We start from the raw sequence: 144,179 nt of genomic DNA on the forward strand, positions 1-144,179 counted from the left end.
TCCCTTAAAAAACTCTTGCTTTCGCAGTATGCTTCGGGTCATTGTCCATCTGCACTGTGAAGCACCGTCCAATGAGTTTTGAAGCATTTTGCTGAATATGAGCAGATAATATTGCCCGATTATTGCTTCAGCCCCCATCTACAATCAGCATGACACAGGAGGAGCGGCGCATGAGAAAGGGCTGTCAGCAACACCTTCTCAACCCCTAAAGGAACCAACCACAGAATATACCACAATCTATCTGAAGGTGGAAATCTACCCTGGATATTGGAACAACTATGGGCGAGTAATCGCAGTGATTGCATCTATATGCGTATTGCCCCTGTAGGGGGAGTGGATCTGGTGAGTGGGGAGCACAAAGTCACCAGAAGATATTGAGAGCACCCAAGTCACCATTTAGTTTTTACGTCACATCATCTGAAGAAGATTATATGCATAATATATGGACTATTATTTATACGTTTATATATGGACTTTATTTGCACATGTCACATAAGCAGAGTCACAGTATTATAGTGTGTCCGCAATACTGCGGTCTTATTTTTTTCTCACGGTATTTTTTAACTTTTTGCAATTTCTATTGATATTTGGATATACATAAGGTGATACCTTTATGAATGCAGCTCAGTTTCATGAGGTTCTCTCTTCCCAATAAGGTCACATAAGGAATAGGAAATCACCAGAGAACGTGTAGCATATTATTGCTCAGGGGGCTATATATGCACTCTTTGAGTTTATATGCTTTTATTGTTTTTGAGTTCACATATTTTTATGTTTGTGCACTAAGAGTTTGTACGCCACTGTAAGGTCACACATATATACCCTCAAATACATATTAGCCTTAGGGCAACCATCACTTGACATCCAGAGCTCCCACAAGGGTATATAAGCATAAAAATGCCAGATAGTGAAAAAAGTTTTCCAATCACTATTTATTCAATAAGAAATTCACTCTCATGGGTAAATTTGTATAGTGCATATCTCCAAAAGCATCTGGATAACACACAATTGCATCCGACAACACTTACAGTAAGATGCAATGCCGTGAACACGTCGTCCTACGCGTTTCATCACAACAGGACTTTTTTCGGATCTACTCATCTCTAGGAAGGTGTAGATCTGTTTTAAAACCAGGTGAATTACAAATCTTTTGATTCCTTGCTTGGGATACGCTCATAGAATCGTACAGTTATTAAATTGAGATTGGCTGTATCCCTCAGTTACCGTTGGCTGGCCATACACAAATATCAGCCAGTTCAGCAGAAACCGGCCAAGATTCTAACTGTTAATGAGCTGGCTGAATGTACCAAGTTGATCGATCGATCAGCTTGGGTACAACCAGCCTACTGAATTCAGCCGCTAGCGATAATCACTCTTTTCTCCCTGCAGGGACGACTTCCCCAACCTCCCTCACCCCCCTTACCGTGAGAAGACAATTACTGATTCCCCTGTCAGCACTGTCTGTGTTGATGGGGGAATTGTGCAAATTCCTTTTCTGCCACGCGTGGTTGCAGGAAAGAAATTTGCACCGTGTATAGCCAGGCCTTAGTTTTTGCACGTCAAGCAGAACAACATGCAAATATTCTGAGAAATAAAAAATGAAAGTGACTGAAGATCTTGAACCCAAAAAAGTTTGAGTGAAGATGTTTTCTCCAGCAAGGGAACTCAGGGAGGTAAGTATAGCTCTGCTTTAATTGACTGATACTGCAAATTAAAATCTGTTTGTGGTTTATACATATAAATAATAGTACTCAAAATGATATTTAAAAAAAAAAAATCTCTTATTTGTAAGTTTGTCCACATTTACATGCAGACCAGGCTGTTTAGCAAAAGTAAGTGCAGCACTGCCCCGCGGGGGTTGCTGAGTTTAGACTTCTCTGGGCCTCCCACTAATTATCCTGCAGCCAGTTACACAGTATTTTTACACAATCAAGTGCACACACTCTTCCGCTTGTTGTCTCCAATGACCAGTCTAGGGGATTTGTTTTTATGTTTTATTTGGAGAACTTGGATAAGATAAGGGATTTAGTAGGATACTCCAATTTAACTATGCACAAGCGAGGAAAAAATCTCTCTTTAGAATTGTGGAGCAGATTCTCTCCTGAACCATACAGGGTTTGTGTGAAAGAACAAGTTCCAGTAGCAGAAGGAACTCAGTTGACTTTAAATCTTCAAGACATTAGCCAGTATATCCTTTAGCTCACACATCCAGTATGCTGACTTCTAGGACCAGAGAGGGATTTCAGCAACACACACTCAGTCTCAGAGATCCCTTCAGGGTCTGTACTCACAAAAGGTCCAGGGACAGCTGATAGCCTCCTTCCAACTGTCACTCTATACCAGTGACATAAGACCAGATACGTCGACTTCCTCCCTCAGTCAGCTTGCACATATGTGTTTTTCCACGATATACTATTTTGGGTGGTTAAACACCCCTTCCCCTTTTTAACACATGAGAGCTAAAAAAATGAGCTATGGTGCATTACAATTGTGTGTGTGAAAATACTAGTTATAATTTCCTGTTGCCTAAAATATCACATATCCTTTTGTGTTTTACAAGTAAGAGTAACTTTCAAGGTGAAGAATGGGCTAATCTAATGTCTGGCTATGAAACTGACTTTGAACAGGAGGATCAAGTGGAAACACAGATTTCCTCCCTTGTTCAAATCTAGGCAGACATGTAGTCCTACAGCACAACTATAGGATGCCCACAGTTTCCTTCAACATCCTCGATTGAATCTATATCCCAGATTGAGGTGGTGATTGGAACAAAACATTACTCCAACGCGAACAAAGATGGATATTTGGACTCCAGGCTACCATTTTTCTGTGCCTAAACAAGTCCATCTCCTATGCACCCTTTCTTAAAGGTTTTACATCAGGAAAAAACTAGCTAGGTTTGTTGGGGAAGATGAATGTAGAATTTAAAATAAACTTAATTACTAATGTCCAGCCCAGGAAAGTTGTCCTTGGACTGCACAGATATACAGTCAGGTCCATAAATATTGGGACATCAACACAATTCTAATCTTTTTGGCTCCATACACCACCACAATGGATTTGAAATAAAACAAACAAGATGTGCTTTAACTGCAGACTTTCAGCTTTAATTTGAGGGTATTTACATCCAAATCAGGTGAACGGTGTAGGAATTACAACAGTTTGTATATGTGCCTCCCACTTTTTAAGGGACCAAAAGTAATTGGACAGATTAACAATCATCCATCAAACTTTCACTTTTTAATACTTGGTTGCAAATCCTTTACAGTCAATTACAGCCTGAAGTCTGCAATGCATAGACATCACCAGACGCTGGGTTTCATTCCTGGCGCTGCTCTGCCAGGCCTCTACTGCAACTGTCTTCAGTTCCTGCTTGTTCTTGGGGCATTTTCCCTTCAGTTTTGTCTTCAGCAAGTGAAATGCATGCTCAATCGGATTCAGGTCAGGTGATTGACTTGGCCATTGCATAACATTCCACTTCTTTCCCTTAAAAAACTCTTGCTTTCGCAGTATGCTTCGGGTCATTGTCCATCTGCACTGTGAAGCACCGTCCAATGAGTTCTAAAGCATTTTGCTGAATATGAGCAGATAATATTGCCCCAAACACTTCAGAATTCATCCTGCTGCTTTTGTCAGCAGTCACATCATCAATAAATACAAGAGAACCAGTTCCATTGGCAGCCATACAAGCCCACGCCATGACACAACCACCACCATGCTTCACTTATGAAGTGGTATGCTTTGGATCATGAGCAGTTCCTTTCCTTCTCCATACTCTTCTCTTCCCATCACTTTGGTACAAGTTGATCTTGGTCTCATCTGTCCATAGAATGTTGTTCCAGAGTGTTCTTGATCTGGCCAACTGTTGTGAAGGGTGTTTTCTTCACCAAGGAAAGAATTCTTTGGTCATCCACCACAGTTGTTTTCCGTGGTCTTCCGGGTCTTTTGGTGTTGCTGAGCTCACTGGTGCATTCTTTCTTTTTAAGGATGTTCCAAACAGTTGATTTGGCCACACCTAATGTTTTTGCTATCTCTCTGATGGGTTTGTTTTGTTTTTTTCAGCCTAATGATGGCTTGCTTCGCTGATAGTGACAGCTCTTTGGATCTCATATCGAGAGTTGACAGCAACAGATTCCAAATGCAAATAGCACACTTGAAATAAACTCTTGACCTTTTATCTGCTCCTTGTAAATGGGATAATGAGGAAATAACACACACCTGGTCATGGAACAGCTGAGCAGCCAATTGTCCCATTACTTTTGGTCCCTTAAAAAGTAGGAGGCACATATACAAACTGTTGTAATTCCTATACCGTTTACCTGATTTGGATGTAAATACCCTCAAATTAAAGCTGAAAGTCTGCAGTTAAAGCACATCTTGTTTGTTTCATTTCAAGTCCATTGTGGTGGTGTATAGAGCCAAAAAGATTAGAATTGTGTCGATGTCCCAATATTTATGGACCTGACTATATATATATATACAAAATACACTTCCCCCAGAAACCTTTCTCCTTCCTCCCTCTTCCCCCTCCTTTTTCCCCTCACTACTTTGCGGCAAAAAGAGGGAGGGGGGTTTTTTGGGACTTTAGATGAGGCAATGAATGGATACATTCATCTGCCTCCATCCCTACTGTATACAAAAAAAATATAAAAAGAAAAATTGAGACTTTAAATGAAGCACAGCTAAGGGCATAAAGAAAAATAAAATCACATGATCATGGATTACAAAAGCATGAACATTGAATCACAAGAATAGCATGATGAAATTGAGAGAAATCTTAACAATTTATTATGCATGATGATGACATAATTCATAACCAAACTATGGATAATATATATATTGGTATATGGTGATGCGATTATGCTAATTCATAAGCAACTTGATTGAGTTGATTATGACATAATTCAAAACCAGTCTATGGGTAATAGAAACATTGGTACATGATAGTGCGATTATGCTGATTCATGAACAACTACAAACCTTGGATATATACACCCTTTATATTGCTCATTAAAAAATCCTATACAATATATGAAGAATAAAAGTGAACAAATTAATGAAATTAGATTGTAATATTATGTAAATGTTTTGTACAATTGTTGTATATTTTGCTTGTTTTTCAAGAGATCCTTTTGACAGGCCGTTTTGTTTCCTCCTTTCGGTCTCGCCAAAAGGGCTGAGCCCCTGCCTCAGCTCGGCTTCCCGACATGGTGGAGAGGCATGAATATCATGATTCTCCCTTAATTTGTCCCCACAGTTAAGCCTTTGGCCACCGTGCCGTCGGCGTCCCGTTATCACCGTCAGACGTGTTTGCGACGTCACGCGTGCTCATACTTTGAGAGGAAGGCAGACTGGTAAGTGCTATTTTTGATGCACTGGCTGAATGGACATTATACTAACTACTACTCACACCTCGCAGTAATCTTTTCATATAGATTGGCTTCCTAACATTCCATCTTGAACCCTGTATATGAGCGCCTATACCTGTGCCAGGTTTGGCATCTTACACTACACCCTTAAGATTAAAGGTAAAATTATATTTATTACACTTGCATATTTTTGTTCAATCACTGCAGCATCATCAATGGCACATATTCCTTTTTCGCATTATTCATAATTAGTTTCAATTCTGGTTTGTTTATGCTATACCAGTTTCTGCACACACACACTGCACTTCACTTTTTAGCACCTCACTTTTCAGCAAATGCACATACAATTCACTTATCATTTTTATTCAGTTTACACACCTAATTCTTACACATGATCACCTTAATCATGATAGTATATTATATCATCTGATTTCAGGAGCTTATTATTCAACCCAGGGGTAAACTTAAATAGTTTCCTCTTTCCAAAATAAATACATAATGAGCACTTAATTAAACACATTAAAATAGAAAGTCACTCTAATTGGTTGATTCAGTACACTCAGTGGGACCTATTGCCAGGAGCCACTATTAGTACCTCTATGAAAATGATCTCTGCTTATCCTACTCTGACCCCCTAAATTACAAATTGCAGGTGCCCCCACTCTTACTCTCCCCCCCCCCCAAGGTCATTACACGTGAAGACTCACCTGGGGGGACACTGAGGAGGCATGCGGAGGTCCTGGATCACTTGAATACAACTGTCTTTAAGTCTCTGGTTATGCGAGGTCCATTATTTGAGGGGTAAATATACCATCATAGATATAAAGCAATGTATGTTTTATACATGATAATATAAATTAAGTAGTCTTCTACTCTTGCTGTAAATGTAAAAATGGAAAAAACCTTTATTTGATGTATCTTCTAGAATGCTAAAACCCCCCGAAGAAGACCAAGAATGTAGGGGTCAAACTGCATCAGGGTATTCTCATGCATCCTATGGTGTAACGTAACTTGTAACACGTTGTCTCTATGATGTATAATGTCACCATCAATTTTGGCTACCCCGCCTTATTGACCAGAGCTCATATTTTAAACTCTTTGTACAATTTAATTTTTTCTACTAAATAAAATAATCAATTTTTTACAATAGATATTTGTCTATTCTTGCTGCTAAAAAGCCCCGTGGGGAATTTTTCCATGCTTTTAGGAACCCTGGGTTGTTGCTCTAATGCTTCAGGCCCTCAGGTCAGGCACCAGAGGCCGCATGGCAGCCTATGCTGGGGAGTGGCAGCCACCTCCTCCCCACCTGAACCTCTCTCCTCAGAGGTGGGCTGCAACTGGAATCCCTGAGCCCATGTCTCCACAGACTTAAATACAGGCACCCAGCATTCCTTGGGGCACATCCCCTTCTAATTGGCCAGGGCTGTATCTACATGCTCTCACCTGCTAGGTTTCCTTCCACTGTCCAATATGCCTTCTTGCTATTGGATCAGTGTTAAACATCAAGACAGCATGAGTCGCCCCAGAGCACACTGAGCAGACCTCACTAATCAATCACCTAAATTTGCCTGTCTACTCTGTTAAGCAAAAAAGCCAAAAACAATATACACTCTCTAGCACCTACCTAGGAGGGTGCTACACGACCATTTTAGAAGTTGGGACAAACTAAAACATTGTCAGGGGTGTTTGAAAAGCAACAGCAACAGTTTTTTTTTTTTTTTTTTTTTCATATTTTAACCATATTTAAATGTTTTTTTTTTTTTAAATAGACCGTTGTAAACTTCCCAATAGGAATACAGACAGCAACAAAAGTTGATGGATATTCTAATGCCCCGTACACGCGATCGGATTTTCGGACAACAAAACCGTGGAATTTTGTTTGAAGGTTGTTGACTCCAACTTGTCTTGCATACACACGGTCACACAAATGTTGGCCAACAATTACGAACATAGTGACGTACGGCGAGCTGCTAAAAAGGAAATTCAATAGTCATGTGAAATCTCCATTATGAACGCTAGTTTTACAAGACTGAGCGCTTCCGGCTTGTACTTGATTCTGAGCTTGCGTGGACTTTTGTGCAGCTGACTTGTCTACACACAATCGGAAAGTCTGACAACAAAAATTTGAGAACCTGCTAGCCAACATTTGTTGGTGGAAAGTCTGACAACAAATGTTCGATGGAGCATACACACGGTTGGACTTTCCACCAACAAGCTCACATCCAACATTTGTTGCCGGAAAATCCAATTGTGTGTATGGGGCACAACCCTTCCTTGCTCTTATCAAAAAATGAAAAAAGAGTACATGTTGGGCTTTAAAGTGGCTCTACTTATATACCATATAGTGACTCTGCCAGTTTAAAAAAAATACAGTTTAGAGTTCTCTTCAAGAGTATTTATTCACCTCTCCAGTGACCCATATTTCTTACCTCCTCTCCACTCAGTGTTTTTGCATTTGGTTTTTCTGGGAGTGTCAGAATCCTATGTCCATCCTTTAACCCCCAACATCACTGTTTGGCTGTAGGGTGGAATCTCAGCACTCAGCAGAGGAAACAAAGAATTCAAACACCACTGGAAGTGTCAAATGCTAAAACATGGCGGTTGCAGTGCTGGAACAGTGAGTATACCTCTAATATCTACTTTATATCTGTCACGTTTCGATTCACATAACAGGACTATAAAAATTTTTAGAAACTCTAGCTAGGAAAAATCCCACTTTATTCTCATTCTCAGGGGGCTGAGGAGCTGTGTTTGTCGTAATGAACCCGATCTGTACTGTGCAGGCAGATCTCATCAAATGTAAATTAGATTTGAACACTGTCCCTCCTAACAAAGGGGTAAACAGTTAAAAGCTAGTCTCCTGCATTGTGCATTGTATGTTGATGAGAATTGTCCCCAAGTCCTATGATTTTGCCTGGTATCATTCTTAAGGCTGGTACACATGGGCTGAATATCGGCCAGTATCATCTGGTTCAACAGAAACTGACCAACATTCAGCCAGTGTGTACAGCAGCCTAATGTCCAGATTCTGTTGAATGGGCATGCTGAAAAACAATCAGCCGATCAGCCCTTGCAGCCAATGGCTGCGAGCACTGATTGGTGTGTTCTTGGAGAGAGGCAGTCCTCCTTACGAGCTCCTTAGTTTTTTTTTTTTAGTTTCAGCCTGCTGGGTTGAAGAAAATAAAACTGCCTGTGCGTACCAGGTTTTAGACTTAAAGCGGAGTTCCAGGCATTTTATCAACTCCCCCGTGTTCGTGATCACTTTTTATTATCTCATTGGCTTTTTTTTTCCCAGAAGTGCAAATACCTTTTTAGTAGTTTTAATCCACCGCTTCCACAGTACCGCCTGCCCATTGGTTCCTGGGATATGAGTGTCAATAATCCCAGGAGACAATGCGCCTCCACCGCTTTGTAGTTTGTGCACGTGCGCAAGACCAAGAGGTGCATGCTGGGTATCCAGAAGCACCATATCCCGGGACAGAATACCAGTGGGCTGGGAGAGCAGTGCACTCAGGGGGGACTGCTAAGTAGGTTTTTTAACATAAATAACATTTAAAAAACCTACATTAACTAAGAATGCCAATTGTTATAGGATTATGTGAGAGCAACAGTTCAAAATGTTTAAGTAAAAAACCCTGGAACTCTACTTTAAGCATGCTTTAAGATCCTATTTTTGATTGATACCTTCTAATGCTCTTGTGAATCTTTTCAAGTGGTAAGTGTGGATATGATTGTAATGAAGATCATGTGTTGGATATGCCCTTGCAATAAATAATATGTTCCATATTAATGTATTTGTGCTTAGTCTCCAACAGAAATTTGTCTGACCCTTTTCCCATTGGGAAATTCATTTTTAACACTTTGGGAATATTGCATGTACACACCAAATGTGAGTTTGTGTACAGATGATACAATATGAGACGTCTTTAGGGCATAAATTCTGGCATATATTTAAAGGGTAACTCCAATTTCGTGGGGAAAAAAGATAGCATATAAAAAAAAAGAATATAGCGCATATAATTGTGACACTAATCATATTGTAATTGAATGTTATTAAAAATTACCTTTTCTTTTCTGCAGCCACTGTAATTTTTTGAGAATGCTTTGCAATATGGCTACCTGGGGTTGTTCTGTACACAGAGTGTGTACCATCCCGGAAACATAATTTCCTGCTTGTGTGATTGGCTCACCAATTTTCCCAGAAGTCTGCCTAAGATACAAATCAGATTTCAGGCATCCCCTGCAAAAAAAATGTCATTTTTGGAGAGATATTTTCAATAGGAACATGTTTAAAGAGATGCAGGCCCAGCAGATTTCCTCATTAGAGCCCTGCAGCTGCACACCTGACATTTAAGTATGAAACCACCCCCATTAGATCACCTCAGAACAGAGGCACAGAGAAACACAGAGGGATTTCTTCAGAATAACAAAAGGTAGGAATCTGCTTCAAAGTTTTATTATAATCTTTGCAATGTACATATATTACCCAGAGGGGAAGTTTTTTTTATTGACAAAAGTGGAGTTGCGCTTTAAAGTGTAAGTAAACCCCCCTATCGTTTTCAGCCAAGGAAGCTGCCATCTTTGCCTCTGTTTAATCTACAACTGCCATGATGCTGCACATGTGATCAGTTATGACACCAACCATTGAATGTTTTGACAGTTTGGCTGAGAGCACAACCAATGGGAGTGTTACATTTCCGGCACGTGTTGGAAATGAAACTGTTTTATGGATGGGTTTACTTCCGCTTTAAGACATGTTTATGTATTTCAGAGCCTATAACCTCCATACCTCCTGAAGGAGTGGGCTTTGTCTATGAAAAACAAAGAGCTTGGAATGTCCTATCACTGAGGATAAAATTATCCATGTATCAATAAATAGAACACCTGATTACCACATTGTTATTATATACTATATATACAAAATATTGTGCTCTTTCTGAAAAAAATCCTAAATAAATACGATGCAAATTGTTATTACTACTTTTTTGAATCATCATATTTTAGTTAAGAAACTATTTCAAAAACACTGGAGAATTTTAAAAAATGACAGAGTTTTGGGACCAATTTTACCAGATTGCCCCCATATCTTATTCTGTAAAACCCAAACCCTTAGGGATCTCATTGCACCTAATGTAATAGAGTCTCCACCTAAGGTCTCTTTGGTTGGAGGTCCTACGGGATTCTTTCCTTGTCGCAAATGTAAAATGTCCCAGACCATCAGTAGGAACAATTGTAAAGTCAAATCTTTTATTTCACATAGTACTTTCAAGTTATATAACATTGAACATGTTATTTAATGTACCACTAAGGGTGTGGTTTACCTTCCTAAGTGCCCATGTAAGATTCATCAAGTGGGTAGGACCATTCGGGCACTTAGAGTAAGGATTAATGAACACATAAATAATATACATAATAGGGTTTTACAGAACACAGCTTGTCCAAACATTACCGCCTTTATCGTTTATCTATTCTTCCCATTGGAGAGGTAGTAGTTTTGTGAAAGGTTTATCCAAATTTGAAACCCATTGGATTTATCAGCTCAAAACTTGTAGAGCTTATGGTCTCAACATAGAGCGGGGCTATTTTTAGTCATTTTATTGTTTATTCTCTTACCTTTTTGATTATTTATTCTCTTGATTATTATTGTAAAGGCTCTTCCAATGTACGTGTTGGTGCATAATTATTGTAATTAAAAATAAATAAAGTTTTTAAGCATGCAAATAGGATTTTGACAGTCTGTTTTTAAACACAAGATGGCGCTACATATTTTTATCCATCTAGTTTGGTTATGCAATTATTTAACCATAGTGGCTGCTGATGTAATGTGTTTGGATGTCCTCCAGATCTCTATTGTTTGGTCTTTCAGTGATCACCATGAATGGACAAGGAGCCAATAACAGTGCATTGATTCACTATAAGATTTATGTCCCGATGTATTTATTGTTAGTCTATGATGAATGCTATTTTTTTCTGGATTTTTCCTATTTTGATTATTCTATGCCCTGGGGGGAATCTATTTATTCTTTGTATGGCGTCCAACGTTTACGCTCCTGTTTCCCCTGGCGATGCACTGTGACAGGAAACGCGTTGGGTGGGGCCAGAACCTGCAACGTCATTACGCTTGCCAATGGCAGTTGTCAGTTTTATTTTATCGCATGTATTCGATTTTAATAATGTGAGTACCTTTCCACTTTTTAAATAAACATTCATCTAGCAGTGTTATTCACGCTATGTAGATCCTTTGTCTCTCTTCCTCTATGGTGGTTGTATGAGATAAATATGATCTGGAAATAAGTTTGTGTAGTGGCGGGCACAAGTCTGTGTTGGAACATCCAGTACTTTTCACACCGTTGGGGGATATGGAGTGCACTATCACACGACAGTAGAAATTGACTATTTTTTCACCGTTTTTTTTTTTTTAAACATATTTGTAACAAATCAATTTTTCATATATGTACCATTCATTTTTTAATTATTTATTTACTTATATATTTGCATTAATTTAAATTTTGCACGCATTTTCTATATTTATTCATAACAATTTGCAATTTGGTTTAGGATTTTTAGTCAACTAAAATTATTTTAGTCGACTAAAATGTACTGCAGATTTAATTTGACTAAATACGACACAGCAGCAGAAGAGTACAGCTGTGGGGTATGAGGGGGGTGACAGAGGACTTTGGATCACAAGGGACACTTTTGATAAAATGTAAACCATTTTTTTCCCCTAAACTTGGGTTTTAACGGTCCTCCCCTTGACACATACAAAAGTTGTCTTGGTCTGCTTATTTAGTTACACAATGAATTTTATTTCAAGCAACAACAGATACTGAAAAAGAGAAAAATTACTTTATTTTCACGGTAGGTAAATAGTGAAACAGTTTTGCAATTACCATACAGTATTTATGATACACATGTACCCATTTCCCCCCTACAGAAACACCTGTTCAATGATGGCATTAGAATAGGTTTTCATGCATATTTTCGCCATCTCTTCATCTTAATGAGATTATATTATAAACATTTCAAGAAATTACAATTAAATCTGATGGGGTTGAGCAATCATATACACAAAATTCAATCAACATAAACATAAACATTTTTGTATTTCAATGCTTTTTTTTTTTGGTATGCGCAAATAATTTTATCCAAACAGCTTGGCAGATGGTACTTGATGTTTGAGTACTTTGACTGTACTATCTAAGGTCTGTTTCTATAAGTTGTATTGACACATGCATAGCTTCCTTCAGATCATTGGCAAGGCTCAGTATGTAAGACTGCGGCAAGTAGCGTTTTATTGATGAGTCTTGATAGCTGCATATATGATGGGATCTTCAGTGTGTCTAGTCCGTGAACATTGGGCGGCGTTCTTTTTGCTAATTTCAGCATAATGGAGGCCAAACTCAGTTTCTGCCTCCTCCTTGTGATCCTGTCATAGTTGAAAAAGAGAAAGAAAGATGTTCCACATGTCACTAGTTTGTTAGGTGTGCTTAGTGATCGTATATAGCACCCTCCTAGTATGGGATGCTAGATAAATTTAGTTTTTGGCTCCTCAGTAGTCATTGGAGCAGCTATGGATTTTTTTGGGCTGTTCTAGGTTTCACAGACTGTAGCTTTGATTGTTTCTTCCTGCATTCTGGAGGCTTCCAAAACATAGAGGGCTGGGAAAGTCAAATAGGAAAATGTAATATTTATCGTGCTTTAGCCAATCCCTGGGGAGGTGTGCATAGTAACGCTGGAGGAGAACACAAATGGTCCAGGGTCTAGTCCCAGTGGAGAAATTTCCAAGTTTCCTGCCTCAGGGGCTGCTGCCCCTTTGAGGCAGTCCTGCTCAAGTCTGCTGATGGTCATTGAGGTCTCAGCAATAGTAATGCTGGGGGGGGGGCAATTTTTAATTAGTTCTAAGTCTGGAAAACTGGCTGAAGAGTGCCTGGTGGGAGCTGGGAGGTGTGAAGCTGCCAACGGAAATTGTGAGTACTGATCCAAGCTCAAGAATCTAGTGACTGTGTGCTGTTCTAATTTGTGGGCCAGTTTGTGGGCCAGTGGTAGCTCTTTATCTGAGACTTCTCCTATAGGGTCTCAGTTCTGGCCTTTTCCTCGGTTAATGGTTTCAAAGAGGTTTAGCCTAGTGAAATGTATCCTCCTGTTACAAGTCAGCATTTTCTGAAGTATCCCATAGCACCACAACCCTTCTCCTTTTACAAGCTCTACAAGCAACACATCATTAAAAAAAAAACTTTCGCTAGACTGGTGCAAGAGTTAATGGACTGTTGTGTGAGTGAATGGTGGCCTCTGCACTGTTTTGGAAAAAAGAAGTTAATTCAGCTGCCCCCATGAGGGTAGTGCTATACATACTTCGATTTGTATAATTGTGCAAATCCATGAAAAGGAAAAGTACTGGTATCTAATTTTGAAAATGAAGTTCAGTTTTGGACACCAATTCATATAGAGGATGTTGCAAAACTGGAGAGAGCACAGAGAAGGGCAACTAAATTATTAAGGAAGGACCTCAACTATTAGGAAAGATTAAAGTGGATAAAAACCCCAATTATTTTTTTTTGTCATAATGTAGAGTATAGATTTCCTATCATTTGAGCCCAGTCTTGCCACAAAGATTTAATCCAGCTCTGATCAATCCTCTTTTATTGTTCAGTGAGATGAAACTTGACAAACAGAGAAAAGCTTTGTCAAATCCTCACCCTTGCTGTGAGTGACAGGTGATTTACATATCTTGTGCACTAGCCTAAGACATGCATTATTTTTTAATTTCCACCCCCACTCCTTTCTTCAGCAGCTCTGCAAAGATTGGCTGTTCCACACCTCAGCATGATTTGGCATGCTGAAGTCATGTGGTTATTTTCCTCTCTTTTCACTGGATGTTAGAGATCATAGCAGTAGTTCAGTGTAAGAAATACACAGGAGAAAATGCATATTGACAAGGGGAGTGTAGAGGTGGGCGGGGAGTCTACTGACATCACGACTCCACCCACCGAGCTCCAGACAACAAACCCACCCACAGAATCTGCAGTTTTTCAGCTCTCATAACAGACAGAGGGGAGACCTTTTGACAGGTAAAGATACATGCAGGAGGCATGTATATCCTTATAGATAACCCCTATGGCAGTAGTTTAGAAAGGATGACATTGGGTTTACATCCACTTTAACTGAATTAAATATATTCTCTCTTTAGAAGAGGTGTTTAGGGGGGATATGATCACCATGTATGAATACATAAATTAAATACAATTGATTTCAATGCCCTAAGGTGGCAATAAAACACCTTGGACTTTGTAGGCACGTATAAAAAATACTGGGCACACTAGTTTTTCCACGGGAGGAGGTGAAGACCACAGGCCCTGTTACTCAGCAGCCAAAAGGTCAGCTCATCTGTTGGGATGTGGGGGTGCACAGAGTAAATATCTGGTGGTCTATTGCCTTAACTGCTGACATCACCTTAGGTTGAGTTCTTGCCTATCTTAGTTGTTCACTGATCCTGGATAGAGGGATTCAGTCAGTTTGGTATGTGCACATAAAGCAGTGTGCATACAAGGCTCTAAATACACTTTTCCTGGAAGTGTAGTTATTCCAGGTTCCAGATGTGAGGCTGCCTGTCTTCCGTTACGCGAGGTATACTGGGCACCCCGGTCCCTCAGAACACCTGGGCTGCTGCTCAGTACAGGGCCCGTGTTCTTCACCTCCTCCTGTAGAGGGGGCCTCTCTGCGGTTGCAATTAATTTCAGGTCGCGAAACATGTAGAGCGAGCAATTCTTTTAATCTTAAAGTCAGCAGCTGCAAACACTGTAGTTGCTGACTTTTAATAAGGAAACTTACCTGTCCAGGGAGCCCGCGATGTCGGCCCCCCGAGGCCGATCCGTCCATTGGATCGGGTGCAGGTGCCGCTATTCCAACTAAGGTTTCCGACTGCGCATGCGCGAGTCCCGCGGCACTTTGTGAATGGCCAGCTTGTCTTCTGGGACACACACCTGTCCCAGAAGACAATAGGGGGCTCGCCGCAGAAGAGAATGTGGAGGTGGGGAAAAAGACTGCGCTAAATTAGAACACAAGCTGCTAACACTCAAACATACAAAGTTCAAAGTGAATAATATAATAATAGTGTAGCGCTACTAAAAAGTGAAAATAAATCACAAAAAATGGAAAATAAATAACACATCTAAAAAGAAACCAAAAAACAATATAAATTGGCTATGCTGAATATAACCCAGTGAGGGTGTGGGAAAGAATGTCCACAGAAAATCTTAAATGGTATATTCCTCTGGTGAGAGTAATCCCAATCACGGTCTAGGATCTGAGGATACCACCTTGAACGGGTTCTTCCATCTGTGTCCAGTATCTGAGCGACATCTGATGAATACAACAACATCTGATATACATAATATAAGATCCCAAACCTGTCTGATCCCTCTGTCGTATGGCATTTGGGGTCCATCACAGCTGGTAAGAGTACCCATTTATATCTTGAGTTCCGCTGTTGTTGACTACAGACAAGCCTTACACTGATTATATCACGATTGGGATTACTCTCACCAGAGGAATATACCATTTAAGATTTTCTGTGGACTTTCTTTCCCACACCCTCACTGGGCTATATTCAGCATGTGTTGTTTATTTTCCATTTTTTGTGATTTATTTTCACTTTTTAGTAGCGCTACACTATTATTATATTATTCACGCAGAAGAGGATGTGACTTCCTCGGCCACGGCCCGGCTGGATCGGAAGTACTCTTAGTACTTCCAAAAAAGGTAAATTAGAAAGTAAAATTTTTTTTTTAAATATCCAAAAATGAGGGGTGGAGAGGTGGTCTTTCGTTTAACACCTCTCAAAATTGGGTGGAACTCCACTTTAAGGACTTTGGGAACACTCAAGAGGAGTACATCCATCTCAGTGTGGGCATTCTCTTGACGTGTCTAGCATTGTCCCACAGGAAGTATCATATTTAGTATTTCCTCCAGAAAAACTAGTGTGCCCCATAGTTTATTTTACAAATCATGTGTCGTATATGTATGTATTTTATGTGAACCATTAAAAAATGTGTTATTATTTTTATACATGCCTACAAAGTCCCTTTTTCCTCAAATACAGTATTTTTTGAATAGATAAATGGTCAAAATAATAACCTTGCTGTAAAGTTGTTCACTTTAAGGGCATTTAAATGAAAAAGGGACACTGAGTCTGGAGGGAAAAAAAGTGAAAATGTAGAAACTACAAATATCAATACTGGCTAACTCAGTAGATAAAAAAAAAGCTGGATGTGCACAGAGTATAACTGGCTATTAAAATGTATAAGTAATAGCACCATTATTTGTTGATCTAGGGAATATACAATTGCCTTAGGATCAGGAGGATTTTTTTTTTTTTGCTATTGGAGCAAGGGCCCAGAGGTAGAGATAGTCAGCGCGGAACATATTCCAGAGGGTAGTATTGGGGGCATTAGTGGTAGGTTGACTAAAGCGCATAAACCCAAGGTAAGTATAGTAACAAGTCCAAGTTGCAATCTCGGAACACCCAATAAGAAGATAGTATGCGACCAGTCTAAACTACGTGGCATGTTCACCAATGCCAGGAGCCTGGAGGACAAGATGGGTGAACTAGAGATACTGTTGTACGAGGAGGATTTGGATTTTGTGGGAATTTCGGAGACCTGGTTCAACACCTCTCATGATTGGCTGGCAACCATTCAAGGGTATACCCTTTATCACAGGGATAGAAAGGTAAAAAAAGAGGGAGGGGTATGCCTATATATCAAGAATAATGTATAAGTGAATGAGAGAAATTACATCACTAAGGGAGCTAGGGAGGAGGTGGAATCTTTATGGGGAGAGCTCCAAAGGGATGAAGCTAAGGAGAAAATAATACTGGGAGTATGCTATAGGCCCCTAAACCTGAGGGAGGAGGGGGAGATAGATCTCCTATCGCAATTTGGATTAGCAGCAAGGATGGAAAGAGTTATCATAATGGGGGATTTTAATTAACCAGACATAGACTGGGCGGAGGGAACCACACATTTGTTTAACCGGTTCAATACAGGGCAATTTCACCCCCTTCCTTCCCAGGCCAATTTTTAGTTTTCAGCGCTGTCGCACTTTAAACGTCAATTGCGCGGTCGTGCGACGTTGTACCCAAAAAAAATTGACGTCCTTTTTTCACCACAAATAGAGCTTTTTTTTGGTGGTATTTCATCGCCTCTGCGGTTTTTATTTTTTGCGCTATAAACAAAAGAAGAGCGACAATTTTGAAAAGAACACAATATTTTTTACTTTTTTCTATAATAAATATCCCAATTTTTTTTTTTAAAAACACATTTTTTCCTCAGTTTTGGCCGATACGTTTTCTTCTACATATTTTTGTTAAAAAAATCGCAATAAGCGTATATTGATTGGTTTGCGCAAAAGTTATAGCGTCTACAAAATATGGGATAGATTTATGGCATTTTAAAAAAAAAAAAATGTTTTTATTTTTTTTGCGGCGATCGCGATTTTTTTTGGTGACTGCGACATTATGGCGGACACATCGGACACTTTTGACACATTTTTGGGGACCAATCACATTTATACAGCGATCAATGCTATAAAATTGCATTGATTACTGTGTAAATGTGACAGGCAGTGAAGGGGTTAACCACTAGGGGGCGGGGAGGGGTTAATGTGTTTCCTAGGGAGTGATTACTAACTGAAGGGGGAGGGGACGCACTAGGGGAGGAGACCGATCAGTGTTCCTCCGTTCTGGGAACACAGATCGCTCTCCTCAGAGCTGACAGGGCTGACAGAGCTGACAGCTGACAGAGCTGACAGGCTGTTTACACACACAGATCCACATGCCGGCCCGGTTAACGGGCAATCGCGGGTGCCCGGCGGACATCGCGGCCGCCGGGCACACGCACCGGGACCTGAGGAACGCGGCGGGCGCGCGCGCGCGCTCACGGCGGCGCGCGCGCGCCCCCTAGACGCCCAGGAATCCCAGGACGTCATATGACGTCCACCCAGGATGGGAGATCCCATCTGTGGACGTCATATGACTATGGGCGGGTAGGGAAGTGGTTAAGGCTCGCCGGTTCATAAATGTCTTGCAGGACAATTACATGGTTCAGATGGTAAACGCATCAACTAGAAATAAAGCGTTACTGGATCTACTGATTACCAACAATACAGACCTGATCATGGATGTGGAAATACGGGGCAATTTAGGAAACAGTGATCGCAGGTCAATTGGCTTTTGTATAAATCACACAAATAGGAAACATAAGGGGAATACAAAGACACCGAATTTCAAGAGCCAACTTCCCTAAACTATGAACCTTGCTAGAAGGCATAAATTGAGATAAAATCTTAGGAACAAAGCACACGGAGGAGAGATGGGTTTGCTTTAAGAGCATATTAAATAAGGGCATTAGACAATGCATCCCATTGGGTAATAAATTTAAAAGAGCGAACAAAAGTCCTGGATTGATTAACTCCAATGTAAAAATGCATATAAAAACAAAGGAGAAGGCCTTCAAAAATACAAGGTTGAGGGATCATCATCAGCATTCAGACTTTATAAGGAATTCAACAAGAAATGTAAGGGTGCAATTAAGGCGGCTAAGATGGAACACGAAAGACGCATAGCGGAGGAAAACAAAAAAAATCCTAAGAAATTCTTTAAGTATGTAAACAGTAAAAAAGGGAGGACAGACCATATTGGCCCCATAAAGAATGAGGAAGGTCATCTGGTTACAAAGGATGGAGAGATGGCGAAGGTATTGAATTTCTTCTTCTCTTCAGTCTGCACGAGGGAATCGTGGGTCGAGGGTCTGTGCAACGCGTTCCCAGAGACTGGGAGGTTACAAACTCCTGTTTCTGGACAACGTGTTGCTGAAGCTTTGGTCAGTCAAAGGAGCGGTGGAGAAGGTGGCCGTCTGACCGATGCGTTCAGACAATTTTTTAGTCCGCAGCCCCAAGGTATGATCGGTTCCAGCAACCATCGCCAGCGTCTGTTTTACATGGTGCAGGAATACCTAGGGGCAAGATCTGACTTGGACACCTTTCCGACCGAAAATCCTCTGAGTTACTGGGTCTTGAGGATGGATCACTGGCCAGAGCTGGCACAGTATGCAATTGAGCTATTGGCCTGTCCTGCATCCAGCGTTCTTTCGGAACGCACATTCAGTGCTGCTGGAGGCTTTGTAACCGATCACAGGGTGCGTCTGTCCACCGACTCGGTCAATCGATTGACCTTCATAAAAATGAATCAATCTTGGATCACCACCAGCTACCAAGCACCTGATGCTGATGTAACCGAATAATTTTTTCTGAAATCTCAGATCCCTTCAAAGACTGCCTATGCTGATGCTGAGTGACTATCCTGAGTAATTATCCTCTTCCTCCTCAATGATCACGCTGATAGCTTGTAAGAACATTTTTGGTTCTGGGCACCGCCACCAGTGCCTAAGGCCCAATTTTTCAGCCCCTGTTTAACAGGGGCATGTAATTACAATTTTTGATGCAATACTTTGCAGCAGGGCTTGTTCCTGCCTTCCAACTAGAGTATCTGTGAGGTGTTGCAGTGTTGTGGCACCAGCACCAGTGCCTAAGGCCCAATTTTTCAGCCCCTGTTTAACAGGGGCGTGTAATTACAATTTTTGATGCAATACTTTGCACCAGGGCTCCTTCCTGCGTTTCAACTAGAGCATCTGTAAGGGGTTCCAGTGTTGTGGCACCAGCGCCAGTACCTAAGGCCCAATTTTTCAGCCCCTGTTCAACAGGGGCATGTATTTACAATTCTTGATCTAATATTTCACAGCAGGGCCCTGTGAGGGCTTACAGTGTTGTGGCCACAACAACACCTAAGGCCCAAATTTCTGCTGAGTATATAGGGCAGGCACCTACTTTCAAACATCCAAGTTACAAACGACTCCTACTTGCAAACGGAAGGAGACAACAGGAAGTAAGATGAAATCTACCCCTAGGAAGGTAAATTCTCTCCTGTAAGAGTTAATATGGGAAAAACATTTCTCCTTTCCACTGATGCTTTATCACCAACCTTTGTTTCACAAAAAACCCCAAATTTTCAAAAAACATTTGTCATTGGGACAAAAAGTGAGGTGAAATCTTCTGAAGAGTTGCACAGACAGCAAAACAAATGTCACAGGGGTGATAACCCTTCCCTATGTTTTCCAAAAAGCTTAAAATAGATTTTTTGGCTGGAGCTAAACACGTTACAAAATGTACCAGTTCAAAATTACAAACAGATTCTACTTAACAACAAACCTACAGTCCCTGTCTTGTTTGCACTGCCTGTATACTGCTGTTCAGAGTACAGAGCCTGTATACTTGCTGTTTCCTTTTTTAATTTGGGTGCGGGGTTCCCCTTAATATCCATACAAGACCCAAGGGGCCTGGTAATGGACTGGGGGGTACCCATGCCGTTTGTCTCACTGATTTTCATCCATATCGCCAGGACCCGACATTACATTAAAGCCGCAAGCAGTTTTAAATTACTTTTTTTCCTTTAAAAATGACATTTTGTACAGGGACTGTTCTAAGCACGGGAAACATGCGCCACTTTACAGGCATACTATAGACATCCCCCAGGTACGATATTTAACCACTTCAGCCGCGGAAGGATTTACCCCCTTCCTGACCAGAGCACTTTTTACAATTTGGCACTGTGTCGCTTTAACTGCTAATTGCGCGGCCATGCAATGCTGTACCCAAACAAAATTTGTGTCCTTTTTTGCAGCTCTCATTTGTTTTTGAAAATGAAGAAAGACAAGAAAAATTTTTTTTTTCTTTTTTCAATTTTCAAAACTTTGTGACAAAAAGTGAGGTCTACAAAATACTCACTATACCACTCAGCAAATAGCTTGGGGTGTCTACTTTCCAAAATGGGGTCATTTGGGGGGGTTTTTGCCACCTGGGCATTCCATGGCCTCCGAAACTGTGATAGGCTGTGAAGAGTGAAATCAAAAATTTACGCCCTTAGAAAGCCTAAAGGCGGTGCTTGGTTTTCGGGGTCCCGTGCGCGGCTAGGCTCCCAAAAAGTCCCACACATGTGGTATCCCCATACTCAGGAGAAACAACAGAATGTATTTTGGAGTGTAATTTCACATATTCCCATGGCATGTTTGAGCAATATATCATTTAGTGACAACTTTGTGCAAAAAAAAAAATTGTCTCTTTCCCGCAACTTGTGTCACAATATAAAATATTCCATGCACTCGACATGCCTCTCAGCAAATAGCTTGGGGTGTCTACTTTCCAAAATGGGGTCATTTGGGGGGGGTTTTGAACTGTCCTGGCATTTTATGCACAACATTTAGAAGCTTATGTCACACATCACCCACTCTTCTAACCACTTGAAGACAAAGCCCTTTCTGACACTTTTTGATTACATGAAAAAATTATTTTTTTTTGCAAGAAAATTACTTTGAAACCCCACACATTATATATTTTTTTAAAGCAAATGCCCTACAGATTAAAATGGTGGGTGTTTCATTTTTTTTTTCACACAGTATTTGCGCAGCGATTTTTCAAACGCATTTTTTGGGGAAAAAACACACTTTTTTAAATTTTAATGCACTAAAACACACTATATTGCCCAAATGTTTAATAAAATAAAAAAGATGATCTTAGGCCGAGTACATGGATACCAAACATGACATGCTTTAAAATTGCGCACAAACGTGCAGTGGCGACAAACTAAATACATTTTTAAAAGCCTTTAAAAGCCTTTACAGGTTACCACTTTAGATTTACAGAGGAGGTCTACTGCTAAAATTACTGCCCTCGATCTGACCTTCGCGGTGATACCTCACATGTATGGTGCAATTGCTGTTTACATTTGACGCCAGACCGACGCTTGCGTTCGCCTTAGCGCGAGAGCAGAGGGGATAGGGGTGCTGCTTTTTTTTTTTTCTTTATTATTTTTTCGCTTTTTTATCTTATTTTTAAACTGTTCCTTTCATTTTTTTTTTTAAATCATTTTTATTGTTATCTCAGGGAATGTAAATATCCCCTATGATAGCAATAGGTAGTGACAGGTACTCTTTTTTGAAAAAATTGGGGTCTATTAGACCCTAGATCTCTCCTCTGCCCTCAAAGCATCTGACCACACCAAGATCGGTGTGATAAAATGCTTTCCCAATTTCCCAATGGCGCTGTTTACATCCGGCGAAATCTAAGTCATAAAATGCTCGTAGCTTCCAGTTTCTTAGGCCATAGAGATGTTTGGAGCCACTCTGGTCTCTGATCAGCTCTATGGTCAGCTGGCTGAATCACCGGCTGCATTCTCAGGTTCCCTGTTGAGACAGGAAAGCCAGAGAAAAACACGGAAGACGGTGGGGGGGGCATTCCCTCCCACTGCTTGTAAAAGCAGTCTAGAGGCTAATTAGCCACTAGGATTGCTTTTACATGAAAGCCGACCGCTGGCTGAAAAGAATGATACCAAGATGATACCTAAACCTGCAGGCATCATTCTGGTATAACCACTCAAAGTCGTGAATGGCGTACCTGAAGACAAAAAAATGGTTAACAATAAAGCACAGTAAACGGTAAAGTATAAAAAATTGCATACCCGAAAAGCAAACATGATAAAACATAATAACAATAAAACATTGCAGAATATAATACAGTAAAAAAGAGCAGAACAATAGAGAGAATAGAGAGAGAGAGAACAATAAAACGACAACTATTTTTTTTTATTTTATATTTTTGTTTGTGGTTTTTTTTTTTTTTTTTACACTTTTTTTTGTAACTGTAACTTTTATAACTGTAACCGGTTCCAGGTTCGGGTCTCTCAAAATGCGATGGCATCTTGGGAGACCCTGTGAAAGTGTGCCTAGTCTGTGCAATGCTGTACCCTACGCTAATACTCAACTAGTGTATGGTAGCGTTCAAATCATTCACCAATGCAAAGACCAGGATTGTCAGGACAGGAGGGACAATAATAGCGGGTTTCACGCCTATATCCGCGCTTGCTGCAGACACAACATCTTTTTTTAGGGGGTTCGTTGGGTAGGGGTACTCGGGAGGACATAAAGAAAATGCAGCCGACTGCATTTGGTTGGGGATGTGAATGGGGGAAGTACGGGTGCTGCAGAAGTGGTGGGTTCCCAATTAGGGTTGGCGAATGCAGCAGGAACGGCATTATGGGCACGACGGGCCTGTGTTTGTCTTTTTGGTGGCAGTGGGACACTACTTGTGCTTGCCACCTCACCAGCTTGAACTGCACTTATGGGACTCACCACGTCACCAAGTGTTACTGCAGTACTGGTTTGACTACGACCGGGGTGTACTAGGGCGCTGGTGCTTGCCAGTTCACCAAAACGCTACCAAAAAAACTGTTAGCGATCGCAGGGATCAGGCCTGACTCTGCGAACGCTGCAGTTATGCGTTTAGTGTTTTGTAAGTGACAGTGATCGATCGATACTGCACTTGGGTGGGCTCCTAGACAATCTAGGAGGACGGAGCACCCCCAGACCCTTGTGTTGTTACTGTGGGAACTGCAGCCCATACAAGCTAACCTGCTTACCTATAATCATCGGATGTGATATACATTTGGGAGGCTTCGGCTCCTTGTTTGCTGTCTATCCGACCTCCTCTCAGATATATATATTTACCTTTGACCGCTGTTCAGCGATGCATTGATTAAATTCACTATTGTGAGCATTCTCCTTTTTTTCATATCCAATTGAACCTCTAGCTCCTGAAGAAGCGTTCCTTGTCAACGTGAAACATGTAGAGCAATTAGAGACTACACCACCTTGGAACACCAGACCTGCAGTACTCTCTTAAACTCAACTTTGCGGGGGAAGTGTACCCTTTCTTCTACCCGTAATTATTGGTTACACTGTCTATACATAGCTATAGAGAATTATCTAGGAGACTGCAGGATAGGATTCATTATGGTGTATGTAACTGAGTTGTATGCCTATATCAGATGTGTTTTTAAACTTTCATGTCTATTCTTTGTGTTTTTGTATGATATTAATAAAAATTAAGTTTTTTATACTTTTTGTAGTCTATTATGGTTGTGCCCTCAAAGTCCCACTATTTAGCCCCTTGATGCCTTCTACATATTGTCGGGGACGTTGGCACAAATAATATTTAAAGTACCTACAGAGTCACCCTGTATACTAGGTACTTCAACACTAGGATCTTTCTGTTGGTATATAGTCGTTAGGCGGTCGGCAAGTGGTTAAAGGAATATTTCACTTTTTTTTTTTTTTACTTTAATCATCATTAAAATCACTGCTCCCGAAAAAACGTCCGTTTTTAAAAGTTTTTTTTGCATTGATACATGTCCCCTGGAGCAGGACCCGGGTCCCCAAAAGCTTTTTACGACAATACCATGCAAATTAGCATTTAAAATGAGCACTTTTGATTTCGAATGTTCGAGTCCCATAGATGTCAATGGGGTTCTAACATTCGTGCAAATTTTCGGTCCGTTCGCAGGTTCTGGTGCGAACCGAACCGGGGGGGGGGGTTTCGGCTCATCCCTACTCACCTACTATGTACAAAGCTTTATAACTTTCTCTGGATCAACTGTGGGTTTAAGACTCTGTGGATGCACATTTTTAATTCCTGTAATTATTTTTCCATTGGTTGAACTCACTGGACTCGTGTCTTCTTTAACCTGACTAACTATGCATCTACTAGTAGGGGGTTATGCTCACCACATACAGTATCTTCACTTCATTTTGTATTATAGGGTTGGTTAACCTTTGTAAAAAAAAAAGAAAATCCTAAGCAGTTTTTAAAAATCTTTATTAATGTATCTGCCATACCTGTGGGCCATTTGCCCCCATTTCCCATAGCCTGCCTGGGAAACTCAATACCATGCATAGCTCTGTCCTCTCCTGTTGCCAATACCAGCCAGCCATTAGACACTCGCCTCCAGCATCACAGGAGCTAGTGCTGTCCTTGTTCAAGGCATTCACATATGCAATGCACTCTCTCCTGTTGCAACTGCTAAACTCAGTGGCTGTATCAGGAAAGAGAGTGCACTGCATGCATGGAGCTCTGAACAAGTACAGCACTGGCTCATGTAATGCTGGAGGCGAGTGTCCAATGACTGGCCCATCCTGACAACAGGACAGGATGGAGGTATGCAACCATTTAAAAAGCTTGATTTTGTAGGTATTCAACCCTTTAAAAAACTTGAATTAGCAATGAGGAACGCATTTGCACCTTGGCCAATTGCAAACTTTTTTATTCACCAGAATACATACAGTACATGGAGATTATTAGTGTCTTCAGAGAATCATACCGTTCAGAAAGTTTTCGTGAATCACTTAATTGTATGATTCTCCCAGTATCAGACAGATAGCACACGGAAAAAAAAAATACTGGCCTCTCTCCTGATTCAGTCTGCAACTAGCAACCACACAGAGGTAAGCTGCATTTACAAAATACTCCAATATCTTTTTTTTTACATTTAAACAATGTGTGCAATATACTTACTCTTTTCTGACTTGTAGGGGGACCTATAAAGGAGTAGAAAAAGTTATTAATTTTGAATCAATTAAACTTTTTTTTTTTTTAATGTTGAACTCAGGGGCGGACTGATAACTCATGGGGCCCCCGGGCAATAGGAGATTATGGGGCCCCCGGGCAATAGGAGATTTTCGGGCCCCCAGGCAATCAGAGATTATGGGGCCACACAGTATACACACACACAGTATACAATCACACAGTATACACATACATGTACACACAATATACACAGACAGATGTAAAAAAACCACAGATTTATACATACTGTCCCTGGTTTTACTGAGGCTGGCAACCCTGATGGGGCCCCCTAGTGGCCCAGGGCCCTCGGGCAGTGCCCTAATCGCTCAATGGTCAGTCCGCCCCTGGTTGAACTTGATACAACAAATACAAACTGGAGTAGTATGGAATGGAAAAAACCATGCTGTTTTGGAGGATGGACTTTTTAGGCATAGCACAGTCTTATAAAAAATTAATATTTATTACAGATTTAAAATCAAAATAATTACATAAGTTCCTCATATAATTCATTCACAAAAAATAGCCTATGAGCACGGATAACACACCGACTATACACAATATAGTCAAAAACCTCAAAGGACCGAACTGATCACTCTTGAAGGTTATAAAGCTTGACGAGGTAGTGTGTGATAAAGTGCTCAACTCTGCTCTACATGTTGCACGTAAAGGAAATGTTTCTTCAGGAGCTATGGCGAATTATTCAATCATAGGTAAGAAAAAGATGAGGCAGAAAGTGATATTCTCAATGATGCTAAAAATTCACAATGATTCAAAGGAGCTTAGGAAGATAGTGCTTCGGGAACCATATATAATTTAATCTAAGGGGTCATTCTATGCCACTATCAACAACTAGAAGGTAATCTTTTAGATAGAAAATGTTGCATAGGACTGCTATTAAGATGCTGGTTTATTCAGTGTAGGGAATCCTCCCATTGTATACGTGCCTAGTAGCTCATAAATACTGGTCCCTTGTGCACTAAATTCCTGGCCCTTGCTATGTGTGCGGTGGTGTTATAGGAGGAGACCCTGCCAGGAATTTAGTGCACAAGTGACCGGTATTTATGAGCTACTAGGCACATATACAATGGGAGGATTCCCCACACTGAATAAACCAGCATCTTAATAGCGGTCCTATGCAACATTTTCTATCTAAAAGATTACCTTCTAGTTATTGATAGTGACATAGAATGATCCTTTAGATTAAATTTCATATGGTTCCCGAAGCACTATCTTCCCATGCTCCTTTGAATCACTGTGAATCTTTATCATCATTGAGAATATCACTTTCTGCCTCATCTTTTTCTTCTCTTTCTTTATGATTGAATAATTCGCCATAGCTCCTGAAGAAACATTTCCTTAAGCGCAAAATGTAGAGCAGAGTTGAGCACTTTATCACACGCTACCTCGTCAAACTTTATAACCTTCAAGAGTGATCAGTTCGGTCCTTTGAGGTTTTTGACTATATTGTGTATAGGCGGTGTGTTATCTGTGCTCATAGGCTATTTTTGAATGAATTATATGAGGAACTTATGTAATTGTTTTGATTTCAAATCTGTAATAAATATTATTTTTTTATAAGACTGTGTTATGCCTAAAAAGTCCATCATCTGAAAATCACAAAACTCTCCTATTCAAAATATTGGGACGTGGCAAATTTTAACCTAGTATCGTATCCACAGTGCCACTTTGTGGAGATACGAATTCTTAATTAACTTTATACATGTTGTTTTGGATTCATAATGCAATCTGCAGCTTTTTCTTCTCTCATTTTTAGAAGGTGTGTGCTCATTCTTCTAAAAGGTCCAGCATTCTAACTGGAATCGAAATAGCCCTTAAAACTGCAAGTGAGGAAAGGACCATTAAATCTAAAGCCAAAAACTTTATTTTCATATTGGATATAGTATAATATAGTTTAAAAAACCCTGCCATGTTTTTGTTCCAATTTGTCCATTTATGTTCCAATTGAGGTTCTTCCTTCATTTTCTGTTCTGTGGACACAAGGTTCACCCTCTTGGTTTGGTTTGTTTGTCTATTGTGAGTGTTCAGAACCTTGCCCGTGATCGATTAAGTGTACCATGTCCGAGACCACTTGGAAGAGGTGGTCCCAGGTATTGTTCACTTATGATTGGTACAGTTTGCTTTAATGTGACCGCAAACTATGCCTGAGAACAGAACTCTCCATAGATCACTGAGAAAAAAAGGAGGAATCACTGGTTGGCAGACGTGTTGATGTAAGTGTTCCCAGAAACACTTGCTTATGGCCCAGTATGAGTGTAGACCATTGGCGAACTCACATAGTTCAGTTCAACTGAGCCCAGTGTGTGTGCACCTGCAAGTGTCTGTCATATAAACCAAAATATGACCCACCTGTGTGGCAGTATTTCATGAGCACAGCCAGCAGCACAATTATAACACAGATCAATAACCCTATGACCGTGTAGAGGATGTTCACTTGCCCATGGTGGTCTCCACCTGTATCTAAAAGAGAAGAGTAATTTGATAGGAAGCTGCCATTGAAATGTAAGTGAAGAAAAAATGAAAAAAAATATGCAATACATCTAATTTTTTATACTATTAAAGACCCAACAAGTACAGGAAAATACCTGCTGATCTGTCAGAAATGCACTTATCTCCTAAATTTCTACTGACAACACACAGCTTATTGTCTTTTGATAAAATACTAAACCACTGCCTGTTAAGGTACTCTGCCTGTCCCGTATTCCAGAACTCCTACTCTCAGAATTCCTGCCAGGACTTCCCATGGTACTCACTAAATCCCTGCCAGACCTTCCAATGGTACGCTCTAAATCCCTGCTAGGTCTTCCAATGGTACGCATTAAATCCCTGCCAGGTCTTCAAATGGCACACACTTAAATACTGCCAGGTCTTCCAATGGTACACGCTCTGTCAGGTCTGCCAATAGTACACGCTCTGTCAGGTCTGCCAATGGTACATGCTACGTCCCTGCCAGGTCTTCCAATGATGCACTCTAAATTTCTGCTAGGTCACACGCTAAATTGCTGCCAGATCATCCAATGGTACACTCTAAACCTTGCCAGGGATTCCAGAGTTCCAAGGTAAGGAAGCTGGGTGTATCCTCTAACCAGTAAGCATATTTATGCACTAGCATTTTAAGTGGCTGCTGCTGTGTGTTATTGACAGCTACCTGAGAGCTAAAGAGCTATAACACTTGCTGGCCAGTTGTCTGTTTGTTTTTGACCCAGACTGACCTCGCTACTCTCTTGCTTTCTGTTTGCCTGGACCTCTGCTTGGACCTGATGACTCTCTTGCTTGCTGGTTGCCTTGACCTCTGTTTGGACTTGACTACTGTCATGCTTGCTGCTTACCTAGACCTCTGCTTGGACCTGACTATTCTCATGCCCGCCACCTGCCTCAACCCTTCCCTGAACCTAATTACTCTCTCATCTGCAGCCCTGTGAACAGTCTCTGCACCATAAGCTCTCCATTCCAGTTATTCCCTTTGATGATCCTTAGGGCTGTGGCCTGGTGTCAGTTTGCAGCAAAATAAATCGGGACTACTAGGGTTCCATGCCTGCCAGGGTGCGACATAACACTCCCACTGTCTTCTTATCACCAGCATAAGGACTTATTGACTTGTAGCCCAAGATAAGAATTGGAGGGGATTAAATAAGCAAAAAGTACAGGACACAGGACAGCTCCGAATTTCTGAAAAGATCAACAGGTATTTTTTGCACTTATAAAACAAGTGCTGTGTAGCAAAGTTTTCATTGTTATATTTAACAGACGAAAGGATATATATAACAGTATCTCACAAAAGTGAGTACACCCCTCACATTTTTGTCAATATTTTATTATATATTTTTATGTGACAACACTGAAGAGATGACACTTTGTTACAATGTAAAGTAGTGAGTGTACATTTTGTATAAAAGTGTAAATTTGCTGTCCCCTCAAAATAACTCAGCCATTAAAGTCTAAACCGCTGGCAACAAAAGTGAGTACACCCCCCTAAGTAAAAATGTCCAAATTGGGCTCAATTAGCCATTTTCCCTCCCCGGTGTCATGTAAGTCATTAGTGTTACAAGGTCTCAGGTCTGAATGGGGAGCAGGTGTGTTAAATTTGTTTTCAATCTTACTTTATTAATTTTAAAACAATTATACAAATGCATATAAATATATTTCATCATCAAGTTGAACATTATATTATTATATAGCATCCGCTCCTTAAAATATCATCTTTACATCCTAATTTCTAATAACCTGTTCTAAATTAAACCATCTGACATATATTTCTTTACCATGTCCATACTCCATTCTTCCCCACCATTCATCCCTACCATTCATCCCTAGTTTACTTATTTTTAGTACATTTTGTACTACATCCCATCCCAATACATTTTGTAATGCTTTATCCCATTCTACTAGTGATATCGGACTCTCTATTTCACTTTCCCATTTTCTAATATTTGCTATTTCATTAAGGGGTCCTGCAGGAAGTAGAAGTTTATAAATTTTTATAGTTTATGGGTTGGTTTTCGTTCTTCTATTAATAATTGTTCGAATTTAGTTAATGGTCTACCAATCCTGGACTGCTGTGTCAAAAATTCAATATATGTATTTAATTGGTAATATTGTATCCATTTATTATTATGTTCAGACCCTAATTCATGCAATTTTGGAAGTTTACCTTCTTTTAGGGTCTGAGCTAATCTTGTGCTCTCCAACCTGTTCCATTTAATAAAATTGAATGCTGTTACTGCTGGTGGAAATTCCGGGTTGGAGAACAGTGGAGTCATTGGCCCATTCATTGTGGCGAGTCCCCCCTTTATCAATACTGTATCCCATATTTTTAAAGTTGCTAACATAAAAATCGTTAAGTCTTTTTTTCCGGGTTGAAATTGAGGTTTAAAGTTATCCATTGTTTATTTTCTGCATTATGATACCAGCCTATTATCCTTATCAATACTGCAGCCTGTGAATATATTGCAAAATCGGGCAGCGCCAAACCTCCATCTTTTTTTATTCTGATTAAGATTTCTCTTTTTATTCTTGGTGTTTTTTGATTCCATATAAAACTTCCTATAGCTTTACATAGTTGTGTTATTCATTTTTTTTGGAAGGGTTATAGGTATAGCTTGAAATACGTATATTAATTTAGGCAATATGTTAATTTTTACTACATTAATCCTTCCAATCCAAGAAAGAATTATCTTATCGTATCTTTGAAGTGCTTTTATGGTTTTACCAATTATCACAGAATGATTTAATTCCTGTAAATGAGTCAAATCCCTTGGGATAAATACCCCTAAATATTTTATTGATACTTTTTGCCATTTAAAGGGAAAGTCCTTTTGAAGACGTTCTTGCACCTTATCTGTTAAAGATACGTTTAACACTTCTGATTTGTCGTAATTAACTTTAAAGTTACTTACTCTCCCAAATTTTTTAAATTCCTGTATGAGGTTTGGTATTGTAACAATTGGATTGGTGACATATATTAACAAATCATCCACATATACTGCCATTTTATATTCCTTTCTTTTAACCTTTATCCCTTGAATATCTTCATTCTTCTGTATTGCTGTGGTAAGATGTTCCATTACTAACACGTATAACAACGTGGACAAGGGACAGCCTTGTCGGGTGCCATTTGTTACTTCTATATATTCAGAAAGCATTCCATTTGTTCGTATTTTTAGCCTGGGATTGGAATATAGTGCCATTGTTTTACTAAGCATCTTCGGTCCAATCCCAAGTTATATTAAGGTTTCTTCCAAAAACCGCCATCCCACCATGTCAAATTCTTTTTCAGCGTCTATCAACAGCAGACACACTGGGATCGAGGTCCTCTGAGCGTATTCTACTAATGTACATGTTTTAATTATATTATCTCTGGTTTCTCTCCCCAATGTAAAGCCAGTTTGATATAAACTGATATGTTTAGGTAAAATACCTGCCAACCTTTTAGCACTAATCTTATATATATAGGCGTATGTCTATATTTGTAAGAGAGATTGTCCGGTAATTACCACACAATGTGTGGCCTTTTTCTGGCTCAGGGATAAGCGAGATAAACGCTTTCATGCCTTGTGATGTAAAAGTTTGCGATGCCGATATGGAATTATATGGTTTTTTTAGAATAGGTATAATTATCTCTTGAAATTTTTATAAAACCTGGGAGTATATCCGTCCGGGCCTAGGCTTTTACAGAGGACGAGTGCTGATATAGCTTGTTGTATTTCTTCTATTGTTATTTCTTTTTCTAAGTCTTCCGTTACTTCTTTAGATAGGGTAGGTAATGCTGTATCTTTAATATATTGACGTATTTCTTCTATATTTTTATTTTCCCCTTCCTTATTTAATTGTTGTGCTTTTATATTATATAAACTAGAATAATATTTGTAAAATGTATTGGAGATTTCTTTAGGATCATATGTTTTTTCTCCAGAAGTGTTTAAGATTTTTACTATGAAGGTTGTGGCTTGTTGTTGTTTTAAAGTTCTAGCTAACATTTTTCCGGTCTTATTCCCATGTTTATATGACCTGGCTCTATTTTTATCCCTTAATCGTAAGGACTGTTCATCAAATAACTTTTGTAATTCAATACGTTTGTCATTTAACCTTATTTTATCCATTGGTTTACAATTTTGTTTATGTAGTTTTTCCAATCCTGAGATTTCTCCCATTAATTGTATTGTTTTGTTCTCTTTTTCTTTTTCTAATCTAGCTCCGTGTTTGATGAACAGTCCCGTTTAATGTTTCCTATTGTATAGGGATTGCTCTTTCGTCTAGCTCATGTATCTGCAAAAATTCTTCTATTGCCTGTCGAATATCTTCTTCGCATTTTTTATCCTCCAACAGGTTATCATTTAATCTTGATGTCCTTAATGGTTTCCTATATTCAATTATCTTTAGTTCCATATATACTGGGGCATGGTCAGACCAAAGAAAATTTCCAATATAAGTATTTGGAGTCATCATTAACCCTGTTTGATCGATAAAAAAATAGTCTATTCTGTGAAATGTATTATGTATATTGGAATAATATGAGTCATTTTTTCCAATTGATGTTGCACTCTCTAAATATCTACCATTTGATACTTTTCCAATAGTTGTTTAAATTATTTCAGTTGTTTATTACTCCTATATGAATGAGTTGCTGTTGTTTCTATTTTTGGATTCATTATAAAATTGAAATCTCCTCCCATTACTAGTACTCTATCTATTGCATCCACAAAGGCCTTTTTTCCACTTTTAATTTGATCATAATTTGGTAGGTAAAAAGTTAATTGTAAACATCTTTCCACATAACAAGATCCTCAATATTAAAGCGGGAGTCCGGCGACCAATTTTTTTTTTTTTAGGTCATTGAGACACTTTGCTAACCCCAAAATAATACTCACAGTTTGGGTGTAATATTTCCGCCTCTGTCTGTTTTCGTACTGAAGAATAACTTAAAAAATGTGATGCTGGCTGTTTCCATCTTGCTTGTGGGCATGTGAAGCTAACAAGCATTGATTTCCTGGATGCGGTGAATGCTGTTCATTCACAGCTTGTTCACACGCATGATCATTGTTTCCGCACTGAATCTTGGGAAGCCTGACACTAAGCTCCCAGGAGACAGTGCGGCACCGGGGAAAGGCAATAAAAACGCCTACTCCCATGGGAGGAGAGACAGAAAGTGCCACAATAAAGTACAATATAAAGGTAACTACAGCGATAAAAAAAAATTTCGTGACGCATTTGAACATCTATGCAATTAACTGAAGGGGGTAAGATTAAGTTAAAAATTAGAGTGGAACCCCGCTTTAAGGACCTACCATCTCCACCTTTCCATGCTTGCAGTATTTGATGAGGTAGGTCTCTGTGGATTGCAATAGACACTCCTTGTGACTTAGTATGGGAATGAGTCATGGATCCATGTTGGATAATTTCTACTATATATTTTAGGAATAGGATCTGAACGAAAATGTGTTTCTTGAAACAAAATTATATCAATTTTCTGTTTGTGAAATGAATATAAAATTTGTGCTCTTTTAGAGGAAGAGTTAAGGCCTCTTGCATTATAGGAACAAAATTTCATTGAGAAACAAAAGAAAAAAAAATTATATACAACTACAATCACACCAATCTAACTACAGTCACTACTATTACTCTCACACCTAAACTATGTGACTTATCTCAAGTCTTTCTTATTATTTAAGTAAGGTCCCTAATAGGGGCAGTCTAAGTCTGCTGCCTCCTGATATGCTGCACGCCATTATTTTATTTGTCATTTCTTTTTCTTACTGTGAGCAATAATTATTCTATTTCTTTCTTTTAACTTTTATCTTGGTTTAATTTTTTTTCCATTCCCAAGGCAAGGGATGGAGAAGAAGAGAGAAAAAAAAAAAAAAAAAGCACTTCTCCTCTTCACCTCCCCCGAGAACGTGACCACCCATCTAGCATCGTTGTGGTATCTTCAACATCTATTTATTTTCTGTTTTACTTTTTACTTTTACTTTTTTCCTTTCTTATTTATAGTCCCCTTAATATTTTACTTATAACATTATCACATTAGTATACCATGTTTTTTTCTCTTTTTCCCCTTTTTTCTCCCTTTTTCTTCTCTTTATGTCATCTACTTAGAAAAAGGCTCCTTTTTTCCATGTAGAAAAAAAGAGGGTTTTGGGACTTTATATGAGGCATGGGTAGGTGCCTCCATCCCTATTTTAAATACATCAAAAAGGGATTTTGGGACTTTATATGAAGCAGTCAGAATGCAGAGGTATAGATGAGAATTTTTTTTTTTTTTTTTTTTTTTAATAATGACATGGTATAAAATATTTTGCATATATATACAACTGTAATTGCACAAAATATGGACATGATTATATCATATAACATAATGAATACATATCAATGGTGAAATTGATCAAATATTACACAATGGCATAGCCTGCAAACACCAGGTGACTTGCCTGACACTGCATCTGTGATCATATGATGTGAGAGGTTAGGCATGGTGAGTAGATTGTAACATCGGATGTAGCTTATAGCTCGACGCGTTTCGTGACTAACTATCACTCATCAGGAGCAGTTACATTGTGTTGCCTGTAGAAGATATAAATATAAGGTAAACCAACTCTGTATAGAGGAGGAAGGGAATCAGATAATTTATATTGACCATGGCTAGTTGACCAGGCACACTTACCGAGGCAGCATTGAATACGGCATGTGGCAGCCTGCATGAGATGCAAGGGAGGCATAGATCTCGCCGTGGGGGCTGAGGTGGCGTGCATATAGGGTTGCAGCAACAGATGGCATGGGAGGTGCATGGGTGCATGAAAGGTGTCCATGTGGGAGAGCAGGTGATATGGCTCATCGGTTGAGGTATCTGAGAATAAAAAAAAGTGTTGGTGTTATGACAAAAAATGTGAAAGAGGAAGATAATTTATTACAGGAAAAAAAAATAAAAAATTATGGTAGAGTGAGTGAATGAATGGATGAGTGAATGATGTGTGAATGGTGCTGCAACCCTATATGCATGCCACCTCAGCCCCCGCGGCGAGATCTATGCCTCCCGTGCATCTCATGCAGGCTGCCACATGCCGTATTCAATGCTGCCTCGGTAAGTGTGCCTGGTCAACTAGCCATGGTCAATATAAATTATCTGATTCCCTTCCTCCTCTATACAGAGTTGGTTTACCTTATATTTATATCTTCTACAGGCAACACAATGTAACTGCTCCTGATGAGTGATAGTTAGTCACGAAACGCGTCGAGCTATAAGCTACATCCGATGTTACAATCTACTCACCATGCCTAACCTCTCACATCATATGATCACAGATGCAGTGTCGGGCAAGTCACCTGGTGTTTGCAGGCTATGCCATTGTGTAATATTTGATCAATTTCACCATTGATATGTATTCATTATGATATATGATATAATCATGTCCATATTTTGTGCAATTACAGTTGTGTATATATATGCAAAATATTTTATACCATGTCATTATTAAAAATAAATAAATAAATAAAATACATTTTCTCATCTATACCTCTGCATTCTGACTGCTTCATATAAAGTCCCAAAATCCCCTTTTGATGTATGGCTCCTTTTTTCCAGAAGACAGTTGGAAAAAAAAAAAAAAAGAAAGGGGGGGAGGGCCGGGAGAGAGGAGGGAATCCCTTTTTTCCATTCCCTATTTAGTTCATTATTTCATTAGTGTTAATTTATGTGTTTTGTGTCCCAATCCGTTTATTACCATAATAACACCCCTATTACCCATCCCTACTAAAATTTATGTACCATTTACCCACCTCCTCCCACCCCACTCCCCTTTCGCTGTCTCTTACTAGAATATTACGTGCATGTGTTATTAAATAAAGTTTATTATATTTACTGTGTTTATGTGCTATTTGTTATCATTGTGTTATAATTTATATCCCTGTGATATCCCTTCGTCTTCCCTTCCCCTCTAAATTTATTTTCCCTTTTCTCTCTCTCCCCGCTCCCTACACCACCCCCCTCCCCTACTCCCCCCCCTCGCCCCTCTTGCCCCCATTCCCATCTTCAAAAGTCACTCCTTTCCCTTTCTTTCTTCTTTCTTTTTCTTCTTTGTATTTCTTCCATATCTCCTGATTATTTCTTAAATGATCTAGGCTAATGTGGTAGCTTTACTTCTGGGAGTTGGAGAATTTTTAAGAATTCAGGTACATCCTCCAAATCTCTAAATGATGTAACTAGCCCTTCATGTTGTACTTGAAGCCGAAATGGATATTTCCATCTATATTGTATATTCTTTTTTTGAATAAGTTCTGACAGGGGCTTAGTTGCTCTTCTTAGATCTAGTGTATGTTTGGAGAGGTCCTGAAATAATGTAAGTTGTATCCCTTCATAGTCTATATTTTTATTCTGTCGAGCAGCTAGCATAATCTTCTCTTTTATTTGATGATAATGTATCCTCCATATTACATCTCTTGGTCTTGCGGGGTCTGATGCCTTATGCCGCGTACACACGGTCGGACTTTTCAGCTACAAAAGTCCGACGGACGCTGACGGACCAAATCCGGCGGACAATCCGATCGTGTGTGGGCTTCCCCGGACTTTCGGCGGACTTTTCCAGCCACAAATCTGACGGACCTTAGATTTGGAACATGCTTCAAATCTTTAGGTCGTAACTCCGCCGGACCCAGAAATCCGCTCGTCAGTATGCTAGTCCTACGGACAAAAACCGACGCTAGGGCAGCTATTGGCTACTGGCTATCAACTTCCTTATTTTAGTCCGGTGTACGTCATCATGTACGAATCAGTAGTACTTTTATGTGATCGTATGTAGGCAAGTCCGTTCGTTAGAAAGTCAGCCGCAAGTCCGTCGCAAGTCCGCCAAAAGTCAGTCGAAAGTTTGTCGGACGGGCTGTCGGACTTTTGTAGCCGAAAAGTCCGACCGTGTGTACGTGGCATTAGGCCCCGATATTCTATGGGCTCGATCCAATATTATTTCCGCTGTAGAAGGGTTTTGTATTAGTTTGTTAAATATATTTTGTAGTGTTGGTATTAACTCTTTTTGGCTCACATTTTCGGGCAGACCTCTAATCCTGGTATAATTTCTTCTATTTCAATCGTCTTGGTTGTCTATGACGTTTATGGCCTGTTTTAAGCATCTTGTTCCTGTATTTATTCCTCTGCTTGTAACATTTTTAATTCCATAGCCGCCATTCTCCCATCGATTGTTTCTATTTTCTCTTGAGCATTTTGTAAGATGTTTTAAGCTCATGTAGCTCTTTTTTATACGTGTTTTCTAATCTATACACATATTGATCCATATCTTCCCTTGTAGGTAAGGAACAAATATAGGCTTTCATATCCCATTTTTCTTTCTCTATTTCCTCCATCTCTTTTGGCAGTCTATTCGCCTCAATTGGTGAGCTATTTCTGATTTGATCTATCTCTTCCACCTCTGTGGTTCCCAAAGTAGTAGATGATTGTATTATATTCAGTAGCCCTTGTGATATTTGTGATGTTTTTGATATTCGTGATGTCTGTGAGGACTGCATTTGTTGAAAATAATCTTTTATGTACATTGTTTGGGTTGATTGTGCCCATGTGTTTGTAACACTTATATTTTTTTTCTTATTATTATTTCCTCTCTGCTGAGATTGAGGTGTTTTTTTTTTTTTTTTGGATGCCATATCAGCAAAAGGAAAAAAAAAAAAGGAAAACAATCGCTCTCTCTAATTTATCAAACATCTTCCCAGTACTCCTCAGACCACGGTTTAATATTGATGGTAGATTTCAGAAATACACTATAACAATTAGTACGTTATGGTCCTTATATTGTTAGTACGCTAATGCCACGTACACACGGTCAGACTTTTCGGCTACATAAGTCCGACAGCCCGTCCGACAGACTTTCGACGGACTTTTGGCGGACTTGCGGCGGACTTTCTAACGAACGGACTTGCCTACATACGATCACACAAAAGTCAGACGGATTCGTATGTGATGACGTACACCGGACTAAGGCTCTGTTTCCACTAGTGCGACTTTTCATGCGACTTGGGACTGAAAAGTCGCATGACAAATTGTTTCCCATGATTTCCAATGAGTACCGTTCATATCTGTGCGACTTCAAGTCGCAGCGACTTCAAAGTAGTCCCTGCACTACTTTGGTCCCACTTTGATGCGACTTGAGGTCCATAGATACAGGCATTGAATCAAATCGCGGTAAAAAGTCGCGGTAAAATCGCGGTAAAAAATCGCGGCAAAATCGCGCGACTTTGGGGACGCACTAGTGGAAACATAGCCTGAAATAAGGAATTTGATAGCCAGTAGCCAATAGCTGCCCTAGCGTGGGTTTTTGTCCGTCGGACTAGCATACAGACGAGCGGATTTCTGGGTCCGGCGGAGTTACGACGTAAAGATTTGAAGCATGTTTCAAATCTAAAGTCCGTCAGATTTGTGGCTGGAAAAGTCCGCTGAAAGTCCGGGGAAGCCCACACACGATCGGATTGTCTGCCGGATTAGGCCCGTCGGTGTCCATCAGACTTTTGTAGATGAAAAGTCCGACCGTGTGTACGCGGCATTAAATTTTGTCCATTTATACTTAAAAAATTTTAGGGCTTTATTATATTTTTCACGATATAAATATAATATACCATACTATTTTTTTAGCAAGTTGTCCCATATGCAGTGCCCTTATTTCTTATTCTTTACCTCCAGTATATTTGGCTATTATGGTGCTTTAATATATAATTTTCTCTTTATTCCTTTTACCATAGTCCTTAACCGTCCTCAATCGTCCATTTTCAGGATTACTCTGGTTTTTCTCCCTTCCTACACCTTCCTCCACCTGTATTCACAGATAATATATGATTCCTGATGTATTGTTTCCCTTACCCTGGGTACCTCCGCCACCCAGACGGTCTCCACAAGGCTTTAACGGGTCCCCCCTGGGACTTTCCTGGGGCAGTCTATCCTACTGGATCTCTGCTGAGCCACCCCCCTCAGCTCCTTACTGTTTATCCGGCAGCTCACGGGTCCCCGAGGTCCCTGGACACACTATGCCCGCTCCTGTTCCGGCAGAGATCTTCCCCGAACTCCGTGGGCTCCAAGCTCGGCCATAACCCAGCGCCTTTCCTCCAGGTTCCAACCCCGCTATACAAATCCTACTTTTCCGATTCAGTCCGAGGCAAGCCGAGGTGAACCTCGGCTTGCCGAATGCAGCGTCGGACGGAGACAAGAGGAGCCGAAAAGCCCCGACCTCTTGCCGATCCTCACCAGAATCTCCTTGCCGCGTCACTCACCCACGCTGTGACAGCATGTGAGGAAAGGAATGCCGATAACTGGCAATTCTGTTTACACTGTGATCAGCCATGATTGGACACAGCTGATCACATGGTAAACAGCCACTGTGATTGGCCCTTTACCATTTCCTTCAGAAACACCTGATCACAGAGAGCTCTGGATGCATGCACCAGGGGGCACACAAGGGGCGTGGTTCTGGGAGGACATCCATGGACGCTCTCCGGAAACAACAGAACCGTACTGTAGCTGTCTTTCAAGTATAGCACAGTAAGGAAGTGGTTAAAACCATATTCTGAGCGCATATTTACTTTTAGTTATGTGTTACAAAAATGGAACACTGCAGTTCAACATTCAGCTGTAAACCTTGTAACACATATTTTACATTATTAGTTTGGAGTTCTTTTCCGTTCTTAGTGTAATTTTGAAAAAAAATGAATACGTGCCCCTTTGATTGTTTTTTCATTCATAGCCCACAATTCCGTTCTTATTTCAAATACATTGCATTGTACTAGTGGTGAATAGGGATGAGCTCAGGCGTGTTTGGATCCTAGTCCAATCCCACCTCAAGTATCCTACCAGGAAGCTGTCACTGCGGAACACCAAACATAAGTTGACAAGGCATTCCCTGCCCCATAGCTGCATGTCTACTAGAGGTGTGTATACATTTAGCTACAGGGTGGAGAAGACTTCCACTGCTTATGACTGGTGGTGTGCAGTGGCAGCTTCCTGACGAGCTAGCTCAGGTGAGCTCAGGTCAGGATCCGAGCGCACCTGAGCTCATCCCCAGTGGTGAAGTGTTACCTTAAAACTTTAGCTATATTGCTTTGTTTTTATTGTTGCCTATGGTACTGTTAAACAATCTGCCTATACTCCCTGTTGTGTCACTGGGACAGAAAGGGCTTGTTTAGACTTGTGGTTGGATGGGGCAGTAAAAATACATGGTTGGGTCACGTTTTTACAACCCCCTTAAGCTGCAAAGGCAACAGGTAGAGGTGTTCACATGCCGTAGCTGCAGCAAAAAGTATCCCCACTGTTACACTCAGCGGGCAGTATCACCGCCGAACGTGATCCATTCAAGCAAATTAGACCACACTGCAACCATAAAAAATGCAGTTGTGGTGCAGTGAGGCAACATTTACCATTTTAAAACAGGTGGTAAGGAGGTGGCATATCTCCTCCTCACTGCTTCATCTGAATGTGAATCCCTTTCCAGAGGTGTGCCAATCTTGCTGAACATCTAAACCTAGCCTACGTGCACAAAATCTCTCCAACAGGGACACAGAAAGAAAAAGAAGGACTTTTAATTGTCAACAAAGCTGGAAGTGTGTTTATTTCTCTTGTGTCACCAGGACATAGAATAGTATAGAATAGAACTCCTCCATAGTCTATGCAAAACTAAAAAAGTTTTGGCCAAAACTGTCTTTTGCTATAAGGGAACAACAGACGATTACCTATTTTCAGCCTATGTGTTACCTACCTACCAGTCCTGTACTTTCGGAACAAGATGTATTGGTCACTTCCAGTCTCGTTCCCTTCCCTCTGGCTTTTTTCCCATCCACAATTTCCACATGGCAGCAGTATATTCCGGAATCAGACTCAGTCAGGTTCATAATGGTAATCTTGTGCTTGGAGGAGCTGTAGACCACTTTGCCTCCTTCTCTGATTGGCTGTCCCCCCTCACAGCCCAGAGTCCAGGTCACGTGAGCAAAATGCATCTGATGCGTTACTTTGCACTCAATGGTCACATTGTTTTCTGGCTCAGCAGTGATTAATATTGGTTGCTCCACCGAAGTATGATTTTTACCACCTGTTTTTAAAATAGAGAAATTAACACCACATGGCAACAAGATTTAAGCTGAATAAATAGTGCAAGCAAAGAGCAGTGATTCTGGGGCTGTATCTCATTGACCCCAATTCATCAAGCTGCAATACCATTTACCTCATGCTAAATAGCGCAGCGCTTAAAGGTAATTTACCACCTGGCAGTAGCCAGCGTATTTATTTACATTGATAAATAAGCATTGTTAAAAGAGAACTCTAGCATTTGAACTAATTTACCTAGTTGGTTTGGGCCAAGCTGGCCCAAACCAACTATGTCTCTCCCTAAGCTGTAAGCCTGCTGCATGTGTAGTAAAACTGTATGTAGCTACAGTTACATACAGTATACCACACTGTGTTCCGAATAACAGCAGAGACTTTGCGTAAAACAGACTAGTCTACAGTCTAGTTTACAGCAGCAGCGCTCAGCCAATCATAACGAGCAATGTATTCTATTAATGAATACAAAGCCTCCTCTGATTGGCTGAGTCAGAGGTTGTGACATTATCAGCCTGCTTCTCTGACTCAGCGGAGGCTTTTACATTCATTAATAGAATACATAGCTTGCTGTGATTGGCTGAGCACCACTACTGTAGACTAGTCTGTGTTCCGGGAAGTCTCCGCTCGTATCCGGGACACAGTGCGATATACTTTATGTAACCGGCTGACAGCTTACGTAGTTGGTTTGGGCCAGCTTGTAAATTCGGTGAAAAGCTGGAGTTCTCTTTTAAGGGGTGGGCGGTCAGTTGACTCTGCCCCTTAGTTATTTAAGAACTCTCGGAAGCTAGGAGCCTTCAGCCCAAGTGGACATTTTTTTTCTTTTTTTGGGATGGCAGTGGCGGTGGGCGGAGTGATTTACGATGGATCTACACCGGGGGGGGGGACAGGGGGACATTTGTTTTATTTTTATTTTTTCAATAAAGTACTTGTCAAAAATTGTCTATTGTCTTTATTTACACTACACTTTTTTGAGGTCAGTGAATGGGGTACTATTTATCAATACTCATTCATATGGGGGGCTGGGATCTGGAGGCCTCCTTGTTAAAGGGGGCTTCCAGATTCAGATAAGCCCCCCACCAGCAGACCTCCACAACCACAGGCCAAGGTTGTGGGGAAGAGGCCCTTGTCCCCATCAACATGGGGACAAATTGCTTTGGAGCAGGGGGGGCTCTGCCATGTTGAGAGCATGTAGACTGGTGTGGTTCGGGGGGGGGGGGCACTTGCTAGTCCCCTCCCTTTCCTGACCTGCCAGATAAGGGTCTGGTATAGATTTGAGGGGGGGAGCCCATGCCATTTTTTGAAACATTTTGGCATGGGGTTCCCCTTAAAACCCCTTACAGACCCGAAGGGCCTGGTATACCACCCAGTTTTTTTCACGATTGTTTTAGTGCCAGCAATTCTTTTTTTTTAGATTCAGCTGACAGCTGATGACTCATTGGTTTTTAAGGACACAGTGGCCGCCCGCTCGTTATCAACCATGTTGCTTACTGGTTGTTAAGGATGCAACGATTGCCCACTACTTCACAACCATGTTGTTTACTGGTTGTTAAGGACACAGGCAGCCAGTCGCTCCTTAACAATGCCTACTTATCAATGTAAATAAATACACTGGCTAATGCCAGGCATTAAATTGCCAAATGTTTTAATTACTAAAATACCGCAAGACTTCACAAAATAACTCATGCTGTATTTTAGTAGCATTTTTTGTGAATGGCAAAAAACTTTTTTACAAATGCTGAGCAGGATTTTACTGCATTTTTAAAGGTGAAACATACTGTATTGTTAATGGAGCCCAGTATTGGTTGAGTGACAATTTTAGCATGCTTTAACCATATACAGTAGGTACTTATGACATATATGAAAGCCCAAGTATGTCGCAGCCATGACCTGCTGTCATTTTGACAGGTGGGGTCCTAATGACAAATTTCTGGTGGTATGGCCCTTTAAAGTGGCCTTTCACTAGATTAAAAACCCCTGCCACCCATTTAGCTTTTTGTATGTATGTTTTTAATTAGCCCTTTGGTATCCCTACTCTCACTGATCTCTATAGTTTTAAGCACTGTGGATCAATTCATCCTCAAACTTCACAGCACTAAAGTCACCTAAAGTCCTTCTTCTAACAACAAGCTCAATTCCTCCCTCTCAGCTGTAACTCAGCAGCTTAGCTCCCCTCTCCAAGCAGTAACTCAACCTCCTTCCAGCCCTATAAACTTTAACCTCCTGCCAACCACGTAATACATATGTTCAGCAGCAAGCCAGGTGGACCTTAACTTCCATGCTTTCATGGGATCTGCAGTTTCTTTGCTGACAGTGTGCTCACTGTACACTTCCAGTGCTGTAACTAAGCTATCACAGAAAGCTCCCGATTCCTGTTAATGTTCAGAAGTTTGCAAGGTGGGCTCCTGATCATGTGGCTATTGTGACAGCCAATCATAGAGATCACATGATTAGGAAGTCCATCCCGAAAAGGGGGGCCTTAGAAAGGGGTTAATGTCAACACACAGCAGGAAATCTGGGAGAGAGAAGCAGACTGAGCTCAGTTACTAACAGGACAACTTCAGTAAGAGTTCTTTACAGTAAGGGCTGTGAATATGTGGAACAGCCTTTCACAAGAATTGTTTTAACCAGCTCAGGAGAAACCTTCATAAAAGGTCTAACACACAAAATATAACTGGGTATTATTATGTATATAAGAAATGGCATTCTAAAAAAATTGATGCAGGGAGTATCCAGTTCCCTTTAGACCAGGTCTCTAAACTTTTTTAACAAAGGGCTGATTTACTGTCCAGACTTTAGGGGGGCCGGATTGTGGCCAGCAAGAATAGAACATTTTTCTGGCATCAGTGGAAGTAAACAGTATCTCATCTTTGGTATTATGTGGGGGGAAAGTGCCTTGTTGTAGGTGTCAGTGGCAGGAATTACCATATTTATCGGCATATAACACACACCCCAAGTTTAGGAGTTAAGTTTCAGGAAAAAAAACTTACATTTAAATGCCCATCAATGCAGCCTTATCAGTGTCCATTTGCAGCCTTGTACATCATTGCAAACTTGCCCAGTGTCCATCTGCAGCCTTGCCCAGTGTCTTTGCAGCATTGCCCAGTGTCTTTACAGCATTGCCCAGTGTCTTTACAGCCTTGCCCAGTGTCTTTGCAGCATTGCCCAGTGTCTTTACAGCATTGCCCAGTGTCTTTGCAGCATTGCCCAGTGTCTTTGCAGCATTGCCCAGTGTCTTTGCAGCATTGCCCAGTGTCTTTTCAGCATTGCCCAGCCTCATTGCAGGCTGATTATTTAAAATTGGCCCTGATCTCCGCTGACTGTGAGCGGAGTGGAGCGATCGCTGCCGACATACACAAAAGAGTGTACTCGGCTTCTCTCAGCTCCTCTCACAGTCCCGCCCCTATGATGGACCTAAAACAGGTCCAATGGCGGGACTGGGCGGGACTGTGAGCGGAGCCGAGAGGAGCCGAGTAGACTCAGCTATATGTATGTCGGCGGCGCTCGCTCCACTCCGCTCACAATCAACGGAAATCGGTGGGGATCGGCGCATAACACGCACCTACGATTTTCCCCTGATTTTAAGGGGAAAAGTCTGTGTTTTACGCCGATAAATACGGTATACCCCATTGTTGGTGTCAGTGGGAGAAATAGTGCCCCATTGTTGGTGTCGGTGGCAGGACTTATTTCCCATTGTTGGTGTCGGTCGGCAGAATAGTGTCTTGTATCAATGGGATGAACAATGCCCCAAGGGCTGAATAAAGGCAAGTAAAGGGCCACATCTAGCCCCAGGACTGCAGTTTGGAGACCACTGCTTTAGACATCTGGAAATAATTATTTCCCTGTTGAAGAAAATAGGCTATAAAAAAGGTTTTTGTGCCTTTCTATTAATCAACTATGATTGTCTAGCACAGTGTTTCTCAACCTTTTTCCAGTCAAGGCACCTGTCAGGGCTGGGCTCAGCCTTTCCTTCTCTGAGCTGGCCGCTCAGCTGTCAGCTAATTGCCAGCTCCTATCTATCCACAGGTACTCAGCTGTTGATGATATCCTGCTCGTCAGTCCTGCCTACTTAGAGGGCTTTCACACCGAGCCGCCCCCTGGGCGTCGGCGGTAAAGCGCCACTTTACTAGAATTAAATAAATAAGGTTTACCAGCAAAGCAAATTTCCACTTCCTGACAAACTCAGGCTTGGAGTGAACAGCCAGATTTGCTGCTAACACACACACACACACACATCGATTCAATTATTACTGGTCCCTGTACTCTCACTGTATTTAAGATAGCATGAAACCCTCTATTGCTGGGTAGCAGCAAACTTGAATGTCTGTACAAAATATTCCCTGGTTAAAGGGACTGTTGGGAATATGCCAGATGTCACCCCTTTTCATATACCCCAATAGGTGAAATCTGTCTGGATGAAGTGGTTTTCACACTGAATTTCTTTGTTTTTCTTTTTGTCTTGTGAAATATTAAAAATAATGCAGTAAACTTAGATCAAAGCTACTGGAAAATGTTCACCTGGAAGTGGTTAAGAGAACCGAGAATGTGATCATCAGCTTTTTGTAATATTGAGATGTAGTGATAACATCAACTGACCACAGACACGTACAAGATGTGTATATACTCTAAAGGCTCTCCAGACCATTTAACCTGAGCTAACCTGAATGGTTTTTATTTCCCCTAAATCTGACTGACTGTCAGAAACAAATAATGGTGGTTGCTGAAAATTAAAATAGAGACAATATGGGGTCTACTGCATTAGCTGTAAAGCTGTCATTCAGAAGGTTCTTAAAGCTGAAATAAAGTCCTCAAATATCCAACTGTCCTCCAGCTATGCAATGTCAGTGAGCTCCCTCAAAAGCCCCTAGTTGTACTGCTGCACTACAAGTGCTCAAACTAGGGTTGCCACCTCATCCCTTTAAACCCAAACACATATGAATTACACAGGTTCTGAGGCTAATTTAATGCAGATAAGGCACCAAGTGAGTTTACTTACCACCTCAATCAGCCACAGAACCTGTGTAATAATCAATAGGTGTTCATTTTTAAAGGGATGAGGTGGCAACTCTAGCTCAAACCCCCCTTCCTGCTCCACTGACAATAGGTTCTGGCTTCACGCAATTTTCTATCCACTCCATGATCGTAATGCTACTCTGCCCTCTAACATGTTTCACTCTCTCTGGGAATAGAGGGGGGCGTTTCAGGGCTTCTCTCAATTTTTTTGGGTTGGAACTACACATTTATATGGGTCTATTTCTGTGTCTAATCAGTACTCATACTGGAGTTTCAGACATTGTCACCCCTGTTCTTGTACATTCATTTCATTTTCAGTTTTTATTTTCAACACTTATCTAGTGTATTACCTTTTTAGCATACATACTAATTCCACTTCTAACACATTAAGATAATTCCCTTGTTTACATTGACAGTACCTGGAGGTACTTAGTACATTTCTAATTTCATTTCACTTTATTTAATTTTATAGGTCTTGTTTTCAGTAATTTGTATATCTCTATCACAGCCATGTGTTCTTTTGTGCTGCCCCTTGGTTTTCCTATTGGGTGCCTTGGTCCCAGTGGGGGCCGTGGTATTTTTTTTGGGTCGGTCGGTCAGTGTCACCCAGCGGCCGCAACACTCAGACCCCTTTCACACCCAGCGGCTGCAACACTTTTTTCAGGCCCTTTAGCACTAAAAATAGCACCTGTAAAGTGCCTGAAAAATGCCTCATCTGCAGTCCCAGTATGAAAGCCAGAGAGCTTTCACACTGGGGCAGTGCGGTTGCAGGACGTTAGAAAAGTCCTGCAAGCAGCATCTTTGGGGCATTTTGAGACCGGTGTATACCCCGCTCCTAAACCGCCCTGCCCATTGGAATGCATGGGCAGCGCTGCCAAAGCACCTGCAAAGCGCTACGGCAGCGGCGCAACACGGGCGCTTTTAACCCCTTTTTAATCCCTTCTAGAGGGTTAAAAGCGCACCACTCCCGCCCAAATAGCGGTGCCAGAGAGACGCTATAACAGCGGTAAAGCGCCACTAAAACTAGCGGTGCTTTACCGCTGCCGCCCCCACCGCCCCAGTGTGAAAGGGCTGTTACCACAGGCTTCCCTCCGGGTGAGCGGTGTGTCTCCTCCAGTGGCAGGTCTCCTCCCTCCTTCTCCCAGCCACTAGACTAGCTTCCCTCCGGTCGACAGACAGGTGGCTTCTGCATCTTCTCCCCCCCTTCTCCTAGGCATCCAATAGGATCGCCTGTACCTTCAGCCAATAGGGTGATGGGTCTCAGACCCACTTCCTGATTGGCCAGGAGGAGGGTCAGTGTTACAATAGCGAATATTCATTTGCTATGTAACACACGGTTTGGGCTCAGAGCGCAGTGCTCTGCTCCCCAAACCCACCCTATTTTGAAGCCAATTAGAGCCTCTGGCTCTAATCACGTGCTTCAAAAAAACACCCTCTCCATTGGAATTCATGCATCCGGCATCCTGCAAGGGGCCAGACGCATGGATAGGAGGGGGTGGTGCTGGGCGGCGCTGGATGGGGGGGCGCTAGTGCGCCCTTAATGGACAGGCTTGGTCCCCTTCCACTACTCCCGGGTCAGACATTGAGCAGCAGTTGCCATTTGGAGGGGCTATGTGTTATCAAATTCCAAGCTGGTTTCTAAGTCTTTTTTAGAACATCAGTTTGCAGGGGGTTGCCACCCCCATATTTTTAGGAATCATATTTTAATATCATTTATATATCTGTTTTCTAGTTATTTTGTTGGAGGCATCTACTCCTGAGTAGGGATGAGCTTCGTGTTTGAGTCGAAACCATGTTCGACTCGAACATCTTCTGTTCGCCCGTTCGCCGAATTGCGAACGATATGGGCCGTTCGCGCCAAATTCGTGTGGCGCGTCACGGCCCATAATTCACTGCGGCATCGCAGTGCATTGCTGGCTGATGATTGGCCAAACATGCACTATGAGCCGCATGCTTGGCCAATCACAGCGCCGTCTGTAGAGAGAGTGGCTTTGGGTGGCTTTGGCCAATTATGGCTCAGGGGATTTAGTACACGCCCCACATTATATAAGGCCGCCTGCACGGCGGCCCTGTGTAGTGTGTTCCGGCATTGAGAGACAGAGACAGAGAGACAGTGTAATTTTAAGTTAGATAAATTAGGCAGGACAGTCAGTCAGTTAGCTGCACTTACAGTGTATTGTGTATATATATATGCATCCCAGGTATTGTGTATATATATATATCTATATATATCTATATATCTATATATATATAGATATATATAGATATATATATATATATCTATATATATATATACACTGTATTCAGTTTAGCTAGATCCGTTCCTGTTATTATCTTCCTACTGACAGGCAGGCTTGTGTTGTTACAGTATTTACAGCTACCTCAAGAAAATTGCTGGTGTTCTTCTGATCCTATTAGTACCACAGTCAGGCAGATAGACTATTTACAGTTAGTGTAGTGCGTCCTCCTCATAGTGTTTAGCTAAAGCTACAAGTTAGTTTAGTGTGACCTCTGCACAGTGTTCAGCTAAAGCTACAAGTTAGTGTAGTGAGTCCTCTGAACAGTGTTCAGCTAAAGCTACAAGTTAGTGTAGTGAGTCCTCTGAACAGTGTTCAGCTAAAGCTACAAGTTAGTGTAGTGCACAGTGTTCAGCTAAAGCTACAAGTTAGTGTAGTGCGTCCTTCTCACAGTGTTCAGCTAAAGCTACAAGTTAGTGTAGTCTGTCCTCCTCACAGTGTTCAACTAAAGCTACAAGTTAGTGTAGTGTGTCCTCCTCACAGTGTTCAGCTAAAGCTACAAGTTTGTGTAGTGCGACCTCTGCACAGTGTTCAGCTAAAGCTACAAGTTAGTGTAGTGCATCCTCCTCACAGTGTTCAGCTAAAGCTACAAGTTAGTGTAGTGCACAGTGTTCAGCTAAAGCTACAAGTTAGTGTAGTGCGTCCTCCTCACAGTGTTCAACTAAAGCTACAAGTTAGTGTAGTGCGACCTCTGCACAGTGTTCAGCTGAAGCTACAAGTTAGTGTAGTGCATCCTCTAAACAGTGTTCAGCGAAAGCTACAAGTTAGTGTAGTGCACAGTTTTCAGCTAAAGCTACAAGTTAGTGTAGTGCGTCCTCCTCACAGTGTTCAGCTAAAGCTACAAGTTAGTGTAGTGCGACCTCTGCACAGTGTTCAGCTAAAGCTACAAGTTAGTGTAGTGTGTCCTCCTCACAGTGTTCAGCTAAAGCTTCAAGTTAGTGTAGTGCATCCTCCTCACAGTGTTTAGCTAAAGCTACAAGTTAGTGTATTGCGTCCTCCTCACAGTGTTCGGCTAAAGCTACAAGTTAGTGTAGTGCGTCCTCTGAACAGTGTTCAGCTAAAGCTACAAGTTAGTGTAATGCGACCTCTGCAAAGTGTTCAGCTAAAGCTACAAGTTAGTGTAGTGTGACCTCTGCACAGTGTTCAGCTAAAGCTACAAGTTAGTGTAGTGTGTCCTCTGAACAGTGTTCAGCTAAAGCTACAAGTTAGTGTAGTGCGACTTCTGCACAGTGTTCAGCTAAAGCTACCTGTAGAAGGTTGGTGGTGTTTTCCTGATCCTATCACTATGGCAGGCAGCTACATTATTTACACGTTAGTGTAGTGCGACCTCTGCACAGTGTTCAGCTAAAGCTACAAGTTAGTGTAGTGCGTCCTCTGAACAGTGTTCTGCTAAAGCTACAAGTTAGTGTAGTGCACAGTGTTCAGCTAAAGCTACAAGTTAGTGTAGTGCATCCTCCTCACAGTGTTCAGCTACAGCTACAAGTTAGTGTAGTGCGTCCTCTGAACAGTGTTCAGCTAAAGCTACAAGTTAGTGTAGGGCACAGTGTTCAGCTAAAGCTACAAGTTAGTGTAGTGCGTCCTCCTCACAGTTTTCAGCTAAAACTACAAGTTACTGTAGTGCATCCTCTGAACAGTGTTCAGCTAAAGCTACAAGTTAGTTTAGTGCGACCTCTGCACAGTGTTCAGCTAAAGCTACCTGTAGAAGGTTGGTGGTGTTTTCCTGATCCTATCACTACCGCAGGCAGCTACATTATTTACACGTTAGTGTAGTGCGACCTCTGCACAGTGTTCAGCTAAAGCTACAAGTTAGTGTAGTGCGTCCTCTGAACAGTGTTCAGCTAAAGCTACAAGTTAGTGTAGTGCACAGTGTTCAGCTAAAGCTACAAGTTAGTGTAGTGCGTCCTCTGAACAGTGTTCAGCTAAAGCTACAAGTTAGTGTAGTGCGTCCTCTGAACAGTGTTCAGCTAAAGCTACAAGTTAGTGTAGTGCATAGTGTTCAGCTAAATCTACAAGTTAGTGTAGTGCGTCCTCCTCACAGTGTTCAGCTAAAGCTGCAAGTTAGTGTAGTGCATCCTCCTCACAGTGTTCAGCTAAAGCTACAAGTTAGTGTAGTGCGTCCTCCTCACAGTGTTCAGCTAAAGCTACAAGTTAGTGTAGTGCGACCTCTGCACAGTGTTAAGCTAAAGCTACCTGTAGAAAGTTGGTGGTGTTTTCCTGATCCTATCACTACCGCAGGTAGCTACATTATTTACACGTTATTGTAGTGCGACCTCTGCACAGTGTTCAGCTAAAGCTACAAGTTAGTGTAGTGCGTCCTCTGAACAGTGTTCAGCTAAAGCTACAAGTTAGTGTAGTGCACAGTGTTCAGCTAAATCTACAAGTTAGTGTAGTGCGTCCTCCTCACAGTGTTCAGCTAAAGCTGCAAGTTAGTGTAGTGCGTCCTCCTCACAGTGTTCAGCTAAAGCTACAAGTTAGTGTAGTGCGACCTCTGCACAGTGTTCAGCTAAAGCTACAAGTTAGTGTAGTGCGTCCTCTGAACAGTGTTCAGCTAAAGATACAAGTTAGTGTAGTGCGACCTCTGCACAGTGTTCAGCTAAAGCTACCTGTAGAAGGTTGGTGGTGTTTTCCTGATCCTATCACTACCGCAGGCAGCTACATTATTTTAACGTTGGTGTAGTGCGTCTTCTGCACAGTGTTCAGCTAAAGCTACAAGTTAGTGTAGTGCGACCTCTGCACGGTGTTCATCTAAAGCTACCTATAGAAGATTGGTGGTGTTCTCAAACTACAGGCAGGCAGTTGATTTTGCTAGCTGCAGTATCAGTATATATATATATATATATATATATATATATATATATATATATATATTTATATCCCAGCTTAGTGCAGCTACATCTCACTGCAGGCCATTACTATGTCTGGAAGCCAACAAGGAGAGGCAGACAGTCACAAGCCGATAAAAGAGGGCAAGCAGGCTCTGTGTCTAGAGGCAACAGTGCTGGTCATGGAGACGGTGCATCCTCATCAGCACGTGGCCGTGGGACATGCTTGGCCTTTTTTTCGGCAGCTGGCCGTGTTGAGCCGCAACATGCGGAAGACTTGGTCGAGTGATGTTTGGGTTTGCTCCAGTGATGAGGAGGGAGGGGATGATGAGGTCACTGACTCAACGTGGGTGCCTGATAGGAGAGAGGAGGAGGAGGAGGAGGCACATCACCAACGAGGCAGGATGCCCTCCAGGGGCCAGCCTAAGGGCAGCACACTGACCGCATCACACTGCAAAGCTCTGCATGTGCAGGGCGCTGCTGTCTCTGCACGTTATTCCAAAAGTTCTTTGGTGTGGGCCTTTTTTGAGACGAGTGCAACATATGTCTCAAGCGTATCTTGCGTGGCCAAAACATCTCCCGCTTGGGCACCACATGCTTGGCCAGACATATGTTGACCTGCCATGCAGTTCGTTGGCAAGCGTATCTAAAAGACCCACACCAAAGAACAAAGAGGACCTCTCCTTGCTCCTCATCAGCTGAGATCTCTAACCCTTCAGTCCTCTCTGAGACCTGCACTGAGAGGAATGAAGGTGTAGAGTTAGGTGTGTCAAAGCCAAGTACTTGTGGGCAATCTGCTATCGGTACACCAACATCAGATTGTACCAGGCAAATTTCCCTGCCCCAGCTGCTGCACCGCTGAAAGAAGTTCGCTCCCAGCCATTCACATGCCCAGCGGTTGAATGCTAGCCTGGCAAAATTGCTAGCACTTCAACCGCTACCTTTTCAGTTGGTAGACTCGGCCCCCTCTAGTGAGTTTGTGGAATGTGCAGTTCCTCAGTGGCAGGTACCCAAACGCCACTTTTTCTCACGGAAGGCGATTCCGGCTCTCTACCAGCATGTGGAAGGCAATGTCCATGCCTCGCTGGACAGGGCGGTCAGCAGTAAGGTGCATATTACCGCTCTCATGGTCCAGCAGCCATGGACAGGGACGTTACCCAAGTTTTTTTTTTTTAACAAAAACAGTGGTGCTTTATTGTTGTAATAGATAATCAGTTACAGAATACCATTCAACAGAGTACAATACATTACATACGTAGATTACATTTTTGAGGATAAGGAAATTAACATGCAAAACCCGCAAACAATACGTAAGGTTAATAGTACCATTCTCATCAAGTACCGTCCACCCTCCACCCTCCAGAACCCTTCCCTATTGGAGCAAATAAACGTAGTGGACTGAATGTTTTTCTACGAGGCCATCCACGGAGACCAAACTTTTTCGAATTTCCACGGACAGCCACGGTTTATATATGTCATTTTATACATGGGGATCACTGCCTCAATCTGTGCCTCCCAGGCTGAAAAGGATGGAGGGGAAGAATCTATCCATTTCATGAGTATTTCTTTTTTGGCATAGAAAAGAAGGAAGGAAATCAGTAATTTAAGATGATATGGCCTTTGCTCATCATCATGTATCCCCAGCAATGCCATGGCCGGCAAGAGCGGAATAGAGGTCTGCAATCTGGAGTTGATTTCACCTACAATCTTAGTCCAAAACAGTGCAACAACTGGGCACTCCCAGAACATATGTATAAATGTGCCTATATGGACTTTGCATTTAGGACACACAGGGTCTCTCTCAGGAAATATGCGATGGAGTCTCTGCGGGGTATAGTAGACCCTGTGTATAAATTTAACTTGAATCAGTTTGTCCTTGGATGCTATCACTAATTTCGGGCCATACTCTAGACAGTCCTCCCATCCCTCCCTATCCAGCGACGGGATATCAGCCCGCCATCTTTCCCATAATTCATTAATCTTAGGGGAATCTCTTCCCAGCAACGCATTATATAGAGAGGATAGGGGTTTAGACAAGTCTCCAGGAGATAGGAGATCTTCGATGGGATCCGTCTGTAACAGGGGAGTTTGCGGGAATTGAGCCTTGGCCGCATGTCTCAGCTGTAGGTACCGGAACCCCATCCAATGGGGCAGTCCAAATTTAGCCGCAAGCTCACGCAAGGAGAGCAGTTGACCCCTAGACATTACGTGTTCCAACAAGGTTACACCATATCTGGCCCACACCTGTGGGTCCGGTATCATACGGAAGTGTTTAAGTCGTGGGTTACCCCATAGGGGATGAGCTGGAGACAATTGGCCAGGTCTCAAGTATCTGCGCCTAGCCGCCTCCCATACTCTCCAAGTTGCTCTAGTAGGTCCAGGGACCTCACAATATGCCTTGGGTCCTCTATAGGGAAAATTCCGAAGGTCCGTCAGGGAACCCAGAATATTCGCCTCGAGACAGGTTGCCACATTGGATCTAGAACCCTGGAACCACCAGTGTACCGTCACCAACATGGCTGCCCAAAAATATAACTGGAAATTTGGGAGGGCAAGTCCACCCAAGTCTGCAGGTAAACATAGCGTAGTACGTGCCAACCTAGGGTTTCTCCCCGACCAAATAAAGGATCCCACTATACGGTCAATTTCCCTAAAAAACGAGGCGGGGACCCAGACCGGGCAGTTCCTAAACAGATAGTTGAATTTGGGCAGGATCATCATCTTAAGGAGACTAATGCGACCCAGAAGATTCAGAGGAAGATTCTCCCAGGCAGCACATTTCGAACGTAAGGTGTTCAGGACAGGGGTCAGGTTTTTTACGATAAAATCAGAGAGATTCCTATTGATCACAACTCCGAGATATTTAAATTCCCTAACCCTTTGTAGTGGGGAGGAGAGGGGTCCAGAGTTAACCTCATTATCTATAAAAAATAGGACTGATTTGGTCCAATTTATCTTAACTCCCGAGAGTCCACCAAATCTGTCAAAAATACGCAGGGCAGCTTGAAGAGAGGGTCCAGCATCATTAAGGTACAATAATGCGTCGTCGGCATAGAGGGAGAGGCGCTCTTCCATCATACCCACCCGCAGGCCCAGAACGTCCGGTGCACTCCTAATGGCAATTGCCAGAGGCTCCAGCGCCAGGGCGAACAGGCTGGGGGAGAGCGGGCATCCCTGCCCCGTACCACGAAACAGAGCAAAGGAGTCTGAGACCCAATTGTTGGTGCGAACCCGTGCCCGGGGGGATCGGTACAACAAACGTACGCCGTGAATAAATTTAGGGCCGAATCCAAATCTACGCAAGGTTTCCCACAAGAATTTCCACTCAACAGAGTCGAAAGCCTTTTCGGCATCTAAAGAGGCAACAACCCTGGACCCTGTGTTGTCATGCGATGTTGCTAAGTTAAGGAATAGGCACCTAATATTAATATCTGTGCCCTTGCCTGGCATAAATCCCGTCTGGTCTATACCCACTAGGTCTTCTATTACATGGGACAGTCGGGTGGCCAAGACCTTAGCAAAAATCTTGGCATCAACATTAAGCAACGAGATGGGCCTATACGATGCGCAGTCAAGAGGGTCCTTTCCTGGTTTAGGAACCAGTACAATAACCGCCTCATTCATTGAGTCAGGTAGGGCTGGCAGATTTGCAAATTTAGAAAGCAGTGAAGTCAACTTAGGGGCCAGTAGTTCAGAAAAATTGGAGTAAAATTCAGATGGTAACCCATCTGCACCCGGGGCCTTCCCTCCCTTGAGATGTCCTATGGCAACCTGTATCTCTTCAAGTGTGATGTCTGCCTCCAGCCCCTCCCTTGCTTCCTCAGACAACACAGGGATAGACAGGGAGTCAAAAAAGGAGGACATGGATGAATCCGATGCAACATCTCTAGAGGAGTAAACCTCCTGAAAGTATTCTCGGAAACGGTCGTTAATATTAGCAGGGGCAGTAAGGATCTGGTCAGTATTGTCTCTAATGGAACCTATGGGGGTTGAAGGTATGTTTCCCTTAGCCAGCCACGCAAGAAGCTTCCCATTTTTACCACCATGCTCGAACACGCGTTGAGCGGAGTATAACAAGGCCTTGTCTGTCTGGGCCATTCTAGTGGTGGATAGGTCACGCAGTGCCTTTTTCCACGCCCTATACTGGTCCTCCCCAGGAGCAGAAACGTATTCAGCCTCCAACCTGCCCGCCAGCGCCTCCAGCTCACTCAGGGAGCGAGTAGATTCACGTTTGAGCCGAGTGATACTATGCCCATACTCCCCTCGTATCCAAGCTTTAAATGAGTCCCATATAACAGGAGGGGCAGCTGATTCAGCATTGTCCGTCCAGAAATTGCAGATAGAGGCCATTAGGGGTTCCAACAGTCTCTCATCATTAGCCCAAAATCTGGATAAACGCCACAGGCGAGTCCCTGGTGGAACAGACAGCGTAAGTGTCAAGCACAATGGTGCGTGATCTGAAATTCCCCTGGGAAGCACAGATAGGTCATGCACATACTGCAATGCAGGGCCTGAAGCATATACAAGATCAATTCTAGATAGCGTTTTGTGTGAGGCTGAGTGGCAAGTGAAAACTTTCAATGTCGGGTACAAGTGCCTCCAGACGTCAGTGAGGGCAAAAGTTTCAGCCCACTGCCTGAGGTCCGGAGTGTCCCGAGCCGAGGATTGCAGCCGATCAAGTTCCACTAGTGGAACCATGTTAAAGTCCCCCACGAGGTATACCAATGCGGTATCAAATTGCACAGCTATTTGCATGATCTCGTGAAGGACCCTGCCAGGACGTTACCCAAGTTTCACGGTGTATTGGGTGACTCTGCTGGCAGCTGGGAAGGATGCAGGACAAGGTGCAGTAGTGTTGGAGGTTGTTCCGCCACCACGCCTCCAAAATGCCACTACTAATGATTCTGACACACCTCTCTCCTCCACCCTCTCCTCTTCTTCTTCCTCCATGGTCTCTTCCTGTGCTTTGTCCTTGGAACCAGCAGTGCTCCGTAGGCGTTCAAGTGGCTAAGCAAGTATGCAGGCCAAAAGATGCCATGCGGTGCTTGAGCTGGTGTGCTTGGGGGACAGAAGCCACACTGGGGCAGAGGTTCTGTCAGCTCTGCAGGGGCAGGTTCAGAGGTGGTTGACGCCATGCCAACTTAAGGCAGGAATGGTGGTTTGCGACAATGGCACAAACCTCCTCTCCGCCCTCCGACAGGGACAAATGACCCATGTGCCCTGTTTGGCTCACATCCTTAACTTGGTGGTGCAGCGGTTCTTGGGCAGATACCCGGGATTACAGGATGTCCTGAGGCAGGCCAGGAAAGTCTGTGTGCATTTCCGCCGGTCATATAATGCCAGTGCTCGGCTGGCAGACCTCCAAAAGGAATTTAACCTGCCCAGGAACCGCCTAATCTGTGACATGCCCACCAGGTGGAACTCAACGTTGGCCATGCTGCAGCGGCTGCACATGCAGCAGAGGGCCATCAATGAGTACCTGTTCGACTATGGCACCAGGACAGGGTCAGGGGAGCTTGTTTTTTTTCCCCACGCAAGTGGGCCATGATCAGGGATGCATGCACTGTCCTGTCACCTTTTGAGCAGGCCACGAGGATGGTGAGCAGTGACAGTGCATGCATCAGTGACACTGTCCCCCTTGTCCACCTGTTGGAGCACACGCTGCGTGGAATAATGGACAGGGCACTTGAGGCAGAACAGAGGCAGGAAGAGGAGGACTTCCTTAGCTCTCAAGGCCCCCTTTATCCAGACAGTGTTCCTGCGTGCCCACCGATCACACAGGAAGAGGAGGAGGAGGTGGAGGAGGAGGAGGATTGTGTCAGTATGGAGGTGGAGCCTGGCACTCAGCATCAGCAGCAGTCTTTAAGGGATCATTTACAATCCCAAGAAACACATGGACTTGTACGCGGCTGGGAGGAGGTGGCTGCGGATCATGTCGTCCTTAGTGACCCAGAGGACTCCGGACTGAATGCCTCAGCAAACCTATGCTGCATGGCCTCCTGATCCTGCAAAGCCTGCGGAAGGATCCTCGTATTCGTGGTATCAAGGTGAAGGAACAATACTGGCTGGCAACCCTCCTTGATCCACGTTACAAGGGTAAGGTTGCAGACCTTATCTTGCCGTTGCAGAGGGAGCAGAGGATGAAACATCTTTGGGAGGCCTGGCAGAAAGGTCTGTGCAATGCGTTCCCAGAGACTGGGGGGTTACAAACACCTGTTTCTGGACAACGTGTTGCTAAAGCTTCGGTCAGTCAAAGAAGGAGCGGTGAAGAAGGTGGCCATCTGACCGATGCGTTCAGACAATTTTTTAGTCCGCAGCCCCAAGGTATGATCGGTTCCAGCAACCATCGCCAGCGTCTGTTTTACATGGTGCAGGAATACCTAGGGGCAAGATCTGACTTGGACACCTTTCAAACCGAAAATCCTCTGGGTTACTGGGTCTTGAGGATGGATCACTGGCCAGAGCTTGCACAGTACGCAATTGAGCTACTGGCCTGTCCTGCATCCGGCGTTCTTTCGGAACGCACATTCAGTGCTGCTGGAGGCTTTGTAACCGATCACAGGGTGCGTCTGTCCACCGACTCGGTCGATCGACTGACCTTCATAAAAATGAATCAGTCTTGGATCACCACCAGCTACCAAGCACCTGATGCTGAGGTAACCGAATACAGTTTTTTGAAATGTCAGATCCCTTCAAAGACTGCCTTTGCTGATGCCGAGTGACTATCCTGTTATACTGAGTAATTATCCTCTTCCTCCTCAATGATCATGATGATAGCTTGTAAGAACATTTTTGGTTCTGGGCGCCGCCAGTCCTGCCACCAGTGGCTAAGGCCCAATTTTTCAGCCCCTGTTTAACAGGGGCATGTAATTTAGACATGTGCACACTGAAATATTTCGTTTCGGAATTTCGTCCGAAAAATACATTTATTTCGTTACTCCCGAAATTCGTTTTTATTTATTTTGTTTTTCGTTGAAAATTGCATTTGTCCGAAAATCCAAATTAAGGTCGAATCTGTCATTGAAGGCTTATGGTGTCTGTCGAATGTTCAAAGAAGATTAGACGGAGCAGCTAAACCGTACGACGCCGTATAGTTTACCTGCTCCGTCGAATCTTCTTAGAACTTTCAACAGACACCATAAGCCAAAGTACGTGTGTACTTAGTTCTAGCTATTTTACTGCTCCTCCTCTTTGGTTATAATCAGCCAATAACATTCATCATCATCATTATTTTTATTTATCTTCTCCCCTACGTCGAATCTTTTCTCCCCTACGTTTAATCTTTTCTCTCTATGTCAAATCTTTTCTCTCTATGTAGAATAATCTTCGACTAATAGAGTTAAGGTTAGGCACATTCGACCACAGGTTTGATGGACACAGATTGTTATTGTCATCATCATGTCAAATCTCCTATCTATATCAAACTGTTGTAGCAACAAAAACGAAAATAAAGCATTTGTTTATGTCGTATCTTTCGTTTTTCAGAATCTGCACTTTCGTTATCGCTTGTTTACGTTATCGCTTATTTACGATAACGTAAATACCTGAAATTCGGACGAAAATGCATTCGGACGAAAACGAATGCACATGTCTAATGTAATTACAATTTTTCATGCAATTCTTTGCAGCAAGGCTAGTTCCTGCGCTCCAACTAGAGTATCTGTGAGGGGTTGCAGTGTTGTGGCACTAGCACCAGTGTCTAAGGCCCAATTTTTCAGCCCCTGTTTAACAGGGGCGTGTAATTACAAATTTTGATGCCATTCTTTGCAGCAGGGCTAGTTCCTGCGCTCCAACTAGAGTATCTGTGAGGGGCTGCAGTGTTGTGGCACCAGCACCAGTGTCTAAGGCCCAATTTTTCAGCCCCTGTTTAACAGGGGCGTGTAATTACAATTTTTGATGCAATTCTTTGCAGCAGGGCTAGTTCCTTCACTCCAACTAGAGTATCTGTGAGGGGTTGCAGTGTTGTGGCACAAGCACCAGTGCCTAAGGCCCAATTTTTCAGCCCCTGTTTAACAGGGGCGTGTAATTACAATTTTTGATGCACTTCTTTGCAGCAGGGCTAGTTCCTGTGCTCCAACTAGAGTATCTGTGAGGGGTTCCAGTGTTGTGGCACCAGCACCAGTGCCTAAGGCCCAATTTTCAGCCCCTGTTCAACAGGAACATGTAATTAGAATTTTTGATCTAATATTTCACAGCAGGGCCCGTTTCTGCTCCCACCAAGAGTATCTGTGAGGACTTACAGTGTTGTGGCACCAGCACCACCACCACCACCAAAGGCCCAATTTTTCAGCCCCTGTTTAACAGGGGTGTGTAAATACAATTTTTGATGCAATTCTTTGCAGCAGGGCTAGTTCCTGTGCTCCAACTAGAGCATCTGTGAGGGGTTCCAGTGTTGTGGCACCAGCACCAGTGCCTAAGGCCCAATTTTCAGCCCCTGTTCAACAAGAACATGTAATTAGAATTCTTGATCTAATATTTCACAGCAGGGCCCGTTTCTGCTCCCACCAAGAGTATCTGTGAGGACTTACAGTGTTGTGGCACCAGCACCACCACCACCACCAAAGGCCCAATTTTTCTGCCCCTGTTCAACAGGGGCATGTAATTACAATTCTTGATCTAATATTTCACAGCAGGGCCCTGTGAGGGCTTACAGTGTTGTGGCCACAACAACACCTAAGCCCCAAATTTCTGCTGAGTATATAGGGCAGGCTCCTACTTTCAAACATCCAACTTACAAATGACTCCTACTTGCAAACGGAAGGAGACAACAGGAAGTGAGATGAAATCTACCCCTAGGAAGTGAAATTCTCTCCTGTAAGAGTTAATATACTTTTCTCCTTTCCACTGATGCTTTATCACCAATCCTTGTTTCACAAAAAACCCCAAATTTTCAAAAAACATTTGTCATTGGGACAAAAAGTGAGGTGAAATCTTCTGAAGAGGAGCACAGACAGCAAAACAAATGTCACAGGGGTGATAACCCTTCCCTATGTTTTCCAAAAAGCTTAAAATAGATTTTTTGGCTGGAGCTAAACACATTAAAAATGTACCAGTTCAACATTACAAACAGATTCTACTTAACAACAAACCTACAGTCCCTGTCTTGTTTGCACCGCCTGTATACTGCTGTTCAGAGTATATAGCGCCTGGGGGCCCCACACCTTTCCTTTTTTAATTTGGGTGCGGGGTTCCCCTTAATATCCATACAAGACCCAAAGAACCTGGTAATGGACTGGGGGGTACCCATGCCGTTTGTCTCACTGATTTTCATCCATTTTGCCAGGACCCGACATTACATTAAAGCCGCAAGCAGTTTTACATGACTTTTTTTTTCTTTAAAAATGACATTTTGTGCAGGGACTGTTCTAAGCACGGGAAACACGCGCCACTTTACAGGCATACTATAGACACCCCCCAGGTATGATATTTAAAGGAGTATTTCACTTTTTTTTTTTTTTTTTTATTTAAGCATCATTAAAATCACTGCTCCTGAAAAAACTGCTGTTTTTGAAAAACTTTTTTTTGCATTGATACATGTCCCCTGGGGCAGGTCCCGGGTCCCCAAACCCTTTTTAGAACAATACCATGCAAATTAGCCTTTAAAATGAGCACTTTTGATTTTGAACGTTTGAGTCCCATAGACGTCAATGGGGTTCTAAAATTTGTGCAAATTTTCGGTCCGTTCACAGGTTCTGGTGTGAACCGAACCGGGGGGTGTTCGGCTCATCCCTACTCCTGAGGAAGTGAAATTGTTCACGAAACGCATTGAGTTACACGATGCATCCCTCTTTTATACTGCAGTCAGGGCCGGTGCTTCTGCTAGGCGAACTAGGCAGCCACCTAGTTCACACTGCTGCCTAGGGGGGCAGCCGCAGCCTCTGACTTCCCCTCTAGCCTGCCCGGGGAACACGAGGGGCTGAAGAATGTCTGGCAGGCACAGCTGAGGAGGACAGTGGGTAGCACACGAGGGGCTGAAGAATGTCTGGCAGGCACAGCTGAGGAGGACAGTGGGTAGCTGCCAGCTACCCACTGTCCTCCTCAGCTGTGCCTGCCAGACATTCTTCAGCCCCTCGTGTTCCCCGGGCAGGCTAGAGGGGAAGGCAAACCCAGCTGAGGAGGCGGAGGAGGACAGTGGGGAGCCGAATGAGGTGGGCACAGCTGAGGAGGCAGAGGAGTACAGTGGGGAGCCGGACAAGGCAGGCACAGCTGAGGAGGCAGAGGAGTACAGCGGGGAGCCAGAATGAGGTGGGCACAGCTGAGGAGGCAGAGGAGGACAGTAGGGAGCCGGACGAGGCGGGCACAGCTGAGGAGGCAGAGGAGGAAAGTGGGGAGCCGGACGAGGCGGGCACAGCTGAGGAGGCAGAGGAGGACAGTGGGGAACTGGACGAGGCAGGCACCATCAGGTCTCCCGACGTAGGTGAAACTATCCTACCCAGTGAGTCTGCTCTGTCTGGCCCTGTTCCCTGTTATAGTCACCCGCACCCTGGGCAAGATTAGCACCACCCCCCAACCCATCGCCGTGCGCAGCGGGGGGGGGGTGTTAGTCTTGCCTAGGGCGCAAAATAGTCAAGCACCGGCCCTGAATGAAATCACCTTGGTTGTGTAAAGCAAGCATTTGAGAATACACCAGCTTGATGTACATTATATATTGTTATTATTGATATTTTATGACTTTTGTATTATGCTTCATTTAAAGTGCCATAAGGCAAATATTGTTTGTGTGCACTCTCTATGACTAAGCTCTTGACAGACTGAAACACGCTAAAAGGCAGAGGAGCGGGTGAAACAGCCTTTGTACCAGAACGTATCAATATATTTATATACCAGGCTTTTATGATGGAGAGCGACTTCCTTTTCTTTGTTGGAATATTATCTTCTTCTGGTCTTATTCTGGGTTTAACATCTTTGGCTGCCTTGACTGACCCGCCCGAGATGGTATAACTCCTGCACATGCACATGGAAGTTAATTCATTCTGGCTCTGAGGCATGCCAAGAATGTTCACTGAGCTGTGTACATTCTAAAGAGGTTTGTATGAAGGAAAATAATACGTTTTTATTGCAGAAGAGACAAGTTATGTCTCTTCTCCAGACTTATTGAAATCATGGCAACGGAGGACCTCACATCCTCTCTGAAGGATTAGGCCAAACAATTTAGACCCTCCTAATCTCAATAATCCACCCAGTCCTATGACATACCCCGACTTTCTACCTTCTTCCCTTCCGTCATCCTAGTAACCATACCACCCCCTTTTTTCCCTTCTGCTCTACCTCTAAAAAAATGATAAAATTACGAACCACAAACAATGGGTCTCACTCCTAATTTCATGTTATGGTTGTTATTCTTAAAGAATATGTAAACCCAAAATTTCATATTCCTAATATGTGTCTGCTGTACCATGCACTTGTATGAGAAAGTCTCCTTTTCTCTTTGTATTGCTTCCTTTGTGTAAACCCTTGGTGTTCATGCCAGTCCCACTGCTTTGCTATTAAAAACTAACCACACTAGACAGGAAAGCATTGCCTGGTCAGTTTTCTGGCTGTGGTGGGAACTCAGCCTGCTCTCCTCCAGTGATCAGACTTGTCCTAAAAACACTCCCCTCCCCCTCTACACATTCACTGGGAATATCAGTGTGTTGTTGCTTCTCCAGCCTCCTGTTCTTTAAGATCCTGCTGCAGCTGAGAACAAAGGGTATGTAATCACTTATTAAAGCAGTAGTAAACCCTGGGGAAACCCCCCCAAAAAACCTGCACGATAAAGGCATAATGTGCTAGTATGCATCGCATACTAGCACATTATGAAATACTTACCTTAGAACAAAGCCCCCGCAGTAGCTCCCAGTCACCGCTGAGGGGGCTGACATTTTCCCCCGGCGTTTCTTCCGGGGTCGCGGGCTTCGGCACTGTGAGTGGCCATAGCCGCGATGGCTTCACTCCCGCACGTGCGCGCGTGAACCCTCATTTTCGGCATGAAGCTTTAAAGTTCCGGAAGATGTAGTTGTGCTCATAAGTTTACATACCCTGGCAGAATTTATGATTTCTTGGCCATTTTTCAGAGAATATGAATGACAACACAAAAGCTTTTTTTTACTCATGGTTAATGTTTGGCTGAAGCCATTTATTATCAATCAACTGTGTTTACTCTTTTTAAATCATAATGACAACACAGACTACCCAAATGACCCCGATCAAATGTTTACAAGTCTTTTGTGGTATTTGTGGATGAGGCTCTTTATCTTCTCAGATGGTAAAGCTGCCCATTTCTCTTGGCAAAAAGCCTCCAGTTCCTGGAAATTCTTGGGCTGTCTTGCATGAACTCCACGTCTGAGATCTCCCCAGAGTGGCTCAATGATATTGAGGTCAGGAGACTGAGATGGCCACTCCAGAACCTTCACTTTATTCTGCTGTAGCCAATGACAGGTCAACTTGGTCTTGTGTTTTGGATCATTGTCATGTTGGAATGTCATGTTGTAAAATAACAAGCATGTTATACTTACCTACTCTTTGCAGTGGTTTTGCACAGAGCAGTCCTGAACCTCCTTTTTCCACCAGTGCTCCTGGCTCCTCCCTTCCACTTGCTATGGGGGTACTCCTTTGGGCTCAATCCAGAGCCAGGATATGTGCATCTATTGACACACACAGCGCAGCTCAGCCCTTCCCACAAGAAATGATTGACAGCAACAGGAGCCAATGGCTCCCACTGCTGTTGTGAGAGAGGAGAGAGAAAAGCAGCACTGCTGCAGACGGGCACAGTGCTAGATCAAGTTCGGTCTTGGGTAAGTATTTAGGGGGACTGAGGCAGCAGCTGATCACAGAAGGTTTTTTACCTTAATGCAGAAAATTAATTAGGGTAAAAAACCTTCTGCCTTTAAAACCACTCTAAAAAATAAAGAAAATAGTTCAGCCTAAACAATTGTAAACTGATAGCATGTAAAAATGTGTTCTTGAGTTTTGAGACACTTTATCTTTCTAATGTCTTAGATGTATCATTATATATTGTAAACTTATGTAAATATATTTGTTCTGTGTTTAGCAAGCTTTAAATGTACATGCATTTGATTTGTATGTTTGATTTATCTGCCCTAGTGTGGTATCTCCTGAAGAAGCCTATAAATTGGCAAAACATGTAGGGATTGCTACACCATGACAAATATCTGTAAATAATTATATTGTGGATACTCAATCCGTAATGATCAAATGTTTTTAACAAATTGTTGTTTTCTTTAATAATTTTAATATGAACTAAATAAACTATATGAATTTTATCTCATATTGTTGCTTAAGTTACTGGCACCTAAAAAATCCCAGCTCTTTTTTTAGAGCATCCTTTCGTGTTTTGTTCATCCAAAATTATACCTTTCCCAAATCCATTGTTCGTTATTTCAAATTGAAAAAAATGATATTTAACGCAACAAAAAAAACTCTTGATGTCTACGTTTTTGTTTTCTAATGTCTGTAGGGGTAAATGGTAATGATACAAACACCTATAAATTTTTAGTATAATGGAATATAATTTTACATGACTTTATTGCAAACTGCCACCTAACGCGGCCTTCTTCTTAACGACTGAAATAATGTACAAATACTTATTATCGGATCTGTTGAGAAGAAAAGATCAGATACGCTGAAAAGAAAGATTAGTTACTGTAACAGAGCAATACAACCTTTTCGAAACCCTTTCAATGTGACTAATGGTAATTGATGACAATGATTGAAATTAAATATTACTTAGCATTTTTCTTAAAGCCGTTTTCTTTTGGGTTATCTTAGATGATGTGCTGGGAATGTTTTTTTCCACAATTGGTGATAAGCAGAATTTAGATTTCATATTTCTTAAATATTAGGAATTTTTTGAGGGGGGATTTTAGTGAAATACAAATGGTGTCAAGCAGGAATGTGAGTTTAAGGTTGTTTTTTTAGATTTTAAGGGTACAGTTTGCTTAAAATAACTCCTGGGGGTTAAAGAGGCTCATTTTAACTCTGCTGGACCTGTTCTTGAGCCAAAAGGCTACTTTCCTTGGGTTCATTATAATTTTTTTTGATAAAAATAACCTAAATAATAAAAATGAAAGCAACAATACACATAAACATAAAACTAATACAAATACAAAGAACACTAATTAAAATACACTTAATTACCCTAACGACACCCCCAAAATGAAAATTAATTTCTTCTAACTCACTCCACTCATCCTTGTTATTTAAGTTACCTTAAATAATAATAATAAGGATGAGTGCCATCAATTTACGCAGTGCTTTACATATACATTGTACATTCACATTGGTCCCTATCCTCAAGGAGCTTACAATCATATACTAGGGCCAATTTAGACAGAAGCCAATTAACCTACCAGCATGTCTTTGGAGTGTAGGAGGAAACCGGAGTACCTGGAGGAAACCCACACAGGCACAGGGAGAACATGCAAACTCCAGGCAGGTAGTGTCATGGTTGGTATTCAAACCATCAACCCTTTTTACTGCTAGGCAAGAGTGCTACCCACTACACCACTGTGCTGCCCATTAATCCCTATTTATAAATAGTGTGTATGCAATAACGCATTAAACGCATACAAGTTTCTCCAGTGACCTTTCATTTGTCATATACAGTATATGAATATATTTTTCAACATTGTCCAATAAATGTATTATTATTATTATACAGGATTTATATAGCGCTGACAGATTATGCAGCTCTTTACAACAAGGGCAGACAGTTCAATTATAAAAAAAGTTTATCACAGTAGGAATCAGAGAAATATCTTTTAGGTAGATGGTATAGCGTTTGACAATTTTTAAGGTAATATATGTTTTTTGCAGATTTTATTTTATTTTATTAACCAGCTAGAAAAAAAAATCTGTATTCAAACAGTCATTTGGGTTAAGCGGAATATCCTTTTTTTTTTATGTTAACCAGAACTTAAACAAATATTGATTATCTGGGTTGGAAAACCAATATTAAATAAACCACATAGCCTTAAACATAATTAAACATTGTGTTAAAATAAAAATGTAAATTAAGTATATAATGTAGCCAAATATTAAAAGAAGAAAAAAAAAACTAAATAAAAAATAAACAAAAGAAAAAAACTTTTGTTAACTTTGGATATTCCATATTGATATTATCTTTTAATCCTTTCAACCTTTATTTTTACTGAGATAGCATGCAGTGTCATCATGTTACAGAATTGTAGTGGATTTGGAGGATGGAAAGGAATATATAGTATTTATGAATAAAACAAATATGGCATTCACCAAAAATAAGCTGGTGGTTAATCACATACACATACACAAGTAAAAAACCAGCAGCGAATGTGTGGTGAATGTAACATTTACTGCTACAAAAATATACTCCATGGGGGATCATCCCTTAAATGTGTTTAGCAACTTAACAAAAATGATGGTTGCTAATAAAATGAAGAAGAAAAAGAAGAGAAAACATATTTTCTCAACTTTCCAATCCAAATAAAGTAATATCTAAAATACCCCTCAATAATAGATATATAAAATACCCCAGTACACTGTCCTTGCAGAACATATGCAAATTAGTTTTGCTTTAATTCTGAATACTAAATGAAACGTTGATAGGAGAAAGCACCATATATTCTTCCTTACCAGTTAGCAGAATGAGATGGAGCAAGCCAAGCAGAAGATACTGGTAGAAATGTACAAGGATCTTCATGTTTCTGGTCATAGGAGAGGAAAAGCTATTTTCTGGTGATTTGTTCTTTTAAAGTCAGTTTACGAAGCTCTGCCCAGAGCCCTGCCCCATCTTACTTTCTAGAGTAAGTGTGGTTAAAGTGACAAAGTAAACTTCTTGTAACGTATGTAAAAACAGACACATCTCCCAAAAATAAAATCCTATTATAGTCTCAGTAATAACGCCCTGCCACTAAAACATCTATTTTTGGAGAGAGAGGACATTTTTCAAAGCAATTGTTGAACAGTGAGTGGAAAGGTTTCTGGTGGGAACTTTCTGTCATTTAAACCATGTTCCTTCAGAATGATGAATGTCCTCAATTTCATTGCAGCCAGAGGCGTAACTGGAACCCTCCAGACCCCGGTTCAAGGAACCATGAAGGGCCCCCCTGCCCCCGCCCCGGGGCCCTTGCCACTGATTCCGGCCCTTTACTCCCATTGCAGGGCCCTTTATTGTGGTCCCAGAGCAGGACCCTTTCATGTCTTCTGCAGCGGGACCCCTTCCTGCATGGTTGCCTACCTTTCCAAAACAAGTCAGCTACAAATTTTTTTTATGTGTTCAGGCAGCCATTGTAGAGAATGTAGCTTAATTAGGGGTGGGACATATAAAATGTGTGTGGTTCTACAAGAACCATCTAATCCCATACCCCTTTGCACATCTCTAAAACCCCCCCCCCCCCAGAATCCTCTTTATTCCTCAAGATGCCTCCATAAGCCCAGCAAGCCACATCTGCACCTCTGTATCCCCCCAGCACACCATTGTACACTGCAACAAGTGAACACCCCACACACCCCTTTCACACAGGGCAGACCTGTCAGCGGAATTTGATTGCTCAGTGGGGGATCTCTCCGCTGATTACTGCTGTGCTAACGCTGATTCAGAGCAGACATGGACACACCCGCTGCTCTCTATGGGGCTGTTGGATGGAAATGGACTGCCTGTCCATTTCCATCCAACTGCAGTGTCATCCAATCCGATCCGTCAGATGGATGGAGAATGGTTCTCCCATTTGTCTGATTTTAGCGGATCGGATGGTCAGCTGACATCCACCACTCCATAGAGAGTAATAGATGGTCCGAACGGGTCTGCCTGAATAACGGACAGGCGGACCTGATCAGTCCGCCAGTGTCAAAGGGGCCTAACACATCTGTGCTCTGTACCCACTCCACCTTCAACCCCCAGCACATCTCTATACTCCCCCCCACTTTCACCCCATGGCAACTCACTTGAATGTTAATGACAGTCTGTGGTGCCTCTGCCTATTTCTGTTGGAGTTTACTATGCAGTGGGGGGGAGGTGGGAGGGGGCAATCGGCAGCTCTGCGGAGCCCTCGGTCCGCGGGATCTCCTTGGGTCTAGTAGTTTACTTCCCGAGTGTATACAGTGGAGAGGGGATGGGCCGGTTATGTATCGGCTTCACTCTTCAGTGTACAAGTGAGTCGCTCTGCTTGTACACTTCCACCGATACATGTCCGGGTCAGAGCCCCCTCCCCTCTCCACTGTTTACACTCAGGAAGTAAATTACTAGCCACAGGGAGATCCCCCAACTTGCGAGCACCACAGAGCTGCCGATTGCCCTCTCCCACCTCCCCCCACTACATAGTAAACTGCCAGAGGTGCAGGGGGAGATGCCGGGTCTTGGCCCCCCCACAGCAGCAGAATGCGGCGCTCCTCCCTCTACAGTCCCTGGGTGCGGTGCACTCCACACGCCCACCCAGGATCGGCCCTGCAGCATGGAGCCGGGTCGCTGTTGTGACTCCTGCGACTTCTATAGCTATGTCCCTGAAATCAGTCCCTAAAGTCCCTAATTTTACCCACTCTCCTTTCACCCTGAGGAGTTCTTTATCTTTAAAAGAACAACTCTACTCCTCCTTCAGGGGAAAGTACATCAAAGTATTTTACAGCTGTTCATGCATCTTGTTAATTTGTGAACTCAATAAAACTTTATGAAACAAAAAAAAAGTATTTTACAGCTAGCGTTAGCCCCAGGGTGTTTCGGGCATGTGCAGACCAGCTGTGGGGTGTCCTCCAAGTGAAAGAACCGAAGGGGCAGCGAGTGAAATCTAAGAAATAAAGGTTATGATATCATACCAGTGCTTACATGCGAAAAAGGCTTCTGACTGGGCCTGGACACAGACAGTACAGAGGAACCAGGCTCTCTCCCATCCCTGAATGCAGAGACTATGGCTTTTACTGTGACCCCCTGTACCGGATTTACACATCATTACATTTGAGTGTTTTTAGTGCTTATTGCCATTAAATATTACAGTTTTACTGAGGCCCTTGTTGTTTTCTTCTCTTTTACGTATATTGGAGTGGCTTCACCTCCCCATACAAGGCTGCCTTGCAAATGGACTGTACCTTCTCACAAAGAGCTGGAATTTGCTCGAAAGGACTATCTGACGTTTTGCATTGTGTCTTACACATGTTGTATTGTGACCTGCGCTGCTATTTCCTGTCCTATTTACTCTCTCCCTTCCTTGGTGCTGAAGATGTTTTATGAGTCTGTTGTGGCCAGTGCTCTCCTGTATGCAGTTGCATGCTGGTAAAGCAGACTTATGCCACGTACACGCGATCGCACATTCCGACAACAAAATCCATGTCTTTTTTCTGACGGATGTTGGCTCAAACTTGTCTTGCATACACACGTCACAAAAATGTAGTTGGAAATTCAGAACGTCAAGAACGCGGTAATGTATAACATGTACGACGGCACTATAAAAGGGAAGTTCAATACCAAGTGCGCCACCCTTTGGGCTCCTTCTGCTAATCTCGTGTTTATCTCATGTTAATAGAAGTTTGGTGAGAGACGATTCACGCTTTTCAGCCACGTGCTTTTCAGATCGTTACTGCTCTTCAGTTTGTGCTTGTGGGTTCGTATCTGGTTTTCAGTGCGTGTAGTCAGTTCACATTTGTTTTTCAGTGCGTATCATTATAGTACTCATTTTTTTACAGTGCGTTCTTGTCCGCTCGTTTCTGATTTTCAGCTCGCTCTTCTCAGGCCTTTCTGTTTTTCAGTGCTTTCTGTTAGTTCGTTCTGACCAGCCGACCGTTTTGAATCAATGTTACGGTTACATACTCATTGTAAAGTTTATGCTGTGCAGGGGCTTAGTGTTGGGGTCCTTACTTTGACCCAAGTCCAGTCCATGAACAGGGAGAGGAGGAGTTCATGGACCAAGAATTGGTTACTCCAGCATGACCAATTCTCTCACATGCCTTTGTTGTGGGAGATCCGTGAGAATAATCCTGATGATTTCAGGAATTATCTCCGGATGACAGACCCCATTTTTACCATTTGTTGGCCCTTATATTATGAAGCAGGAAACCTGCAAGTGGCAAGCCATCACTCCTGAACAGAGCTAGTCGCCACTTTGCGGTACTTGGCGATGGGGAGTCTGCAGGACATAAAGTTCTCGACAGGTATCTCCCCCAGGCTCTGGGGATCATTATTCCAGAGACCTGTTCTGCCATCATTCAGGTCCTGCAGAAAGACTATATTAAGGTAAGATTTCTCCTTTAACATCACATTCTATGTATTTAATGTTTGCTAATGTATTGTATTTCTTTCATCATTCCATAATTGCCATGATTGTAATATGCTGTGAATGTCCCCTTTGTCCTCATGCATGCTGGAATTTTTTAAACTTCCTTTTTTGTCCTTCATGCATATTTGCCTTCACTAACCTCCCCAGCATGCTATCCTGGGCCCATACCCACCTAGCCTAATCACTTAATGTATTTTGTCAGCTCCATAGTAGTGCTTTACCCTAAATACCCCCTAAAATATGTCCAAATGTTATTTGTGTCCTTAAATTCATGCAGAGTGCCAGAGGCTATTTTTGGGGTCCCAAAATCATTTGGAACCCTCCCCCCAACCGCTAAGTCAACCGGTACCAATCCTCTATCTACTGACTTTGCCAAACCCATACACACTATACCTACCTCTTTTGTGGTCATATATCTGTATGAATTCCCCAAAGCATGTAGTGAAAGGGCCTGCCTGAATACTTTCAAATGGTACTGGCCAAAGGTAAACACATTATTTATGCATTCAGCTCTCAATGAAGTTGAGAGGGTTACCTGTCCAAAACATCTCCCCCCGTCAAATTTTTACAATGGGCCATCAGAGGGGATGAGGAATCTGATAAGTGGACCTTATATTTTTGTCTTTAAATACTCTTTCAAATCAATGTTATACTGATGTTGGCCAAGAATGTTTGTGTTTAATCCGCTTGCAATGTTATGTGCAAAATTACTATTTTTTTTCCTGTTTCACTCCACAGTTTCCTTCAACGCCACAGGAATGTGACTGTGGCTTCCCAATTTGCCCAGCAGTGTGACTTTCCCAACTGCAGAGGGGCAATTGATGGGAAACACGTCCACATAGTCCCACCCCCCCAACTCAGGTTCATACTATTACAACTATAAGGGGTTTAATAGTATTGTGATGTTGGCAGTGGTGTCGGCGACATATGATTTTCTCTATGTGGACGTGGGGAAGAATGGCCGGATGTCGGATGGTGGAGTCATCGCCCAGACCTACGGAGGGCTCCAGAGTGGTGGCTTGGGATTGCCACCTCCGGAAGACAACGTGGCTGGTCTGCCATTCGCCTTTGTCGCTGATGAAACGTTTGGGCTTGGCGAACACCTGATGTGGCTGTTCCCGATGAGGACCCTCACCCCGAACCAGAGGGTTTTTAACTACTGGCTGGCCAGATCCAGAAGATTGGTGGAGAATGCTTTTGGGATAATGGCCAGCTGGTTCTGCATATTCCTTACGCCAATCAACATGGCGGAATATAAACGTAACCATATAATCCTCTCATGCTGCATTCTCCACAACTTTTTAAGGAGAAATTCTATGAACTATGTGGCCTCAGTTGGGCCTGAGGCTGGATTTCAAGACCAAACTCTGACGGCACTTGAAGCTGGCCGTCCTGGCTTGCCCCCCCCCCCCCAAAGCGCCCGCGAGGTCTGTCTAAAATATATGGAGTACTTTGCGGGTAGGAGGGCCATTGATATGCCATAAAATGTTTAACAAACATTTTTAAATTAAATTTGTATTTTAAACTGAAAAATATTTCCTTTGATTTACAGTAGGGTGTTTAACATATTACAACATAGGGATGGAAAGCATTCTCTCTTTTCACTCTTTGTTATATTGCAGCCATTTGCTAAAATCATTTAAGTTCATTTTTTTCCTCATTAATGTACACACAGCATCCCATATTGACAGAAAAACACAGAATTGTTGACATTTTTGCAGATTTATCAAAAAAGAAACACTGAAATATCACATGATTCTAAGTATTCACACCCTTTTGCTGTGACACTCATATATTTAACTCAGGTGTCCATTTCTTCTGATCATCCTTGAGATGGTTCTCCACCTTCATTTGAGTCCAGCTGTGTTTGATTATACTGATTGGACTTGATTATGAAAGCCACACACCTGTCTATATAAGACCTTACAGCTCACAGTGCATGTCAGAGCAAATGAGAATCATGAGGTCAAAGGAACTGCCTGAAGAGCTCAGATACAAAATTGTGGCAAGGCACAGATCTGGCCAAGGTTACAAAAAATTTCTGCTGCACTTAAGGTTCCTAAGAGCATAGTGGTCTCCATAATCCTTAAATGGAAGACGTTTGGGATGACCAGAACCCTTCCTAGAGCTGGCTGTCTGGCCAAACTGAGCTATCGGGGGAGAAGCGCCTTGGTGAGAGAGGTAAAGAAGAACCCAAAGATCACTGTGGCTGAGCTCCATAGATGCAGTCAAGAGATGGGAGAAACTTGTAGAAAGTCAACCATCACTGCAGCCCTCCACCAGTCGGGGCTTTATGGCATAGTGGCCCGACGGAAGCCTCTCCTCAGTGCAAGACACATGAAAGCCCGCATGGAGTTTGTTAAAAAACAACTGAAGGACTCCAAGATGGTGAGAAATAAGATTCTCTGGTCTGATGAGACCAAGATAGAACTTTTTGGCCTTAATTCTAAGCGGTATGTGTGGAGAAAACCAGGCACTGCTCATCACCTGTCCAATACAGTTCCAACAGTGAAGCATGGTGGTGGCAGCATCATGCTGTGGGGGTGTATTTCAGCTGCAGGGACAGGACGACTGGTTGCAATCAAGGGAAAGATGAATGCGGCCAAGTACAGGGTTATCTTGGACGAAAACATTCTCCAGAGCGCTCAGGACCTCAGACTGGGCCGAAAGTTTACCTTCCAACAAGACAATGACCCTAAGACCACAGCTAAAATAACGAAGGAGTGGTTTCACAACAACTCCGTGACTGTTCTTGAATGGCCCAGCCAGAGCCCTGACTTAAACCCAATTGAGCATCTCTGGAGAGACCTAAAAATGGCTGTCCACCAACGTTTACCATCCAACCTGACAGAACTGGAGAGGATCCTCAAGGAGGAATGGCAGAGGATCCCAAAATCCAGGTGTGAAAAACTTGTTGCATCTTTCCCAAAAAGACTCATGGTTGTATTAGATCAAAAGGGTGCTTCTACTAAATACTGAGCAAAGGGTCTGAATACTTAGGACCATGTGATATTTCAGCTTTTCTTTTTTAAAAAGTCAACAATTCTGTGTTTTTCTGTCAATATGGGGTGCTGTGTGTACATTAATGAGGAAAAAAATGAACTTAAATGATTTTAGCAAATGGCTGCAATATAACAAAGAATGAAAAATTAAAGGGGGTCTGAATACTTTCCGTCCCCACTGTACTGCTTGTGTTTCTTTTAGCTGTCTCCTAGGTTATCCAATGGGCTTTTCTTTTTGGCCATTTCCTTCAGTAGTGCAAATGTCATTTCTTCGATACATGAGGTGACAATATCTTCTTCAGCTAACTATTATGTTGTGGGTCTGCTACACACACACCTTGTTTTTGTTGTTAATGTATGTAATGCATTACTGATAAAAATATTCATCATTTTCAGCACCATGAATTAATTTATTGGAGTGACTTTGCAAAAGTGCACTTGAAACTGCACTGAAAGTGCACTTGTAGTGCAAAGTGGATTTACCTTTACTAAATAACCCGCATTGTCACTGTAAACACCAACTTACTCAAAAAACTGCTACTGAGCTTTGAAAGAAGAAGCCACACATTGTTGAGTAGAACATTTTTTACTCTGTGCACATTCACATGTGCGTTTAGAAAAGGGTTTTTGAACAAACCAACATATTTTTAGAATATATTTTTTTTGACATTCGAAATATAATTTTTTTTGTAGTAAAAAGGCATGTTTTTAAAACCATACACAACTCAGGAACTTACAAAGCTCAACTTTGATAAATTGAAGGCAATATCACATATTAGTATGTCCAAACTGTGTTGATATTGCCTTCATCAGATGGGGTGATGTCACCCCTGTGAAAGCCAAATTTTGAAGATGCACACAAATTGGGAGTCAAAATGGGGATTTCCCTCCTGATCCCATGGCTAGGGTCAACATGTGTTAGCTCCAATCATGGGGGATCAATGAACGTGTTTCGGGGGCACAACCCCTTCCTCTCAGCTACTTGAATTGCGAGGAAGGGGTTGCACTAACAAAATGCATACATTGATATCCCGTGATGACATATAGCACGTTGACACACTGTGTGCATCTTCAAAATTTGGCTTTCACAATTTTTAGAAAAATTTAGAAAAATAAAAACAATTAGTAACATTTTGGTGTGTTTTATATTCTGCCTAAAACATCAATGATATTTTTGAGTCTTTTTTCCACATCATTGATGTCTTCCTTGATCTTCTGTAAATACCTATTGCACACCATGATCTCCCCGATGAGGACGTGTGCACTTGCACTTGTGAAATGTGTTTCTTCTTCCACAACATCCAAATCACCTAAAATAAAAAAAAACACACCATGTATTATAAATATGCAGGCATACATATATTACCTGAAGCTGTGTTCTCAGACACTCACCTGTTGTGGTCACTATTTCGCCCACTTTGTAAACCTCTCCTTCCTCCACATCCTTTGGTTGTGGTGTGGGGATTTCCCCTTCTTTAGGAGTTTGTGGGTCCTTGGTGTCCTCAGATCTTTTCTCCCCTATGTGAATAAAAAAAAGGTATACTTAGAACACAGATATTGGAGGGCAGAAATAGGAATATGAAACATTGCTTGGAAGTGTTATACAATTGTTCCAAGCTAAAAGACATGATTTTTTTCCCTTTCTTAAAACTGGAATACTTAACTTTTTTGGTAAAGTATCACACATGTAGAGACCCCTAGTATCCACTGGAGCACCTGTGTGGGACACCCTAAAAAGTTTGTTCTGCTGTCCTACACTAGTGCTCCTGCGTCCAGATGTGTAAACAGCTGCTGCGTGTCCTCTCCTTACACTGCTCAAACATGCCATGGGAATATGTGAAATTACACCCCAAAATACATTCTGTTGCTTCTCCTGAGTACGGGGATACCACATGTGTGAGACATTTTGGGAGCCTAGCCGCGCACGGGACCCCGAAAACCAAGCACCGCCTTCAGGCTTTCTAAGGGGGTAAATTTTTGATTTCACTCTTCACTGCCTATCACGGTTTCGGAGGCCATGGAATGCCCAGGTGGCAAAAAAAACCCCCAAATGACCCCATTTTGGAAAGTAGACACCCCAAGCTATTTGTTGAGAGGTATAGTGAGTATTTTGCAGACCTCACTTTTTGTCACAAAGTTTTGAAAATTGAAAAAAGGAAAAAAAAAATGTTTTTCTTGTCTTTCTTCATTTTCAAAAACAAATGAGAGCTGCAAAATACTCACCATGCCTCTCAGCAAATAGCTTGGGGTGTCTACTTTCCAAAATGGGGTCATTTGGGGGGGGTTGTGCCACCTGGGCATTCCATGGCCTCCGAAACTGTGATAGGCAGTGAAGAGTGAAATCAAAAATTTACACCCTTAGAAATCCTGAAGGCGGTGATTGGTTTTCGGGGCCCCGTACGCGGCTAGGCTCCTAAAAAATCCCACACATGTGGTATCCCCATACTCAGGAGAAGCAGCTAAAAGTATTTTGGGGTGCAATTCCACATATGCCCATGGCCTGTGTGAGCAATATATCATTTAGTGACAACTTTGTGCAAAAAAAAAAAAAAATTTGTCACTTTCCCGCAACTTGTGTCAAAATATAAAATATTCCATGGACTCAACATGCCTCAAAGCAAATAGCTTGAGGTGTCTACTTTCCAAAATGGGGTCATTTGGGGGGGTTTTATGCCATCTGGGCATTTTATGGCCTTCAAAACTGTGATAGGTAGTGAGGAGTGAAATCAAAAATTTACGCCCTTAGAAATCCTGAAAGCAGTGATTGGTTTTCGGGGCCCCGTACGTGGCTAGGCTCCCAAAAAGTCCCACACATGTGGTATTCCCATACCCAGGAGAAGCAGCTAAATGTATTTTGGGGTGCAATTCCACATAGGCCCATGGCCTGTGTGAGCAATATATCATTTAGTGACAACTTTTTGTAATTTTTTTTTTTTTTGTCATTATTCAATCACTTGGGACAAAAAAATTGAATATTCAATGGGCTCAACATGCCTCTCAGCAATTTCCTTGGGGTGTCTACTTTCCAAAATGGGGTCACTTGTGGGGGTTTTGTACTGCCCTGCCATTTTAGCACCTCAAGAAACGACATAGGCAGTCATAAATTAAAGGCTGTGTAAATTCCAGAAAATGTACCCTAGTTTGTAGGCGCTATAACTTTTGCGCAAACCAATAAATATACACTTATTGACATTTTTTTTACCAAATACATGTGGCCAAATACATTTTGGCCCAAATGTATGACTAAAATTGAGTTTATTGGATTTTTTTTAGAACAAAAAGTAGAAAATATAATTTTTTTTCAAAATTTTCGGTCTTTTTCCGTGTATAGCGCAAAAAATAAAAACGGCAGAGGTGATCAAATACCATCAAAAGAAAGCTCTATTTGTGGGAAGAAAAGGACGCAAATTTCATTTGGGTACTGCATTGCATGACCGCGCAATTAGCAGTTAAAGCGACGCAGTGCCAAATTGTAAAAAGTGCTCTGGTCAGGAAGGGGGTAAATCCTTCCGGGGCTGAAGTGGTTAGGAGAGTTTTGCTTGACATTAGGGTTTTTGTCTTGCAGAGAAAATGGATCTATTGAATGATCTGGATTTTATCCCCATATTCATTGATATGTACAGGGAGCTGCCCTGTCTGTGGCAGGTAAACCACCCCATTTATACCTATAAAAGAAAGAGGCAGGCAGCTCTGGATCAATTGCTGGAATTTGTGAAGTCACAGATCCCCACGGCAGACATCAACTATTTGAAGGCCACAATTGGTGGCATGAGGAGCACTTATCATAGGGAGCACTAAAAGGTACAGGAATCCCAGCGATCAGGAGCTGCAGCAGATGACATTTATGTACCCAGGCTGTGGTACTATGACAGACTGCATTTTCTGGCAGACCAGAGGGAACCCAAGCCAGCACTCTCCAGTCTTCCTTCAACACTTCCTTCCACCCCAGCTGAGGCTTCCGACGTCCAACCTGGGCCTTCTAGCCAGGAAGAGTGGAGGAGCCCAGCTTGAGCCAGGTATAGCATTGTTCAACATATTTCTTGTGCAAAAATTAATGATGTTAACTAGATGTTATTATTGATCACTAATTTCTGATTTCACAAAGTGTTTTACATATCAATAGACAGTAGTGGCCACAAATGATTGGGACAAGAATGAAAAATGCTGGGGTCAGAATGATAGTCTTTTCTATTTATTAACATTCAATTTGCAACAATCATGAGCTGAAAATTGTGTGTGATTTATGACCAAAAACTAAAACTATGTCCCATTTTCATACACAGGAAAGCCTCAGCCAGGAGGAGGCTATAGAAAGTGGCAGCCAGGAGGTGGCGGGGGTAAGTGACAGCCAGGAGGTGGCCAGGCCCAGTAGCCTGCCCGAATCCGCTCTGCCTTCAAAAACAAAGTCCCAGGAAGAGGAGTAACCTGGAGGAGGCAGCACTTGGGCTATTTCGGCAGGCTACTGCGGCCCTCAGAACCCCCCCCAATATTCAAGAGGACTATGCCTGCATGGCAGCCTGCAAAATGCAGAAAATGGAGGAGGGCAAATGCCTCTTCTGTGAGGAAGTTACAAGCCCTAGATAAGGGGTTGAGGGGTGAACTCACAAGCCAAAGCCAGGTTTGTGAGTTCGACCATCGTCCACCTCCTCCTCCACCTCCTGCTACAACTCCAACACCAGAGCCACAGTCTGGAAGCAAGCCTAGAAGCAAGTGTGGAAGGAAGCATGGAAGGAAGACAAGAAAATGATGACCTGGGTTCGGTCTGGTCTGACAAAAGACGCAGACTGTTGTAAGACCACAGCCTGGGGACATATATGTCATCTGCAGGGCCGAATTAACATAGGTGCTATAGATGCTGCAGCTCCAGGCCCCTGCCTTAAAATTGGTCCGCCTAGCCAGCAGTACAAGCCCAATTTCTCCTGTCCATAAACGTCTATGGGACAGGAAAAGCTGTGTGTAAATGTAAGTAAGTAATGTAAGTGAAGGAGCCGTGTGGGCGGGGGAATTGTGAACAGAGCAGCCGGCAGATGCACAGTGAACTGAACATGATATCTGAGTGATAAGCTTCCGACCATCCAAGTGTGAGCTCAGTGACTGGACTCTTATTGCTCTTCTCTCCCCCTCTTTTTTTTACTTTTTCCTTCAGCAATGGCTGTTATAACTGCAGCCAAAACGTTTGGTTCCTTGTGCTTTTAAGTGGGTTCACACTGGTTTGGTGTGTTTTGGTCCATTGCTGGTGTATCCACAGTTTTCCTGCATTTTACCCACAGTCCTATTGATCTCTATTAGGTTGCGTGTTTTTTCTGAAAGCGCACCAAAATTCCTGCATGCTGCATCTTTGGCGCACTGTCAGAAAATGCGGCAAAAACCTGCAACCTGATATAAATCAATAGGACTGCAGCTAAAACTGCAGATACACAAGCAGTGCAGCCAAAACTGCAACACACCAGTGTGAGCCCAAAGGCTTGTACACACCCCCCTCTGTAGAACTTGGTCTGATCAATACTGCTGGCATTCATTTTACACACAGCCATACCATCCCAGCTCAGGAGGGGTGGGGGCTCCAGGGATTTGTTTGACTATGCAGGCCCTGTCCCTTCTACCCATCCGGGAAGAGTCCTGGAGGGAGTGGCAGGCTGCTGGTGGCAAGTGGCACACTGTATCTGGGGGCAGGCTGCTGGTGGCAAGTGGCACACTGCATCTGGTGGCAGTCTGTGGGTGGCAAGTGGCACACTGTATCTGGTGGCAAGTTGCACACTGTATCTGGTGGCAGGCTGCTGGTGGCAAGTGACACACAGTATCTGGTGGCAGGCTGCTGGTGGCGAGTGACACACTGTATCTGGTGGCAGGCTGCTGGTGGCGAGTGGCACACTGTATCTGGTGGCAGGCTGTCGGTGGCAAGTGGCACACTGTATCTGGTGGCAGGCTGCGGATGGCAAGTGGCACACTGTATCTGGTGGAAAGCTGCTGGTGGCAAGTGACACACAGTATCTGGTGGCAGGCTGCTGGTGGCAAGTGGCACACTGTATCTGGTGGCAAATGGCACACTGTATCTGGTGGCAGGGTGCGGTGGCAAGTATGCACACTGTATCTGGTGGAAGGGTGCTGGTGGCAAGTGGCACACTGTATCTGGTGACAGGCTGCTGCTGGCAAGTGACACACTGTATCTGGTGGCAGGCTGCTGGTGGCGAGTGGCACACTGTATCTGGTGGCAGGCTGTCGGTGGCAAGTGGCACACTGTATCTGGTGGCAGGCTGCGGATGGCAAGTGGCACACTGTATCTGGTGGAAAGCTGCTGTGGCAAGTGGCATACTGTATCTGGTGGCAGGCTGCAGTTGGAAAGTGGCACACTGTATCTGGTGGCAGGCTGCTGGTGGCAAGTGGCACACTGTATCTGCTAGCAGGCTGCGGGTGGCAAGTGGCACACTGTACCTGGTGGAAGGCTGCTGGTTGCAAGTGGCACACTGTATCTGGTGGCAAGTGGCACACTGTATCTGGTGGTAGGCTGCTGGTGGCAAGTGGCACACTGTATCTGGTGGCAGGCTGCTGGTGGCAAGTGACACACTGTATCTGGTGGCAGGCTGTCGGTGGCAAGTGGCACACTGTATCTGGTGGCAGGGTGCTGGTGGCAAGTGGCACACTGCATTTGGTGGCAGGGTAATGGTGGCAAGTGACACACTGTATCTGGTGGCAAGCTGCTGGTGGCAAGTGACACGCTGTATCTGGTGGCAAGTGGCAAACTGTATCTGGTGGCAGGGTGCGGTGGCAAGTGGCACACTGTATCTAGTGGCAGGGTGCTGGTGGCAAGTGGCACACTGTATTTGGTGGCAGGGTGCTGGTGGCAAGTGGTACACTGTATCTGGTTAAAGGCTGCTGGTGGCAAGTGACACACTTTATCTGGTGGCAGGCTGCTGGTGGCAAGTGGCACACTCTATTTGGTGGCAGGCTGTCGGTGGCAAGTGGCACACTGTATCTGGTGGCAGGCTGCGGATGGCAAGTGGCACACTGTATCTGGTGGCAGGCTACAGTTGGAAAGTGGCACACTGTATCTGGTGGCAGGCTGCAGTTGGAAAGTGGCACACTGTATCTGGTGGCAGGCTGCTGGTGGCAAGTGGCACACTGTATCTGCTGGCAGGCTGCGGGTGACAAGTGGCACACTGTACCTGGTGGCAGGCTGCTGGTGGCAAGTGGCACACTGTATCTGGTGGCAGGCTGCTGGTGGCAAGTGACACACTGTATCTGGTGGCAAGTGGCAAACTGTATCTGGTGGAGGGTGCGGTGGCAAGTGGCACACTGTATCTGGTGGCAGGGTGCTGGTGGCAAGTGGCACACTGTATCTGGGGGCAGGCTGCTGGTGGCAAGTGGCACACTGCATCTGGTGGCAGTCTGTGGGTGGCAAGTGGCACACTGTATCTGGTGGCAAGTTGCACACTGTATCTGGTGGCAGGCTGCTGGTGGCAAGTGACACACAGTATCTGGTGGCAGGCTGCTGGTTGCAAGTGGCACACTGTATCTGGTGGCAAATGGCACACTGTATCTGGTGGCAGGGTGCGGTGGCAAGTATGCACACTGTATCTGGTGGCAGGGTGCTGGTGGCAAGTGGCACACTGTATCTGGTGACAGGCTGCTGCTGGCAAGTGACACACTGTATCTGGTGGCAGGCTGCTGGTGGCAAGTGGCACACTGTATCTGGTGGCAGGCTGTCGGTGGCAAGTGGCACACTGTATCTGGTGGCAGGCTGCGGATGGCAAGTGGCACACTGTATCTGGTGGAAAGCTGCTGGTGGAAAGTGGCATACTGTATCTGGTGGCAGGCTGCAGTTGGAAAGTGGCACACTGTATCTGGTGGCAGGCTGCTGGTGGCAAGTGGCACACTGTATCTGCTAGCAGGCTGCGGGTGGCAAGTGGCACACTGTACCTGGTGGAAGGCTGCTGGTTGCAAGTGGCACACTGTATCTGGTGGCAAGTGGCACACTGTATCTGGTGGTAGGCTGCTGGTGGCAAGTGGCACACTGTATCTGGTGGCAGGCTGCTGGTGGCAAGTGACACACTGTATCTGGTGGCAGGCTGTCGGTGGCAAGTGGCACACTGTATCTGGTGGCAGGGTGCTGGTTGCAAGTGGCACACTGCATTTGGTGGCAGGGTAATGGTGGCAAGTGACACACTGTATCTGGTGGCAAGCTGCTGGTGGCAAGTGACACGCTGTATCTGGTGGCAAGTGGCAAACTGTATCTGGTGGCAGGGTGCGGTGGCAAGTGGCACACTGTATCTAGTGGCAGGGTGCTGGTGGCAAGTGGCACACTGTATTTGGTGGCAGGGTGCTGGTGGCAAGTGGTACACTGTATCTGGTTAAAGGCTGCTGGTGGCAAGTGACACACTTTATCTGGTGACAGGCTGCTGGTGGCAAGTGGCACACTGTATCTGGTGGCAAGTGGCACACTGTATCTGGTGGCAGGGTGCGGTGGCAAGTGGCACACTGTATCTGGTGACAGGCTGCTGGTGGCAAGTGACACACTGTATCTGGTGGCAGGCTGCTGGTGGCAAGTGGCACACTCTATTTGGTGGCAGGCTGTCGGTGGCAAGTGGCACACTGTATCTGGTGGCAGGCTGCGGATGGCAAGTGGCACACTGTATCTGGTGGCAGGCTACAGTTGGAAAGTGGCACACTGTATCTGGTGGCAGGCTGCAGTTGGAAAGTGGCACACTGTATCTGGTGGCAGGCTGCTGGTGGCAAGTGGCACACTGTATCTGGTGGCAGGCTGCGGGTGGCAAGTGGCACACTGTACCTGGTGGCAGGCTGCTGGTGGCAAGTGGCACACTGTATCTGGTGGCAGGCTGCTGGTGGCAAGTGACACACTGTATCTGGTGGCAAGTGGCAAACTGTATCTGGTGGAGGGTGCGGTGGCAAGTGGCACACTGTATCTGGTGGCAGGGTGCTGGTGGCAAGTGGCACACTGTATCTGGTGACAGGCTGCTGGTGGCAAGTGACACACTTTATCTGGTGACAGGCTGCTGGTGGCAAGTGGCACACTGTATCTGGTGGCAGGGTGCGGTGGCAAGTGGCACACTGTATCTGGTGGAAAGCTGCTGGTGGCAAGTGGCACACTGTATCTGGTGGCAGGCTGCAGGTGGAAAGTGGCACACTGTATCTGGTGGCAGGCTGCTGGTGGCAAGTGGCACACTGTATCTGCTGGCAGGCTGCGGGTGGCAAGTGGCACACTGTACCTGGTGGCAGGCTGCTGGTGGAAAGTGGCACACTGTATCTGGTGGAAGGCTGCTGGTTGCAAGTGGCACACTGTATCTAGTGGCAGGCGGCACACTGTATCTGGTGGCAGGCTGCTGGTGGCAAGTGGCACACTGTATCTGGTGGCAGGCTGCTGGTGGCCAGTGGCACACTGTATCTGGTGACAGGCTGCTGGTTGCAAGTGACACACTGTATCTGGTGGCAGGCTGTCGGTGGCAAGTGGCACACTGTATCTGGTGGCAGGCTGTCGGTGACAAGTGGCACGCTGTATCTGGTAACAGGCTGCTGGTGGCAAGTGACAAACTGTATCTGGTGGCAGACTGCAGTTGGAAAGTGGCACACTGTATCTGGTGGCAGGCTGTTGGTGGCAAAGGGGACACTGTATCTGATGGAAGGCTGGTGGTGGCAAGTGGCACACTGTATCTGGTGGCAGGCTGCTAGTGGCAAGTGGCACACTGTATCTGGTGACAGGCTGCTGGTGGCAAGTGGCACACTGTATCTGGTGGCAGGCTACAGATGGAAAGTGGCACACTGTATCTGGTGGAAAGCTGCTGGTGGCAAGTGGCACACTGTATCTGGTGTCAGGCTGCTGGTGGCAAGTGACATGCTGCAATAGTGACATGCAACTGTGGAAAGTGATACGCTACCTCTGGTGGCAGGCTATGGGTGGCAAGTGACAAGCTGCATCTGGTGGCAAGCAATGGTGGCAAGTAACAAGCTGCATCTGGTGGGAAGTGACAAGCTCAGGTTCCCACTGATTCTGCATGATGGTGAGTTGAATTATTTCACTATATATTACAATGTAGTAATAGAAATAATGGAATTTGATCATCCTGACACCATATCAAGCATGGTGTCAGGATGATTTTAAGTACTAACACCAGCCATTTGCCTGACAAATCACCTCCACCACCGATTTCCCCATCAACCCTGAGACTACCTCCCCCACCCTCATCTTTTTTTGGGAAGGGGAGGTTTTCCCTGAATGGCAGTTTGGAAATGTGGTCTCCCTATGTTGCTGCTGGTGAGAGACTGCATAGCAGGTGGCTTGCACGGCTGGTATTATTGGTGAGAGTATATTTAATTTGTTTTAGCAAAAAATTGTTTGCATTTTCATTTTGTTTCCATAAAAAGGCCCACCAATATCCTCAGCACCAGGCCCATGATGCTCTTAATCTGGCCCTGCTCATCTGCTGCTGTTCCTGATCTCTTGGAGTCCTGTACGGGATTGTGCTCACTATTATATGGACTCCTCATGATACTAATTTTGGCTGGAAAATAGTTGATGTGTGCCCTGGGGTGCAAAGGCTTCGCAAATTTCACCAGTTTATCCAGCGTTGCCTTCCTCTTTATTTGGTTATGACCCATAATAAATGGCTAATTTTATTCCACAAACACTTGCCTATGTGTTTTACTTCAAAAAGGACAGTTTTGTTTGTGAGTAGGCAGGTACATTTCAAAAATACACTGTCAAATTAACAAGGGACACCAACACCAAACAACCTCCTTGAGGTTAAAAAAAGTTAATAATGGTGTTGTGGACACTTGACACACAAATGCCTCGTTTCCACTGAACGGATCGGTTCGGTACGGTACGCTATTTTGGGTGTTTCCATTATGAAAGCGGCCCATACAACTGAACCGAACCGTTCCACTCGGGGTCCTGCTTCAGATGTGGGGACATAGAAAATGGAACGGTTAGGTTAGGGCGGAGCTACGATACATTACACTGATTGGCTGACAGAAAATCCTCTGCTGTGCTATGCTGAGGCATTTTTTCTAAACCCTGTATGGCCCCTTGTGGTCCCACTTGCAGTGGAAACGCTCACCAAAATAAACCGGACCATTTTAGGCCATTCAAACTGTACCGACCCGAACCGATCCGCTCAGTGGAAACGAGGCATATATGACAAAAAATTTTATGGAGATCAGTAGAAAAACAAATAAAAAAAAAACAGGAGATCTTGATAAAAATAAACCCAGGAGGTCTTCATAAAAAAAATGGAGATCTTCATAAAAAAATAAAGAAAAACTATCACTATAAAAATAAATTCTAAACATTATTATGGAGATCTGACAAAAAATATATATATATTATTCATGAGATCACGACAAATAATAAAGAAATCAGTTTGTGAGAACTCTGTGTGAATATCAGCAGCAAAACAACTTCATTATTCTACCAATATAAAGAAGAGAATGCGCTGCATTAAAAGATTTTAACATTTGCAGCGTGACGAATGTGCTATCTCCATTACGAACGCTAGTTTTACCAGACTGAGCGCTTCCGTCGTACTTGATTCAGAGCATGCGTGGAATTTTGTGCATCGGAATTGTCTACACATGCTCGGTATTTACGAGAATGGATTTTGTTGTCGGGAAAATTTGAAATCCAGCTCTCAAATTTTGTTTGTTGAAAATTCCAACGGAAATTGTCCGATGGAGCCTACACACGGTCAGAATTTCCGAAAACAAGCTACCATCGAACATTTGTTGTCGGAAGTTCCGACCGTGTGTACGCGGCATTAGGGTAGAAGACACCAACAGCCTCAATAAACTGATTTGCAATGCCTGTGATGATGTTGGATTGGAGTTGGAGTCTTTAACAACAGTATTATGCCCCGTACACACGGTCGGATTTTCCGATGGAAAATGTCCAATCGGAGCGTGTTGTCTGAAATTCGGACGGTGTGTGGGCTCCATCGGACATTTTCCCTCGGATTTTCTGACACACAAAGTTGGAGAGCAGGAGATAAAATTTTCCGACAATAAAATCCGATCGCGTCAATTCCGACCATGTGTGGCCTGTTCCGAAGCACAAAGTGAAGAAATTCCTGCACGGAACAGCTCGTTCTGGTAAACTTAGCGTTCGCAATGAATACTGCACTTTCGTCACGCTGCAATGTTAAAAATGGTTTAATACAGCGCACTCTCTTCTTCTTTATAATGTGACAAGAATATAGTAGTTTTGCTGCTCATATTCACACACACTTCTCACAAACTTATTTTGTTACTATTTATCTGGATTCCCTCAATATATTTTGATTTCTCACATCTGACAACATATTTTTTTTTTTTGGCTTTAATGTAGATTATTTTTTTGTGTTTGTATTTTTTTGAAGTGATTTTTTTTTGGGATTTTGATTTCTACTCCCGAAAATGTTTGTGTGTGTTTTTTGTGACAAGTTCCCACAACACCATTGATATGTTGTTCTATTTAATCTGTAGGAGATTGTTTGGTGTTGGTGTCCCTTGTTAATTTCACATTTTATGTTAGAAATGTACCTGAATCGTCACCAACAAACTGTCCTTTTTGGATTAAAACACACACAGGAGAGTCTAATTTCCCAAAAAATGTTTTATCAAGGGGTCACAACTAAACAAAGAGGGAGGCAACGCTGGAGAAACTGCAGAAGTGGGTGAAGCCTTGGACCCCCAGGGCACACATCAACTATTTTTAAGCAAAATTGGTGGCCTGAGGAGTCCTTATCTAAGGGAGGGCAGTCTGGTCCAGAAGTCCCAGAGATCCGGAAAGCAGCAGATGACATCTGTGTCCCCAGGCTGTGGTCATACGAGAGACTGCATCTTTTGTCAGACCAGACTGAACCCAGGGTCATCACTCTCTGGTCTTCTTTCCATGCCTCCTTCCACGTGGTGGCTGTGGTGGTGGAGTTGTGGCAGCAGGAGGAGGAGGAGGAGGAGGATGGTCCAACTCAACCACGTCGGTCTGCGTTGACCCTCCTGCATGCCCTGCAGTTTGGGGGAAGCCATGCAGGCAAAGGCCTCTTCAGGAGTGGGTAAGGCTCGTAGGGACGCCGAAGCCTCCTGAATCAGCCTGAACACAGAATCCTGCACGAGACTCGGAGTCGTCTTCCTGGCTCTTTTATATGGAAGGCGGAGGGGAGGAACCTGAGACTCAGTCAGGCTGCGACTGATCCCTGGCTTCTCCTGGCTGACACTTAGCCCCGCCTCCTCCTAGCTGCCACTAATCCCTGCCTCCTCCTGACTGCTACATTCCACAACCTCCTCCTGGCTGAGGTCTTCCTGTGTATGAAAAAGGGACATTGTTTTAGTATTTTTTTCATCAACACAATTTTCACCTCCTGACTGCTGCAAATTGAATGTTAACAAATATAACAGACTATCCTTCTGAGCCCAGCAGTTTTCATTCTTGTCCCAATTTTGGGTGCCCACTACTGTCTATTGATATGTAAAACACTTTCAATTAGTGATCAATAATAACATCTAGTAAAGATCATTTCTTTATTGATCAGAAATCTGTAGAAGAATGCTATACCTGGCTCCAGCTGGGCTCCTCCACTTCTTCCTGGCTGGAAGGCCCAGGTTGGACATCGGAAGCCTCAGCTGGGGTGGAAGGAAGCGTGGAAGGAAGAGTGAAGAGGGATTCCCTGACTTCAGTGTGGTCTGACAGAAATCGCAGTCTCTCATAGTACCACAGCCTGGGGACATAAACGTCATCTGCTGCAGCTCCGGATCTCTGGGAATCCGTGACCTTCTTGCGCTCCCTAAGATATGTGCTCCTCAGGCCACCAATTTTGGCTTTTAAATAGGGGATGGTTGCTGTGGGGACCACCGGCGTCACCAACTCCAGCAGTTTCTCCAGCGCTGCCTGCCTCTTCTGTTTATGGTTATAGTGGGGGTGTCTGACCTGCCACAGACAGGGCAGCTCCCTGTATTTGTCAATGAACAGGGGGAGGAAATTGTGGTAGTTGAACCCATCCATTTTCTCTGCAAGACACAACACAGGACAAACCCTAAGGTCAGGCCAAACTCCCCTAATCTTGTTACAATAAAGGCTTCCATTTCGAAGCAGTATAGGCCCAAGTTTAGATCCTACCTTCGTTATCACGATCGGCGCCTCCGATGCTCCTTCCTCCGCTCACAGATCGTACGTAAGACGCACGCGTGTTACGCTTTATACACACTGCGCATGCGTGTAACTCCACCCACCCCTGACGTTCTTTCTAGTCTATTCCCCGCCCCCTTTCGTTCGACGCAGTGGGGGAAGAGCACATGGCGGAGACACAGCAGGATCGTGCTAATTGTAGCAACGAGGAGGAGGAGGAGGAGGAAGGGCCGGATCCGGACACATCCCGATCCAGAAGGAGATTTAAGGACTCAAATATGTCCTTTGGAGAGATGTTGGAGATGGTCGGCATCCTGAAGAAGGCCGACTATGACAGGAAGTATGGACCTTACCCCAACCCCAATATCAGAAAGGCCAAGATCATGGCGAAAGTGGTCAGGAGTCTGCACCGGAATTTCGGGGTACGATGATCGAAAGATCAGCTCAGGAAGCGGTGGTCGGACCTCAAATTACGAGAACATGAACAGTACAGAAAGATCCGGAGAGTGCTGCAAAAAAGTAAGTAGTTGTGCTGTGTTCCTATTCTTTATGTTTATTACGTTCGTGCTGCTCCATGTGCTTTTAGGAACTGTTGTACAGTTTAAAATGGCAACTTTCATGTTCATGGGCACATTATTCGTTCGGATCAAACATTTTTATTTCGGACTATAAAATACCATTGTTTAGGCCATATGCATTTCACCAACATTTTGACGCCCTATACTTGTCTTAAAAGAATTGTGTTGTGTAGATGGCTTTGTTACTAGAATGAAATGCAAACTAGGAGAGGACACTGAGCAGCTGTTTTCACATCTGGACACTGAAGCACTAGTGTGGGACACAAGAACACCCTTTTTATTAGGGGGCCACACAGGTGCTCCAGTGTATACTATAGGGGGGTCTCCATCTGTGAAGCTTGCACTAAACAGGTAAAGTATTGCAGCTTGACAAAGGACACTAAAAAAGCTACATCTTGGAACTCTGCTAAAATTGACAATTGTACCCCACTTCCAAGCAATGTTTCCTATTTCGAGTTCTGCCATCAAATATCTGTGTGCTAATTATACCATTTTTGTTTTACATAGGGGAGAAAAGACTCGGAGGACACCCCTCATCCGAGGAGACCAGAGCCCCCCCCCCCCTGGAAGAAGGGGAAATCCCCCCAACACAATCTGAGCAGGAGGAAGAAGACGTGGTGGAACTAGTCACCACAACAGGTGAGTGTCTGCAACCACAGGCTCAGATAAGAGATGGATGGCGGCATTTTTTTTAGACCTAATTTATTTTGGGGTTCCTCTCTTTTTAGGTGATCGTTAGGTTGTGGATCCAGATCCTTTCACATCCGAAAGTGCCCAGGTCCTGATCGGGGAGATCATGGGGTGTAATTTACAACTGTAAATCATCAAGAAAAACATCAATGATGTTATTCCAAAAAATAAAAACATCATTGATGTTTTGGGGTGAGTTTAAAGCCCCTCCAAATCACTTTCTTCTTTTGTGTGCTACAATGTGCTAAATGTTTTTTTGATTTTTCCCAAAGCCAAATTTGGAGGATGCACACAGTGTGTCAACATGTGCTATCTGCCATCACGGGAGATCAATGGATGCGTTTTGGGGGTGCAACCCCTTCCTCAATAATAAAGTAGCGGTGAGGAAGGGCTTGCTCCCCCAAAACACGTCCCTTGATCCCCCGTGATGGCAGGTCGCACATGTTGCCATTGTTAAATTGGTGTGCATCTTCCAAATTTGGCTTTTCCTGGGGTGATTTCCCCCCATCTGAACGCAAGATCAAACACAGTTCCTAAATCCTCATGTCTGATATTGCCTTCAAATTCTACCAAATGTGAACTTTGTAAGTTCAAGATTTGTGTCTTTCTTGTTGGTTTTACACAGGCCTGTTTTATCTAAAATGGACATTTTGAGTTTTGATAATGCTAACCCAAAAACTGTTATACAACAAACATGCTGGTTTGTTTGAAAAACCTTTGGTAAATGCACATGTGATTGTGCAGGTATTAAAAAGATTGTTAATCAAGAATGTGTGGATTATTGTCTCAACGCTACAACACTTTTGTGGTGATGTCATTGTTGTTTTCTGAGAAAATGGAGGTTATTTACTAAGGGCAAATCCTCTTGGCACTACAAGTGCAGTTTCAGTGCAGTTGCAACTGCACTTGTAGTGAAATGTGTTTTTGCATTTTAGTAAATAACAGCCAACAGTGCTTTGTATAATAAGGTTACACAATCACCACATTTTCTGGACTCAACACATTTCTGTCAGGGTCAGCTAAAACAAACACAAGCAGTAAATGTCCACAAAGAATTTCTTTTTTTGTTTTATTATAAAAATGCTTCACAGATTTGCTGGCATATTGATAGCCCCCCCTACCCGCAAAGAACTCCAGGTAGCGTAACCGGACATCAAGGGCACTCAGGGAGGGCAAGCCAGGACGGCCTCTTTCAAGCGCCGTCAGTGTGGTTTGATTTATCATTCTGGCCTCAGGCCCAACTGAGCCAGCATAGTTGGCCCAATGTTTCCTTAAAAAGTTATGGAGAACACAGCACGCAAGTATAATATGGTTCAGTTTATACTCCGCTATATGGATGGGTGTCAGAAATAGGCGGAATCGGCTGGCCAGAATTCCAAATGTGTTCTCCACCACTCTTCGGGCTCTGGCCAGCCGGTAATTAAAAACCCTCTGTTCCGGGGTGAGGGTCCTCATCGGGAATGGCCGCATCAGGTGGTCCCCCAGCGCAAACGCTTCATCAGCAACGAACACAAATGGGAGTCCTTCAACATTGTCCTCTGGAGCTGGCAAGTCCAAGCTGCCATTCTGGAGAGGCCTGTAAACTCAGTCTGGGCGATGACTCCACCATCGGACATCCGGCCATTCTTCCCCGCGTCCACATACAGGAAGTCGTAATTAGCCGACACCACCGCCAACATCACTATACTATTGAACCCCTTATAGTTAAAAATAGTACGACCCCGAGTTGGGTGGTGGGACGATGTGGACGTGTTTCCCATCAATTGCCCCTCCGCAGTTAGGAAAGTCCCACCGCTCGACAAAGTGGGAGGCCACAGTCTGCCATTCCTGTGGCGTGGAAGGAAACTGTTGAGGAAAAAACAATAAACATTACTATTTTTTCACAGAAACATGGCAAGCAGATTAGACACAAACATTATGGGGCAACCTCCAGATAGCATTTATTAAGGGGAATTTAACAACGCCAAAGTATAAGGTACACCTATCATATTCCCCCTCCCCCCCTCTCATGGGTCATTTCTAATATTATAGGGGGTGTGTGGAAATCTTGGACAGGTAACCCTCTTCACTTCATTGAGAGATGAATGCCTAAATACAGGGTATTACTTGGAACAGCCCCTCCTTAGTTACACTATTGGCAGCCCACTGGACAGGTAAGAAGTGTCATATACAAAGATATAAATACACACTGTACACATTTGAGGACATTTGGACATTCTGCTATTACCTATCAAGATAATAATAGGATCCAAAAACTTTAAACAGTAACATTAGAAAGTATACAGGCAGGCCCTTGCACTACATGCTTTGGGGAATTCATCCATACATCTGACCAGTAAAGAGATGGGTATAGTGTGTATGGGTTTGGCAAAGTCAGCAGATAGATGATTGAGGATAGAGAATTGGGATCAGCTGACTTAGCAGTTGGGGGAGGGAGAGTTACTAAAAATTATTTGGGGACACCACCAAAAAAAAGCCTCTGGCACTCTGCCTGAATTTAAAGCAAAAATAACATTTCCAAACATTTTAGGGGGTGTTTGGGGTAAAGCACTACTATGGAGCTGAAAAAATACATTGTTAAGTGACTACATGAGGTGAATATAGGGCCAGGAGACACCATGCTGGGGAGGTTATTGAAGGGCAAATATGTATGAAGGACCTAAAATAATAATTACATAAAAATCCAGCATGCATGAGAACAAAGGGGACATTCACAGCATATTCCAATCATGGTAATTAGGGAATGAGGAAATAAATACAATATATTAGCAAACATTCAATACAATAAAATGTGATATTAAAGGATAAAAATCTTACCTTCATATACTCCTTTGCAGGACCTGGATGATGGCAGAACAGGTCTCTGGGATAATGATCCGCAGAGCCTGGGGGGAGATGCCTGTCGAGAACTTCAAGTCCTGCAGGCTTCTCCCTGTTGCCAAATACCGCAGGGTAGCGACCAACCTCTGCTCCGGAGTGATGGCTTGCCTCATGCAGGTATCCTGCCTGCTAATATAAGGGGTCAGAGAAGCCAACAGATGGTGAAACACGGGATCCGTCATCCTGAGAAAGTTCCTGAAATCATCAGGATTATTCTCACGGATCTCACGGAGCAAAGGCATATGAGAGAACTGGTCACGCTGAATCAACCAATTCTTGGTCCATGAACTCCTCCCCACCCTGTTCATGGACTGGACTTGTGTCAAGGTCAGGACCCCAACACCAAGCCCCCGCACAGCACGAACTCTACGAGGAGTACGCATATGCAACATGGCTAGAAAACGGTCGGCTGCTCAGAACGAAGTAACAGAACGCACTGAAGAACAGCAAGGCCTGTGAAGAGCGACCTGAAAAACAGTAACGAACGAACAAGAATACAATGACTAAAGTCACGCAGAACTTGCTGCACGCACTGAAGAGCAGATACAAACCCACAAGCACAAACTGAACGGCAGAAAACGATCTGAAAGCCACGAGTCTGAAAAAGCGCGAATCGTCTCTCACCAAACTTTTACTAACACGAGATTAGCAAAAGGAGCCCAAAGGGTGCCGCGCTTGGTTCTGAACTGGCCTTTTCTAGTCTCGTCGTATGTGACCGCGTGGTTGGCGATCGGAAATTCCGACAACTTTGTGCGACCGTGTGTAGACAAAACAAGTTTGAGCCAACATCCGTCGGAAAAAATCCTAGGATTTTGTTGTTGGAATGTCCGAACAAAGTCCGACCGTGTGTACGCCCTATTAGAGAGGAGAATGTTGTTCATAGTACTTTCAATCCTGGAAACTTCTCACACCCACTTCACAATACGCTGGTCAGTCTGAGGAGTACATTTAGTGATAGATTGCTACAGGAACCATTTTTGCCTGTGGCCATCAAATTTGATAATTCTTCTCTGTGAGTGCTGGATGTGAGGATTTATTCTGGTTTATGATCCAGATTTGTATGTAGTTTTTATATTATGTTGGTATCAGGTTAGCTATTTGTAATGATTTTTGGGTAGTGTTTTGGAAAGTGGTGTGATATTTATCTGTGTTATTTATTCTATGTAGTATTTTAATAGGATGGTATGACTGATTATAGTACAGTACTAATTTAGTTTTATTTGGTATTAATTGCTGTTACTGGTACATTATGGGGCGTTCACTGAAAATTTGAGTGCCACGGAATGCCCCATAATGCACTGCAAGATCGCAGTGCATTGCTGTATGATGATTGGCCAAAGCATGCACCTGACCCTCATGCTTTGGTCAATCACAGCGTGCTCTGCTAAGAGAGCCATAATTGGGCAAAGGCAGGGTGCCTTTCCCCAATCATGGCTCAGGGGGACTAAGTCTACGCCCCACACTATATAAGGCTGCTTACACGGCGGCCGTGTGTAGTGTTGTTGGCATGGACAGAGAGATAGCTTGAGTTAGATTAAGCAGGCAGGTTATTCAGTTAGTGGCAGTGTATATATATATATATATATATATATATATATATATATAGTCAGTCTAGTATATATATATATATATATATATATATATGTATGTAACGAACCCCTGCTCGCTCGATTCCACTCTCCCGACACTCCTCTGCGGCTATAAAATGAGATTGCAGATCGCAACATCTGATGGTTCGGTCATCCAATGCTCCGGGATTCGAACTACAGCTATGCGCGTGATCGAATCCAGTTGTGATAGCTCAGAACAAACACCAGGCAGGCTGTATGTAAGTTAAAACAGGAATCTCTCTTTTATTGATGCACACAACACACTTTTATACACAGCAGTTTGAACACCCCGCCCCCAACAACCACTTTCCTATTGGTCAATTATAAAATACACTTTAGTCTTCACTCAAGTCCTCTTGTCCATGCAAATGAGGACTTGAAACAAGGTCAGCAGAGAGTGGTCCGATAGCTTGAATAGGTGGACTGATATGTGTAATGACACAGAGAAGCCCCAGGGGATAATTAAAGTACATAAACAAGTGGTCAAACACAGAACAATGCCTTCCTTCCAGACCATGGAGCCGTCTGGAGGGGGTTAGCCTTAAGACAGGGCAGACGACCCCCCCACTGTGTAATAAAATCAAAGGAGAAATACTTCAGTATTCCAAGCTTCATGACAATCCAGTATTCCAAGGTTCATGGCAATATATATATATATATATATATATATATATATATATATACAGTATCTCACAAAAGTAAGTACACCCCTCACATTTTTGTAAATATTTTATTATATCTTTTAATGTGACAACACTAAAGAAATGACACTTTGCTACAATGTAAAGTAGTGAGTGTACAGCTTGTATAACAGTATAACAGTGTAAATTTGCTGCCCCCTCAAAATAACTCAACACACAGCCATTAATGTCTAAACCCTGGCAACAAAAGTGAGTACACCCCTAAATGAAAATGTCCAATTTGAGCCCAATTAGCCACTTTCCCTCCCCGGTGTCATCTGACTCGTTAGTGTTACAAGGTCTCAGGTGTGAATGGGGAGCAGGTGTGTTAAATGTGGTGTTATCGCTCTCACGCTCTCATACTGGTCACTGGAAGTTCAACATGGCACCTCATGGCAAAGAACTCTCTGAGGATCTGAAAAAAAGAATTGTTGCTCTACATAAAGATGGCCCAGGCTATAAGAAGATTGCCAAGACCCTGAAACTGAGCTGCAGCATGGTGGCCAAGACCATACAGCGGTTTAACAGGACAGGTTCCACTCAGAACAGGCCTTGTCATGGTCCACCAAAGAAATTGAGTGCACGTGCTCAGCGTCATATCCAGACGTTGTCTTTGGGAAATAGACGTATGAGTGCTGCCAGCATTGCTGCAGAGGTCAAAGGGGTGGGGGTAAGCCTGTCAGTACTCAGACCATATACCTTGTACTGTATCAAATTGGTCCTCATGGCTGTCATCCCAGAAGGAAGCCTCTTCTAAAGATGATGCATAAGAAAGCCTGCAAACAGTTTGCTGAAGACAAGCAGACCAAGGACATGGATTACTGGAACCATGTCCCGTGGTCTTATGAGACCAAGATAAACTTATTTGGTTCAGATGGTGTCAAACGTGTGTGGCAGCAACCAGGTGAGGAGTACAGTACAAAGACAAGTGTGTCTTTCCTACAGTCAAGCATGATGGTGGGAGTGTCATGGTCTGGGGCTGAATGAGGGCTGCCGGCACTGGGGAGCTACAGTTCATTGAGGGAACCATGAATGCCAACATGTACTGTGACATACCGAAGCAGAGCATGATTCCCTACCTTCAGAGACTGGGCCTCAGGGCAGTATTTCAACATGATAATGACCCCAAACACACTTCCAAGATGACCATTGCCTTGCTAAAGAAGCTGAGGGTAAAGGTGATGGACTGGCCAAGCATGTCTCCAGACCTAAACCCTATTGAGCATCTGTGAGGCATCCTCAAATGAAAGGTGGAGGAGCGCAAGGTCTCTAACATCCACCAGCTCCATGATGTCATCATGGAGGAGTGGAAGAGGACTCCAGTGGCAACCTGTGAAGCTCTGGTGAACTCCATGCCCAAGAGGGTTAAGGCAGTGCTGGAAAATAATGGTGGCCACACAAAATATTGACACTTTGGGCCCAATTTGGACATTTTCACTTTTGTTGCCAGCGGTTTAGACATTAATGGCTGTGTGTTGAGTTATTTTGAGGGGACAGCAAATGTACACTATTATACAAGCTGTACACTCACTACTTTATTTACAAAAATGTGAGGGGTGTACTCACTTTTGTGAGATACTGTGTATAATATATATATATATATATATATATATATATATATATATATATATATATATATATATATATATATATATATATATATATATACTCTGCATTTAGCATAGACTATATATTCAGTGTTTGTAGCCTATATCTACAGTGCATTCTGTGGTGTACTGTTTCTAATACACTACAGGTGGTGTATTAATATATATATATATATATATATATATATATATATATATATATATATATATATATATATATACACACAGTGGGGACGGAAAGTATTCAGACCCCCTTAAATTTTTCACTCTTTGTTATATTGCAGCCATTTCCTAAAATCATTTAAGTTCATTTTTTTTCCTCATTAATGTACACACAGCACCCCATATTGACAGAAAAACAAAGAATTGTTGACATTTTTGCAGATTTATTAAAAAAGAAAAACTGAAATATCACATGGTCCTAAGTATTCAGACCCTTTGCTGTGACACTCAAATATTTAACTCAGGTGCTGTCCATTTCTTCTGATCATCCTTGAGATGGTTCTACACCTTCATTTGAGTCCAGCTGTGTTTGATTATACTGATTGGACTTGATTAGGAAAGCCACACATCTGTCTATATAAGACCTTACAGCTCACAGTGCATGTCAGGCACAGATCTGGCCAAGGTTACAAAAAAATTCTGCTGGTAAGGTTCCTAAGAGCACAGTGGCCTCCATAATCCTTAGCCGTCCAGGCAAACTGAGCTATCGGGGGAGAAGAGCCTTGGTGAGAGAGGTAAAGAAGAACCCAAAGATCACTGTGGCTTAGCTCCAGAGATGCAGTCGGGAGATGGGAGAAAGTTGTAGAAAGTCAACCATCATTGCAACCCTCCACCAGTCGGGGCTTTATGGCAGAGGGGCCCGACGGAGGCCTCTCCTCAGTGCAAGAAACATGAAGGCCCGCATGGAGTTTGCTAAAAAACACCTGAAGGACTCCAAGATGGTGAGAAATAAGATTCTCTGGTCTGATGAGACCAAGATAGAACTTTTTGGCCTTAATTCTAAGCGGTATGTGTGGAGAAAACCAGGCACTGCTCATCACCTGTCCAATACAGTCCCAACAGTGAAGCATGGTGGTGGCAGTATCATGCTGTGGGTGTGTTTTTCAGCTCCAGGGACCGGACGACTGGTTGCAATCGATTGAAAGATGAATGCGGCCAAGTACAGGGATATCCTGGACGAAAACCTTCTGCCGAGTGCTCAGGACCTCAGACTGGGCCGAAGGTTTACCTTCCAACAAGACAATGACCCTAAGCACACAGCTAAAATAACAAAGGAGTGGCTTTACAACAACTCCGTGACTGTTCTTGAATGGCTCAGCCAGAGCCCTGACTTAAACCCAATTGAGCATCTCTGAAGAGACCTAAAAATGGCTGTCCACCAACGTTTACCACCCAACCTGACAGAACTGGAGAGGATCTGCAAGGAGGAATGGCAGAGGATCCCCAAATCCAGGTGTGAAAAACTTGCTGCATCTTTCCCAAAAAGACTCATGGCTGTATCAGATCAAAAGGGTGTTTCTACTAAATACTGAGCAAAGGGTCTGAATACTTAGGACCATGTGATATTTCAGTTTTTCTTTTTTAATAAATCTGCAAAAATGTCAACAATTCTGTGTTTTTCTATCAATATGGGGTGGCATGTGTACGTTAATGAGGAAAAAAATGAACTTAAATGATTTTAGCAAATGGCTGCAATATAACAAAGTGTGAAAAATTTAAGGGGGTCTGAATACTTTCCGTCCCCACTGTTTATATATATATATATATATATGTGTGATGAGCTTGGGTTCGGGCCTAGGCTTGGTCCGAACTCAAGTTCCTCCAAACCCAGAAGTTATCGGTCATTGCTTGGACAGTGAGCTGCAGGTGGGAGATTCCCCACCCACCACACACACATGTATAGGGGTTGGGCAAAATGATGTAAAACAAGTATGGTATGCTAAAAGAAATCGTTGCCTAATATGGTGTTGGACCGCCTTTGGCCTCCAAGACAACCTGAATTCTCCTGGGAACTGACAAATATAAGTCTTTGATGGTGGAAAATGGAATCTGATACCATTCTCCATGCAAAAATCCAGATCACAATTCTATTCAATGTCCTTTTGTCTCTTTCAGTCAGTTGACCATGTCGGCCCCATTTATGCTTATCAGACATAATTTTCCTGGAAACTGTATATGCTGTCATAACCTCTAATACTGTACCTTGCGACATGGCAAACAAATTGGAAACTTCAGTCACAGAGGCACCAGCTAAACGGGCACCAACAATTTGAAACTCAGTAAGCTCTGACATGACTCCGTATTAGCAAGATATGTCATCATTTTCCCACATACAGTATTTGTGTATTTTTCAGAGTGTAATCTGTGAGTCGGGTCAGACTAATGTCCCGTACACACTAAAGGAAAATCGGGCGAACGTTTTGCCCAAAGAATTTTCGTACGATTTTCGTATAGTGTGTACACAACTTTTGACAGCCGATTCCGAAGGGACAAACTCCAAAAATGTTATCGTACGTAAAACAGAACAAACTATTTTCATTTAATGTGTACCATTCTCATACGATTTTCGTACAAGAAAAATCAGAAAAGACAAGACTGCGCATGATCAGAAACAAACAAAAAAAAAAGCCTTTGTGATATGAGAATATTCGTAATAATTTTTTACAAATTTTCTTTCATCGGTTCCGATTTGCTGTGAAACATCCAGAAAAATTGGAGGAATGTTCGCCTGATTTTCTTATAGTGTGTACCCCTCTTAACATTGTATGTTGAGGCAAAATGAAAACAAAAACATATGCCGTACATCTCAGCAACACATGCACATATGTTTGTGTTTTATCTTATCTTATACAGAAAATCTGATCTACCAGAAACACATTCTTATTTTTCTATTGTGGACTGAAAAGCATTTTGATAGACAGAGGGGTGTCAGCCCTGCCCAGTTTTCTTTTGCTAAACCATTCCACTACTCCCAGCATTTAAATGCACAGCAGGTGTTTCTGGGCTGTTTGAACCTGAAAACTCGGCTTTAGCCCTCATTCACACTGAACGCAGCTTTGAAATCATGTGACCTTATCTGAAATTGCACGTTCTCAAAGCTGCATTTCAGTGCGACTTTGGGTCTGACTTGACAGACATCTGTGCGGCTTTATGCACAGATGTCTATTGAAGTCGCACCTGAAATCACCAAAAGCCATGCGGGAAATACTTTTGCAAAACGGTGCGGCGCCACAAAGTCGGAACGGTGCCATTGCCGGCAATAGGCTGCGACTTGACAGGCAAATCGCATGACAGATTTCTCCAATGTGAACGAGCGCTTAGAGTCTTTGTTGTGATCTTTGAGTATCTTTGAGTATTAATAGTATTAATTATAGATTAATACTCAAATACAATTATATATTATAATACAAGTGCAAAGTGCACTTGGAAGTGCAGTTGCTGTAGATCTGAGGGGGGCATCCAAGGGGGAAAAAAAAAAAAAACATTTTTAGCTTGCACATGATTGGATAATAAAATCAGCAGAGCTTCCCCTCATTTCAGATCTTCCCCTTAGATCTACAGCGACTGCACTTCCAAGTGCACTTTCAGTGCAATTTCAAGTGCACTTTGCACTTGTAGTTTGCACTTGTAGTGCAAAGTGGATTTGCCTTTCGTAAATAACCCCCAATGTCTCTCTCACATTACTCGTTGCTTTTTTTAAATTAAAAACCATGGTGTCAGTTAAATCAGAGATTTTTGGATCATTGATCCACAAGACATAAAAGACCATTATTGCTAACTGCATGTAATAGTAATATTTAACACAAATAATCTTTTTTATTTTATATGCTTTATTTCCATTGTTCACGTTTACATGTAGATCAAGCCATCCAGCAGGAGTGACAGTAAATGGGAGAAGCTATTCCATTTGTAACCCGAATTAGACCAATAACATCCATGATTATACTCCATTAATGGATTGTACTATCGTTCCTATTATGTAGATAGATATATAGTGAAGAATGTTTGGTCCTGGGACTTTACAGGTACAGAGACATAAATTTCATCTTTTAATAAAGGTAATTTTATGAAATTTATATCTCTGTAAAGTGGTTTGATAGTTCAGATAGTTTTTACCTTAATGCATTACCACCAAAGAGCAGGTAAGCAACCTATTTGTGCAACTTGATTGCACAGAACAGGTAAGCATAACCTAATTTTGTATGTTATTTAAAAAATATCTTTAGCATTACTTTAAAGTGCTAATACAAAATATTCTTCAATCTACATCTGAGTAAATGGGAGAACTACAACACTGCCAGGGGTGATTACAATGATCACCTTTTATCTATGTAGCGCTGGTAGATTTGCGATCTACCATATGTTAGGTAAATTTAGTAACTTGTTCGTTAAATAGGTTAAGTTTGCCTCTGTTCCAGCTTGGCTGACGTTGTATGCGTTTCCAGACTGACCGGTGGGTGTCGCTGTTGTTACTGGTCAGTGTTGGAAAGGCAACGTGTTGAAGCGTATGGATGCTCTTCTGTCCCGGAGACAACTCGGTGGAGGTGGTCTTCCGAGTTGCATGCTGGGCGAGGGTATTTATGTGACAGACGCCATATTGAGGGGTTCGTTTTTCAGCCACCTGCTGGCCCTCCTGGGAGACAGGTATGCATTAGAGAGCAATCTCGTGGTCCTCCGTTCCGGAGGCCCACGCCGATGCGGCGCAGGGGTGGGCCCAGAAGCTTGTCTGGGGCCTGCCACAGCAGCCGAGGAATGGTCCTGAGCTGTTTATCTAAAGGGAGGAAGCTGGACAACCGAGGAGATCCCAGGGGAGGACCCGTCATGGAAGGATCACGCAGCGTGGTGGTCTGGAGAGGGGCCTGGTGACTCGGTTGGAGGATGTATCCTAAAAAGTAACTATACAGCATAGTGTTGCCGGGTTGGCTTAAAGGTTCAAGCACTGTGACTGACGTTCATTGCGGAAAAGACCAATACATCCTGTGGCAGAGGATTGTACCGGTTTACCCCAAACAAGTCTGTGGCAGAGACTTTTGTTCGTGCTACGTACTGGCTGCTAGGCAAGTGAGAGAGGCCTATCCAGGCGAGCAAGGAGTGTGTTCCATGAGGGGAGCGCATTCTAATATCCAAATCCTACCAGGACATTTGTCAAGAACCTTATGAGAAGATATTTGAGTTTCTTCTGCAGTTTCCCTTCTGCCTCTTTCCTGCTATTTCCTTAGTAAATTGTTCAATAAAGCATTGAAAACGTACTCAAATGTTGGTGCGTGTGTCGTCCAGAGGTAAACTCAACGGAACCCCTAGACCCGGTGCCGGTAAAACAGAGGGAAGGAGAGTGAAGGTAACAAGCCCGCTTAAACCAGCAGCACCGAGAGTTAGTGCTACATCTACATTGGTTTATTATTTCTTCTTTTTTTTTTTTTTTAAGCAATTGCCCTGGCAGTGCTATAAGTTTTTTTTCCTCAATTCCTGTCTATATCACATTGACTGGACAGTTTGATCTGCATGTTAATGTGAAGAAAAGCAAAAATAAGGGCATGTAAAATAACAAAGAAGATTGTGTACTAAATACTATCATATAATAATGTGGTCACACAGATGCACAATTTTTTGTATATATACATGATATATATGAGCATTTTTTGCTAAATGTTTTTACATTTGGTTTTTACAAGAAAAAAATCTTGGTTGATCCACACTATTGCAGTGCTATCTTTCTGTTGATGGCCAAATGTGACATCAGAAGCAGATGAGGTGACTGTAATCCATTTGTTAATCCTATATTGGGATTGTACCATACTCATGCTTAGACTGACCTCTAGGCTTCCAGGTCCAACCTTTCAGTAAGCCTTGTGGTGGTTCACTGGGGCGATTATTGGAGTCTCATTCGTGATAAAAGACATCGCACCTGTGAAAAAGAAGTGATACATCCACATCTTTGAATTATTTTGATCATTGTGGCGGAGGACTTTATTTTACACTGTGGAGGATCTGTATTATTATTGTTTGCACATTTTAAGACTTTTTGAATTAGCTCTTCTGAAATTTATTGTTGCGCTTTATATGTGTTGTTTAATAATCCATGATATAGTTTCACCATTAACATATGAGCACTTTTATGTTCAGGAGTCTATTACACTATTTGTAAGTCTTAACTAGTGCTGAAGTTTTCATATTCCAACATTGTATACCGTTCTAAATTTAGTAATACATGTACTAATTATTATTGCATATTTTAGATACATATTTCCATTGCTGCTTGAAGAAGTCTCAATTTGCCAGCTATCCTTTACTGCAGTGATCTTTTTTTCAACATTGAAATATACTGTATATGTAGCAAATAACATACAGGTATGTAGTATCAGTATGTTCTACAAATTTTATTAAATATGGGTAAAGGAAATATGGAAATGTATTCCATTACAAATGTAACTTTCTATTTATTTTAAGCTATACTTTCCGTATTTATGTATATAAAATGAATGGATGTCTACAAATTCTTTGATCAATTCAAGTGGATATATGCACCCTGTGTGAAAGATGAGTGCAGCGCTCAAAATTAATCTCAAAGTGAACTGAAAAAAATATATAAAACAGTGTACATAAACATATATATGAAAAAGTGCACAGTCACGGATGATTTGAGAATAGACTCAAGACAATACAAACAGTGTATAGATACACATAAGTATACACTAAAATATGCAAATGTAATATACCTAAAATAAAAATGATATACTGAGTGACATATCAACAAATATGCACATAGGAATTATGTGAATTATGTCCAATAATAATGTCCAAAGAAAAAGGAAACAAATCCTAAATGTTTGGAACGGTGAACCAAACAATAATTGATAAACATCCAAAAATAGCTGACACTTGGACCGGGTAACAGTGTGACATAGAAAAACGTGCCCAAACTTGCTGATAATTGATCCACCACCAGAGAGTCAAAAGGCTTACCAGAACGATTGAACTCAAATAGGTATACACCTAATGGGTCAATCAGGCTTGTAGGGCTACACACAGGGGCGGACTGACCATTCGGGCACTGCCCGAGGGCCCCATGCCACAAAGGGGCCCCATCAGGGTTGCCAGCCTGAATAAAACCAGGGACAGTATGTAAAAATCTGAGTTTTTTAAAAATCCCAAGATTATAGCTGCCCCGCCTCTCCAGTACTTTTTCAGTGTGTGTATGTGTATTCTGTGTGTGTATATTGTGTGTCTGTGTGTGTATACTGTATGTGTGTGTGTACACTGTGTGGCCCCATAATCTATTGCCTGTGGGCCCCATAATCTCCTATTGCCTGGGGGCCCCATAATCTCCTATTGCCCTGGGCCCCATGAGTTGTCAGTGCCCCCCTGGCTACACACCCAAGGGATACTATCATGTCCCGTACACACGGTCGGACTTGACCTGACGGAAGATGTGCGATCGGAGCGTGTTGTCGGAAATTCCGACCGTGTGTGGGCTCCATCGGACATTTTCCATCGGATTTTCCGACACACAAAGTTTGAGAGCAGGCTATAAAATTTTCCGACAACAAAATCCAATCGCGTCAATTCCGACCGTGTGTGGACAATTCCAACGCACAAAGTGCCACAAATGCTCAGAAGAAATTCCGAGACGGAACAGCTCGGTCTGGTAAAATTAGCGTTCGGAATGGATAGAGCACTTTCGTCACGCTGCAATGTAAAAAATGGTTTAATACAGCGCACTCTCTTCTTCTTTATAATGTTAGAAGAATGAAATAGTTTTGCTGCTCATATTCACACAGAGTTCTCACAAACTTCTTTCTTTATTATTTATTGTGATTCCCTCAATATATTTTGATTTGTCACATCTGACCAAATTTTTTTTTGTTGTTTTTTTTTTGTTTTGTATTTTTTTCAAGGCTGATGTTTTTTATTTTTGTTTTGTATTTTTTTCAAGGCTGATGTTTTTTTTTTTTAATTGGTTTTACTCCATAATATTTTTGTGTGTGTTTTGTGTGTCAAGTTACCACAACACCGTTGGTATCTTGTATTATTTAATCTCAAGGAGGTTGCTTGGTGTTGGTGTCCCTTGCTAATTTCACATTGTATTTTTGAAATGTACCTGCCGCCTCACAAACAAACTGTCCTTTTTGAAGGAAAACACACATAGGCGAGTATAATTGAAACAAAAATTCCTTTATTAAGGGCTCAGAACCAAACAAAGAGGGAGGCAACGCTGGAGAAACATCATGAATTGGCGAAGCCTTGGACCCCCAGGGCACACATCAATTCTTTTCCAGCAAAATTGGTGGCCTGAGGAGTCCATATATAAGGGAGTGCAATCTGGTCCAGAAGTCCCAGAGATTCGGAAAGCAGCAGATGACATCTGTGTCCCCAGGCTGTGGTACTACAAGAGGCTGCATCTTTTGCCAGACCAGACTGAACCCAGGGTAATCACTCTCTGGTCTTCCTTCCACGCTTCCTTCCCGGCTGTGGCTCTGGTGTTGGAGATGTGGCAGGAGGAGGAGTAGGACCTGGAGGAGGAGGAGGAGGAGTAGGACCTGGAGGAGGAGGAGGAGGACCTGGAGGAGGAGGAGTAGGACCTGGAGGAGGAGGAGGACTATGTGTGAGGTCACAAAAGTGGGTAGCACATGTTATTTGGCCCCTCAACCCCTTATTGCGAGCTTCCAAAATTAAGAACTCACACAGGAGTCAATGGCCCTCCTCCATTTGCATCATTTTGCAGGCAATTATGCCAGCAAAGTCCTCCTCCACACTGTGGGGTGTTCTGAGGGCCTCTGTAGCCTTCCAAAAGAGGCCTATGGCAGCCTCCTCCAGGTTACTCCTCTTCCTGCCACTTTGACTTTGAAGGTGGAGGACCTGGGTATCAGGCAGCCTGCTTGGCCCAGCCATCTCCTGGCTGAGACTTCCCTGTGTATGAAAAAGGGACATGGTTTTAGTTTTTGCTTCATCAATCACAATCATAAATTAGCAATCCAAACTAACATCTATTTAACATCATTAATTGGACAACCAGAAATATTTAGAAGGATGCTATACCTGGCTCAAGCTGGGCTCCTCCACATGTTGCTGCCTTGAAGGCTCAGGTTGGGGCGTCAGAAGCCTCAGCTGGGGGTGAAGGAAGCGTGGAAGGAAGAGTGGAGAGTGCTGGCCTGGGTTCAGTCTGACCTGCCAGAAAATGCAGCCTGTCATAGTACCACAGCCTGGGGACATAAATGTCATCTACAGCTCCTGATCTCTGGGAATCCTGGACCTTCTTGTGCTCCCTTAGATAAGTGCTCCTCAGGCCACCAATTAGGATCTTCAAGTAGGTGATGTCTGCCGTGGGGATCACCGTCTTCACAAATTCCAACAAATTATTCAGCGCTGCCTTCTTCTTTGTTTGGTACTTATACTCCGGGTGGTTTATCTGCCATAGACAGGGCAGCTCCCTGAACATATCAATGAAGATTGGCATAAAGTCCTTATCTTTCAAGATATGCATTTTCACTGCCAGACACAACACAAGACAAACCCTAATGTCAGCCTAAAGTCTTCTAAACTTGTGCAAATACAGGCCTCAATCTAGAAGCAGTATAGGCCCAATGTTAAATCTTACCTTCGCAATCATGATTGGCGCCTCCGTTACTCCTTCCTCCGCTCACAGATCGTACGTAGACACTGCCTGCCCCTGACGTTCTTTCTAGTCTATTCCCCCCCTTCTCGTTCGACACAGTGGGGGAAGAGCACATGGTGGGGTCAGAGCAGGTGTCTGATAATTACACCAATGAGGAGGAGGAGGAGGAAAGCCCGGAGGCAGAAACGTCCCGATCCAGAAGGAGACGATTTAAGGCATCAAATATGTCCTTTATGGAGATGGTGGAGATGGTCGACATCCTGAAGAGGGCCGACTATGACAGGAAGTATGGACCTTACCCCATCCCCAATGTCAGAAAGGCCAAGATCATGGCGAAAGTGGTCAAGAGTCTGCACCGGAATTTCGGGGTACGACGATCGAAAGATCAGCTCAGGAAGCGATGGTCGGACCTCAAATTAAGAGAGCATGAGCAGTACAGAAAGATTCGGAGAGTGCTGCAAAAAAGTAAGTAGTTGTGCTGTGTTCCTATTCTTTATGTTTATTACGTTTGTGCTGCTCCATGTGCTTTTCTTAACTGTTATCCATTTTAAAATGGCAACTTTCATGTTCATGGGCACATTATTCATTTGTATAAAACTTTGTTCATTCGGCCTAGAAAACACCATTGTTTTGGTCACATTTTTTATGGCCTACTTGTCTGCAAATAATTTGGTTGTGTAGATGGGTTTGTAACTAGAATGAAATGCAAACTAGATTCTGTGTAAGGAGAGGACACTCAGTAGCTGTTTACACATCTGGACGCTGGAGCTCTAGTGTGGGACACAAGAACACCCTTTTTATTAGGGGGCCCACACAGGTGCTCCAGTGTATACTATAGGGGGTCTCCATCTGTGAAGCTTGTACAAAACAGGTAAAGTATTGAAGCTTGACAAAAGATACTAAAAATTTTACATCTTGGAACTCTGCCAAAATAGACAATTGTACCCCACTTCCAAGCAATGTTTCATATTCCTATTTCTGCCATCAAATATTTGTGTGCTAAGTATACCTATTTTTTTTTTTACATAGGGGTTAAAAAACTCGGAGGACACCCCTCATCCGAGGAGACCACAGACCCCCCACCTCTGGAAGAAGGGGAAATCCACCCAAGCCAAGCAGAGCAGGAGGAGGAAGACATGGAAATTGGCACCACAACAGGTGAGTGTCTGCGACCACAGGCTCAGGTAAGAGATGGATGCCGGCATATTTATAATACATGGTGTGTTTTTGTTTCTATCTTTTTAGGTGATCGTGATGTTGTGGATCCAGGGCATTTCACCTCGGAAAGTGCACAGATCCTGATCAGGAAGATTATGGGGTGTAATAGGGACTTGGAAAACATCCAGAAAAGCATCAATGATGTTCAAAAAAAAATGAAGAACATCATTGATGTTTTAGGGAGAATTTAAAACCCCTCAAAATCCCTATTTTTTTTTTTCCGCTTTTTGTGATCTAAAAATTTTTACCATTTTTTGACATATTTGCGAAAAGCCAAATTTTGAAGAGGCACACAGTGTGTCAACATGTGCTATCTGTCATCACAGGAGATCAATGGACGCGTCTTGGGGGTGCAACCCCTTCCTCAATAATAAAGTAGCTGTGAGGAAGGGGTTGCACCCACAAAACACGTATCTTGATCCGCCATGATGGCAGCTAGCACATGTTGACATTCGGCAATTGGTGTGCAGCTTCAAAATTTGGCTTTTCTAGGAGTGACTTCACCCCATCTGAACGCAATATCAAACACAGTTTGTAAATACTCATGTCTGATATTGCCTTCAAGTTCTACCAAATGTGAACTTTGTAAGTTCAAGATTTGTGTCTTTCTTGTTTGTTTTAAACATGCCAGTTTTATCTTAAATGGACATTTCTACTTTTTCTAATGTGACCCCAAAAATTTAGATACAACAAACATGTGGTTTGTTTTAAAAACCTTTTCTAAATGCACATGTGATTGTGCAGGTATTAAAAAGATTGTTAATCAAGAATGTGTGGATTATTGTTTCAACGCTCCAAAACTTTTGTTGTGCCCTAATTGGTGTTTTCAGTGACAATGGGTGTTATCTCCTAAGGGAAAATCCACTTTGCACTACAAGTGCAGTTTCAAGTGCACTTGTAGTGCAAAGTGTCTTTGCCTTTAGTAAATAACACCCAACAATGCTTTGTAATGTTACACAATCACGCCATTTTCAGGACTCACCACATTTCTGTCAGGGTCAGCTAAAAGAAACACAAACAGTAAATGTCACCAAAGATTTTAGTAGTTAATTTCTTTTATTTATTTGAAAAAGGTTTCAGACATTGTCTGGCATATTGATAGCCCCCTACCCGCAAAGTATTCAAGGTATCTTAGACGGACATCACGGGCACTCAGGGGGGGCAAGCCAGGACGGCCACTTTCAAGCACCATCAGGGTTGGTTCATTTTGAATTCCAGCCTCAGGCCCAACTGAGCCAGCATAGTTGGCAGAATGTTGCTGTAAAAAGTTGTGTAAAACACAGTATGCCAGGATGATATGATTCAGTTTGTACTCCGCCATGTGTATGGGTGTAAGAAATAGGTGGAACCGGCTGGCCATGATTCCAAACGTGTTCTCCACCGCTCTTCTGGCTCTGGCCAGCCGGTAATTAATAACCCTCTGGTCCGGGGTGAGGGTCCTCATCGGGAATGGCCGCATAAGATGGCCCCCCAGTGCAAAAGCTTCATCTGCAACGAAGATGATTGGGAGTCTTTCCACATTGTCTTCTGGAGGTGGCAAGTCCAAGCTGCCATTCTGGAGACGCCTGTAGAACTCCGTCTGGGTGATGACTCCACCATCTGACATCCGGCCATTCTTCCCCACATCCACATACAGGAACTCGTAAGTAGCCGACACCACCGCCAACATCACAATACTATTGAACCCCTTATAGTTGAAATAGTATACAAATAGTATACAAAAACTTTAAACAGTACCATTTGAAAGTATACAGGCAGGCCCTTGCTCTACATGCTTTGGGGAATTCATCCATACATCTGACCACAAAAGAGATGGGTATAGTGTGTATGGGTTTGGCAAAGTCACCAGATAGATGATTGAGGATAGATAGAGAATTGGTATCAGCTGACTTAGCAGTTGGGGGGAGGGAGGGTTCCAAATGATTTGGGGACCCCCCAAAAAAAGCCTCTGGCACTCTGTCTGAATTTAAAGCACAAATCACATTTAAAAACATTTTAGGGGGTGTTTGGGGTAAAGCACTACTATGGAGCTGATAAAATACATTGTTAAGTGACTACATGAGGTGAATATAGGGCCAGGAGACCATGCTGGGGAGGTTAGTGAAGGCAAATATGTATGAAGGACAAAAAAATAATTACAGAAAAATCCAGCATGCATGAGAACAAAGGGGACATTCACAGCATATTACAATCATGGTAATTAGGGAATGAGGAAAGAAATACAATATATTATCAAACATTAAATACAATAAAATGTGATATTAAAGGATAAAAATCTTACCTTAATATACTCCTTCTGCAGGACCTGTATGATGGCAGAACAGGTCTCTGGGATAATGATCCCCAGAGCCTGGGGGAGATGCCTGTCGAGAACTTGAGGTCCTGCAGGCTTCTCCCCGTCGCCAAGTACCGCAGGGTGGCGACTAGCCTCTGCTCCGGAGTGATGGCTTTCCTCATGCAGGTATCCTGCCTGCTGATATAGGGGGTCAGTAAAGCCAACAAACTGTGAAATACAGGATCCATCATCCGGAGAAAGTTCCTGAAATCATCAGGATTATTCTCACGGATCTCACGGAGCAAAGGCAAGTGACAGAACTGGTCACGCTGAAGCAACCAATTCTTGGTCCATGAACTCCTCCCCACCCTGTTCATGGACTGGACTTGTGTCAAGGTCAGGACCCCAACACCAAGCCCCCACACAGGACGAACTCTACGAGGAGTATGTATACGCAACATGGCTAGAAAACGGTCGGCTGCTCAGAACGAAGTAACAGAACGCACTGAAGAACAGCAAGGCCTGTGAAGAGCGACCTAAAAAACAGTAACAAACGAACAAGAACACAATGACAAGAGTCACGCGTCGCTTGCTGCACACACTGAAGAGCAGATACAATCCCACAAGCACAAACTGAACAGCAGAAAACTATCTGAAAACCACGAGTCTGAAAAAGCGCGAATCGTCTCTCACCAAACTTTTACTAACACGAGATTAGCAAAAGGAGCCCAAAGGGTGCCGCGCTTGGTTCTGAACTGGCCTTTTCTAGTCTCGTCGTACATGGTGTACATCACCGCGTTCCTGGCGATCGGAAATTCCGACAACTTTGTGCGACCGTGTGTACGCAAAACAAGTTTGAGCCAACATCCGTTGGAAAAAATCTGTGGATTTTGTTGTCGGAATGTCCGATCAATGTCCGATCGTGTGTACGGGGCACAATGGACACAACCTCAAGCCAGAAGACCAACTTCAACAGTGGACCACAATGGGGTAGATTTTAGACAGAAAACCGCATGGATGGTTTCTCCAATGGGATATATTTATGAAAAGGAAGAAAAAGTAGGCGCATAGTGTAATTCCGTTTAAATCGGAAGTTATTTATTGATAAAAAAGAAGGAAATACACTCACATTTTGGTTGATAAAAAAGCATTAGAATAAAACAGTGACTTTAGCAGAGCGTCCCTTCAGCATGAGCGTCCCTGCTTTCTTACATTGTTTGTAGACAGCGCGGTATATTTGCTTTATTTTTCACATCAATATATGCTCCCTAAACAGTCCCTCTTTCTTCTGCTGTGGCTGCTCCCAAAGTGAATCCTTTTTGTGTTTTATTATATATTGGTCATCCTACTGGCAGCTGGTTTATTTATTTTTGGAATTTTTTTTTATTTCCTTTTTAACATAAATTTTACGTCTCATATTTTTATCTAATGTTACCTCATGTGATATTCAGGCTACAATATTTTTCATAATAGTTGTCCTTAAGGTAACTATTTTTATTTTGTTTTCTCTGTTTCATGAGACACTTTAGAAGTAGATCCAGGAAAATTATTTGCTATGCTTCCTAAAACAAAAACAGTTCCTACAGGCTGATGAAAATTAAATCATTAGCAATTTATCTGCATTGTTTGTGGCTCTATGGCTACAGATACACTGTATCTAAACCCAAAAACGAAACTTAACATATTGATTCTTCAGTGTATATATTAAATTTAAGGTACCCCTAGACAATTGTATGGATGATAAAGGAACCCCCAGGAGAACAATAATCCCCCCTACTGTTTAGCTAACTTAAGTGCCCTGGTACCATTATCAGTACCCAATTAGAATGGATAATCCTAATACACATCCTTGATAGTGGAAGTTTTAAAGTTTCCTACCTTTTTGTAGGACAAGGCAGCAAAAGAGTAAAGGAAATTTGTAGATGAACAGAAGGAGCTTCATTTTCCTGGACAGAGTGGTGAAAACTGTTAGAGATTTACTCTGGTCTCATTAATGTGAATGTTTCTTGACAACCTCCAGCCTAAACCCTTCCCCTTCTACACTCACGCTTTGCTACACTGGTGACATCATGGAAAGTGTGGTAAAGACAATGTAACACCAAGCCTTTAGGGCAAAATAAATTAAGACTGAGCTCAATGCAAACTGCTAAAGACACATTTGAAATACATACTGTGCATCTGCATTACCTGCAATTAACTGTGATCCTGTTCAATCAGCCTTGTGATATGGACACCCCTATGAGACATCACAGCTTGGTCATTGACCTGCACTGCAGTCTTGATGCTCCAGTTGGTTCAAGATACACCTCCAGCCTGCAAGTTGGATAGTGATCCTGCCAGAAATGTTTCTAAAATCCTGTTTTTAGCTGCCAACTTAGTGCCTCAAAAAACCCTAAGCAGTGTTAGCAGCGCTGTCCGCTGCTTCTCTGTGGACTCCAGAACATTTCCCCCTAATGCCATGTAAATGAGGAGATGGTGAAATGTTCTGTTGTCCTGTCCTATGGTGATAACACTGTTCCCTCAAAGAAGCAAAACAGTGCATAAGTGTCACCACCCTATACAGGAACTGTGTTATTGGCAGAAACATGAAAATTAAGAACACAGGAAAACAATGGAGATGACATGGACATTCATTGTACTGTTCATTTAAGCACAAGAGAATCCATTTTGTTCTCACTGTAACCTTCACCTAACACACAGACACTTCTCCTACTAAACGCTCTCTACTCCCCCCTCCCTTCTCAAGGTTTTACTTTTGCAATTGTTCTATTCGCTAGTTTTTAATAATATATTTCTATTTGTTAGCTTTTAATAACATATTTCTATTTGTTAGTTTTTAATAACATCTCACACCACCCCTTTCTTATCTATGTATAAAATAACATGTAATAATACATTTTTCACTGAACGGACATTTTAAACACAGTGATTGAGTCCTGTGAATCTGTTCCTGCAGCTGCAGTATAAACTTTGTTTTAGAGTCCCAATCAGAAATCAGTCATATCAGCTTGGCGAGTTATAACAGGAGTTTGGCAGAGTCTCCAGGGATCATCGGGAAACGCAGACCTCAAATGCCGGCTAGGTAAGCTGCCCTTAAGCTTTCTATATTTCTGCCTTTTCTTATGTATCCTATCTGTCGGTTCTCAAGGAAACCAGACCACTCTCTGACCTTTCTGGTTGGGTAACGTGTGTGTGTGAATGTGTATGTGTCCCCCTTCACGGGTTGGACTGTGTGTGGATAGGGAAAATCCTCTGCAGTTCCCTGCGTTGACTCCTTGTGGGCGACCTGGGTCAGAGGAGCATGGTAGGGTCAGATAAAACTCACAGAGAAGAGAAGAGACGAGGAGGGTCTCTTGATGAGTGTTTTGTCTATTGTCATAAACCCCTTCTATCCACATAGATAAGTGGAGACTATTCTTGTAAATCTGTAGATTTGCTGTACTATTTGTTCTAGAGGCAAGAGGGTATAGGCACAAGTAGAGAAGACGGGCCAGTCATTATGGGCATTAAATTAATTAAGGGAATGAAGGAAGAGAGGCCTTCAGAAAATGCCCAGCGCAAGATGAGCGCTAGAGAATATATGAACCGAAGGTACGGTTCTGCCTATACTGAGCCCCTAAATAAATGGGTAGAATAGACGAAGGGAACAGCTAAAACTTTAAAATCTGAAGGGACTTTTGATTTAAAAGTATGGCAAACTTTTCTGCATGATTATGACCCACTACTTTCCAGTGAAGGAACGTGGAGAATATCTTGCACATGGGAGACAGAAGCTAAAGTAGCAAATCAAACTGGCTTGACGGAGATATTTACTAAAAGTACTGCCCAAATTTACTACGTTTGGCCAGAAGACTCTGTAGAGGAGAACCCCCCACCTTATGTGGCTGCCAGTTTGGCTTTAAGGGGTCCACGCACAAAAGCAAAAGAATTAGATTACATGGAACACACAAAAGATGAGCTATGCAATATAGTAGAGAGCAGAGGTTTAACAGCCCCATATAAACCTACAAAGAGGATTTTGGCTCGTATCTTAGAAACAGATGATTGGCATAAATCAAAAGGCACATATGCAAAACTAGATCTCTCTGAACTTAAGGCTTTGGCCAGAGAAAGAGAGATAGAGTCTGAACTTCCGGAGCAAACCATAATTTCCAAATTGTGGCAGCAAGATGAAGAGAGAAGGAAGGGAGATGCCAGCCCTTCTGCCCCTGGCATAGAGCAATCTGTTGCAGTTTATTCTGTCAGAACCCAATTAGTTTTTGAAGGTGATGCTGTTGACAGTAAGTCTCAAATAAAATGGCATGTACCTTTTAGTCCCCAAGATATGAGAGCCATATTAGAGGGATTGGGAGATCCTAGAAAGAATCCAATTGGGTTTGCGAACAAATTTAGCGCTGCACAGGAAGCATATGAGGCTTCTGCTACTGACATTCATCAGCTTCTTATTAAAGCAGTGGGAAGCAACATGTCTGGCTATATACTTAAAGAATGTGGTGTAGACGTCAAAAATCTAGGTAAGATGGTTAGTGGACGGGAGGTTTGTGAGAAATTGAAGGAAAAATTGCCCCAAATATATGGACAAACCAGACATGCTGAATTTATGAATGCTAAGCAAGGGAAAGAGGAAGCTGCAGGGGTTTATTGGAGGTGGTTAAGCGAATGGCTGAGGAAGCAGGCATTAAAATAGAGGAAGAGAAGGCGGGAGAAACTGCAAGTCCATCTACACAACTGGTGAAACAAAGGTTTCTTGATGGTTTAATACCCCAGTTGAAAGAAAAGTTGTTCACAGCAAGGCCTGAGGCAGGCAATATGTCTATTCGAGACGTCCTGCCTATCCTGTTGTCCATAGAAAACAGGATTAACCAAAAAGACAGCAAACCCAAGGTTATGTACATGGGGAAGCAGAGAGGAAGAGGAAGAGGCAAAGGCAATTTCAGAAATCATGGCAATCGGGGACCAATTATATGCTACAATTGTTATGGGGAAGGACACATAGCCAAATTCTGCCATCTTCCTGACCGTAGACTAGAAAAGAGCTTAGAGGCACCTCATGCTGATCCCAGTTCTCTGCCAAAAACAGTGGATCAGGCATAGGAAAATGGCATGCCAGTATCAATCATGTTAAATAGGGGAGACAATGGTCCCGAGGCCAGAGTAAAAGTATTTTTACAAGAACTCCCCTATCCTGGAGGAGAGACAGAATTAACCTGTTTAATTGATACTGGTGCAAGCCGAAGTGTTTTTAATATAGAGGACTTACCTCCAGGATTATTATCTACAAATGTTATCTCTGGTGTTGGCCTAACCGGGACCTCTACTAATTTGGTTGAGTCCAAGCCACTTAAACTCAGGCTAGGACAGCAAACAGAAATTGTCACTAAAGTGTTAGTTTCAGACACAGTTTCTACCAATCTTTTGGGAGCTGACATTTTGAACCAAATTTTAGCAAACATAGACTACACTCCTACAGGAGTCCAAGTGGTCAGTAGTCTGTCAGGAGAAGTTTTAAATTCTGCCTGTGGAGTATTTTTAATCCAGGACTCCACTCCACCATTTCCACCAGAATTGAAAGTGATTCCCGCTGAATTATGGGCCACCAACAAATATGATGTAGGTCTGCTGGATTGCACCCCAGTCATGATAAAAATTAAACCAGGAGCCCATCTCCCACAGATTAAACAGTACCCACTGAGTATTGCTCAGAATGAGGGGATAAAGAATCAAATCGCTCAACTGAAAGCAGCACGGGTTGTTGTACCAATTAAGTCCCAGGTCAATGCACCCCTGTTCCCAATTGCAAAGAAGCCAGACAAGAAGGGTGGGCAGGTGACATACCGCATTGTGCATGATTTAGGAGCCATTAACAATATAATAGAGGCAGATACCCCGATCGTACCCAACCCCCGCACTTTACTAAGTGGAATACCTGCCTCCAGCACCTGCTTTACAGTGATTGATCTTGCAAATGCTTTCTTTTCGGTGCCCCTGCACCCAGATTGCTGGCACCTTTTTTCATTTACCCATGATGCCCAAAAGTTAGCATGGACAAGATTGCCCCAAGGCTGTGTGAGTAGCCCCTTTGAATATAATACTGCGTTAAAGCAAGTATTGGACCAATGGTCCCCCTCACACCCAAACACAGTTTTGCTTCAGTACCTAGACGATTTGCTTATTTGTTCTGATACAAAGGACATTTGTAGCAGAGAAACAGTAAGCCTTCTCATGTTTCTCTATAAGAGTAGCAATAAAGTTAGCAAAGATAAGCTACAATACTGCCAAGAGAAAGTGATCTTCCTGGGTCACTGCATTTCACATGGAATCCGTCACCTAACCCCAGATCGAGTTAAAACTCTACAAAACTTTGAAAAGCCAAGAAATGTACAGCAACTACGTGCCTTCCTGGGGTTAGTGGGATATTGTAGGGACTGGATTCCAAATGCATCAGAACTTATGGCTCCTCTATATGAGGCTACCACTAGAAACCCTTTCAAACTCACATGTGACAATGAATTGCAGATGAAGGGGCTTATTAAAATTTTGTCTGAAGCTCCCGCCATTGGACTTCCTGACTATACTAAGACTTTCTCGTTGTTCTGTCATGAAGTCAATGGATTTGCTGCAGGTGTACTCACCCAGCTACATGGAGACAAACAGAGGCCTGTGATGTATGTATCAGCCTCATTAGACCCTGTCATCAAAGGCTCCCCCAGTTGTATGCGAGTCATAGCAGCCTGCATTTTGCTGCTAGACAAAGTAACTGAGCTTGTACTAGTTTCTGCTCTGATCCTGTATGTGCCACATGTAGTACAGGAAATCATGAATCAAGTAAATACTAGACATGTGTCTGCCAGTAGATTTAACAAGTACCAGTCTGCTCTTTTTGCTCCATCGAATTTAACAAACAAACAATGTGTTACTTTAAATCCGGCTACTCTTCTTCCTATAATTGATGAGGAAGATGCAACAAATGGTACTGATGTAGAACCTGAGAGTTTTTCTCATGATTGTATGGCTCTTATGGAGGTAGAAAGGGCCTCTGTCACACCAGCAAAAGATGAGCCTTTATCAGATTGTGACACACACTTATTTGTAGATGGTTCCAGATTTTACACTGATGATGGTCAGCCACACACAGGGTTTGCTGTAACCACTACAGACACCATTTTACATCAGGAAGCATTGAAACCCAAGATGTCAGCACAGGAAGTGGAGTTGTGTGCTGTAGTCAAAGCATGTCATCTCATAGAGAATCAAAGGGGAAACATCTACACTGACAGCAGATATGCATTTGGAATAGCCCACGATTTTGGGCCTATCTGGAAAGCACGGAACTTTCTGGCTAGTGCAGGGAAGCCAGTGAGACATGCAAAACTCATAGAGCAGCTATTTGAGGCTTTTCAGAAACCAGCAGAAGTTGCCATCTTGAAGGTAAAAGGGCATGCAAGGGGAAGTGACATGACAGCCAGAGGAAATGCTTTAGCGGACCAAGCGGCAAAGGATGCTGCCCTTATGGCATTTGGAGTCACACCCAGTGTAGGGGTCGCCCAGGTAGCGGGGACAGATTCCCCTCATCAAGAGCAGTGGGATGTAGAAACTCTAATTCAGTTGCAGAACCGGGCCCCTGATGAAGAGAAGGATAAGTGGATCAAACGTAATGCTACCCAAAATCAGCAGGATGGAGCGCTGACAACAGGTGGTGTCTACCCAGGAGTTTGTACCCAGTTTTAGCACAACTGGCACATGGCGTAAGTCATCTTGCTAAGGGAGCGATGGTGGCACTTACTGACTGCTATTGGATAGCACATGGATTTAGTGCATATGCAGCCAGGTTTTGTGCTTCATGTCTCACTTGTGCTCTGTACAATGCAGGGAGGCCTGTCCATGTTCCCCAAAAGCATTCTCCTAAGCCAGATTTCCCTTTCCAAAGAATTCAAATAGACTACATTCAGATGCCTAGAATAGGCACCTATGAGTTCACTTTAGTGTGTGTTGACATGTTCTCAGGTTGGCCCGAGAGCTGGCCAGTAGCTAAAGCAAATGCAGAAACAACAGCAAAGAAAATTTTGAATGAAATAGTTTGTAGATATGGAGTTCCTGAAACTATTGAGAGTGACAGAGGAACCCATTTTACTGGGGAAGTAATGAAAGAGGTAATGGAAGCACTTCACATACTGCAAGCTTTCCATACACCTTATCATCCACAAAGTAGTGGTAAAGTTGAGAGACTTAATGGAATTTTGAAAAACAGATGTGCAAAAATTAAAGCAGATACAGGAAAAGGATGGGTGGAAGCTTTGCCATTAGCCCTATATTCTGTACGAACTACCCCTAAACAACCACATAGGCTGTCCCACTATGAGATTTTATTTGGAGGGCCACCCAAAACAGGACTATATTTTCCCCAACAGTTGCAGGCTTCTCACTCTAATCTGTTAGAATATGTTCAGATTTTGCAAAGAACATTGAATAAAATACATGAAGGTGTTTATAAATCTATCCCTGACCCAGATTCTGTTTCAGGTATTCACAGAATCCAACCAGGTGACTGGGTGGTGGTCAAGCGACACGTCAGAAAGCCCCTAGAACCAAAATTTGACGGACCACATTTGGTGCTTTTGACAACCGGTTCTGCTGTCAAGTTGGAAGGAAAGCCCACCTGGATTCACGCCAGTCACTGCAAGAAAATCCTGAAGTGATGATATCCTTTGAAAAAATGATGATAATGTTTCTTTTCTTTTTGTTGTTTGTGAGAACTGAGACATGGAAAAATAACCCTCTCATCCAAATGTTAAAATTGTATGCAACCCATATCAACGCTAGTAACTTCTGGGTGTGTTCTCACTTACATCCCCAAACAGGAACAATACCCATGATAGCAATGCCTCTCAACTTCACTGATCTAAACAGGACCAGAATAAATGGCTCATACATAGTCTCCACAGCTAATGAGCACAGATCAGTAACTTTGATGGTTTCGAAACAGATAAACACTCCACAGATTTGTTTAAACATTACATGCCCGCTTAACACTAAATGTACACGGTTGGTCAATTCAGATTGCACCGGAGCAAAAATTACAGTTTATGGAGGAAACTATGGTCAATATTATTATATCCCAGATCCAGAACTAAATAGAACCCTTTATAGTACAAATTGCTCACAGTTCCCAATATGTGAAAATATCGGTTACCTGAGATTCCATGTTATTGCTTCCAGTTTTTTAGGAGCAGGTATACCATCCATACGTAAAGGGGTTATATTATATATGTGGACATAAAGCTTACGCCTGGCTTCCTACTAATGTTACAGGTACATGTTATATTGGGAAGTTAGTACCTGTTTTGGCTGTTCGCAAAGATACAGTGGGACCAGATCAAAGTCCAGAATACCCTTTAGTGTTCAAAAGAGAGCTGTTCACTGAAGGTGACATGGCATGGTCATGGTTCCCTTCCTGGACAGGATGGGGAATTGAAGCAATGAAAAGACTAAATAATTACACTAGAATTGTAGATGAGATTATTAACCTTACTACCACTGATATAGGTTTATTAAATGAAGAAATGGCTCAGCTTAAAAAAGTAGTATTAGAGCACAGATTAACGCTAAATTATCTCACTGCAGCTCAAGGTGGGATGTGTAAGGTATTTCACACTGACTGTTGTATATACATTTCTGATAATGAGGACATTATTAAAGGGCATCTTGCTAAGATAAGAGAACTACAGAATAAGGCCAGAGATATTGCAAAAGATGGATGGAACCCCTTTCAGGGTTTAGGAGGTTTTGGTGATTTTTTATATGGCATAGCAACATGGTTACAGAAACTAGGCGCTTACATTGTGATGTTCCTATTTCTCATATTTGTTATTTACTTTCTCATCAGGCTATGCCTCTGTGTGACTACCCGCTGTACCAACAAATGTACCACCAGCCCTGATGAACCCATTATTGTGAGAAAGCTAGGAGAGAGCTGAACAGGACGCCGTCTCTCTGCGCTAATGTAACAGGAGTTACCAGCAATCGGCTGAATGTAACGCGGAGAAGAATGGTGTCAAATAAACAAAAGGGGGGAAATGACATGGACATTCATTGTACTGTTCATTTAAGCACAAGAGAATCCATTTTGTTCTCACTGTTGAAATGTGTTCTGTAACCTTCACCTAACACACAGACACTTCTCCTACTAGACGCTCTCTACTCCCCCCTCCCTTCTCAAGGTTTTACTTTTGCAATTGTTCTATTCGCTAGTTTTTAATAATATATTTCTATTTGTTAGCTTTTAATAACATATTTCTATTTGTTAGTTTTTAATAACATCTCACACCACCCCTTTCTTATCTATGTATAAAATAACATGTAATAATACATTTTTCACTGAACAGACATTTTAAACACAGTGATTGAGTCCTGTGAATCTGTTCCTGCATCCCTGGATCTTTGCCCCGCAGCCTGATTCCTTCTTGTTCCCTGTCTGTTTACTCCTAGCCCCCCCATCTACTGATCTCCTGTTTATGACCCTGGCCTGGCTTGACTACGATTCTGGTACTCCCTTTTGCTACATATGCTGGTTGGTTTATTATCACTGTTTGGTTGTTTGATTTGTTCACTCTGTTTGTATTGGTGGTGTGTTCACATGTAGAGGTCGACCGATATATCGGCCGGCCGATATATCGGCCGATATTTGGCTTTTTTTACTTAATCGGCATCGGCCAATTGTGCTGATAAAAAAAGCAGATTCAGCGTGACTTGCAAATGACTTCTGTAATTAAAGTCAATTGCAAGTTGTCTGAAGTTTTCTTCTCTCCTCCTCTGGGCAGCCTGCCAAGTCTGATAAGAAGATACATTGTATCTCTTTCAGGTTCTTTTATCAATAGACTGAACTCCTTGGAGAAGTTTTCAGTTTAACCAATTAAAGACTAAATCTTTTCTGACACTTGTTGCTTACAAGTAAAAATCCTGTATTTTCTGCTATAAAATCACTTAGAACCCCCAAACATTATATATATTTTTTTTAGCAGAGACCCTAGGGAATAAAATAGCGGTTGTTGCAATATTTTATGTCACACGGTATTTGCGCAGCGGTCTTTCAAACACAATTTAAAAAAAAAAAATACACTAATAAAATTTAAAAAAAAAAGCAGTAAAGTTAGCCCATTTTTTTTCGTCCAAAAGTTTTGATTACCTGTTTTTGTGTATTTAATATTTAAGATATAGTTATTTTTTTTTAATCTAAATTCTACATACAAGTGAACTGATTGGAGGTTTGTTTTGTTTAATAAATGTTTAAATATAAAAAAATTTCTGTATCACTTATTACTTAAGGCTGCTTTCACACTGGAGCGGGCATGCGTTGACGGTAAAATGCTGTTAATTTTAGCGGCGCTTTACCGTCATTTTAGCGGCGCTATTCGGCTGCTAGCGGGGCGCTTATAACCCAGCTAGCGGCCGAATAAGGGGTTAAATGCGCCCCTGAAGCGCTGCTGCCGAAACGCTTTGCAGGCGCTTCGGCAGCGGTGCGCATTCATTTCAATGGGCAGGAGTGGTGGAGGAGCGGTATACACCGCTCCAAAGATGCCGCTTGCAGGACTTTTTTTTAACATCCTGCCAGCGCATTGCCTCAGTGTGAAAGCACTCGAGCTTTCACACAGACTGCAGGGGAGCCATTTTACAGGCGCTGTTTTTAGCCCAAAAGCGCCTGAAAAACGCCCCAGTGTGAAAGGGGTCCAACTGTTAGATTTTATGAGATGAAGGGAAAAAAAAAAAATCGGCCTAATATATCCACCCTAAAAAATCGGCATCATATATCGGCCATCGGCCACCGCAATTTCTAAATATGGGCTTTGGCATCGGCCAGAGAAAAACCCATATCGGTCGACCTCTATTCACATGTATATGCATTTACCTTAATAAACTTACTTTCACCTATTTATGTCTGGTTCACTCTGTTGCAGTCCACACAGTTCTGGTCTTATCTGGTATATGACAGAATACCAGGGCCATCCCTGACTGGAAGTGGCTGCACAGGGGAACCATTTTGATTCAGTTTGGTTGCAAACATGAATGCCGATGAGGTTATTTATTTTTCTCTGCTGGCATCCGAAAGTGGTGATTAGTGCCGCCAGGCTTTGAAAGGATGGTCTAGTGATCAATTGTTTGCAACTATACGTTTGGCTCACTCCCTGGTCGATCAGGGTTATATATTGTTTGGGGAGGTGCAGCCTTTGATCAAGCTATGTACTGAGCTGGCCCTGCCCTGTATTCCAGAGGGCTGTGATGATTTCACTCCTCCTTTTGATATGAATCAGGTTGTATCCCTAGTATGGCTTTTTGAAGATGATCCTGCCGATTTTTGTGAGCACTACTCAGCCTGCTCCCCACAGGTGATTGCTGAGTGCATTGTGTCTGCTCAGTCTTTTGTTAGACAGGGAGATTTAAAAGCACAGTTTGTACAACCTATACTTTCAGCATGGTCTGACATGGTGCAATCAGCTCCAGCCAAACAAACCACCTCTGCCACCAAACACCAGCCTACCCAAATGTATGTTTCCCCATCACCCATGTCAACCTCAGTTGCAGCTCAGTATACGCTGCTCCCAACCAAATGCTCATATCCAGTCTCTTCTCCCTGTACCTATTCTGCATTCAACCCACCTGCCTCTTCTCAGCTGCCTACAAACCCACAGGAACTTTCCCCAGCTACTGTTACCTCTTCTCTGCCATATTCCATCCTTCTTTCCAGTCTGCTGCACCCCTCAGCTACAGAGCTTCAGTGGCTAAGCCAAAGAAAAAATGAAAGTTTTTTCCAACCAAGACGATCCTGCCAGTAACCCCACCTGTGTCCGCACCAGCTAATCCAATCCATTCTGATGTCCCAGTGCTTGCTATCCGGTCTGACATCCCAGTGCTTGCTACCCAGTCTGACGTCCCAGTGCTTGCTATCCAGTCTGACGTCCCAGTGCTTGCTATCCAGTCTGACGTCCCAGTGGTTGCTATCCAGTCTGACGTCCCAGTGCCTGTTATCCAGTCTGACGTCCCAGTGCCTGTTATCCAGTCCGATGTTCTGATGTCCCCTTTCCAGCCGGAGGTGCCAGTGTTCCAGCCGGAGGGGCCAGTGTCTACTTTCCAGCTTGATGAGCCCGCACTCCAGCCAGATGAGCCCGCTCTCCAGCCTGATGTGCCCGCTTTCCAGCCTGATGTGCCCGCTCTTCAGTCTGATGAGCGCGCTTTCCAGCCTGATGTACCACAGTCTGCTGTCCAGCCGGAGCTTGTTGCCCAGCCTGCTGACCCGGAGCTTGCTGCCCAGCTTGATGTGCCTCTGCCCGCTGCCCAGCTTGATGTGCCTCTGCCCGCTGCCCAGCTTGATGTGCCTCTGCCCGCGTCCCAGCTTGAAGTGCCTGCTGCCCAGCTTGATGTGCATGTGCCTGCTGTCCCACTTGATGTGCCTGCTGCCCTGTTTGAAGTGCCCATGCCTGCTGCCCAGCTTGATGTGCCTGTGCCTGCTGCCCAGCTTGATGTGCCTGCTGCCCAGCTTGATGTGCCCGCTGCCCAGCTTGAAGTGAATGCTGCCCAGCTTGAAGTGCCTGCTGCCCAGCTTGAAGTGCCCGTGCCTGCTGCCCATCCTGGTGTGTTCCTGTCTGCTGCCCAGCCTGGTGTGTTCCTGTCTGCTGCCCAGCCTGGTGTGTTCCTGTCTGCTGCCCAACCTGGTGTGTTCCTGTCTGCTGCCCAACCTAGTGTGTTCCTGTCTGCTGCCCAGCCTGGTGTGTTTCTGTCTGCTGCCAAGCCTGGTGTGTTCCTGTCTGCTGCCAAGCCTGGTGTGTTCCTGTCTGCTGCCCAGCCTGGTGTGTTCCTGTCTGCTGCCCAGCCTTGTGTGTTCCTGTCTGCTGCCCAGCCTTGTGTGTTCCTGTCTGCTGCCCAACCTGGTGTGTTCCTGTCTGCTGCCCAGCCTGGTGTGTTCCTGTCTGCTGCCCAGCCTGGTCTGTTCCTGCCTGCTGCCCAGCTTGAAGTGCCCGCTGCCCAGCTTGAGGTGGGCGCTGCCCGGCTGGACACCATGGACTTTTCCCAGCAACGGCTAGTTGGAGCGTCTGGAGGTCGCTCCTTTGAGGGGGGGTACTGTCAGGAAAGGTCCCCTCCGCTGGTAATATCGATCATTTGGCATGCAGTACTGAGGTGCACCAGCAGGTGTCTCCTGGCAGTTTGTGTGTACTTAGCATTTTTCTTAAAGCCGTTTTCTTTTGGGTTATCTTAGATGATGTGCTGGGAATGGTTTTTTTCCACAATTAGTGATAAGCAGAATTTAGATTTCATATTTCTTAAATATTAGAAATTTTCTGGGGGTATTTTAGTGAAATACAAATGGTGTCAAGGAGGAATGTGAGTTTACGGTAGTTTTTTTAGATTTTAAGGGTACAGTTTGCTTTAAATAACTCCTGGGGGTTAAAGAGGCTCATTTTAACTATGCTGGACCTGTTCTTGAGCCAAAAGACTGCTCTCCTTGGGTTCATTATAATTTTTTTGTTCCACAAGTGATAAAAAAACCTAAACAATAAAAATGAAAGCAACAATACACATAAACATAAAACTAAAACAAATACAAAGAACACTTAATTACCCTAACTACACCCCCAAAATGAAAATTAATTTCACCTAACTCACTCCACTCATCCTTAATCCCTATTTATAAATAGTGTATATGCAATAACGCATTAAACACATACAAGTTTCCCCAGGGACCTTTCATTTGTCATATATATGAATATATTTTTCAACATATATTTTTCTGATAAATGTATTATTATTATGCAGGATTTATATAGCGCCGACAGTTTATGCAGCACTTTACAACAACAAGGGCAGACAGTACAATTATAAAGAAAAGTTTATCACAGTAGCAATCAGAGAGATATCTTTTATGTAGATGGTATAGTGTTTCACAGTTTTTAAGGTAAATATATGCTTTTTGCAGGCTTTATTAGCCAGCTAGAAAAAAAAAATCTGTATTCAGTCATTTGGGTTAAGCGGAATTTCCTTTTTTTATGTTAACCAGAACTTAAACAAACATTGATTATCTTGATTATCTGGGTTGGAAAACCAATATTAAGTAAACCACATAGCCTTAAACATAATTAAACATTGTGTTAAAATAAAAATGTAAATTAAGTATATAATTTAGCCAAATATTAAAACTAATTACAAAAATAAACAAAAGAAAAAAACTTTTGTTAACTTTGGATATTCCACATTGATATTATCTTTTAATCTTTTCAACCTTTATTTTTACTGAGATAGCATGCAGTGTCATCATGTTACATAATTGTAGTTTTTGGAGGATGGAAAGGGCATATACAGTATTTATGAATAAAACAAATATGGCATTCACCAAAAATAAGCTGGTGGTTATTCATTCTCGGTTGTTAAACACATACACAAGTAAAATTCACCAGCAGCGAATGTGTGGTGAATGTAACATTTACTGCTTTAAAAATATACTCCATGAGGTTTCATCCCTTAAATATGTTTAACAACTTAACAAAAATGATGGTTGCTAATAAAATAAAGAAGAAAAAGAGAAAACATATTTTCTCAACTTTCCAATCCAAATAAAGTAATATCTAAAATACCCCTTAATAATAAATATATAAAATACCCCAGTACACTGTCCTTGCAGAACATATGCAAATTTGTTTTGTTTTTATTTTGAATACTAAATGAATCGTTGATAGGAGAAAGCACCATATATTCTTCCTTACCAGTAGGGATGAGCTTCGTGCTCGAATCGAACGCATGTTCGACTCGAACATCGCCTGTTCGGTCATTCGCAGAATTACGAACAATATGAGCCATTCGTGCCAAATTCGAGTGGCGCGTCACGGCCCATAATTCACTGCGGCATTGCAGTGCATTGCTGGCTTATGATTGGCCAAGCATGCACTATGACCCGCATGCTTAGCCAATCACAGTGCCGTCTGTACAGAGAGCCGTAATTGGTCAAAGCCAGGGTGGCTTTGGCCAATTATGGCTCAGGGGGTTTAGTACACGACCCACACTATATAAGGCTGCCTGGACGGCGGCCCTGTGTAGTGTGTTCCGGCGTTGAGAGATAGATAGACAGAGAGACAGTGTTTTCGGCAGCTGGCCGTGTTGAGCTGCAACATGCAGAAGATTTGGTAGAGTGGATGACCAAGCCGTCCTCATCCTCCTCATCCTCTCTCACCCAGGCTCAGGGTACTTTGTCTGGCAAAGCAGCTGCTAACGCAGCCTCTTACCTCGGCTCAATGGCAACAGTCACTCCTTCCCTAGCCCCACCATGTACTCCTGAGGAGTCCCCCGAACTGTTTGACCACAGTGTTGGGTGCATGCTCCAGGAGGATGCCCAGCGTTTTGAAAGCTCCGATGATGGTACCCAGTTAGAGGAAGGCAGTAACGTGAGCCCAGAGAGAGGGGGCGCCCAAGAAGGTCAGCAATCTGGCAATCATGTTCCCCCAACTCCAGCATACTGCCAGCTTTGCTCAAGTGATGAGGAGGGAGGGGATGATGAGGTCACTGACTCCACGTGGGTGCCTGATAGGAGAGAGAAGGAGGAGAAGGAGGAGGCATATCACCAACGAGGCAGGATGCCCTCCAGGGGCCAGCTTAAGGGCAGCACACCGACTGCATCACACCGCAAAGCTTCGCATGTGCAGGGCGCTGCTGTCTCTGCGCGTTATTCCAAAAGTTCTTTGGTGTGGGCCTTTTTTGAGACAAGTGCATCAGATCCCACCGCTGCTATTTGCAACAGATGTCTCAAGCGTATCTCTCGTGGCCAAAACATCTCCCGCTTGGGCACCACATGCTTGACCAGACATGTGTTGACCTGCTATGTAGTTCGTGGCAAGCATACTTAAAAGACCCACACCAAAGAACAAAGAGGACCTCTCCTTGCTCCTCATCAGCTGGGATCTCCAACTCCACTATACCTTCAGTCCTCTCTGAGACCCGCACTGAGAGGAATGAAGGTGTAGAATTAGGTGTGTCACAGCCAAGTACTTGGGGGCAATCTGCTATCGGTACACCAACGTCAGATTGTACCAGGCAAATTTCCCTGCCCCAGCTGCTGCACCACCAAAAGAAGTTCGCTCCCAGCCATCCACATGCCCAGCGGTTGAATGCTAGCTTGGCTAATTTGCTAGCACTTCAACTGCTGCCTTTTCAGTTGGTAGACTCTGCCCCCTTCCGTGAGTTTGTGGAATGTGCGGTTCTTCAGTGGCAGGTTCCCAAACGCCACTTTTTTTCACGGAAGGCGATTCTGGCTTTCTACCGGCATGTGGAAGGAAATGTCTTGGCCTCGCTGGACAGGGCGGTCAGTGGTAAGGTGCATATTACTGCTGACTCATGGTCCAGTAGGCATGGACAGAGACGTTACCTATCTTTCACCGCACACTGGGTGACTCTTCTGGCAGCTGAGAAGGATGCAGGACAGGGTGCAGTAGTGTTGGAGGTTGTTCTGCCACCACGCCTCCAAAATACTACTAGTGGTGATTCTGCCACACCTCTCTCCTCCACCCCTCCTCTTCTTCTTCCTCCATGGCCTCTTCCTGTGCTGATTTGACTTCGGAACCAGCGGTGCTCCGTAGGTGTTCAAGGGACTACGCAAGCACGCAGGCCAAAATATGCCATGTGGTACTTGAGCTGGTGTGCTTGGGGGACAGGAGCCACACTGGGGCAGAGATTCTGTCAGCTTTGCAGGGGCAGGTTCAGAGGTGGTTGACGCCCCGCCAGCTTAAGGCAGGTATGGTGGTTTGCGACAATGGCACCAACCTCCTCTCCGCCCTCCTACAGGGACAACTGACCCTTGTGCCCTGTTTGGCTCACGTCCTTAACTTGGTGGTGCAGCGGTTCTTGGGCAGGTACCCGGGCTTACAGGATGTCCTAAGTCTGTGTGCATTTCCGCAGGTCATATAATGCCAGTGCTCGGCTGGCTGACCTCCAAAAGGAATTTAACCTGCCCAAGAGCCGCCTAATCTGTGACATGCCCACCAGGTGGAACTCAACGTTGGCCATGCTGCAGTGGCTGCACACGCAGCAGAGGGCCATCAATGAGTACCTGTGCGACTATGGCACCAGGACAGGGTCAGGGGAGCTTGTTTTTTTTCCCCACACCAGTGGGCCATGATCAGGGATGCATGCACTGTCCTGTAACCATTTGAGGAGGCCACGAGGATGGTGAGCAGTGACATTGCATGCATCAGTTACACTGTCCCCCTTGTCCACCTGTTGGAGCACACGCTGCATGGAATAATGGACAGGGCGCTTGAGGCAGAACAAAGGCAGATGGAGGAGGACTTCCTTAGCTCTCAAGGCCCCCTTTATCCAGACAGTGTCCCTGCATGCCCGCCGATCACACAGGAAGACAACGAGGAAGAGAAGGATTGTGTCAGCATGGAGGTGGAGCCTGGCACTCAGCATCAGCAGCAGTCTTTAAGGGATCATTTACAGTCCCAAGAAACCCATGGACTTGTACGTGGCTGGGAGGAGGTGGCTGCGGATCATGTCGTCCTTAGTGATCCAGAGGCCTCCGGACCGAATGCCTCAGCACCCTACGCTGCATGGCCTCTCTGATCCTGCAAAGCCTGCGGAAGGATCCTCGTATTCGTGGTATCAAGCAGAGGGATCAATACTGGCTGGCAACCCTCCTTGATCCACATTACAAGGGTAAGGTTGCGGATCTTATCTTGCCGTCGCAGAGGGAGCAGAGGATGAAACATCTTCGGGAGGCCTTGCAGAAAGGTCTGTGCAACGCGTTCCCAGAGACTGGGAGGTTACAAACTCCTGTTACTAGACAACGTGTTGCTGAAGCTTCGGTCAGTCAAAGAAGGAGCGGTGGAGAAGGTGGCCGTCTGACCGATGCGTTCAGATAATTTTTTAGTCTGCAGCCCCAAGGTATGATCGGTTCCAGCAACCATCGCCAGCGTCTGTTTTACATGGTGCAGGAATACCTAGGGGCAAGATCTGACTTGGACACCTTTCTCACCGATAATCCTCTGGGTTACTGGGTCTTGAGGATGGATCACTGGCCAGAGCTTGCACAGTATGCAATTGAGCTACTGGCCTGTCCTGCATCCAGCACATTCAGTGCTGCTGGAGGTTTTGTAACCGATCACAGGGTGCGCCTGTCCACCGACTTGGTCGATCGACTGACCTTCATAAAAATGAATCAGTCTTGGATCACCACCAGCTACCAAGCACCTGATGCTGATGTAACCGAATAATTTTATTTGAAATGTCAGATCCCTTCAAGACTGCCTATGCTGATGCTGAGTGACTATCCTGATATGCTGAGTGACTACCCTCTTCCTCCTCAATGAAGATGCTGATAGCTTGTAAGAATATTTTTGTTTCTGGGTGCCGCCACCAGTGGCTAAGGCCTATTTTTTCAGCCCCTGTTTAACTGGGGCGTGTAAGTACAATTTTTGATGCAATCTTTTGCAGCAGGGTTCATTCCTGTGCTCCAACTAGAGTATCTGTGAGGGATTGCAGTGTTGTGGCACCAGCACCAGTGCCTAAGGCCCAATTTTTCAGCCCTTGTTTAACAGGGCGTGTAATTACAATTTTTGATGCAATATTTTGCAAGGAGGGTTCGTTGCTGCACTCAACTAGAGTATTTGTGAGGGGTTGCAGTGTTGTGGCACCAGCACCAGTGCCTAAGGCCCAATTTTTCAGCCCCTGTTTAAAAGGGGCGTGTAATTACAATTTTTGATGCAATATTTTGCAAGGAGGGTTCGTTGCTGCACTCAACTAGAGTATCTGTGAGGGGTTGCAGTGTTGTGGCACCAGCACCAGTGCCTAAGGCCCAATTTTTCAGCCCCTGTTTAAAAGGAGCGTGTAATTACAATTTTTGATGCAATACTTTGCAGCAGGGCTTGTTCCTGCACTCCAACTAGAGAATCTGTGAGGGGTTGCAGTGTTGTGGCACCAGCACCAGTGCCTAAGGCCCAATTTTTCAGCCCCTGTTTAACAGGGGCATGTAATTACAATTTTTGATACAATACTTTGCAGCAGGGCTCGTTCCTGCGCTCTAACTAGAGTATCTGTGAGGGGTTGCAGTGTTGTGGCACCAGCACCAGTGCCTAAGGCCCAATTTTTCAGCCCCTGTATAACAGGGGCGTGTAATTACAATTTTTGATGCAATATTTTGCAGGAGGGCTCATTCCTGCGCTCCAACTAGAGTATCTGTGAGGGCTTGCAGTGTTGTGGCACCAGTGCCTAAGGCCCAATTTTTCTGCCCCTGTTCAACAGGGCGTGTAATTACAATTTTTGATGCAATATTTTGCAAGGAGGGTTCGTTGCTGCACTCAACTAGAGTATTTGTGAGGGGTTGCAGTGTTGTGGCACCAGCACCAGTGCCTAAGGCCCAATTTTTCAGCCCTTGTTTAACAGGGCGTGTAATTACTATTTTTGATGCAATATTTTGCAAGGAGGGTTCGTTGCTGCACTCAACTAGAGTATTTGTGAGGGGTTGCAGTGTTGTGGCACAAGCACCAGTGCCTAAGGCCCAATTTTTCAGCCCCTGTTTAAAAGGGGCGTGTAATTACAATTTTTGATGCAATACTTTGCAGCAGGGCTTGTTCCTGCGCTCCAACGAGAGTATCTGTGAGGGGTTGCAGTGTTGTGGCACCAGCATCAGTGCCTAAGGCCCAATTTTTCAGCCCCTGTTTAACAGGGGCATGTAATTACAATTTTTGATGCAATACTTTGCAGCAGGGCTCGTTCCTGCGCTCCAACTAGAGTATCTGTGAGGGGTTGCAGTGTTGTGGCACCAGTGCCCAAGGCCCAATTTTTCTGCCCCTGTTCAATAGGGACATGTAATTACAATTCTTGATCTAATATTTCACAGCAGGGCCCGTTCCAGCTGACACCAAGAGTAACTGTGAGGACTTACAGTGTTGTGGCAATACCACCACCACCAAAGGCCCAATTTTTCTGACCCTGTTCAACAGGGGCATGTAATTACAATTCTTGATCTAATATTTCACAGCAGAGCCTGTTCCTGCGCCCACCAAGAGTAACTGTGAGGGCTTACAGTGTTGTGGCAACACTAACACCTAAGGCCCCAATTTCTGCAGAGTCTATAGGGCAGGCCCCTACTTTCAAACATCCAACTTACAAACGACTCCTACTTGCAAACGGAAGAAGACAGCAGGAAGTTAGATGAAATCTACCCCTAGGAAGGCAAATTCTCTCCTGTAATAGGGCGTACACACGGTCGGACTTTGTTCGGACATTCCGACAACAAAATTCTAGGATTTTTTCCGACAGATGTTGGCTCAAACTTGTTTTGCCTACACACGGTCGCACAAAGTTGTCGGAATTTCCGATTGCCAATCACGCAGTCACGTACACCACGTACGACGAGACTAGAAAAGGCCGGTTCAGAACCAAGCGCGGCACCCTTTGGGCTCCTTTTGCTAATCTCGTGTTAGTAAAAGTTTGGTGAGAGACGATTCGCGCTTTTTCAGACTCCTGGCTTTCAGATCATTTTCTGCCGTTCAGTTTGTGCTTGTGGGTTTGTATCTGCTCTTCAGTGCGTGCAGTCAGTTCGTATCAGAGTTTTCTGTGTGATCTTGCCTGCTCGTTGCTGTTTTTCAGGTCGCTCTTCACAGGCCTTGCTGTTCTTCAGTGCGTTCTGTTACTTCGTTCTGAGCAGCCGACCGTTTTCTAGCCATGTTTCGTATGCGTACTCCTCGTAGAGTTCGCGCTGTGCGGGGGCTTGGTGTTGGGGTCCTGACCTTGACACAAGTCCAGTCCATGAACAGGGTGGGGAGGAGTTCATGGACCAAGAATTGGTTGCTTCAGCGTGACCAGTTCTGTCATATGCCTTTGCTCCATGAGATCCGTGAGAATAATCCTGATGATTTCAGGAACTTTCTCCGGATGACGGACCCCGTGTTTCACCGTTTGTTGGCTTCGCTGACCCCCTATATCAGCAGGCAGGATACCTGCATGAGGCAAGCCATCACTCCGGAGCAGAGGTTGGTCGCTACCTTGCGGTATTTGGCCACAGGGAGAAGTCTGCAGGACTTGAAGTTCTCGACAGACATCTCCCCCCAGGCTCTGGGGATCATTATCCCAGAGACCTGTTCTGCCATCATACAGGTCCTTCAGAAGGAATATATGAAAGTAAGATTTTTATCCTTTAATATCACATTTTATTGTATTGAATGTTTGCTAATATATTGTATTTCTTTCCTCATTCCCTAATTACCATGATTGTAATATGCTGTGAATGTCCCCTTTGTTCTCATGCATGCTGGATTTTTATGTAATTATTATTTTAGGATCTTCATACATATTTGCCCTTCACTAACCTCCCCAGCATGGTGTCTCCTGCCCTATATTCACCTCATGTAGTCACTTAACAATGTATTTTATCAGCTCCATAGTAGTGCTTTACCCCAAACACCCCCTAAAATGTTTGTAAATGTTATTTTTGTTTTAAATTCATGCAGAGTGCCAGAGGCTTTTTTTTGTGGTGTCCCCAAATAATTTTTAGTAACCCTCCCTCCCCCCAACTGCTAAGTCAGCTGATCCCAATTCTCTATCCTCAATCATCTATCTGCTGACTTTGCCAAACCCATACACACTATACCCATCTCTTTACTGGTCAGATTTATGGATGAATTCCCCAAAGCATGTAGTGCAAGGGCCTGCCTGTATACTTTACAATGGTACTGTTTAAAGTTTTTGTATCCTATTATTATCTTGCTAGGTAATAGCAGGATGTCCAAATGTCCTCAAATGTGTACAGTGTGTATTTATATCTTTGTATTATGACACTTCTTACCTGTCCAGTGGGCTGCCAATAGTGTAACTAAGGAGGGTCTGTTCCAAGTAATACCCTGTATTTAGGCCTTCATCTCTCAATGAAGTGAAGAGGGTTACCTGTCCAAGAGTTCCCCCCTCCTATAATGTTAGAAATGGCCCATGAGAGGGGGGGAGGGGGAATATGATTGGTGTACCTTATACTTTGGCGTTGTTAAATTCCCCTTAATAAATGCTATCTGGAGGTTGCCCCATAATGTTTGTGTCTAATCTGCTTGCCATGTTTCTGTGAAAAAATAGTAATGTTTATTGTTTTTTCCTCAACAGTTTCCTTCCACGCCACAGGAATGGCAGACTGTGGCCTCCCACTTTGCCCAGTGGTGGGACTTTCCTAACTGCGGAGGGGCAATTGATGGGAAACACGTCCACATCGTCCCACCACCCAACTCGGGGTCGTACTATTATAATTACAAGGGGTTTAATAGTATAGTGATGTTGGCGGTGGTATCGGCTAATTACGACTTCTTGTATGTGGACGTGGGGAAGAATGGCCGGATGTCCGATGGTGGAGTCATCGCCCAGACGGAGTTCTACAGGCGTCTCCAGAATGGCAGCTTGGACTTGCCAGCTCCAGAGGACAATGTTGAAGGTCTCCCATTTGCGTTCGTTGCTGATGAAGCGTTTGCGCTGGGGGACCACCTGATGCGGCCATTCCCGATGAGGACCCTCACCCCGGAACAGAGGGTTTTTAATTACCGGCTGGCCAGAGCCCGAAGAGTGGTGGAGAACACATTTGGAATCCTGGCCAGCCGGTTCCGACTATTTCTGACACCCATCCATATGGCGGAGTATAAACTGAACCATATACTTGCCTGCTGTGTTCTCCATAATTATTTAAGAAAACATTCGGCCAACTATGCTGGCTCAGTTGGGCCTGAGGCCGGAATCCAAAATCCAACAACACTGACGGCACTTGAAAGTGGCCGTCCTGGCTTGCCCTCCCTGAGTGCCCGTGATGTCCGGTTACGATACCTGGAGTTCTTTGCGGGTAGGGGGGCTATCAATATGCCAGACAATATGTGAAGCCTTTTTCTAATAAAAAAAAAACCAAAAGAAATTCTTTGTGGACATTTACTGCTTGTGTTTGTTTTAGCTGACACTGACAGAAATGTGTTGAGTGCAGAAAATGTCGTGATTGGGTAACCTTATAAAAAACACTGTTGGCTGGTATTTCCTAAATGCAAAAACACATTTCACTACAAGTGCACTTGCAACTGCACTGAACCTGCACTTGTAGTGCAAAGTGTATTTGCCCTTAGGAAATAACCCCCATTTTTGCATAAAACAGCTATTACATCACCCCAAAAGTGTTGTAGTGTTGAGACAATAATCCACACATTCTTGAGTAAGCAACTTTTTTATACCTGCACAATCACATGTGCATTTACCAAAGGTTTTTAAAACAAACCAACATGTTTGTTGTATAACATTTTTTGCAGTAGCATTATCAAAAATCAAAATGTCCATTTAAGATAAAACAGGCATGTGTAAAACCCAAAAGAAAGCCAAAAAACTTGAACTTACAAAGTTCACATTTAGAAAAACCTGAAGGCTATATCAGACATCAGTATTTAGGAACTGGGTTTGATATAGCGTTCAGATGGGGGGAAATCACCCCTGGAAAAGCCAAATTTGGAAGATGCACACCAAGTTCCGAATGTCAACATGTGCGACCTGCCATCAGGGGGGATCAAGGGACGTGTTTTGGGGGAGCAAGCCCTTCCTCAACGCTACTTTATAATTGAGGAAGGGGTTGCACCCCCAAAACGCGTCCATTGATCTCCCGTGATGGCAGATAGCACATGTTGACACACTGTGTGCATCCTCCAAATTTGGCTTTTCAAAACATTGCAAAAAGATTTTAAAATTGGAACACAATCCCAAAAATATATTTTGTGGGGTTTTAAATTCATGATGTTATTATTTTTTTTAATAACATCATTTATTTTTTGCTGTATGTTGTGCAATTCGAGATTACACCCCATGATCTCCCCGATCAGGATCTGGGCACTTTCTGAAGTAAAGCGTTCTGGATCCACAACCTCACGATCACCTAAAAAGAGAGAAACAAAACAAAAACAGGTATCAAAAATCTGCCACCATCCATATCGGTAACCTGAGCCTGTGGTCGCAGACACTCACCTGTTGTGGTGCCAATCTCCACCACGTCTTCTTCTTCCTCCTGCTCTTCTTGGGTTTGCGGTATTTCACCTTCTTCCAGAGGTGGGGGGTCTCTGGTCTCCTCGGATGAGGGGTGTCCTCCGAGTCTTTTCTCCCCTATGTAAAACAAAAATGGTATAATTAGCACACAGATATTTGATGGCAGAACTAGAAATAGCAAACATTGCTTGGAAGTGGGGTACAATTGTCTATTTTAGCCAAGATGTATTTTTTTTATTGCCCTTTGTCAAGCTGCAATACTTTACCGGTTTAGTACAAACTTCACAGATGGAGACCCCCCTATAGTATACACTGAAGCACCTGTGTGGCCCCCCTAATAAAAATGTTGTTCTGGGGTCCCACACTAGTGCTCCAGTGTCCAGATGTGAAAACAGCTGCTCAGTGTCTTCTCCTTACACACAATCTAGTTGGCATTTCATTCTAGTAACAAACCCATCTACACAAACAAATATTTGGCATCCAAGTAGGCCCAAAAAAAAATGTGGGAAAATGCATATGGCCTAAACAATGGTGTTTTAGAGGCCCAAAGAAAAATGTTTGATATGAACGAATAATGGGCCCATGAACATTAAAGTTGCCCTTTTAAACGTTACAATTACTAAAAGCATATGGAGCAGAACGAACGGAATAAAGACAGAAAGAATAGGAACACAGCACAACTACTTACTTTTTTTGCAGCACTCTCCGGATCTTTCGGTACTGCTCTGGCTCTCTTAATTTCAGGTCCGACCACCGCTTCCGGAGCTGATCTTTTGATCTTCAGACCCCGAAATTCCTCTCAAGACTCCTGACCACTTTCGCCATGATCTTGGCCTTTCGGATGTTCGGGTTGTGGTAAGGCCCATACTTTCCGTCATAGTCGGACTTCTTCATGATGTCTACCATCTCCAACATCTCCCCAAAGGACATATTTGTGGCCTTAAAATGTCTCCTTTTGGATCGGGACGTGTCCGGATCCGGGCTTTCCTCCTCCTCCTCGTTCCTGCAATTAGCACGCACCTGCTGTGACTCTGCCATGTGCTCTTCCCCCACTGCGCCGAACGAAAAGGGGCGGGGAATAGACTAGAAAGAACGTCAGGGGCGGGCGGAGTTACACGCATGCGCAGTGTGTATAAAGCGTAACACGCGTGCGTATTATGTACGAACTGTGAGCGGAGGAAGGAGCATTGGACACGCCGATCGTAAGAACGAAGGTGAGACAAACTTGTGCCTATACTGCTTCTACATTGAGGCCTATATTGTAACAAGATTAGGAGAGTTTTGTCTGACATTAGGCTTTGTCTTGTGTTGTGTCTTGCAGTGAACATGGATATGGTACTCAAAGATAATGACTTCATGTCAGTATTCATAGATATGCTAAGGGAGCTGCCCTGTCTGTGGGAGATTAAACACCCCCATTTCAAGAACCAAGCAAAGAGGAAGGCAGCACTGGTGCAATTGTGTGAAATTGTGAAGCAGGTGATCCCCACGGCAGACATCAACTATTTAAAGAAATTAATTGGTGGCCTGAGGAGCACATATCTAAGGGAGTGCAAGAAAGTCCTGGATTCACAGAGATCCGGAGCAGCAGATGACATCTATGTTCACAGGATGTGGTACTACGACAGGCTGCATTTTCTGGCAGGCCAGTCTGAACCCAGGCCATCCCTCTCCAGTCTTCCTTCCACGCTTCCTTCCCCCCCGGCTGAGGCTTCTGACGCCCAACCTGGGCCTTCCAGGCCGCATGTGGAGGAGCCCAGATTGAGCCAGGTATAGCATTCCTCTAAATATTTCTGCTTGTCCAATCAATGATGTTAACTAGATGTTAGTTGGGAGTACTAATTTAGGATTGTGATTGATGATGCAAAACATTACAACCATGTCCCTTTTTCATACACAGGGAAGTCTCAGCCAGGAGGTGGCCGGGCTGAGCAGGCTGGCTGATCTGCAGGTCCTTCCACCCCCCCTGGAAAGAGAAAGTGGCAGGAGGAGGAGTGCCCTAGAGGAGGCTACCGGAGGAGTCTTTTGGAGGGCTACAGAGGTCCTGGGAGCATGACAGACCGTGGAGGAGGACATTGCTGCCGTCATTGCATATAAAATGCAGAGGATGGAGGAGGGCCAACAAGTAATGTGTGAGGCGCTCATATCGGAGGCTCTGGAGAAAGGTATGAGGGGCCAAATTACACCTCAGACACACCTTTGCGATGGTCCTCCTCCTCCTCCTGCAGGTTCAGCTCCTCCTCCTCCTTCTCCTCCAGGTCCTCCCAGTCCTCCTCCAGGTCCTACTCCTCCTCCTGCCACATCTCCAACTGCACAGCCACAGCCCGGAAGGAAGCGTGTAAGGAAGCCCAGAAAGTGAGGACCCTGGATCCAGTCTGGTCGGCCAAAAAATGCAGCCTCTTGTGGTACCACAGCCTGGGGACACAGATGTCATCTGCTGCTATCCGGATCTCTGCGAATTCTGGACCAGACTGCCCTCCCTTACATATGGACTCCTCAGGCCACCAATTTTGATGTTGAAGAATTGATGTCTGCCGTGGGGGTCCAAGGCTTGGCTAATTTCTCCTGTTGATCCAGTGTTGCCTTCCTCTTTGTTTGGTTCTGAGCCCTTAATAAAGGATTTTTGTTTTGAATTATACTCTCCTATGTGTTTTACTTCAAAAAGGACAGTTTGTGAGGATTCAGGTACATTTCAAATATACAATGTGAAATGAACAAGGGACACCAACAACAAACAATCTCCTTGAGATTAAATAATAAAAGATATCAATGGTGTTGGGGTAACTTGACACACAAAACACACACAAAAATATTCTGGAGTAAAAATAAAAATAACATTGAACAAAGATCAGCCTTTGAAAAAATCCAAACATTACAGAAAAAAAAGGCTTAAAATCAAAAAAAAAAAAAAAAAATAATAATATAAAACTCTCAGATGTGACAACTAATAACAATATATTCAGGGAATCCCAAAAAAACCCCACAAATAAACGTTTGTGAGAAGTGTGTCTGAATATGAGCAGCAAAACTACTTCATTCTTCGCACATTATAAAGAAGAAGAGAGTGCGCTGTATTAAACCATTTTGAACATTGCAGCGTGACGAAAGTGCTGTGTCCGTTGCGAACACTAAGTTTACCAGAACGAGCTGTCCCGTCTCGGAATTTCTTCTGAGCATGCGTGGCACTTTGTGCGTCGGAACAGGCCACACACGGTCGGAATTGACGCGATCGGATTTTGTTGTCGGAAAATTTTATCTCCTACTGTCCAACTTTGTGTGTCGGAAAATCCAATGGAAAATGTCCGATGGAGCCCACACACGGTCGGAATTTCCAACAACACGCTCCGATCGGACATTTTCCATCGGAAAATCCGACCGTGTGTACGGGGCATAAGAGTTAAGCTGGGAAAAACGTGTCTCCTCTCCACTGATGCTTTATCACCAATCCTTGTTTCACTAAAAACCCCAAATTGTCAAAAAACATTTGTCATTGGGACAGAAAGTGAGGTAAAATCCTCTGAAGAGGTGCACAGACAGCAAAACAAATGTCACAGGGGTGATAACCCTTCCCTATGTTTTCCAAAAAGCTTAAAAATAGATTTTTTGGCTGGAGCTAAACTTTAAAAATGTACCAGTTCAAAATTACAAACAGATTCTACACACAGCGGAGTTCCACACAAAAATGGAACTTCCGCTTTTCGGAACCCTCCCCCCCCCCCATTGTCACATTTGGCACCTTTCAGGGGGGAGGGGGGTGCACATACCTGTCTAAGACAGGTATTTGCATCCACTTCCGGCGTAAACTCCCACGGGAGTCTATGCCTCTTCCTGTCTCCTGGGAAACACACAGGTCCCAGGAGATAACGGGGACCAGTTACGATGCGCAGCGCGACTCGCGCATGCGCAGTAGGGAACCAGGAAGTGAAGCCGAAATCCCATCCGGTTTCCCGCTGGGCTGTGGTGGGGGGTCCGACCCCGGCCGCTTCCAGTGGCGTCCGTAGCTCTGAGGTTTGGAGTTCCCGCAGTAAGCACGTCAGCAGGTACGTTGGTGGATGACATCAGATGTTGGAGAACGGGGGGCGTGACTGTAGCGCTCGCGTTTGGAGCACGCGTGCTCCTTTGTCAGGCGTGGATTCCGGCCATTATTGGCACTGGTTATATAGGGAGAGAGGAATAAGGGGAGAAGAAGGGGCGGTGTCCAGAACCATCATGGTAAGCCAGGCTGCGTTGGTTTGAGGGTGCGTGTCATACACACACCAACCTGAGCAATCGTTTAGAGGCAAAAGGGTGATTAGTAGCAAAAAAAGAGGAGAAAGTGGGGGGGGGGGGAGTCATAGTGTCTCCCGCAAGTATATAAATAAAGAAAAGAAAATAAAACTCTATGGATGGTAAATGTATAAGCGACAGAAGGATGAAAAATAGGGCTGAGATGGGACTATCAAAAAAGATAAAAATAATTATAAATATAAATCAGAATAAAAATGATGATAAAAATGGAAAAATAGTAAATAATAAATAGTAAAATTAAATAAGGTGAAAATGAAATAGGAATAGAGTCAAGGTGAAAAAGGAAAAAGGAATAAAAATAAAAATATAAATATATAATAAAAAATATAAGAATAAAAAATAAAAATAAAGAATATATACAAAAAACTAAATGAAAATAAAGAATGTATACAAAAAATAGGGATGGGAGGTAGATAGAGTGCAAGTCATATATATATGCATGCATATAACATGCATAAACCCATATGCGCACATACATATATATATACGCATACATACATGCGCGTGTGCACAAGGCAAAAATACATGTAAATTATAATAATAGTGGACTCTGATAACGCTTATCACACCCCCCGTTCTCCAACATCTGACGTCATCCACCGACGTACCTGCTGACGTGCTTACTGCGGGAACTCCAATCCTCGGAGCTACGGATGCCACTGGAAGCGATCGGGGTCGGACCCCCCACCACAGCCCAGCGGGAAACTGGATGGGATTTGATGATGTTAAAGAGAACTATTCCATGCCTGTTTTTAACAACTCAAATGTGAGTGTAAATTTTTAAAACATATTAAAGCCTTGTTTTAATTGACTTACTACCCTTTCTCTTTTTTTTCACATCTCTATACTCCCCCCCCACTTTCACCCCATGGCAACTCACTTGAATGTTGATGACAGTCTGTGGTGCCTCCCCCTGCACCTCAGATTATTTCTGTTGCAGTTTACTATGCAGTGGGGGGGAGGTGGGAGGCGGCAATTGGCAGCTCTGTGGTGCCCGCGGTCCGCGGGATCTCCCTGGGGCTAGTAGTTTACTTCCCGAGTGTATACAGTGGAGAGGGGATGGGCCGGTTATGTATCGGTTTCACTCTTCAGTGTACAAGTGAGTCACTCTGCTTGTACACTCTCACCAATACATGCCCAGGTCAAAGGTCCCTCCCCTCTCCACTGTTTACACTCAGGAAGTAAACTACTAGCCCCAGGGAGAACCCCCAGCTTGCGAGCACCACAGAGCTGCCTCCCCCCACTACATAGTAAACTGCCAGAGGTGCAGGGGAGATGCCGGGTCTTGCCTCCCCCACAGCAGCAGAATGCAGCGCCCCTCCCTCTGTGGCCCCTGGGTGCGGTGCACTCCACGTGCCCACCCAGGATCGGCCCTGCAGCATGGGGCCGGGTCGCTGTCGTGACTCCTGTGACTTCTATAGCTATGTCCCTGAATTCGGTCCCTAATGTCCCTAATTTTACCCACTCTCCTTTCACCCTGAGGAGTTCTTTATCTTTAAAAGAACAACTCTACCCCTCCTTCAGGGGAAAGTACATCAAAGTATATTACAGCTGTTCATGTATCTTGTTAATTTGTGAACTCAATAAAACTTTATGAAACAAAAAAAACAAAAAAAGGTATGTTACAGCTGATCAGGTGAGTAGACAGTTGAGGAGACTTTTTTTTTTTTAATCAAAAATAAAGTTTATTGAGCATAAAGATCCAAACAGGTACTTACATTCAAAATACAAGGTGCAACAAGCACCAATCATATAGTTGAGGAGACTCAAGGCAGGAAAATCAGCAGGCCCTGAAAGCGTTAGCCCCAGGGTGTTTCGGGCATGTGCAGACCAGCTGTGGGGTGTCCTCCAATGGGTCTTTAACCTGAGTACATGTGTTGTGAAAGACATCTTGCCTTGTTCCTGTGTTGAAAATACTGTGTCCTTGTGGCTCCAAGGATTACAGACCAGTGGCTTTGACCTCCCACATCATAAAGACCTTAGAGAGACTTGTTTCAAATCAGTTACGTCCCATGGATAGTAAATATTTAGACTCTTTGCAGTTTGCCTACCAGCCTAGACTGGGAGTTGAGGATGCTATGATCTTCATGCTAAATCGCATGTATGTACACCTGGATAAACCAGCGAGTACTGTGGGGGTCATGTATTTTACTTCTCCAGTGCTTTTGATACTATCAGGCTGGCTCTCCTAAATGCTAGCAGTGATACAGGTTGATGTTTCCCTTGTTAATGGATTATAGACTACCTGACTGGACGACCACAGTATGTGCACTTGCAAGACTGTATGTCAGACTGTATGTGGTAAGCAATAATGGGATTCCACAGGGGACAGTTCTCTCTCCCTTCCTCTTTACTGTCTATACCACTGGTTTCAGTTACCGGACAGAGTCTTGCCATCTTCAGAAGTTTTCTGATGACTCTGTGGTAGTGGGATGTGTCACGTACGGGGAAGAGACTGAGTGTAGGACTGTGGTGGAGAACCTAATCACATGGTGTGAGGATAATCATCTGCATTGTAATGTGACTTGTGCCTAGAACCCATGATAAGAATAGCGGACGAATGATCGTCCATTTTTTTGTTTTGCATGCATCACTTCGGAAGTGATGTAATGTATTGTATTGTATTCTTTCATTTCTAAGCATGCATGGTCTTGGTCACATAATTTTTTTTTTATGCAAAAAATAATCTAATTACACAAAAATCTTCCGTTTTGTTATCATATCAGAAACATTTTCATACTTGTCCCTTTAGATATTTTTGCATGAACTGTCATGATCGGCTCTTAAAAGTTGTGTACTAATGAATTGATCAGCGTTATTTCTCGATCAAGTGTTATTTTTTATATGATTTTCACATCATATGTACTAGGCATAAGACAAAGGTGCTGCTTGTGGATTTGAGAAGGAGGAAGACACCAGTGACCCCCATCTCCATCTGAGGAGTGGATGTGGGTGTAGTAGAGAATTACAAATACAGTATCGGGGGGTGAAAAAAGATAATAAGCTGGACTGGAGCAAGAACAGTGAAGTGATCTATAGGAAGGACCTGAGCTGTCTTTTTTTTTGAGGAGGCTGAGGTCTTTAAATATCTGCCAGATGGTGCTAAGACAAAGGTGCTGGTTGTGGATTTGAGAAGGAGGAAGGCACCAGTGACCCCCATCTCCATCTGAGAAGTGGATGTGGATGTAGTAGAGAATTACAAGTACAGTATCTGGGGGTGCACATATATAATAAGCTTGACTGGAGCAAGAACACTGAAATGATCTATTGGAAGGACCTGAGCTGTCTTTTTTTTTGAGGAGGCTGAGGTCTTTAAATATCTGCCAGATGGTGCTGAGGATGTTTTATGAGTCTGTTGTGGCCAGTGCTCTCCTGTATGCGGTTGCATTCTGGGGAAGCAGACTTATGCAGCGTACACAAGATCGCACATTCCGACAACAAAATCCATGTTTTTTTTCCGACGGATGTTGGCTCAAACTTGTCTTGCATACACTCGGTCACACAAATGTTGTCGGAAATTCCGAACATAAAGAACGCGGTGACGTACAACACGTACAACGGCACTATAAAAGGGAAGTTCATTACCAAGTGCGCCACCCTTTGGGCTCCTTCTGCTAATCTTGTGTTTATCTCGTGTTAGTAGAAGTTTGGTGAGAGACGATTCGCGCTTTTCAGCCTCGTGCGTTACTGCTCTTCAGTTTGTGCTTGTCTGGTTTTTAGTGCGTGTAGTCAGTTTGCATTTGTTTTTCAGTGCGTATTATTATAGTACGTATTTGATTCCCAGTGCGTTCTTGTCCGCTCGTTTCTGATTTTCAGCTCGCTCTTCTCAGGACTTTCTGTTTTTCAGTGCTTTCTGTTAGTTCGTTCTGACCAGCCGACCGCTTTGAAGCCATGTTGCGGTTACATACTCGTCGTAGAGTTCGTGCTGTGCAGGGGCTTGGTGTTGGGGTTTTTACTTTGACCCAAGCCCAGTCCATGAACAGGGAGAGGAGGAGTTCATGGACCAAGAATTGGTTATTCCAGCGTGACCAATTCTCTCACATGCCTTTGTTGCGGGAGATCCGTGAGAATAATCCTGATGATTTCAGGAATTATCTCCGGAGGATGGACTCCGTTTTTCACCGTTTGTTGGCTTTGCTGTCCCCTTATATTATGAAGCAGGACACCTGCATGCGGTAAGCCATCACTCCTGAACAGAGGCTAGTCGCCACCTTGCGGTACTTGGCGACAGGGAGAAGCCTGCAGGACCTCAAGTTCTCGACAGGCATCTCCCCCCAGGCTCTGGGGATTATTATTCCAGAGACTTGTTCTGCCATCATTCAGGTCCTGCAGAAGGACTATATTAAGGTAAGATTTCTCCTTTAACATCACATTCTATGTATTTAATGTTTGCTAATGTATTGTATTTCTTTCAACATTCCATAATTGCCATGATTGTAATATGCTTCCTTTTTTGTCCTTCATGCATATTTGCCTTCACTAACCTCCCCAGCATGGTATCCTGGGCCCATACCCACCTAGCCTATTCACTTAACAATGTATTTTGTCAGCTCCATGGTAGTGCTTTACCCTAAATACCCCCTAAAATATGTCCAAATGTTATTTGTGTCCTTAATTTCATGCAGAGTGCCAGAGGCTTTTTTTGGGGTCTCAAAATCATTTGGAACCCTCCCTTCCCCCCACCACTAAGTCAACCGGTACCAATCCTCTATCTGCTGACTTTGCCAAACCCATACACACTATACTTACCTCTTTTGTGATCATATTTCTGTATGAATTCCCCAAAGCATGTAGTGAAAGGGCCTGTCTGATTACTTTCAAATGGTACTGTTTAAAGTTTTGTTCTCCTATTATCTTGATAGGTAATTGCAGAATGTTTAAAAGTGCTTCAATTTGTACAGTGTGTATTCTTATTTTTGTATTATGACACTTCTTACCTTTCCAGTGGGCTGCCAATAGTGTAAGTAAGGAGGGGCTGGTCAAAGTAAACACATTACTTATGCATTCAGCTCTCAATGAAGTGGAGAGGGTTACCTGTCCAAAACATCTCTCCCCCCCCCCTCAAATATTTACAATGGGCTATCAGAGGGAGTGAGGAATCTGATAAGTGGATCTTATCTTTTTGTCTTTAAATACTCCTTTGAATCAATGTTATACTGATGTTGGCCAAGAATGTTTGTGCTTAATCTGCTTGCAATGTTATGTGCAAATTTTTTTTTTTTTTCTTGTTTCACCCCAATTTCCTTCAACGCCACAGGAATGGCAGACTGTGGCTTCCCAATTTGCCCAGCGGTGGGACTTTCCCAACTGCGGAGGGGCAATTGATGGGAAACACGTCCACATAGTCCCACCCCCCAACTCGGGGTCATACTATTACAACTATAAGGGGTTTAATAGTATTGTGATGTTGGTGGTGGTGTCGGCAACATATGATTTTCTCTATGTGGACGTGGGGAAGAATGGTCGGATGTCGGATGGTGGAGTCATCGCCCAGACTGAGTTCTACAGACGGCTCCAGAGTGGTGGCTTGGGATTGCCACCTCCGGAAGACAACGTGGCTGGTCTGCCGTTCGTCTTTGTCACTGATGAAGTGTTTGGGCTTGGTGAACACCTGATGTGGCTGTTCACAATGATGACCGTCACCCCGGACCAGAGGGTTTTTAACTAACGGCAGGCCAGAGCCAGAAGAGTGGTGGAGAATGCTTTTGGGATAATGGCCAGCCGGTTCCGCCTATTCCTTACGTCAATCAACATGGTGGAATATAAACTTTACCAT

The 144,179-nt window shown here is 43.4% G+C and overlaps 1 protein-coding gene across 1 annotated transcript; it reads right to left on the reverse strand.

The window, feature by feature from the left end:
• Positions 1–12,196: 12,196 nt before the first annotated feature.
• Positions 12,197–67,302, reverse strand: LOC141107157 (uncharacterized). The gene is made up of 5 exons (XM_073597905.1): positions 67,208–67,302; positions 41,129–41,458; positions 28,245–28,355; positions 25,827–25,849; positions 12,197–12,798 (listed from the first exon to the last, which is right to left on the reverse strand). Exons 1-5 carry the CDS (start codon positions 67,284–67,286, stop codon positions 12,664–12,666), a joined length of 678 nt encoding a protein of 225 aa, XP_073454006.1. The 5' UTR covers positions 67,287–67,302; the 3' UTR covers positions 12,197–12,663.
• Between the last annotated feature and the right edge of the window lie 76,877 nt (positions 67,303–144,179).

Source organism: Aquarana catesbeiana, linkage group LG09, assembly GCF_042186555.1.
Source record: "Aquarana catesbeiana isolate 2022-GZ linkage group LG09, ASM4218655v1, whole genome shotgun sequence".
Lineage (NCBI taxonomy): Eukaryota > Metazoa > Chordata > Amphibia > Anura > Ranidae > Aquarana > Aquarana catesbeiana.

Bases quoted from the DNA above. Each gene is read 5' to 3' on its own strand.
- LOC141107157 (XM_073597905.1), bottom strand. From the start codon at position 67,286: ATGACCAGAAACATGAAGATCCTTGTACATTTCTACCAGTATCTTCTG. The intron at 41,459-67,207 runs GTAAGGAAGAAT...TTTTAAAAACAG, and splicing joins CCATCTCATTCTGCTAACTG to GTGGTAAAAATCATACTTCG. The intron at 25,850-28,244 runs GTGGGTCATATT...ACTCCTTTATAG, and splicing joins CATGAAATACTGCCACACAG to GTCCCCCTACAAGTCAGAAA.